At 39.0% G+C, this 144179-nt stretch overlaps 1 protein-coding gene across 4 annotated transcripts; it reads right to left on the bottom strand.

Moving 5' to 3' along the window:
- Nucleotides 1-56314: 56314 nt before the first annotated feature.
- LOC104331828 (synaptotagmin-9) lies at nt 56315-128868 on the bottom strand. Of its 4 annotated transcripts, XM_075426005.1 has the most exons (8): nt 128643-128868; nt 94461-94812; nt 90955-91501; nt 64699-64819; nt 63472-63643; nt 62693-62822; nt 61959-62115; nt 60799-60884 (listed from the first exon to the last, which is right to left on the bottom strand). In XM_075426005.1, exons 1-7 carry the CDS (start codon nt 128788-128790, stop codon nt 62008-62010), a joined length of 1578 nt encoding a protein of 525 aa, XP_075282120.1. In that variant the 5' UTR covers nt 128791-128868; the 3' UTR covers nt 60799-60884; nt 61959-62007. The 4 variants fall into 4 exon arrangements, with proteins under 4 accessions (XP_075282121.1, XP_075282122.1, XP_075282120.1 ...); XM_075426006.1 differs by lacking the exon at nt 61959-62115 and having other exon boundaries at nt 56315-60884; XM_075426007.1 differs by lacking the exons at nt 60799-60884; nt 61959-62115 and adding an exon at nt 56315-57035.
- Nucleotides 128869-144179: the final 15311 nt, after the last annotated feature.

Here is a 144179-nt window from a genome sequence, read left to right as displayed (position 1 = left end):
TAAACTGAAGTTTATTGAATGGTCTTGCTTCAGCCCTTTCAATGAGCTGTTTTATCAACTGTTGCAAGTGGCTATGAAAGAAGCAGACATACGTATTGTGTGGCAGTTTGAAGATCCCATAGGTACGTTTTGAAAAGGTAGAAGTAAACTAGCATTTCATCAGTTGTGACGATATCTCATAAAACTCAGTGCATCAGTGTTAATGCTGAAATATCTAAAAGCGTACAGCTGGATCCCACCCTCACTGTCAGGTTTATATGTAGCCCAAATTAAGAAGCAGCAGTCACTCTGTCTTCCTGATGGCAGGCAGCAGCAGGATTCTGAGGTTTGACATAGGACTAAGTGCTACCTAAAAAGTTTTTCTGCTCTTCAATGAACAAGATAACGTTTCTACAGTTTGAAGCTGGGTTAGCTCAACTTTAGAACATCCTTCTTAGGCTAACAGACCTGTGGCTCAAGATTGCTAGCACAGACATCACACCTTCATGCCTTCTGCTTGATCCCATTCAAAACATAATGATGATTTGCACTAACAGAATCAGTACAGAGATGTTGATGCTCTTAGCTGACTACTGTTTCGTTATTTTGTTTAAAAGTACTGTAATAAAACTATTAGGACTAGCATGTGAAGAAGTGAAGTAACAGAACTGCTGTGTTGCCTTTCTGCATTGTCCAAGCCTTTATCATGAGATAGAATGTTTAAAATAAAATGATTAGGCCACTTGAGCCCAAAACTGACTAGAGCTGTTGGTTCCTGTGCAACTGCTATTCCGTGTTAGCAAATATATATAGATGTGTGTAAAATACATAGTGAATCGTACAATCATGAAATCATTAATGTTGGAAAAGACCTCTAAGATCATCAAGTCCAGCCATCAACCCATCACCACCACGCCTACTAAACCATGTCTTGAAGTGCCATATCTACACATCGTTTGAACACCTCCGGGGATGGTGACTCCACCACTTCCCTGGGCAGCCTGTTCCAGTGCTTGGCCACTCTTTCAGTAAAGAAATTTTTCCTAATGTCCAGTCTAACTCTCTCCTGATGCAGCTTGAGGCCATTTCCTCTTCTCCCATCACTAGTTACCTGGGAGAAGAGACCAACACCTACCGCACTACAACCTGCTTTCAGGCAGTTGTAGAGAGCGGTAAGATCTCCCCTCAGCCTCCTCTTCTCCAGACTAAACAACCCCAGTTCCCTCAGCCGCTCCTCATAAAATTTGTGTTTTAGCTCCTTCACCGGCTTCATTGCCCTTCTCTGGACATGCTCCAGCACCTCACTGTCCTTCTTGTAGTGAGGGGCCCAAAACTGCACACCATATTCGAGGTGTGGCCTCCCCAGTGCCGAGTACAGGGGCATGATCACTTCTCTACTCCTGCTGGCCATGCTATTCCTGATACAAACCAGGATTAATGTCCTACAAGGAGTGGCTATAGGCTTTTCACTTGTCTCATTTGGAGAAAAGGAGGCTGAGGGGTGGCCTCAGTGTCCAATGATAGGATGCGTGGTAATGGTTCAAAGCGGCACCAAGGAAGGCTTAGACTGGACATTAGGAAGCATTTCTTTATCAAGAGGGTGGTCAAACACTGCAACAGGCTTACTAGAGAGGTAGTCAATGGCCCAAGCCTGCCAGTGTTTAAAAGGTATTTGGGCAACACCCTTGGTATCATGCTTTAACTTTTGGTTAGCCCTGAATTGGTCAGTTGGACTAGATGATCGTTGTAGGTCCCTTCCAACTGCAATTATTCTATTCTATTCTATTCTATTCTATTCTATTCTATTCTATTCTATTCTATTCTATTCTATTCTATTCTATTCTATTCTATTCTATTCTATTCTATTCTATTCTATTCTATTCTATTCTATTCTCAGATGCTTAAATATGTATAGAACACCTGGTCTTGGTGTGCAAGGTATAGATTATTTTTCTACAAAGAACCGATTTCGCAGTTCAAGAACATTCAGGGTATGTTGATTCTAGTAAATTAAGTAGTGCCAGGGATCACTGCAATGTATCGGAGCTTCACTGTCACACTTACAAAAGGTGTCCTGCTCGATTTTGGCCTGAGCTTACTGCCACTTGGTTTAAAAATGCCATAACGCAATGTTACAGCGTTAATACACAACAGCTATTTGTTCTTTGCTGAAATGAGTTAAGAATTCATTTGTGTGCAAATAAAAATTATTTTTTCTTTGAAATTTTTTGAAAATGTTTTATCCAGCTTCAGTGTTTACTGTTCTTTCAAAGTGTTGAGTGCCCTCAGCTCTCACAGTAGTCAGATAAGATTCATGTGCTTGGCCCCTAACTGGAGGGCTCTATTTTGAGACATGCAGCAATAATATGTCTATGAATGAATCAACATAGACAAGCATAGATATGCAGTCAGGAAGTACAATATCTGCAAGTACTGAACATACAGTATTTTTTGGTTGACTTAAATGGCAGCTAGCTAGGTAGTTAGATGCGTAAGAGATCTTTTTCAATAGTCTGAATGTTTAAGGATGTTACTATAAGCCCCGTTTTTTCCTTTTTCTTTTTACTACTTTGACTTTACCATTTAGTGTAATAATATATGTGGAAAAAATTCTAGGTTTTCAAATAAATCAGATACAATGTTAGCTGCAATTTAAAGCAAGTATTCATGTTTTAGGTTAGGCTTTTTGAAACACAATTTACCCATTTTTCCTCTTCCTCATTAAGCTGTCTGTGAAAAAATACATTAACCTGAGAAGGGCAAACAGTTTTAGTTAATGGATTTAGATAATAAGTTTTAATATATTTATTCTGAAACTTTCTTGTACAAACTAATGATAGCTTCTCTATTTCACCAGAGTATCGTGATGATAAATGTGTTAAAACAGAATTGCTCAAATCTTCTGTGCTAAGATATACATGTTCCTGAGATATTCACACACTTTTTGACTCTGTCTTTTCTTGCTAACTAAAATTGCATATTATCCAGAACTCACAGTGAAGACATTTGGGGTTAAAGTCGCTAGTTATAATCTCTGCAAATTAGGCTACTTACGTATTTGCATATAGCTAGAATATATGAGTGTCTGTAACTAGACATATAAGAAAGAAACAATCCTTCCTGATTGTGATCTGCTGTATGGAGTGATGAAAAAGGAATGAATTTTTTCTACGATTTTCTGTAACATTGATCATTAGTAAAATGGCAAATTCAGAAAGATATTAATGGTCTGATGATATAACAGACACATTGCAGGGAAGGAGCACAAGCTGGACTACTGGAAGACCTGGAGAACATGACAGAAATAGAGGTTACATCTGGTTAACCCAATGTCTGGGAGGGGGAATGACATTAAAATTGGTTGAATCATGTCAGTATGCTTAGGTAGAGCACAAGGATACAGTTATTGGAATTGATACTTGCTGGTAATTGATGATGATGATGATGATAACTCATGACTTGATACACAGCATCAGCATGTACATAAGTATATGCAGATATGAAATGTGGCCCTGTTTTTGTGAAGTCAGAATAAAATGTCTGTCTCTGCCCAAAAAATGCTTCTTTCTGTCAGGCAAGAGTTGACAGAGAGCTGCAGATGGATAAGGTAAGGTGAAACTCCACAAATTCAAATTTTTATAATAAAGAACAGTGAATTCCTTTGTTCTTAGAATTTCAGGATTTTTAGTGAGCCAGATCCTAGAGTGTGGCAGAACCTCCATCTCCAGGGAGTGGAGCAGAGTCCCAAATATAGCTCTGTCTGGAAAGTATTTGGATGGCGCTGGGGTAGGGAATGTTTTATGAGGTTTCCATACATAAATAAAAGATGAATGCAATTAGTGCTCACCATAGGATATTTCCTTCTATGTGACCCAAATTTGTTTTTTCTATGGTTTTCAGCAGGAGGTGTGTCATCAAATGCCTTTTGGATATCAAACAGTTTGAATGAGCTGCCATAATCAGCTCCATAACCTTTTATAACCATCTTTGTGGATGAAAGTTTTGCCTTTGAAATCCATATTGGCTATTCTCTTTCAGGTTATTACTTCAAATACACCCTGCAACTCTCTTCTAATTAGTGATTCCATCTTTTTTGTAAGCTACAGATGAACAGTGCTATTCTGGCTTCTCCAGGTCAGGATTGCATGCACTATATAAAAATTGAGGCCTCATTTTTGTACTTTAGGACCCTTCACACTCCGTGTGTGCAAGTGATTTTTTCATGATGACTGCCACATCCTCTGAATTCACCCCGGTCTGAATCTTCACCATCAGAATAACTTAGAGCCTGAGGCTTCCATGGAGGTCTTGGGAGTTAGATCTGCTCAGTACTTCCAGTGGTCATACTTCATTGTCTTCAAAACTCTATAATAAGGCCAACAGTGTTTTGAACATTATTAAACTACTTATGTAAATTAATATTTTTGCTCCTGTTGATCATAAAATCACTGGCATCAATATTTGCTTAGAATTGAGTCCACACTCAAGGCCAATGACTTCTTTAGGATGTAACAATTTGAATGAACACTGACGGACAATGAGGGTAATTTCGGGGGATGTTATTAATACTGCACTACTCTGCAATCAATCAGTTTCAGTAAAATTGTCCACCATCACCTTTCCAGAAGTTTCAAATACCCCATTAACAGTATAGTGCAGAGAGTAAATGACACTTGTTTGCACCAGAAGGGACAATGACTTGAAAAGACCCTGTCTTCCAATTCAGTTGAAAAGCTGGTGTCTTTGTCCATTCAGAATTTCTCTCCTCCTGCTGCTAATTCCCTACTCAATAATTACCTGTTTCTGGTATTGCCACGTCAGAAATCTGAAGTTATTACGAGGAAGAAATATAGAGGCAAGGAAACTTCATACTAGGGAATAAAAAGATTTGTGGTTTTATATTAGAAAATAATATAGTGAAGACAGAAATAGCAAGTCAAAGCTCAGACTATCACAAAAAACAAAGCAAGATATGCATGCTCAAGACATAAAAATTTTGAGACTATTTTTCCAGTGTATTTATTTCCATGTGCCTTGCATTCCCAGGGGCAATTTGAGTTTGGAAACAGAATTTATGAAGTCCCTTGAGAGTGTCTGTTCCATACAGTACTTCCAGCCTGACCAGAAGTACATTTTCTCAAGGATCTGGAGAGAAAATCTGTTAATTTTTAACTCAAAACTTACTCTTTAATCAGATAAACCCTTCTGTTTCGTTAGTAAGGTTGTCCACTCAACTAAAGTTTGCTAACTTGTGATAGAATTTTGCTCCTTTCTGGTACCAGGCAAATTTTTTATCATTCTGTGCTCTATCCTTTCCAGCAGTTGATGATTACTTTCAGTTCTGATGATTGTGGAATTATTAGTAAAATTAAGGTTTCACATCTGAAAATTGAAGTTTATATGAAAAATGTAGCATTGTTCACCCATTGAGGAAAAGCATAAAATTCAAAGGAGCTCTGAAGATGGGACACAGCTGCAGCAGGCATGCGAGTAATCCACTAACACAGCAACTCCCTGCAACATACCATAGAGGATGGAGCAGAGTGGAGATTCCATGGCCATGCTCCGTGATGATAAAGTGGGAAGAAATGGTCCTCTAGAACTAATAAGCAGCTCATCTGGCCCCCTAAACCAACAGGTTTTTGAAACCTTGCCAAAGTGCTATCTTCTCGTGAACTTTGCTTGTTTTAATATCGTTTTAATATCATTTTAATATCAAAACACACCTCCATCCTGAAGGCTACCCGCCTCCGAGGTGCGACCACCCCTCTTTGAGTCTACCTTTAAACGTGAAGCAAGAGAATTTTACACCAGTCGTGATAAAGATATGTATGGCTACAGTCACTCAAACTCCACCTCAAATGTAGAAAGAATATAAAAATAGCCAGGGAAATAGGGGATTTTTGGAGAAGAAGATAACACCGTGGATTTTCGGAGAAAAAGAAGATAACACCGTGAGCAAGTCAAGGGAACTCCACCTCAGACTGCCTCCAACAACCGGGACTGGCCGACGGGCTGACCCTTGCCTCTCCCCCCCTTGGGGGATGCCTTGGGTGAGGCTTAAACTAAGTGCTTTTCTCTGGAATCTTAGAAATCTCTCTAGAGAGTTACTCCCTAATGTTTATAGCCAGGCTGTATTATTTATAAACTTTTCACGCATTTTATACTTGATAACATATTTGCACGTGCTTTCTTGCAGACAGTCACTGTCACCGGCAATTCAAAAAACCTCTATACCTGTTGCACAAATAAAACTGCACTGTTTAAGTAGCCAGTTGTCACAGTTTCTCAATGAACGCGACCAAACACAGCCGTGCCAGTTCATGAGCACGACTGGACTGAAGGTGCAGACTGCTATTAGTGTATCCAGAATCATGGTAGTTTAATATACATATTAAACGTGACTGGACTGGTAGTGATAAATTGGATATCACTCAGAATTTAAACCTAGCCGCACCCAGCCTCTCACTCTGGTGAAGAGAGTTAGAACGCAAGGACGTTTATTTTCTGCCAAATTAACGCGACAGAAAATTGGTGTCACTGACAGGATTGCCATGGATAAACTGCTGCAAAAATATGGTTGTGTCCCTTCCCAAGTCGGGAAGGAGTGGGCCCAGAATTCTTGGAAGGACGTAGAGAAAGTAGTCGAATGTGTTAAACAGTGTCAGGTTTCACAAAAGCTCCAAGCGGGTAAAGGTAAAGGAGTGATCTGTGCGGTGTTAGGCGCCTGTTTATCTTGTGCACAAAAAGAAGCTAAGGAAGCCCCTGCTCCTACTCTGGTCTCTGCCATAGAACATGCAGCTTTAAAATCAGCAAATGAGGTGCCGAAATCAGCATTAGCTTTCCAGAAGGAGACAGGAGAAAAATTAGAAACTCAGGTTAGCAAACTTACAAGCGAAAATGAGAAATTAGAAAACCAAGTTGATGAGCTCTTGGGGGAAAATAGAAATTTAGAATATCAAAATGCTAGACTCAGGGGTGAGGCTCAGCAGCTTAGGATGTTGTTGGAAAAGATGAATGGGCTTTTAGATAAAATGCAGCCTTCTGCCCTGGTCCAGCAGATTCATAGGTTAATGCATTACCTGAGTTCAGGAATGCAGACTGAAGAAGATTTTTGTTGTAACAGTTATGATGAGGAGGTCAGTGAAGTCGAAGGGACTTTTAAATCCCAAGTGATTCCCTTGCAACCTCTAATTAAAACTGAAACTGCTGTTAATGATGATGATGAAATCCATACCACTACACGTACGATGCCATGGACACCAACAGAGTTAGAAAAAATAAGAGAGAAGTACTCGAGGCGGCCGAGCGAGTCAGCTGTTGAATATGTGTGGCGAGTTTCTGCTGAGGGCAGAGATAGAATTATGTTAAGTGAGGATGAAGCGGGAGACACCTGGCAACCTGGAGTGTTTTTAACCACTATGCCAGGAGATCATTGTTATTCCCTAACCACTTGAGCAGCCTACTGGGCAGGCGGTATGGATCTGCGGGAAAGGGGAGAGCTGCTAGAGATTAGGGCTAAGGGTTACTCTGACCTGTCTGCAGCAGTACGAAAAGCAGCTTGTCTGCAAGACATGTATGACCTGGAGGAGTTTCAAAAATCCCTGATGTTAGCTCCTATAAATCCAGACCGACTAGCCCCTCTCATCCATGGTCTCCCCGATTGCCTTAAGCCATTTGCAATTGAAACTTGAAACCGCATATGGGAGATTCGTGGTAACCCTAACCGTGGTTGGGGTCGGCGTAACCATATACCCACCTGGAATGAATATGTACAGGAAATAGACAAATATGGACGCCAAATGGGCTGGGCTACCCTAACTGGTGAAAAGCCCCCCGATCCTACCCGAAGGATTCTCCAGGTCCACATAAAAAACTCCAAATCTGACGGGAGATTTAAACCTGATAAGGAGCGAAATGAGTTGTGGCATAAAGCCCTGGACTTGGGGGTACCTCGACGGCTCCTGCATGGTGTCCCTACGGAAGATCTGATCCAATCCTTAACTAGAAAAAATAATTCGGTTGGGGTAAAACATCCAACCGGAGAATCTCCTGCTTGTGACAGTGTTGTGCCTTCTGCACCAGAATCTAACTTGATTGATTTGTCAGAGTCCCAGCAAAAAAACTCCCATTCCTGGGGAGGGCAGTGAGCCACCCTGCCCGGCGGGTACTAGCGATTCAATGGCTCCCTGGTAAAATCAACGAACCTATTATTGCCCTTCCCATTGGACCCTGAAAAATATTAACCGAATTTCTCATCGATACTGGGACCCAAATGTCAGTAATCACTAATAAAACAGCACAACTTTTGGGCATAAAACTCACCTGACGCAAAGTCAAATTTATGGGGATTGATGGTGTGATAAAAACATGCCCCACTGCAAAAATTACCCTCTGGTTACCAGGAGAAGAGAATGACCAGGAAAGAAGTGTTAGTGGGTGCTGCACACACTAATCTTTTAGGATTTGATTTGCTGCACGGGCGAGTGTGGAAACTCCCTGATGGAACTATGTGGAGCTTTGCAGGACATGAAAAGGGATTAGGCACAGTGGCACTAAGTCTGCTAGAAACCTCCATACCGTTACCCCCCTCTAAAATCACTAATGTTCGGCAATACCCATTGCCAGCAGCGGCACTTACCAGTATTGACGGGGTGGTAGTAGAATTAGAAAAAAGAGGTATCATTGAAACGACTCATTCACCTTATAATTCACCGGTGTGGCCAGTAAAGAAACCCGCTGGACAATGGTGTTTCACAGTAGATTATCGACACCTAAATACCAATACTGCACCCCTAACTGCCATGGTTCCGAATATTGCTGAAGTGGTGAAATACCCTACAGGTTTTTACGCAGGACAACCTGTGCTGGTAAAAATGCCTCAAATTGGAGTAGTGCCAATGGTACTAGTCACTCCTTTACAGTTCTGTAAATTAAACTGAAGTTTTTGAATATTTCCCATCATTGTGCTAGAATCTTCACCGTGGTTCCTCTCAAATACATTCAATGTGAGTGCTTGATGTTTAGTACCTAGGTACAGTATTCAGTAGTTTTCATGACTGATTGCCTCCTGTCTTTGTAAAGGTGACTAGGTGAATGCAATTTCTAGTGAGGACATGCTGTACTCTGTGCTAATCTGACAGACATATGCATCCTAGTTGAACAATGTACTCCTGGACCAACCCATAATATACAACCAGAATGGATGGCAAGATAAAAAAAGACAAACATGTAATAGAAAATACATGAGTCTCCCCTCAATTTTCTCTCTATATTCTTAAAATTTTCTCTGTAACATCAAAATTAAGGACTGAGATACTTGATTAAGCTGTAACTGTCAGTTGACAAATTGCAAGAGATATTATACATGCTTTTAGGCCATAGCAGTGAAAGAAATTCAGTGATCTATTTTACCTCACAGTTATTACTGCAATTAACTGAGAACCTGCAATAAATCAGTCTTGTGCCCAAGCTCTAGACCAGCTTGATGTCCTTAGTTACAAACTGAATGCTTATAGAAAATGTGTATAAATCTCTAGTGTCCATAAAAAAGCACTAAATCACCACACTTACGGCTAAATTCTGACAAATTAAAACCAGCTAGTTGTGATGCTACCACTTTTTTAAAAATTTTTTTCTCGTCCATCAGTGCTTTGCAATTTCAGTCATGAAATTATGTATATGTTACTCTATAAACAGAACAATATTATAGCCCTTGTTTTTGAGGAGTTTCTGGGATAAAGTAGACAAAAAACTCAGAGAGGTAAACAGACAGGAGGCACAAAGTCGTGATAGAGAGGCTCTGAATGGTTAGATAAGCAAACAGACCAAACCTTAGCCATGCTGTTCTAGACACTGCAGTAAAAGAAAGTTTGAATGAGAGTTTTGAAGGAAAATAATAGGATTATTTTTGCATAAATCAGAAAATACACTGGTACTCTGCTGCTTGAGAGAGAACAGGTATCAGACAGGATTTATTGTTTATATGATACAACCTATCATGTGCATGTCACTGTATTCTCTAGCCCGCTTATGTATAGGAAGAGTAGCTGGGTGCTGCTTTCCCTGTGTGTGGCTTTTGGAAGGAAATTATTCAGTTTTAGAGATGGAAACCAGAGCTTTACAGTGTTCTCTGTCTAAGAAGCAATATTCATAGAAGCGTTACTTAGTAAGGCTATGAAGTGCAATAGAAATCTGTCATACTGCTTCAGATTTCTACTAATTGTTCTACAGCAGTGGAACAGTTCAGTCTTCATGTCTGTAAATAGTATTGTCTGATTAATAATCTTAGTAGTTATGATCTTCAAAAATCCCTCAGGCTGACTAAAAATCCAGGAGAAAATAATTCCTTCTGTAGTGTTGAATAAAAGGAACTTGGACAGGGGAAATGAAAAATATTTTATATGAGGTAGAATCATCATCAAATGAAGAAAGAACATCTGTTGCAAAGGAAAAATTTATAAATGCTGAAGTTTTCAGTATGTTTCACTGGTTGTTTCTTACCAATACTGCAATCCCTTATATTTACCTATGAGTAAATAATGAATTTTTATTTGATGTTGCATTTGATTACCATGCATTTCATTGTGTATCTCAGTCATCACAAAAAATTGTTTCTGAGTATCCACTGTGTCTTTATGTTTTTGAGAAAAGGCAAGAGAGTTGTAGGTCGACACTGTTGAACCCAGCTGAAAACTCCCAAGTATTTAGATGGCATAGAAACAAGACTGGGACATGTCTTGTGTTATTTGTGGAAACAGCAGAGAATGGAAACTATGACTTGCTGAGACAAGCTAGAAGACTACATGTTGCAGAAATAAACATTGAATAAGCATAGAATGTGTAAGTTGTGAAGTTTCTTTGGAGGCAAAATGAATGGACCTGCAAGGTGTCCTTCCATAGTACCAGTTCTAGATGGAAGCACTTGTAGCTGACTGTGAATTTCATTTTTCTGATAGAGTAGCAAAATAACTTTATCTTGATTTTTCAAAAGTAAAACTAAAATTTATATTAGGACAGGAATTCTCAACTGAGTGAGATTGTAGCTCAACTTTGGGATGTCAAGTGTTAACGGTTTCACAACCAGTTGTGGTTGTCTTCATTGAATGCCACATTATTAAATTGATCTGATTTATCCAGTTTATCTGTAACATCTTCAGTTGTGGTCCTGTCCTAAAAATGCTTGCAATTCTATTTCATTTCATTAGAGCATGTTGACAACTATTGAGAAAAGATTTTTCTGGGGGAAAGAAAGCTCTTTTTTTTTTTTTTTTGGACAAACACTTCGTGGAAATAATGTCAAGCACTTATGCTTCATAGTATTGTAGATGAAGCTGGAATTTTATGCAGGGGATTCTCCTTGTCATTTTTTTTATCAGTAAAAAGCATTAAACACTTAGAATCATAGAATTATAGAATGGTTTGGGTTAGAAGGGACCTAATAGACCTTGAGCAGCTCATTCTAGAGGTCATCATCAAGCAAGTGGAGGAAAAGAAGTTTATCAGGAGTAGTCAACGTGGATTCACCAAGGGGAAATCATGCTTGACCAATCTGATAGCTTTCGACGATGGCATGACTGGCTGGGTGGATGAGGGGACATCAGTGGATGCTGTCTACCTAGACTTCAGCAAGGCTTTTGACGCTGTCTCCCATAACATTCTGATAGGGAAGCTCAGGAAGTGTGGGCTAGATGAGTGGACAGTGAGGTGGACTGAGAACTGGCTGAATGGCAGAGCTCAGAGGGATGTTGTCAGCGGCACTGAGTCTAGTTCGAGGCCTGTAACTAGTGGTGTCCCTCAGGGGTCAGTACTTGGCCCAGTCTTGTTCAACTTTTTCATCAAGAACCTGGATGAAGAGTCAGAGTGCACCCTCAGCAAGTTTGCTGATGACACAAAACTGGGAGGAGTGGCAGATACACCAGAAGGCTATGCTGCCATTCAGCGAGACCTGGACAGGCTGGAAAGTTGGGCAGAGAGGAACCTGATGAAGTTTAACAAGGGCAAGTGCGGGGTTCTGTACCTGGACAGGAACAACCCCATTGATCAGTACAGGCTTGGGGCTGACCTGCTGGAGAGCAGCTCTGCAGACAGGGACCTGGGTGTCCTGGTGGATGACAAGTTGACCATGAGCCAGCAGTGTGCCCTGGCTGCCAAGAAGGCCAGTGGGATCCTGGGGTGCATTAGGAGGAGTGTGGCCAGTAGGTTGAGGGAGGTTCTTCTTCCCCTCTACACTGCCGCAGGTAGGCCTCATCTGGAGTACTATGTCCAGTTCTGGGCTCCCCAGTTCAAGAAAGATGAGGAACTACTGGAGAGAGTCCAGCGGAGGGCTACGAGGATGGTGAGGGGACTGGAGCTTCTCTCCTACAAGAAAAGGCTGAGGGAGCTGGGCTTGTTTAGCCTGAAGAAAAGAAGGCTGAGAGGGGACCTTAGAAATGCTTATAAATATCTTAAGGGACTGTGTCAGGAGGATGGGGCTAGACTCTTTTCAGTAGTGCCCAGTGACAGGACAAGGGGCAACGGGCACAAGCTGAAGCACAGGAAGTTCCATCTGAACGTGAGGAAGAACTTCTTCCGTCTGAGGGTGATGGAGCAGTGGAACAGTCTGCCTGGGGAGGTTGTGGAGTCTCCTTCTCTGGAGATATTCAAGACCCGCCTGGATAAGTTCCTGTGCAGCCTGCTGTGGGAGACCCTGCTTCGGCAGGGGGGTTGGACTAGATGACCCACAGAGGTCCCTTCCAACCCCTACCATTCTGTGATTCTGTGGTTCTACAGATCCTCCAGTTCCAACCCCCCTGCCATGAGCAGGGATGCCTTCCATTAGACCATGTTGCTCAAAGCCCCCTCCAGCCTGGCCTTGAACACTTCCAGGGAGGGGGCATCCACAGCTTCTCTGGGCAATCTATTCCAGTGCCTCACCACCCTCATCATAAAGAATTTCTTCCTTCTATCTAATCTAGACCTACCCTCTTTCATCTTGAAGCCATTACCCCTTGTCCTATCACTACAGGCCCTTGTAAAAAGTCGCTCTCCAGCTTTCTTGTAGACCCCCTTCATGTACTGGGAGGCTGCTATAAGGTCTCCCTGGAGCCTTCTCTTCTGCAGGCTGAACAGCCATAATTCTCTTAGCCTTTCCTCCTAGGAGAGGTGCTCCAGCCCTCTGATCCTTTTTGTGGCCCTCCTCTGGCCCCAGTTCAAGAAGTCCATGTCTTTCCTGTGCTGAGGGCTCCAGGGCTGGACGCAGGACTCCAGATCAGGTCTCACCAGAGCGGAGTAGAGGGGCGGAATCCCTTCACTCGACCTGCTGGCCTTGCTTCTTTTGATACTTTCCAGGATGTGGATGACTTTATGGGCTGCAAGCGCACACTGATGGGTCATGTTGAGCTTCTTGTCAACCAGCACCCCCAACCTCTTCTCCTCAGGACTGCTCTCAATCCATTCTCCACCCAGCCTGTATTTGTGCTTGAGATTGCCCCAACCCATATGCAGGGCCTTGCACTTGTCCTTGTTGAACTTCATGAGGTTTGCACAGGCCCACATCTCCAGCCTGTCAAAGTCCCTCTGGATGGTATCCCTTCCCTGCAGCATGTTGACTGCACCATTCAGCTTGGTGTCATCGGCAAACTTGCTGAGGGTGCATTGAATCCCACTGTCCATGCCACTGACAAAGATATTCAAAAAAAGCACTGGTCCCAGTACTGACCCCTGAGGAACACCACTCATCACTGGTCTCCATATGGACATGGAGCCATTGACCACAACTCTTTGAGTGTGACCATCCAGCCAATTCCTTATCAAGTGAGTGGTCCATCTGTTGAATCCACGTCTCTCCAATTAAGAGAAAAGGATGTTGTGCGGGACAGTGTCAAATGCTTTGGTCAAATCCAGGTAAATGACATCAGTTGCTGTTCCCTTATCCAGCCCTGTTGCAGAAGGTCACCAGATTTTTCAGGCATGATTTGCCCTTTGTGAAGCCATGTTGGCTGTCACCAATCAGCTCCTTATTTCCCATGTGCCTTAGCATATGTTCTAGGAGGATCTGTTCCATGATCTTGCTGGGCACAGACGTGAGACTTGTAAGCTTAGGGCTTTTTAAAATAAGCTGTGGATTCAAAACTGATTTCTTGTCCCTCCTCTAGGTTCAGATTCACCATTTCTGTAACACACAGCCAAACAAACGGAGAGGCAGCTTGAAATAGCTGTATACAGTGCTGGTGAGCAATACTTTCAGACTTGTTAGACATGTCCATAACTACTTTATAGTAATCCTCCTAAAATAACCTACCAGGCTGACCAAAACCTGCTTTCAAAGTCCTTTCCCAAATCTACATTTTTGCTCAGGTCTTTGTGAAATAATCAAACCCAGCTATACCTAGAACTTCTGAGGGAAATAAATGCTAAGTAATTTGCCGGTCTTATAAGAGACATTCTGTTTAATGTGTAGAAGTAATGACTATGCAGTGCTGTGATACTGGGATGCCAAAGCACCTCAGAATACTTATAGATGAAAAATACATAGATTCAGATTTTTGGATGTCGAACTGAGTGAATGTAATAAGGTCTATTTCATGTGATGAAATATGTGTCATCTTTCCTGTCATTAAACATAGTATTCTAGCTAGTAGGATTTTGATGCTTTTTCAGGACAGAACTAGTAACTTCTCTAGTGCCATTTGATAAGCAGAGATCCAAGCAGACTAAAAGATATGATGCCATGAACTCTTCTACAGTTTTCAGTACTTCCTCTAAAAATACATAAAGAATTTCACAGATCTAAGCATCTCATTCTTATGTACTTCCAGCATCCCACTGAGATTTCCAGTGTAAGTTAGAATCTTGAGTCTGAATGTTGTAGCTGAAATGGCATTTGATATGTTCATTTTAAAGTGCAGTAATTTGGTGTACTTCTGCAAATTCCTTCAAGTTTGATATGTTCTGGCATTTGATATGTTTATTTTCAAGTGCAGTAATTTTGTGCACTTCTGCAAGTTTCTGCAAGTTTTCTTCTGCAAGTCTGCAAGTTCCTTCACTAATTTAATTCCTCTTCCACATAAACTCCAGAATTTCTTTAGACAATAATTTTTCTGTGAGCTTTTAAGAGAAGTACTATACAACAACATCGAAATGTAGTCCTTCTTTTATTTTAATAAATCTCAATAAATTAAGGTATAGTTCCTTCCTGCATCAGCTTTTTTTCCATCCAATTTATGGCAACTGCAAATTTATATTATTATCTGTATTTATGTCACTTAAGACTGGATTCATCTTAGCATTATATTGTAGTAAACTAATTTTCTATTTTTTAAAAAAAACTAAAAGTGAGCTCAGAAGGGCTCTATTTTGAATCTCAACAAGGACTGAGAATCCCTGATTTCCCTTCTTTGGAAAGGTTCATTGCTAACATTGTGAGGTTCAGCAGTACCTTGTTTTTTTTGTTTCCAGTAACAAGTTCCAGACGAATCGGGTAGTTGCTGATGAAGTTCCGTGTGTTACATACATTATTTTTTCCAAGAAATAGTATGATCATTCTCATTCTGGAAGGTAGCATTTTGTGCAGTTGTATGGAAGCATCATATGTTATCTGTGCCATTCACAGTCTGGAATGGCTCCAGGAGGGCACAGTTTACCAGCTTCTCTATCAAAGAGAATATCTTTATTTCTTCCCCAGTCAGGATGTTGATTCATTAGAAGTCTTTGTGCCAGAGCCTATGTGCATCTGCTAGTTTTCTGTCACAAATGCCAGTACCCACCCTTCCTTCCTTCCTTCCTTCCTTCCTTCCTTCCTTCCTTCCTTCCTTCCTTCCTTCCTTCCTTCCTTCCTTCCTTCCTTCCTTCCTTCCTTCCTTCCTTCCTTCCTTCCTTCCTTCCTTCCTTCCTTCCTTCCTTCCTTCTTCAGAGAACCAAAAGTCTCATTGCGAACCATGGAGAAAGAAGTGCATGTGCGAGTGCCAGTATCAGAGGTCTCCACTTGAGGATCTGAAGAGTCACTGATCTGATTTTGCAATCAATATACCCAAGAAGAATAATTTTGGTGAACCAGTATACATTAAGAATTCCTACAGTGGGACATGTGAAATGATTTGCCAGTGTTGTACAATCTACCACATCTGGTAAGTGCAGAGAAGCTTTCTAACAATCTGGAAGAATCTTTTTTCTACTAGTTATCAATACCAAATTTCTACCACCTGATATATATTTCTGAATTTGAACTGGTAGATGAAATGTTTTAAATGTTAAAATTAAAACATAATGAGATAGATAAACTGCTATCATATGTATAGCATATACCTCGAGATATATTACCAATGCACTGTCTCTTCTCATCTGGCATAAATCTGTCATTGACTTAACATTTCTGTACTATTTTCTAGTACTGTCCTGTATCAACCGCAGTTAATATGCCTTCCATCACCACTAGATTCCACCACAACATTCGTTCACTACTGTGATACAAAACCTGAACAGCAGAAGAGCACTAAGAATTAGAAATGAAATTAAGTGAAATTAAAAAGAAAAGTTAGAAAGCTTCTTAACCACTTTCGCCCAGGGGGCAGATATAAATGTCTTAAATTCTGTTCAGCAGTGAGTACAGAAATGTAGTCAATAAATTTCTGCTATAGCTGTTCTCAACACTGTCATAAATTATGGGGTTTTTTTCGGTCTTGAATGTGTGTTACAAAACAAGACAGAAGAGGTTATGCAAGTCAACTAACAGAAATGTTGTTGGCTGTGAAAATCTTGCTACAGAAACTCCTAAGCATTTCAGAGTCAGAGGGGCCATGACAACAGAGTCTGAACCAATATTTGAACTAGAAATTCACAGATTTAAGGGGACTAATATATAGGTTGAAGGGGTAATCATACCAGCCATATAAACATTACAGATGAGCAGCTTCATGTCTCAAATTCTTGATGACTACATCAGGCCTTACGGTAGTCATATATCCATATACCTTCTTTTTGTACATTGTTTTTCAGCACGCAAAGTATTTTATATTTTTACTTGCATTGCCCAATGACAAAAGGTGTTTAAAAAGAAGGAAAAAAACCCCAAACCAACCACACAGATTTATACTCAAGAGTTTAATTCAACTCAATTTAATGTCAAAGATGGTACTATGAAGTACTTAGGGAGAATGCATTAAAGCTCAAACTTATAATAAACAGAACAACTGAAATGATAGGAGGCTGCATTTTACTCTTATTGAGAGCAACAAAGGAAAAAGTCCACAATTAAAGGGTTCTGTGAAAAAACAGTGAGCATGTGTCTGTGTGAGTTAGTCTCTGCCTGCGTACATCCTTTGAGACAACCTGTATCTGGGTACAAAACAGTAGGTACATTTAAGGCAGGGATGTGAGAAAATATTTTCCATTTAAAAAGTCATCAGCAAAGAGTAATAAAACATTATATAATCAGATAATTTTTTGAAAGTATGGATAATTTAGTGAATATTTACTTTTATGCTGGCTGAATTTTGTTCACTGAAGTTCTGTTAGAAGTGCATAGTTCACACTGGTTTACTTCTTAGTGGTCCACTATTTTCCCTACTATTTATATTACATATCAATGCAGATAATTAATTTACTTACAAAAATGTTCTCAGCAATGAGTTTTGCTGAAAATCAAGATATCAGAGAATAATCTGCAATTCTGGATGATGATCTCGGCATTTTCAGACCTGTTAATTTTTTCTTTCCACGCACAACTGTGTTGTTATCCCTGTTCTAGTGAGATAAGGATAAAACGAAAGAACATGGAGATGAGGAGCAAAAACTGAGAAATGAGCTTCTTCCTCTGGGCTTTTTTGTCTCAAAACCAGTTTTCCAGCTGATTTATCCAACACTCACCTGCATTTCTAACTGCGGGGCTTTGTGATGCTCCATGTGTCGTTGTATTTGTTTTCACATTATCTCACAAGAAAAAGGTATACGTTGGCAAATTTTATGTCAATCACCGTAAACTTCACGGTGGCTAGGCAAGAGCCAGTGCAAAACATCACCAGTGAGGAGGCTGGCACTGCTCACAAACTGTTACAGCCATATGGGGTCTTCTGGGGTAATGAATGCAAGAGCAGGTGTGCTCTTGTAAATGCTTAAAAACTGATAAGGCAAGTTTTGTGCATGACTGGAAGAAAGTGAACAGCGGTTTTGCCTCTCTGTTTGTTTGGCTGTGTGTTACAGAAAATGAGGTAATTAAATTATGGTACAATTCAGGCAAGCTGGGTTTCTTAGGTGCCCTAGAAGAGATGGTAGCAGATTGCTATTAGAAGGGCTGCTCCTGTAATCAGTTAGATTAACAAGTAAAGCTGATAGTAAGGGGATGTAAGCCTTTTCTCCCAAAGGCCGGGGAAGAAAAAGCTTAGGGAGAGCTATCCTTCTGCAGGTGTCCATCTGGGCAAAGCTGAGGGAAATTGAATTTGGATCTGGATGCAAAAACAAGGGCTGGGTTCAGTGTGGCTTCCAAGTATTTTGCAGACAAGCTAACAACTAGTGGCTTTTAGAGGACTTCTGGAGATCAGATGGAAGGTGACAGCCTTGATTAGGGAGGGTATGACAGAAGGCCTCTTGGGAATTTGAGCCTATGCATCTCCAGAGAATATAAAGATTCTTGCTCAACACATGCCAGAGAGGCTCGAGGCAGCTGTAGCTGTGATAGCAGTTCATACCTCTCCCAGAGCCAGTCTGAACTCTGCCAGAGTTTCAGGAGTAGTCAAAGTGAGCCTGAGTTATGTGATGTGACAGTTTGCAGATCTGGGTGAAGTAACATTGTTTGATATCTGAAATAATAAAGTGGGTTCCAACAGTGTTTGCAGTCAGATTATGAAGCTGGCATAGCCAATTGCCCTGCCTTGCTTGGAATACTTCTTGTACTCAGTGGGAATTTGTATTAGATGAGGTTTCAGATGATTTTTTAAGAAATTTAAAGAATGTTTCCCGAAATTGCTGGAATTCTGATGGTTTCTGGTTATTTTAGAGGCTATAAAGATGTTGCGATATTCAACTTCACAACTACTGTTGAACCTGTTGAAATCAACAGCAACGTTTTTTGACTTGGTGTTCGTTGTTCCTGTCTAAATGTGCTAGAAGTGAAAGTTATATTAGAATTACAAAACCTCTGCAAGTAATATTCCTCTGAATGTTTAATTTGCATTTGTTGCTGTCTTATATCTGTCTATACATAATCTGCTGCAGATTCCTTTAAAAATAAATTCCTTTAATGTCAGAAAGATCTTAGGAAACAAAATCTTATAACATGGTTGAGACTTAGTTGTACACAAAGCTCTTTCAAAAGCTTTGTCCTTTGGAGAACAGTATCTGGGACTGGAACTCCAAAAGCAATCTGCAGTATTTGAAAATAAATTTAATAAACAGCAGTGGCTGTGAGAGGGAACATGCAAGGCCTGGGAAGGGTAGTCTGCACAAGAAATGTGTGCCGGGAATATTCAGGTTGGTATCCATCTAGGTTACTTTCCTATTCTTATCAGATGTAGATTTCTGCATCACAAATTACTATCCATACAGAAATTTTAAACATAGGGGCTGGATCTTCTAAGATGCTAAACATTTTTGTGCCAGCTGAGTAAAACACTGTGTAACACATGTGCTTAACTTCAGCAGACTGTATGAAGTTCTGCTTGCATTTTTGGGATGGATTGGATCAGGACCACAAGTCAGCAACCTGCAGGATCAGTCCTTGTGTTTGCATAGAGCATTCCTGAACAATTCAAATAACAAAAACATTGATGATAGCCTGCAGAAAGTCAATTGAAAATACCCGAAAACCAATAACCAGCCATGTTTGTTCATGTATCCTGTCTTCTAAAGGTTTCTGGTACCATTAATGATTAGTGATTAGGACAAAAAAATGAGACCCACATTCAAATGTATGTTCCACACTTGGTGTGCTGGAAATTTTTAATGCTGCAGGTCTGAATTACCATGGGAAAATTGCTTTCAAGAAGACAGTTAGGTACTTGCAGTCTTTGAAGTTTCTGGACCTTTGAGCCACTTCCCCTCTGTGGAAGTACTTCCTTAGCAAATGACAACAATAAAGAGTTGAGAAATGCTCAGAAACTACTGTAATAAGGATTATTACGGTGGGTGTGTACTACAGGCCCCCTGACCAGGAGGAGGAAATTGATGAGGCCTTCTACAGGCAGCTGCAAGCAGCCTCACAATCACAGGCCCTGGTTCTCATGGGGGACTTCAACCACCCTGAGATCAGCTGGGAAGACCATACAGCTAGGCAGGCGCAATCCAGGAGGTTCCTACAGAGCATCGATGACAACTTTCTGATGCAAGTGGTGGAGGAACCAACAAGGAAAGGCGCTCTGCTGGACCTTGTATTAACAAACAAGGAGGGACTGGTGGAGGATGTGAAGGTCGAAGGTAGACTCAGCTGCAGTGACCATGAAATGGTGGAGTTCAGGATCCTGAGTGGAGGGCGATAAGCAGGATCAAAACCTTGGACCTCAGGAGGGCTAACTTTGGCCTCTTCAAGGAGCTACTGGGAGGAATCCCGTGGGCCAGGGCTCTCGAAGGCAGGGGGTTCCAAGAGTGCTGGTCGCTGTTTAAACATCACTTCCTCCGCGCTCAGGAGCGGTGCATCTCCCTGAGAAAGAAATCGAGCAAAGGAGGCAGGAGACCTGCATGGTTAAACAAGGAGCTTCTAGCAGAGATCAGGTGGAAGAGAAAGGTCCATGGAATGTGGAAAGAGGGGCAGGCCACTTGGGAAGAGTACAGGAATGTGGTCAGAGCGTGCAGGGTTGCGACGAGGAAGGCCAAAGCCCACCTGGAATTTAAGCTGGCAAGGGATGTCAAAAACAACAAGAAGGGCTTCTTCAACTACATCAGCAGCAAAAGGAAGGCTAGGGACAATGTGGGGCCGCTGCTGAATGAGGCGGGTGTCCTGGTGACGGAGGATGCAGAGAAGGCAGAGCTACTGAATGCCTTCTTTGCTTCAGTCTTCAGTGCCAAGGCAGGCCTTCAGGAATCCCAGGCCCTGGAGGTAAGAGAAGAAGTCTACAGAGAGGATGACTTTCCCTTCGTCGAGGAGGACTGTGGGAGGGATCGCTTAGCGATCTGGACATACACAAATCCATGGGCCCCGATGGAATGCACCCACGAGTGCTGAGGGAGCTGGCGGATGTCATTGCTGAGCCACTCTCCATCATCATTGAGAGGTCCTGGAGGATAGGAGAGGTGCCCGAGGACTGGAGAAAGGCTGATGTCACTCCAATTTTCAAAAAGGGCAAGAAGGAGGACCCAGGGAACTACAGGCCGGTCAGCCTCACCTCCATCCCGGGAAAGGTGATGGAGCAGCTTATCCTGGAGGTCATCAACAAGCAAGTGGAGGAAAAGAAGGTTATCAGGAGTAGTCAGCATGGATTCACCAAGGGGAAATCATGCCTGACCAATCTGATAGCTTTCTACAATGGCATGACTGACTGGGTAGATGAGGGGAAAGCCGTGGATGTTGTCTCGCTCGACTTCAGCAAGGCTTTTGACACGGTCTCCCATAACATCCTCCTAGGGAAGCTCAGGAAGTGTGGGCTGGATGAGTGGTCGGTGAAGTGGCTTGAGAACTGGCTGAATGGCAGAACTCAGAGCGTTGTGATCAGCGGCGCTGAGTCTAGTTGGAGGCTGGTAACTAGTGGTGTCCCTCAGAGGTCAGTACTGGGCCCAGCCTTGTTCAACTTCTTCATCAACAACCTGGATGAAGAGTTAGAATGTACCCTCAGCAAGTTTGCTGATGACACCAAACTGGGAGGTGTGGTAGATACACCAGAAGGCCATGCTGCCATTCAGCGTGACCTGGACAGGCTGGAAAGTTGGGCAGAGAGGAAGCTGATGAGGTTCAGCAAAGGCAAATGCAGGGTCCTGCACCAGGACAGGAACAACCCCATTGATCAGTACAGGCTTGGGGCTGACCTGCTGGAGAGCAGCTCTGTGGAGAGGGACCTGGGTGTCCTGGAGGACGACAAGTTCACCATGAGCCAGCAGTGTGCCTTGGCTGCCAAGGCCAGTGGGATCCTGGGGTGCATTAGGAGGAGTGTGGCCAGCAGGTCGTGGGAGGTTCTCCTTCCCCTCTACACTGCCCTAGTGAGGCCCCATCTGGAGTACTGTGTCCAGTTCTGGGCTCCCCAGTTCAAGAAAGATGAGGAGCTACTGGAGAGAGTCCAGCGGAGGGCTACGAGGATCATGAGGGGACTGGAGCATCTCTCCTACGAGGAGAGGCTGAGGGAGCTGGGCTTGTTCAGCCTGAAGAAGAGAAGGCTGTGAGGGGACATAATAAGTGCTTACAGATATCTGAAGGGTGGGTGTCAGGAGGATGGGGCCAAGCTCTTTTCAGTAGTGCCCAGCGACAGGACAAGGGGCAATGGGCACAAACTGAGGCACAGGAAGTTCCATCTGAACATGAGGAAGAACTTCTTCCGTCTGAGGGTGATGGAGCAGTGGAACGGGCTGCCTGGGGTGGTTGTGGAGTCTCCTTCTCTGGAGATATTCAAGACCCACCTGGACAAGGTCCTGTGCAGCCTGTTGTAAGTGACCCTGCTTCGGCAGGGGGGTTGGACTAGATGACCCACAGAGGTCCCTTCCAACCCCTACCATTCTGTGATTCTGTGATATCACTACACCCTCTGATATGTCTCAAAATGAAACCATATGTAATATGAGGGTGCTTTAGATACAGACCAAAAAGTTTAATCTTCATGCAATGCATACTGAAGTGTCTAAGTTTTGACTGGCTTAAAACTGCTGGCTGCACTGCAGTCACTAGTAATTTGTGTTTTATTTACTTAAAGGCTCATAAGATTTTTCTGGTTCTGAACACTGAGGACTTCAGACTTGTGGCTTGTTCATAAATACCTCTGCTTTTTGTTGTTGAACTTACGGAACAAAATTTATGTTTTCAAAATGTGTTTATAACGAACCATGAAGATAATGAGAAATTAATTAAATGGGAAGCTCATTTTAAAAACAAGAGAATGTGTACCTGACTAAATATGTACTGTAAATGATTAATCCTATATCTATTGCATAAATAATAATGTATATCAGACTGAACTAGCCTGAAGGTTCTGTAAGTGTTATGCTCTGTGTGTATCCCATAGGGCAGGAGAAACCACTAAAGGTGTCACATTTCATTAAACCTTTAGACAATTTTGTAGGTTTCAGGCCTGCTGGGATAAGAGATTGGCCTTACGTGACTTTCTCAAATGAGATGTAGTTTAAACACTTTTCTTTGGCTACAGTTTTCAAAATGTTTTGTGGGATACTGGATATTCTTTTTTGGATGAGCAAGCAGCTGGCAACTTGTGTACGCTTTGAGCAAGTGAACTACAAGGCATCATCAGCCCTGCTATATACTGATACAGGTCAAATGTAATAATAGTAGTATTCTGAGGAAAGAAAAGAGGTTTTTGTTTTGTTTGTTTCTATCCATCCAAGATGGTATAGCTATTATGTCCTGCAGTTAGGTAGTTGATGAAATAATTCATGTGCTGAAAATCTGTCAAGCACTGTAACATCTAGAATCTAGTGTCCTGATTTCACTCTCTTTTACTTATTTGTACATGTAATTTATAGAACTTCATACATTTTTCATTATCCTGTATTAGCAGGATCTCCCATGTTCAGTACAGCTGATCATTAACTCAGGATTAGTTTAGGTAATTTCTCTGATTATTTCATAAAGAAGATAGTAATCAAAGATATCTTTTTTTTTCCAGGAGCAATAAAAATACATTAGCAACTTGTATCAACTTTTTTTTTAATAGTAGACAAATATAGAGGTTACTTTACTACAGCTACTGAATATGCTTGACCTACAATCTTTAGTTACCTATTTTCTTCAGTTTTTCACTCACTCAAAGCCATGACTCAACAGTTCCCAAGTCCGAGGATGTCCACAGTGCTGATGGTATTCAGCACTGAATAAAGCTAAGATCCTCTTGATGTCTTTCTTGTACGTGGTTGTAACTGTTTTAATTCTAAATAAATGGTTTTGTAATTAAGAAATAAATCTTAAATTCTGCTTGTACACTTTCTTTGAGTCTCCTACTTTCAAAATTTTGAAATTGTTCAATAGTATTTTGAAATGATTACAAGTATCTTCCTCTGTGTTTTAAATGAAATGCTAATAGAGGAATAATTGAAAATATATCCTTATATATAGGTAAGAGTATGTTACTATAGTCCTTTAAAATTGCTATCAGTGACATACACTTTGCTTTATTGCTCTGCTCCTTCACGTAACAGTTCCCTAAGCTTTCAAGATTCAGAGGGTAGAATTATGCACTAACAGTGCTCAAGGGGCCCCTACTAGTCTTTGATTATGGTCTTTTCTGGGTCAAATTAATAATTCATACAATATTTCTCTGTGAAAAGACATATGTTGCCTGTCATCTCCTGTCATCTTTTTAAGGTTTCTTTTAGTCCTCTAATGGGACTGATGCCAGATAAGTTCATTTGAGGATAAACTTCAGAAAAAAAGGATAATTACTAAGTTATATGAACAGGCACCAAGCAGAGAGCATTCTTAACTTGGATGCGTTTTCTGGATATTCAGCTATTAGACTGTGGAGCAACTTCTCGTAGAAAATGATGGAAGATCCATTACATGAGGAATTTAAAATGCAATTGATAACTCCTGATGGGGAAGAAAAATCACTGTGGGGAATAATTTTGCTCTGTGCAAGAGCTGTAGGTACAAATAAATTTTGCAACATTTTTGAGGGAAGTGATACATTTCTCATGCATGCTTTGGCTGTTTGCTTTAGGCCATTTCATTACTCTTAACATCTCGATCATGTTCTTTGAGGTACAAAAGGTATTTGGTGAAGATGTTATATGTTTTAGATTTTAAAAGTCATCTTTGATTTAAGAAAAAACGGATCACTTCTGTTTTTAACTGACTGAGGAGATCCATTTTCAGGGGAGAGACTCAGGTATTTCATAAACATGGGTTTGAACAGAACAATTCAGAAGAGAAGGTGACACCCAGGGATTTTGATTAGCTTTACATTATCTCATTGGGTTTTTGGGTTATGGTGTATTTTTTCAGTTACACTCAGTTTGCCTGTAGTACTCGGGACACAGATAGTGGTGCTTACTATCCCTTTGGCTGTTGCCTACTTTCAAAAGAGAGGCAAAGTGTATCTTGACAGTGCCTTTAGACTCCTTATTCTGTGAAATGAGGTTGAAGGAGAACTCTGGAAAGCAATGAGAAGAACCTCCCTGTGTAGACATCCATGACTTGAGTATTCCTACAGAGCTAGGGAACAGGTGAAGAGAAAGGGTTGTCCAGCGTGAGACAAGGCAATGCTGGTTGAAATTCTCATCATATAATGGACTTCCTGTATGACTGTGGGAAACTTGGCTTCCTTGCCCATTCATAAAATTGCCTAATGACAGGAGAAATCTGTTAATCTGATATACTCTGTTCTAGAAAAATGGGGCTGGATATATTCTTTTTCTCCTAGAACCATGCTGTAAAATGACCCCAATAGGGAAGGAGAAGGCTTCTGCTTCAAAGCAGTCATGGTTAATTCTTTTACTAAAGAATATGGTAATTTACCTTTAGTTACATCTCAGTATCCAACTCAAAAATGATCTGGAACATTTTACGTTAAATTGAATCAAATAACTGTGGTGTGATTAATACTGCAGTTCCAAGATAAGGTCTTGATGATCTGTTGTTTGAAAGATAAATGAATGTGTTGAAGAATAATAAAGTTAACATTTTATGCACAGATAATTGATGATAACTGTGATTTTTATTTCACATTCCACCAGCCTGGGAAAGATTAATTTCCAAAATATCAGCAGTGATTACAGCATAAAATAGGCCAGTATAGGAGAGGTATAGTATTTCTGTCTTTTTAAATGGTATGGATATAATTAAATTGCAGGTGAGAGACTAAAACTTTTTGTTATAGCAGTATAAAAGGGTAGATGGGGCTAAATTACTCTTTGAGGCATACATTTCAAGAACATTACTCAATCACACAGAGAGAATAGCAATATAACTTGCAAGAAGAGTATTAAGGACAAAGCAATTTGTACAGAGATTTAAAGGTCTAATCACATATGTAAGTACTTAATCTGTGGCAAAGCTTGAGACAGCTTAAATTGCATCTGAAAGAAAAGGAAGTAAGCTTTGAGATGATCTGTGTTATACTTGCTAAGTAGATTCCAGGACTTTTTTTGTACACTGAAACTATCTTGTCTCAACCAGCAGCACCCAGTTAATGTGAGCTGGAATTAAAGGTATCCTTTACCACAATCTCCAAAGTATTGGCTTAGGGAGAACTGTCAGTGTTAGCTGTGTTTCCTGCTCCAATTAATTTACCCTGCTCTTAAATTCGTACTGTACTAGAAGGGTGAGAAATGACTGTCGTGAAACTTGCCCTGCCAGTTTTGCATCCTCTGAGAATTTCTTTAAGCTGGGAGAATCCTATTGTTCTCAGACAAGTTTGAAAGCTTTCTGGAGGTGTTTAACTCAGCCATGTTTGCCTCACACAGCAAAACTTGTGCTGTATGGTGGTTGCCTGCTATCTGTCTGAACTAGCTACAAAAGGAAGGTTCGTGTTTGTAACAGTAAAGGAGGCTGTAGATCATATCTGTAATGATTCATCAGAGTGAGTCTGTGGACTGGAAAATCCATAGTTTTATGGCTACAACCCACTGCGTCTTTGTCACTTCCTCTAATACTTATGTATAATTACAGTTAGTGTAAAGTCAACATACACACTGGATAAGCACAAAGCCCTCTCTCTACTGTTCTTGGTCCTCTGTGGTACAAATACTTTTACAGTATTTTGTAGTTTATACCATATATTATAACATCATTTAGAATACAGCAAAGTAATTACCACTGTACAGTTTTATTGCAGTCACTAGATTTTCTGAATAGATTATTACAATTTTTTATGTAAAAATGCAAACACGAACAAAATGAAGTCAAGCCTTCTTACTTTATCAAAGTGCTAGCATCATATTATAATAAAGTACCTTGTCATCACATAAAAGAAAAGAGGTAGCTTAGACTGCAACTTTCTCCAATACATTTTATTCAGAGCAGAATACTTCAATAAAATGTATAAAAATATGTACTAGAACTGTAATTCTTGTATGTAAAACAGTATTGTAACAAAGATCTGAGCTAACTAATCAATCTTGTGTGTAATGACTGAGATGACTCTATTTGCTATTTAGAATATTGGATCCGCTTTCAGAAGAGTCCTAGTGATTACCAGTACAATACCATTACATATTTCCGGTGAAAAATCCAACAACACAGGTTTTCTCTCCTGTTGTTATTTTTTCTGGCTTTTCACTTATACATTTGGTATGCTTCAAGAAGATTTTACTATGTGGCTATTAATATAATTTCTGAGTTTCGCAGTTGAATCCATGAGGCTCAAACAGTAACTTCACCCTTCGTGTTACTGTAATGTAGTTGCCCAGGAATAAGCTGCCCTGCTGTCATATTTAACAAAACCCAAAAAAACCAAACAAGCTAAAACGAAAAAAAAAAGTAAGAAACAAAAGGACATGAGAGGCTGGAGAGAGTCACAGTTGTTTCACAGGAGACCTATCAATTTTTTGAGTGTACAGTCACAATTGTTTCCAAATCTTTCTATAATTTTACTAAATGAGCAGCTGTTTAGTATTCACAGAAGTCATTTGTTCATTGCAAAGCACTAGAGTCTCTGGCAAAGACTGATGGGCTCTTTTGGAGGCAGCTAGCTATGTGGTAATGTATGTTTTCCCCAGAAAATACCCTGGGGTGGATTTAGAACCTGGGGTTGACTGAATCTGTTACAAATACATTGTTGTATGAAGAGACAGTAAGTATGTGATGAAGCATTCAGATGAGGGATATGCAAGCCCTTCTCAGCTGGCCGTCTGTTATGACTAACCTAAAGAGAAGAAGTGTGAATACCAGTAAGCTATTTTCCAGATGACAGCTTAGAAGTTTGACTGTCATTCAAGGAGAAAGATTAAAGCTTTCAGAACAGGATTTTTTCACTAATGGGGTCAGTTCCCACAAAGCATGCAAATTCCCATGTTTCTTCCAGGGAGCATTGTCAATGCATCATCAGGAAACTTGACTTCAGCAGAAATATGGAGGAATAATTTTTTGAGGAGGCTATTGATAAGGAATTAATTTACAGAGCTCCCCATCTACATGATACGGAGGAAGTCCTTAAGCAAGCCTCTCATCTTTTTGATAAACTTTCACCAAGTCTAGTAATCAGCTGTGCATGATTTAAGATCAGGGCTGTTAGTAAGTGAGAAGGCTATATAATAACTTCTTATGTTTTTAGCTATTACTTACATTGTCATCTAATAAAGAATCTTATTTCAAAGATTCAGTTTGGTGCACTTTTTGTTTGCACTTATCTGATGGCCATAGTTAGCCAAATTACGATAGTGGCATAGCTGGTGTCCTAGTTCAGGAGGTTTCTCTGTTTTTAAGTTTTTGTTGGTGGCAGTTAAACAAAGGGTACCCTTTGTGAGAGAACAACATTTTATTTCTAATTCTAAAAACCAACACTTAAAACTATGACTGGTTATGTCCCAAAATCTTTTTTCCAATTTCACTTGTCTGAGAATGTAAAAATAAATGAAAATGAAGAAATCTTAGTACATATTGATGCTGTGAAAAGCCGGAATTGAAGATTCAATAGTCGGCAGACTATTAAGCAGGTATTCTTTATTACGGTGTCAGGTACACGAGGGATCTCTCCTCCAAACATGCGTGCCAAACACCCTGTCATTTCAGGTTAAATACAATCACAATATACGTATTCATTATATTTCCGATTAGCATATTAATGACTTTTCCAGGAACTAATTAGCATATGTTAATGTCTTTCACGCATGTCTGTTAGTGTCCTCGGGTGGTCTTTGGGGGTCTTAAGATGAAGGCGTATACTCCTCATCACAGTGTCCACTGGCTGACCTTTGTTTCTGCTCAAACTCAGTTCTAAGATCATGCATACCATATCCTTCCAGCTTTTTTTGCTCTGGTCTTGTTGCCCTCCTGGTGCCTTTTTATCTCTGTAGCTTGGTGCGTCTGCCTTCCCAAGGCTGAGCTGCCCAAATAACATTATTTAGGAGTCTCTCTGTCTTAAAGCTTTCCTATCCCCCCCAAAAACAGCAAGTCAAGTTTGTCTAAGTAACATTATTTAGGAGCCTCTTTATCTTAGAGCTTTCCTGTCTTCTCAGAACAGCAAGGATCTACTTCAGTTTAATTACAATCACTCTAGTAAGTGGGAATTTTACATTCACGGGTATCAATATCCATTGTTTATGCTTTCAAGTGACATTTTCAGTTTTCTGATAAGCAGATGCACAATCTGGTGAATATGAAAGAGCTGGAGGTGCTATTGGACTTCCTGAGTCACAATGATTCATCTTATGTGTTTGTTTCAATAACTGGACCAGTTTTTGTTTCTCGTCTGTGTTATTTTTCCATCACATTTTTACGTGCAATTTTTTGTAGCTCAAATATAGACAATTTCTGGGGTTTAAGTGTACTTTGAGACTTTAACTTTCATTTGTTCCATTAGTATTTCCTGCTAATAGAACAGAATTTTTGAAAGTATATAGAACCACAATTTTCAAAAGAAACTAAAGCTGATGGCAATGGTGCCGTAAGATAAACAGTTATGGTCATTTATGCTGGCAGCTTATTCCTGTCCAAGCAGTCCTGGCATGTTAAAATCACAGCAGACCTGCTTTATCATGGTCAGGGCAATCCGATGATAAGAAAATATCCTACAGATCTTTCTGTGTAAAAGAAGCTCTTTGTACAGGTGTTGCTGTTTGACAGGGATGGTATTTACACAATTCACTTTTTTGTCCATGCTTAGCTATTACCCACTAGACATATTATGCTGGAAGTAGCACAGTGTTGCAAGACCCTCATACATCTCAGCACATTTTTAATGATCTCCATAGTACGTGATCAGAACTTTTAGTTCAGTTTCAGAAATAAGGTAAGAGAATTACATGTGGTAGTTCCTTAAGCAATCAGGTTAGAGGACACTATGGTAATTCTACATTGCAGTTTTCTTCAGTAAAGATTACTGAACTTAATAAGTCACATCTATCACACTTTTTGTTTCAGATCCTTTAGAGACTTATGAAAGTTCTCCTGCATTTTTTTTTTGCATTTTGTTCACGGTATTATTAGTGCTTTTATTTTAGGCTGAGATTCTGCAATGAAATGTTGCAACAAAGGAATAAACTGTGCATCTGTAGTATTGCAGAATAGAAAGAGGCCCGATGGATAAGAGAATTACTTGTGGGCTTTCTGTGCTGTATGATGTCTTGCTCAGTAAAGACTTGTTGCCCAACATTAGTAGTTATTAACCAGTCTGTAGAAGAGGAAAAAAATGAATTCTTGCCTCTCAGCTGTCTATTTTTTGATATAATTGTTGGTTGCACATACATAAGCTTATACATAACGCAGGTTTTCCTACATTGTGTGATTCAACATTATCCTTGAAATTTAGGTTCTATTTACAAATGTTTATATGATCCTACCAAAAGAGTAGGTTAAGAAGTACTGTGTAGCATCACAAGGAATAAATTTGGTAGGTAATATGCAGCTACTGATGAAAAAAGAGTTACTCTTTATTTGGTAATTATTACTATATTCTAAGAACCGGACTGCGCTCAATGTAATTACTGCTAGAATTTACAGGTTTTGGTTTTTATTTCACTCCAATCAGATAGTCATTTTGTGAAATTAATTTTATTTAATGCTTGCTTTCTGTGTTCTCTTTGCACATTATTTTCAGTTTAGACTCTCAAATTGATTTTTGAAAATTTCACAGATGTAAATTTGGGATCAATGCTTTAATAGCGAAAGACACATGAAAATAAAATGTAAATACCATAAATGCACTTTTAAATTATCTGACACTCTTCATCACTGCTGGTATCCAAGTGTGCTAAGTGTTACCTGTTAGATACATCTTAGAAAGGATTTGAACCTCATTCTAAGATTATCAGATACACAGACTTCTGTTTTATGAAAACATGTTCAAATGGCAGCAAATTGTAAATGTGTAAGAGAATTTTAATTACACTCTTTAAAAATTGCATTACCCAATAAAGTAGAACTTATGGATTGTCATATTCCAGAATCTGTGTTCTGTGGTTGAAGTATAGCAATTAATCTGTCTCAAAACAAGTGAAGTCATTATGCATACATGAAATGTTAGCAGGGAGTCAAAGAATATATCTAAAGTTGTGAAGCACAATCTGAAGAGAAATGTTGATAGGAAGGAAGAAAACCTGTTTCTTACATCATACAGTATGACTGGATCACCCATTAAAATGATACTTCCGAGTCTGTCCAACAGTAATAAAAGTTTTAGTATTTTCCAGTTCAGTTTTTCTCTCTCCCCTTGTTATGCCTTTCTTTGTTGATCTTTCTAAATACCATTAAATAAATTGAATTTAAATTTAATATAAGTTAATATGGTTTCATATGTTACAGGACTCTGCTACATGGTTGAATGGTTGTAGGTGTAGGAGAGAAAACAATTGACATAATAAAAACCTAATCTTTCCAGGTTCAACCTCATGAAATCTCACTATAGGACTGTGGCGGTGTTTTCAGGAAATCTTTCTTTTTTAAAATGTCCTACAATTGAACTTCTGTTGTAGAAAAAGAAAACATCTAATGAACTCGAAACACTAAGGAGGAAGACACCTCTCCTGTCCAACTGCTAAGAGATGAAAAATTGTATTTTAAAATGTTTGATATAATTCATCTTGGACTATATGTCAATACAGAAAATATAACATTTCTGTTAAAGAGGATATACAAATTACTGTTAACAATATTAAAGTCATAGTTCTGTTTCAGCATATCCGTTTAATATATTTGGCAAATAATATTTCAAGAAATATTTTTCCCTTATTGACAGTGAATATACTGGTTTATAGCTTTGGTGTCTAGGTGCTTGGCTTTCATTGATACAATTTGTTTTGATCAGATCTTTCCTCTCAAAGAGTAAAATACTTGGTAGATTCACACTATGTATTTTATTAGAAGAAATAATTAAGGGAGGTGTGTCTCATGCAAGCACAGCTCAGTCGGCAAACCCAGCACATCTGCAGAGCAGTCATTCCTTTTAAAGGCTTGGCCCATCTTCCCTGAATGTACATTACATCAGTGGGGGGTTAGACAGAAACAGGGCTAAAAACTCCTCTGCAGCAGGAGTGAGTGTTAGCTACTGCTGATGTTTAACTGAATACACTATTGCCTCTGACATTCTGCGTATGTGTAATATGGATAGGGAAGAAGCTAGTAGCAATCAAGGTATAATGGGGCATATTTTTACTTTTTACTGAATTTTTCACAAACCTTTGTTCTTCTGGATTCCTGAGCTGTTCATTCCCTATTTGCTAACTTACTGAATTTTTCTTCAGCTTCTGCTCATAAGTAGAATAATTTTTAAATCACAGGCTTTAGAGTGATTGTGATTGTCAACACTGAATGCTGCAATTCAATGCAACTATAAGAAGCTATTTGGGATACCAGGAATGGGTTAGTCACAGCAATACAGAGTAAAAGCAGACTGTTTGATCCTTAAGTCACATACGCTCTAACGTGTGTGGTTAATTGTTTGTTACTTTTTAATAATTTTTACTGTTAAACAAACAGTTGTGTAGTGCCACTACTAGTGATCTTCTGAGATTATATTTACACTTCAAAGGTAACAATTGTAAAATTAGTACTATCTTAAAACATTTTGTAACATGACATTATTCCAATGCAAAAATGGAAAGTTTATCTGTATTTCTCCCAACCAGAATTATTTCTGGACACACGTTCTTTGCATATTCAGATCACAGCATTAGTCTCCAATATGACCTACCAGCTTGTTTTAAAGAAAAGAAGGGGGAAAATGAGATGGAGTTGCCATTGCATTGAAAACCTACCAAGAAATATGTGTTTCTTTTATTTATGTTAAACGGAATACAAAGATGTATTGGAGCTAATTGGCTTCCTTTGAAAAGAGGTTCAGAAGATTAGAGGAAGGTGTAAATTATTAGAAATGCAAAGATTTTAGGTAGATTAATAGTCAGGAATAGCTCATTTAATCTGAAGTGTTAAAAGCTTTCAACCTGAGTGATTAATCTCTTGAGGTTTCTGTTTGGAAGCATATATTCTTTCCATAAGACCTTGCTAATAATAATGTGTCATTAGATCTGTGCCTCAACACAGAGATGTAGGTTAAAAAGTTACTAGAATTACTTGCATGCACCCCTTAAGGAAGGAAAGATGCATAGATATCCTGAAGGCTACTGTATTCCACTTCAGTCTGTATAATCATGAATAGGGAGTACTGTCAAATCAGAAACAGAGTACCAGAACCAGAGTGCATATCTGCTGGAAATATACACTTCTCCCCAAATCCTTGATTGTTCTTTTCTCATGAGAGCTGACTTGGAATAATAGCCAGGAAAAAACACTGTTTTCTTCACTGTAAGTTTAAACAAAAGCAGTAAATGACTTAATTCAAATCTATGTACAGTAGTGCTTTTTGATGCCCTACTTTTCACTACCAAAGACATTTGTGGGAGAACGTGATCTAGCCATGTTCTCGATGTGGATATAAACATCTGCTATTTAATGTTGGACATTTAGCAAGTGCTAAGTTCATAGACATCGTCTGTGGAAGGCTGAAATCAGAATGTAGAGGGACCCTATGTGGTAATGCTGGAAGCAGAGATGCCATATTAAAAAATGTCATTTATTGTCGTGTGAGATTCATGTAACATTTGAGTGCTTGTTCTGCACCTGCTTGCTTTCCCATAATGAAAATACAGAGGTAGTCTAAGATAATTATTGTATTAAATGAATACCATTGTTCAATCACTCTAAATGTGTACTTTTCAAATGGCTTTCTGTAAAAATGAGAAAATCTGTCCTAAAGAAGGTTATTTATAAGGTGTTCAACAAGCACATAGTGCTTAATAAAATGAAAGAGCAGGATGTTTAAGTCTATTGGTCTTTCTGCACAGGAGTATTACTGCTGTTTATATTTGTCTCCTTTGACTTTCACTAATATATACCATCTGTATCTTTCACTTATATTCAGTTTAGCACTGCTTTCATGGTTCCTATTCATACTTTTCCAACTGTACATTTCTCTTGTACCTAACATTTTTTTCAGATAGTTTCATTGATCAGACCTTTAAAATTAATTGCTGGTTTGTGGTTTTTTTTTTCTAAGGTTGACATCTAAAGCAGCTAATGGTCTCCTCTGTCTGCAAAACCAGAAAATAGGTAGTAATACATTTGAACACAATTCTACATGTTATAGCAATTTATTACAAGAATATGATATGTTACTTTTTCTATGCTGGTATTATATAGGTGCAAAGGCAGTCTAAACAATGCATGTATGTATAAAACATTTTGTGAAGAACAGAAGTAAAATGACTGTCAAAGAGTAAAGGTGTCAGGTCCTCAGCAGTAACTTTTCCTCTACAAAGCTGCTCCTATCGAGCCTTACTAATGCTATGCAGACTGCAGGTCCTGTGGTTACAAAACCCTTTCTTCTAAAGCAGTAAATTATGAATGACATGGGCCTTGGCAGAGCTGTGAGGGAATGTGACCAGGGATGGCTGGTCATTGCCAGCGCACAACCAAAACTAGCTTGATGAGCCTAGTGGTATCCTCCAAAACCTCAGAAACTAGAAATTGTCTCTTCCTGACTCACTCAGTTTCAAATAATGAGATGCTTGACAGTCTCCACGTATGATGGCCTGGTGAGCTTAGGACATCAGCTCAGTTTGTGATACAAGTTGAAGTAACTTTCTCCTAGAACTAGTACTATTATCTCTATAGCATCTTCATCCTACTATTATTCTACTGCACCTTCGTGTGTAAAGACCCTGCAAAGTGACAGTCCTCTTGTGCATCCTCTAAAACATTCCCAGCTTTTGTGCTGAAATACTCCTTTCCAACCAGATTCTGAGCTTTGAGAATTATAGTCTTTATACGCACCTTACAGTGGCCAGAGTAAGGGATGAGAATTTAACAGAAGATGTGGCATAAACAAGACGATGGACGGGAGAATGAACATTTGTATGTTGAAAGTTGCACAGGATTTTAGTAGGTGAGCAAATGTATTCACAGACAGATTTTCAGCATGTCTCTAACTTTCAAGTTTATTCTGACAATGCGGCTTGTTAGTGAGTACTGATTTAATTGACAGAATTCACTCCCTCTTTTATGTATATGTGCTCGTGCACTTACTGAATTTGGGTGCAGGTGACATGGTGCCAGAAATCCCAACTAGATTATTTACATTGCACGTCTTAGAATCAGAGTCACTGAGGTTGGAAAGGACCTCTTGAGATCCAATCTCTATTTTAAAAAGCAAAGTTACTGAATTTTGTAACTGAAAGTTGCAAACATTTCCAGAGAATAGTCTTTGACACATGGAATTTACAGACGCTTGTACAGAACTTGTGTTTTTCTGTTGCCCTTTGTTGCATCCTGTTGAACAAGGACTGTGATTCACAGACTGAATATTAGCAAGCAGCAGTTTTTCAGGTAATATTTGAGTCGGTGTAGGTTTTTTTCTAGGAGCAATCTATGTAAAAGAAAAATTAATTTGCATTGTTGCAAAATCAGAAACGTTTGAAGAGAAAAAAGGAGATTTCTGTCCTAACTAGTTGTATTTTTTAATACAGTGTTAAAAAGTCAAAGCTGAAGGCTTCTGTTCTATAAATTCAATTTAAAATATCAGAATGAAAAGATATTACTCCATAATCATTACTTTTGAGCACACAGTAATACATATGGGCTTAAAAAATACAGAGAGCACAAATAATTATTTCAGCAGATCACTGCATTTCTGAAACTCCAAAAGGTTTGAATTAAAGTGCTTGAAAGCCATCCTGTAGGCTAATTGTGTTTCCTCAAGCCTCAAGGCAACTCATGATGTCTCCATGGCAACTGTTCTTTACTTTTTTATTTATAAAACAGTTTATGCTTCATACTTCGCATATTATTGGGTATAACGAAAACCTAATACTGGAGAAGTTTAGTAGTCAGCAGCTTCTCCTTTTGCAGTATTTCCCTTAGTGCAGATATTACATTTGTGATTTCTGATCTTAACTAGATTTTCATAATCAAGTGATCACTACATTTTATTTTTGTGCTGCAAAATACATATTCGATAACAAGGAAAATGATGTAATGTTTTCTTATATTATTGTAGGAGCAACTCAGCAGATTCTAACTGCCCTTCATTTGTGTGCATTTTTCATGTAATTTAGCAGAGGTATCGCAGCTGGGATAGTGATTGACATCAATACCAAATCTGAGCATGATGAAACAGATTCTTTTTGGTTTTTCCATCCATATCATTTGATTGGTACATGGCTATTTCATTGACTATAAACTGGAGCAGAATCAGGACTAATATACTAAAACTGAAAAGGGAACAATAGTTACTGAGAGTGAATAGGAACCTGAAAAAGTGCTGTCTGATGTTCAGGCTGGCATATTCAGGACATGAACACCTAGGGTATATTCGCCTTCCAAACTGGCTTGCTAAATGACAGCAGACAACTCATTTCTCCTCTGTAACTCAGTTCCTACATCTACAGGTGGCATTAATGATTTGTTTTTGCAAAACACTGCAACATCTGCACTTTTGAAAAGAGACATATTATGGGTCAAAGCTTTTCACTCCTTGTGAATACTAACCAACTTGCTTTCAGGAAATATTTTGCTATTTGTCAGTTCTTGCCCATTAGTGTTTATTTATGCTAATGAGACCAAGAATCTGTGGCCATTTCAGTCACCTGCACAGCTTTTGCATTAGCAGTCATTCTAGAGAGCTACTTAGCAATTTGAGTTCTAGATTCCTGGTAATTTTTGTCAACACAGTATTTTTGCTAGGGCTACCTAATTGTATTTCTTCACATTTGACAAAGGCATAGTTGGAGAGCTTTTGGTCAGCTGTTACTACCAATGCTTTTACCTACAGCTAAAACTGATGCCAATATAGTTCATATCATGTGAGCTTAAAGTGATTGGGAAGGATTATATCTTCTGTGTGCGGTCTCCTGGAAGGGACTGTGGTACACACTGAACGAAGAGGAATAACGGAGAGTGATGCCTAGTCTTGTAATGGTTCTGGAGCTCATAGCAGGACTCAACTGAATTCAGTAATCAATTTGGGGACGCAGTGGTTGTGAGACCTGTGAGCAGTTCTGGGCAAACATCTGTCAAGGATGTTTTAGATATGATTGATTCTCTGGTATAAATTGGGATGGGCAAGAGATCTTTTCAACCTGTTGGGAGCCTCTCCGCACCTATTTCTACAGGGTTTTTTGTACTTTTCAATGAGGTATAATTTTTTTCCCCAGTTTTTTTGTTTTTGATTTTCAAAATTCTTGCTTTAGTATTTACTGAGAGTCTTTTTCCTTCAAAGATTTGAGTTTAAAGTTTGTGTGAGTAAAACTCCACTTAATAACAGGCTTAAATGTAAGTACTTATTTAGACACTTTATCGAATTAAAGTCTGTCCTCTCAGTGCCTCATTTTGCCTTCTTCACCCTCCCCCTGAGAAATATGAGACCAGCATGGTGATGACTAATCCTGCTGCTCTTGTTGTGGTAGTGTTGTATCAGTGAGGAATATTTTTAAAAGCATTTCCTATTGTTTGAATTAATCTTTAATAAATCAGGGAACAGCAAAACTGCCATGTGACCTTGAACAAAAAACCCATAATTCAGATACCTGATATAGAGGAATTGGTTCCCAAGCAGCTTAGAGAGTATAAACTGTTGTCCCATAGTAATTGTCCAGTAATGATCACATCTATAGAACATTTGTAATTTGTTTTTATGGAAAATATACGAACAGTACCCTTCCCCCAACTGTGTAGTAGTAATAATTCATTTATCAGTAGCAGCTTGATAATAACAAACTGCCAGTCTATATTCTAGCCTGTACTAATAAGACACCTCAGTCTCCTGCGCTAGTCTTAGAGGAGTATAGTGGAAAGCAGCATTAGATGGGCACTGCGTATGCCTGAATGCCAGCTGATTACAGTACTTCCATTAAAGCAGCTAAATAACTTGCTTGTGGTTTTTATTTGCACATATAGCACAGTTATACATGTATACATTTCCACAAAACTGAACACAAACTAGTTGTTAAACAGTTGACAAGAGAGAAAAGTATTGGCTTAAAATATGTTTATTGTAGTCTTTTTTGATTTGTTGCTCTAATAGCAGTAATAAGCAAGAACATGCTATAGAGTGAATGCGTGCCATTCATAATGGCATTGCTTTATCTGAAACCTAGTAGCAATAGCCTTGGTAGTATTTACTTAAAGTTTACATTTAATATCACCAAAGAGATGAGCTCTAGTGTTCTGGGAATATTGCAAATATGTAATAAACAATAGACCCTGCTTGAGACTCTTGGATGATCTATTGAATCTAATTGTAATTTGTTCATATGCCTTATTTATTACAAATGACATTTCTTAGATTTGACATTTCCATTTGTAAAGTATTACTTTAGATTAGGAGCATTCAGAGCTAAGGCTTCAGCTTTTGTTTTTATCCAAAAAATAAAGCATGATCTGCTTTTGGAGCTTCTAGGCCTTCTAAAAAAGCCCAAAGAGGACAGGGGAATTGCACACTATTTGTCAGAGGAGTAATTGTAGAAATCAAAATACTAACTACACACCTCCTGAAGACTCATCTCTGCAGACAGAAATCCTGGTAGAAAAAATCTGTCTGCTTTCTGGTGCTTTCTCAGGGCTCTTCTGGCACAAGACAACAACAAAGAATCTGCCTTCAGAATTAGTAGTAATATCCATTTTAGATACTTTTAGTGATCCTAATGGATTCTACATCTATAGAAATGCTGAGATTTTTCTGTTATATTACACAGGATATTTCCAAAAATAAAGAAAAAATGAAATTGTATAAAACAGAAATGAAAATGAAAAGCATTCAAGAATGCATTATCCACTCCTAATAGCAATTTTAACTGGTGAAAGCCCAGTCTCAGAAACACAAACGTTGACTTAAGTAAGCATTTCGAGCATGGGTCTTACATTATGTTGAACCCTCTAGGCATAATAGGAAATGAATAGAAGTTGAATAGTCAGTGGAAATCTGTCTTTCTTAGGTAATATTTGTATCAGGTAGGATGTTTCAAATTAAGAATTTAGGTGCCAATTAAAACATAAATATGCAGGGCACAGGGAGCAATGATCATTGACCAAAAATCTAAATATAAAATTATAGGATTGGGGTTAGAGATGCTGAATAAATTAAAATGATCCTAAATGAGAATATAGCCTCCTTTTTTCCTAAGCAAAAACTTATGTTGACTAGAAACAAACAAACAGTTAATTAGCATTCATGTGGTAATATTCATGGTCTGGAGGTCTTTGAATAACTTGTCTACAGCCCAAGATGGCCTTACTGTTAAAAGTCTCAAAATCAGTTTAAAAAAAACCAAAGCAAAACACAAAAAAATGATGTGAAGAAGTCTAACAAGTTCTTTTATTTTTTACAGAGCTGGACTATAAGCAAAAATGACAAAGTTTTGCTGGTGCAAACATCGAAATAGTAGATCTTGTATGCAGCATCTATCTCATTTTATTGACTAATGTTATTTTGGCCCCATTTATCAGTACAGTACTAAACTTTGGGGCAGTGATGGTGGGAGGGTCGTGAAAGATGGAAACTGAGGCAAATGCAGAAAATAGGGAACAAAGGGGTACAATTTATTTTCTTCATAATTTTATTAGTTTTCCATTCCTTTTGTCGGGGTACTAAAATGATGAGATGATTTGTATGATTGCCATGAATTGACGAATGACCTTAAAAAATAAAAAAGACCTATTAATGTCAGGTATAAGAGGAAGTTTATGGAAGAAATGTAGTTATGTGGTAACATCTGGATGCTAGCTTGGAAACAGAACTCCTTCAGTTTTATTGCTGTTACCCCACCATATTCAATGCTGCAGAAGTACCTTGTAACATAGGGATTGCAACCAAAGATAGGGAAGGAGCAGTACGAATAGATTAACTCCTAAGCAAAAAAAATCTACTTTCCATAAAAAGACCTTAATTAAAAAAAAGGTAGGGAAGGGGGAGGAAAGTAAAAACACAGAACTCACAGAAACAGGTTGTTTTTATGGCTGCATTTTTAGCACTTTTCATGGGTGACAATTACTGTGGAAAAAGAGCTTCTTAATACATTTTTTTCCAATACTGAGTATGGTACAGTGTGTGTGTGAGCACAAATACACATAGATACACATAGATACAGGGTTAATGTGGAAAGATTTTTAGCCATTAAGGTTGTCAGGATTTTTTCTACGTCATTGCCTTTAATGTTAGTCCTGTCTCATTTTTGCCATCATATTCTCCCCTCCTCTCCATCTCTCTTGCTGTTGTCTTTTTTTTTCCTTCCAGCTCTCTTGCTGCTTTTATTTTTTGAAATAAATTTTTTCTCCATATGATGAAGCATCATAGGCATGATTGATATGATATTTGCTTTCTTCATATATAGATATTTATTCCAAATTGTGGGCAGAAGCCTCTGAGTATTAAGGTTTAAGACTATCTGTTGAATCCCTGATGTTTCAGCAGAACATTGGTTACTACTCTGATAATGTCATTCAAAGTTAAAAAGACTATCAGAAATGCAGAAAAGATAAGCAGGAAGACCATTCTGAATTTCACAGCAGGAGAAAGCACACTGGAACAAAATAAAATCGCTTAATAGCAAAACCTTGCAAAAATAAACAAGGCTTATATCTGTGGGTGTATTTCTTACGGCATGTGTTGCAGAAGCTCAACTCTTAGATATTTATACTCATGACCTCTTGAATAACTGGGAAATATATCACATAAATGCAGTTTATGTACAATATAGACAGACAGACAGATAGATGTAAAATGTCTTGAGCAACAGGAGCTGTTTAAATTCATGCCCCTGAATTTGTTGCCCTTAGATGGGACAAGATTTTCAGAAGTGATACGTAACCTTGAGTGTCTACCCAAGTTCTCGTGTCAGAAAGTGACTTGTGCTAAGCTCTTTCTGCAAATTATGTCTGTCTCTTCCCCTAAGTATATTCCCAGCTGGGTACACCAGAAATGGAAGCACACTCAATCAGTAAAAACTGTTAATTTTGCTTTAAAAGGAATTCTGATAGAGAAAATTCGCAGCCTCCTCACCTGGGGGCTTCTGATGCAGAAAGGTCAAGAAGATAAGGAGGTTCATAATGAGAGAACAAGACTAGTAAAAAGAATCATTAGCAGTATTGATTATTGCTCCTTCAGTGGTGTCCATGGACTGGCTTGGCAGGATTTGGGCAAAATATTTCCATTTAATAATATGTTATTGGTGGGATAAGTGGCCAAGAAGGTTCTGCAGTACAGACTTCTGATGACTGCAATGTAACTAATCTGAAAATGGAAGTGAATTAGTTGTAGAATAACTGTTTAATAATAACAGAGCTGTCTTCATTAGATTGCATGGTAAGTCACATTTGCTAACTCATGAATGATAAGCCCTTGGGAAAGTTATTAATTTGTTATTCAGCACTGTCATTCCAGTCTCTGATGGGCTGAGGCCACAGGATATAGGTGTTGAATGGCTTAAAATGTGAGGTGGCGGGAATTGCCTACGGTTCACGATGGATTTGACAGAGCGTTAAAAATTTTATCCTCATACGAGTGGGTTACACTAGGTATTGCTTTATTCACAACTCAGAGTTGTGCCATCACCTCAGTGAGTGGCAAAGCTTAACTCGCTAGACCAGTTTATATACATTTATTAAACTGATTACATCAAGTCTAGAATCTTCATAAGTTTCTAAGCAACCGTTCCGTTCCTTTAAGTACATCATTTATTAAGTTCTTTCTATTCTTCTGTCTTTGTAGAATACTCCCTCACTGGTTTCAGGCCTTGCTTGGTTTCAGGGTCGTCTCGGCTTCTTTTGTGAATTCTGTTTGATACAATCCATACAATTAATTTCTATCCCAATTGCACACATACACATTGTATGGTTTCTTAACACAGCTGTGTTTACACAGCTGAATCTACGTTCTAGTTCTATGATTTTATTCTATTCTATAATCAATCTTTATAACCAATCTCTAACACAGAGACTATTAATACTTTCCTTTGCTACTATCCAGTCACTCTACTTCTATTCTGACATCCATGAGTGCACCATATCCACCCAAAAAGGATGGCTTGCAAACTACCAAGTTAATAATACCAAGTTAATAATATCCTTAAACAAGTATTTAATTTTTTTAATACTGAACTATCCTGGGTTCAGCCAGGACAGGGTTAATTTTCACCGGAATACAGGAAAGGACACAGCCGGGCGGGCTGACCCCACCTGGCCAAACAGAGCAGGGTATTCCATACCATGTGCAGTCACGCTGGGTTCTGGTGGGGGGAAGCGGGGCTGCGGGAACTCACTCGCAGCTTGGGAACGCGCAGCGCCGGTCCGGTCTGGGGGAGCGGCTCTCTGGGTTGTGCGGTTTGTGTTGTGTTTTCTCCTTATCTGTATCCTTGTTGTTACTGTTCCCTTTGCTGTTCTGTTAAACTGCCCTTATCCCGACCCACCAGTTTTTGCCTGTTTCTTTCCATTCTCCTCCACACCCCGGCGGGGGTGAAGGGCGGCCGTGTGGCGCTTTTGTTGCCAGTCGCAGCCAAACCATAACATGAGAAAAAAGAAGCACTGCAGTCTTTTGTTAATGTCCTAGCTCTGTCTGCCTTATGTCTTCAGGTCGTTGTATTTTATGTATAAAAATAAATGAACAGATATGCACCATGTTAAGAAACTTGTTGATTTAGTATTTCATAAACCGAAGCATATGTTTAAGTAGGTATTATTTTTCCTCGCTGTAGTGAATGGCAATATTCCCAGTAGTGTTAGTGAGTGCAAGAATAGGCCAGAAAGCTGGTTTTGGTTGGATTAAGTGAGGGTACAATAGATTATTCTTTCAAGAAGTTGAAGCCTATGAAAAATATTTGCGTTTTTTTCTTATGAGAGAGAAACATGCAGTCATCATTTGCATGAAAAGTGCACAAAAACTTGACTAAAACATTTTAATGAATCACTGAGGGACTGTACTAATGCCTTCACTTGTTAGGTTATACGCAAAATGAAGGACTGTATCATTCAAGCTCAGTGCTCTGAAACAGAGTAAACAGTCTAACAGGGACCGTTCACTGCAATTAGGAAGCAGCAACAGTTGTTTGAAAGACCGAGACTCCATGTTAGTCTAGACTAAAGGCCTTCTAGCAAAGATAATGGAAAGCTTCTTTCAGAAACTAGATGGAGTCAGCAGCACTTTGTGGTTTTTTGGTTTCACAGCAGATGGCCAGGAGGTCTCAAAAAAATAAGTATGAAAGAAAAGCTCTAATTCTGCCCTTTCAAAGGACTTTCTCTGAAGACAGGGACATATCTTTTAGTTATGACCGTGACAAGGTTACAGCACAGCCTGAGAGCACCACTGAATCCACTGTGAGAGCTTCACACCCAGCATATACTTAAAACTATGCAAACAGAAAAGACAAAGTTTGTTAGACGGTCACAAATTAAAAAATCATAGATCATGTGAAGATCACATGGAAATCACTTGACATCTAGCAGTAACTAATACAGATGGGTTAATTTACTCTCTGAGTTCTGAACACTCGTAATTCTTTAAATACATTCTCAGAAACTAAGTGACAGCTGAAATACTTATTCAGTGTCTTGGTTCTATGTGTGATTTTAAAAGAAAATACTGAAAACACAAGATTTTGTCATTTTGTGTCACTAATGATCAGAATGGATTTAGAAGCATGAAGCAGGCATTTGGATGGAACTAAGGTGCCTAAATCCAAAGCTGCAGTTTTGAATGTTTTTGCTGTATTAAGATATTCACATGAGCTTTGAAAAACAATTACATCTGTGAGATATCAAGGTTTTAAGTGACTTGCCAAAATTATATGTGGAGAATCAGTGGCTGAAGAAGATCTGGATATCCAGTTATATTTTATATGAAGAAAACAACGAACAAAATACAGAAACAACTTTGGACCAGATCATGACCAGAACACGGGTTTGACTCTTCCAGTTAACATACAGAACCTTATCTGTGTGGTTTTTTTCTTCTTTCACGTATTCAGACATTCCATTTCACTCCAGTTCTTCCCTGCAAACTTTGGAAAAATGGAAGGTATCACCACACTCTCCTCACATAACCTGTTAACCACATTATAGTTTAACTTATTACCACATTAGTCACTAGCTTTGAATTCTTTTCAGAGGTGGCAGCTTGTAGGTTTGAAACCCTCAGCTAACAGGGAACTTGTAGATCCTATATATATTTTTTATTTCTCTACTATCTACTCCAATTAGAAAAAAAGAGTATGGTCATCGATTCAGATATAGTTCACATTTTCTTCGTAGCATCTGGCTATAGCTAGGTAATATCTTCCATTGTTGCAAAATCTAGTTTATGCCTGGCTGATATGACTCTTCTTCACTTAGCATCCCATTGTGAAGTGTGCATCATCCTAACTCCAAAGAGGCTGTTTTCATGAAAGTGACCATTCATTACAACACCTTTCATAATTGCCAAATGTTGTATTTGTCATTTGATGCCAAATAACTGCATAATGCTGAAGAGGCAAATAGCTATGCAATTATGTGTTAAAAGATCTGAAGCAGAAGAAATTGTTGTTAGTTCAGAAAAATTACAAGTGATGGTACATTTTACTATTTCATTTTAAGTGTAACTCCGCTTGAATATTATCACAGTAACTACTGAAGTCATATTTAATTGACTGTACACTCTCAGACCTTGTTTAAATCTTAATAGCTAATGTAGGAAATAATCTTACATGACAGATATTCTCTAATAAAACATTTGGGTTTGTTTTATAAGTTTACAAGTATTTTTGTCATTTCTGTGTCCTCTGACATTGCCAGCAATTTGGATGATCACACTTGTAAAAATTTTTGAAGTTATGATTTGTTAAATAATGTTTATTATGTTTTGTGAATGTTCCCTTTTCAAATTTTTTTTGAGATTTCATGGTAGCTTATTTACAGTTGGGAACACATTATGACGGGTTATTAAAAATCTATGTCCATTTTCTCTGAATGCCTATCAGGGGTAAGTTAGATTAATACAGCAAAACCAGCATTTATTTGTTCAATTATAACATAAACTGCCATCTACACAGCTTGATATATTTCACAGATGAAAACATTTATCCCTGATTTACAGAGTGGGAAATTGAGGCACGGGTTGATGACTCAGACTTGTGGAAACCAACAGCATAAATGAAGGAATAAAGTATATATTCTTGTTCCATTACTGGCACCTTGTCCACTTCATCATCATGACAGAGGCAAAACTATCTAATGGGATTCCAGTTGAAGTTGTGGACAGCAGCTTACACCTGTGAGGCAGCACTGAGTCTGACCTCATATAAATACCTAAGAACTTTAATGGATAAGCTTGGATCTGGAGCTACACTTAGAGGCTTACATCTAATATCCAGTTTCGGTGATACAAAATACTAGAAACATTCGCAGCTGTGCCTCTTGGAAATGGTCTCTCATTGTTCCTCATTTCTATGGTTATGTTTAAGGTTTAGACCTTCAAACACATTCATACGAATTTGTATGAATATTCACATTTGTATGGCTGAGCCATGCAAAATCCATCCTATAAAGGTGTTATTCTGGGGGACCTTTTCTGATGTGGTAGGCAGGAACAAGGGCAACATTACTTCTTGCTGAGACGATAAAGAAAAATGGCTGATCCTTTCAAATTCATTTTTCTAAAGAAGGCATGATTAGTGCGGTAAATTCTGTGTGTCTGCAGGAGAAATACTCTTCCAATGGAAAATATCCAGGGAAAACCTGCTAAATATGTGCAGCCGAAGCAGTTACAGGGAGGCAGAGGAAGGAGGAAATCACTGTAAAAGGATGAATGAAGCAAGATTATTCTGGAGAAAGAAATAGACCTACACAGTACATTTCTTGATGTTTCCCAGGATACATCCTGTGTTTGTCATTTTATTGTGGCTTAAGGAAAATTAATTTAGCTTTTATTTCTAGAACAGAAACCACTGCATGGAACAGGAATGCCTACAGTAGGTAGTGAACAAGAAAATGTCAAGGACCGAAGGCATAATACTTGTATCAGATTCATTTGTCTAAAGTGATCATAAAATTCATTGTTCCAGTCCAGAAAAACCCAAATCTTTGTCTTTCAGAAAGGTAGTACAAGGCTTTTTCCACAGACGTAGTAAATGACATGAGGATGCATGATGGAAGAAGGTCACCTTCATTGGCTCAATATGTCCGGTGTTGTCTATATAATCAGTAGCGATGCCCATTGCTCATCACACCAAGAAGTTGAAAAAGGATTTGTGATTAATGTAATTAAAAGAGATAACATTAAAGAAAATTTGTTTATAGGATTACTTAGCAAATAAAGGTTGTGATTAACAATTAAAGATGGTCCAATGGAAATACTGCCAAGCCCTGAGGTTTCTGTATTGCTGGTACTCACTGGAAATGGGGCATTACTTTATCTTTGTGTCCCTGTTGTTGTGTCTAGTGCATTCTGCCACAAGGCTAGTCCCCTTCAGTGATGCCACTTCTATATGTTGTGGGAGCATTCTGAGATGGTTCAGCTTTGAAAGATCAAGAATGTTACTGCTATTATTACTGTTATTATTAAAAGCCAGTCGCAGAAGGATTCAACAGAGTTTGGAAAAAAATGAGTGGAGAGGAAATCTGCTAATGTTCTGAGTACTCAGTTTTGGACTCTTCACAGTGGATTCCTATTTAGTGATGTTTGTCTTGAGTGTACAGGAAATCCTGAAGTCAATGGAACTGTAACAATATGAAACTTTCTATTCGTAGATCTACAGGAGAAGTAAAAAAAAAAATAAAACAAACCACCCATGTGCAGTATGAGTGATGAATGTACTTTTTCTTTTTTTTAATAAACACCATAATCCCAGACACTTTAGCAGCTTTTGAGTATCTCAGGGTGACTCAGATTAAAAGGACAGGGCATCTCGGATCTATGATTCATGAGTATTAGTGACCACTGGTGGTACAGGCTGATATGCACACATTCTTGTCCCCTAAAAAATGATCCAGAATTAGGTAGTTCTTGGCCATACTGTAAAAGTTAAAATTACAGTCTAAGTCCTTTCCCCATGTAGATGTAAGTAGACAGTGTCTCTTCCTGCGTGTGTTATTCAAACCTCACTCTCTCACTCACTTTGCAGATGTTTGGCGCATTGCTTCTTCAGCTAGCACTCCGAGAAGCAGTCAGGCATTTTTGTAACGCCTATCATGGTAGGCCTGTCAGCATTACCAGAACATAAACACTGAGCAATAGTAACGATCATGTGAAGTTTGAAATAGTTCTGAAGCTTTTTGATCTCTTACTAAACAAGGACACATCTGTAAATGAAATTGTCAGTTTTTTATAGCATGGCTATACATAGTAAGTGAGTGTTAGTTAAATGCTGCTTTTGGAAGTGAATCTATGCCTGATTTCTGTTCACATTTCTGTTGTTCAGAGGTGTATTTTTCAAGTGTCTATGCAGATCGCTGGAGAACATTTGATGTAAGTAGCAAAATGGATCAGAATAACATTTCTTCAAAGATAGCTATGTAGTTCCTGTTTTCTGTTGAATTAGCTTTGTGGCAATAAAGAAGTTTTGCCAGCTGACAGACAACGGGAATTTAGTGACTTCATCACTGCTGTTCTTTATAATTATTTTTCTCCCTTAGCTGTACAACATGGGTTAGGTAGCTGAAAACCCAGACCAGATGGCCAGCTGACTTCCAAGGCTCTCTTTTTTGTGCTGTTGAAAATTAAACAAAGTAGCTAGGTTTATCTTAGATGAATTAATAAAATGTCTGCACAGTTGAATTTTTTTGGCAGTTTTCTTACCGCAATCTAGTTGCAGCATAGTTGGAGTCAGTAGGATGACACTAAGGGAAGTTAGATGACAGTTCTCATTCTAGATACCTTCCTTTGGTCATCAGTAAAGGGATGAAGAATTCTTTACATTGGAGAAAAAGAAGTCGTTATGTCAGAGATGATCTGTATTTAAGACATTGGAGCATAAGGTAAAGAGTTGCAAAAGAGGTCTCACACAGCCTTCCGAGCAGCTTCAAGGCACTGAGAGTGGTGTGAAAGGCTTAAAGGCCCACTAGAGAGGAATAAATGCCTCCTCCACCTACTTTAGTCTGGTGGTTCTTTCCACAAGTTCCCCAAAAGGGAACACAGAGTTCTCTGCTGACTCCCTGCAGAGCATACCTGGCATTATGCTGCTTTTGAGCTGTCACATTTGGCATAGAAATTGTGTCAGTTGGTGGAAAGGGATCAAGAAGAGACCAAGCATATTTTGTTTAGCTTTTGAAATACGTACCAGTCCCTTGAGTTTGTCTGACACACAGCCCTGGGCAGCTCAAAGATGATCTGTGTTTCTACCATTCTACGTTCCTGCTCCTTTGGTAAGCATACCAGAATGAAGAACTGGGCTCAAAACTTTTGTGAGTGTCAGGTGTGTGTGGCCAGCTGCAGGAAAAAAGCAATTTGACATCATTGAAGGTGGAAATTGGGAAGTCTGGACGAAATTCAGGAGTACAAAAGCTATGCCGCCAGACTGAAGTTGCGATGGCAGATGCAGCTGGGATTTGTGTGGTTCCCTACAAAACTCAGCATTGCACATAGGTTTGAGTTGAATTGGCCTTTATCCCACCTACTTGCAGTGTATAAACAATGCTTGATTTTACCCCTCAGTTAGCAACTTGGCAATTGTACGTTCTTTCATTGAGAAAAGAGATAAAAGGCTTTGCTTGCAGCCCTTATCTCCATAGAAGAAGTATGCTTTTTTTAAGTAATTCAATAAATGTGGTAATTTTTCACTTGGAAACAAATTTTTGTAGGTTCAGGAATTTGGGAATCTGTGAAATTCCATTTATGAGCAGGAATAGATAGTAATGATTTAATTGATGGTTTAGCATGCGGACAAGCTATGTTACAAGATCTTTTCAGTAATTGTATCTTTTCATGGAGCGACATGTTTTTGTAATTTAGATCTCAGAGAGTAATTACAAACCAAATGCTATTTTAGGCACAGTCCACAGCACACCAATGGTACTAATTTTGGAATGCAAAACAAACACAAAAGCACCATTGGAGCACTTAGGGCAGAAAGATGAATTAAAGTCACTTAAGGTAATGTGGCATCGTGCACAGATGCTCTAAGACCACTACATATATTATTATAATAATCCTTTTTCTGGGTTCTTTGTCATGGTTTAGGTGGAATTATGTTTTTTAAGTTCTGTGTTGAATCTTCTGGGCCAAAAATGTCAGGTTTCATTTGCAGATTTTGTGGCATAAAAATCACTGTGTGTCGGTATTTGTGGGGCTTGGAAGAGTCAGGGTGAATTGTTTCGTGATAAAAACTGAGGCTTATTAACATACTGTGAAAGCTCTTCCTGTAATAGTATGTTAGGAGACTCTGGATAAGACACATAATGCAGCTGAGGAACAAGATAATGTTGCATTGTACGTCTGCTCCCCACGCTCCTGACATATTTGAGGCAGACTACATTATCTGGAATAACGAAGAATGTGTGGTAATCAGTTGTCTGTTAGACTGCTGCCTTGTTTGTTGAGGCAGCAGAAAGGCTATAATATATCAGACTTGGATTTCTCCAAAGAGAAAGGAGAGTCTCCAGGCTGAAGGCAGGAACTTGGGTGCTCTGTGCCTGCTTTTCCCAAAGAGTTCCTATACGGTACTAAGGAAGTAATGTATATTGAAGATTTCATGATTCATCATGCGTTGTATTCCACCTGTGTCCAGGGTGCTTTCCTTAGAGGAAGGATACTGAACTCTCAGCATAGCATATGGGCTTGTTGAGAACTCTATTTAGAGAAAATAACCATTGCAAACCCACTTCTTTAGTTTTTGAATTGGCACCTGAATGAACATGTTAATATTAATTTTATTTTTGCCTCCTGCACTGCATATATAAAATGGAGATGATATACCAAGGTACTTTTGTCCTCCCTTTACGGAAGCTAATTTTATACCTGTTGCTTGGAGTACAGGACAAGTAAAGTGAAATCTGTGTTCTGGAGAGCCACGGAGGAGAATTCTCTCAGAATGTGATACAGAAATTCGTTATGAACTTAAAAGGCAGGTTGTTTCTGTGCTGTTCAGACTGATCATAGAGCCAGCTCATGTGGGACTGGGTGTAAATTTCTTTCCCACTGTTGGTTTACCTCTACATGGGAAAGAATTGAGGGGAAGCTAATCTAACATGTCAACTGCTAAGGAGATAAGAAGATTCTCTTCCACTCCTGTATCTTGCTTGATTGTCATCTGCTGCTCTGAATGATGTAGACAGAAACTACCAGGATGCATTTTTCTTTATAATAACATGTTTCTATCTGTAAAACAAAAGACTACATGACAGGAGATGTGAGCAAAGGTCTGCTAGTGTATTTATATTCCTACAGGAAACCTATTTAGGAGAGAAGGGCAGTGGTGTCTGTAAGCTGGTTTGATGTTTCTCATATTATACAGGAGCTATAGTTTTGTCCAGAGTAAAATAGACTCAGCCTTCCTGGCCTGGGATTTCCTTAGTTCTGTTTTCCATGGTTTACCATGTACCCAAATATTTCTTTGATGTGTATATGGGGTGTTGTCTTTGTATGGCATATGAGCATGCATATTGTACACATACTGTTTCCATGCATGTTTTCAAGAAGTTATTCAGAAGGATATACCTAAAAGGATGTGTAATGGGATCTTGACAGCAGAACAGACAATCAGCTAATTCTTATACTTCTGTGAGTAACTAGCAATCATTTTTACCAAAAGTATGGTTTTGTACTCCTCACACACTGACTAGCTGCTGACTCGTCTTACCCCATGAAATGTTATTCTTACTCAAGTATCCCAAACAAATAATGATTTAGAGATTTCATTTTTTTTGCTTTGCCTCATGTTATTACCCTTTTTGAAACAGTTCTTACAAGGTGCAGGATGTGGCAAAGGGGATAGGAAATTAATATAGAGCAGTAAATCCAAATCTCCTTTCTTTAGAAGTCCTTTCTATTAAGGACGGTAACATTAGAGGTTTGCTGTGCCTTTGGTTTAAATAAAACTTCCAGAAGGTATTTCTCAATTAATTTTTGTTATTTGGGCAGTTGGATAGCATAAGTATTATGTCAGTTCACTTCAATACTACGGTAATACCTTTTCTAAGACCAACTCTCTCACCTGTCCATTTGCTCTCTGTGTTTCTGAACATTGCTTTGGACAAGTGTCAGAATGCTGTGACATTTCGGGCTGTTATGTCCTGAAACATTTTATTAGTATATTTTTTCAAACTTCACATGTATTCACAAATGTTTGATGTCTTTATGAACAAACATGAGAAGCTATTGATTTTGTGATTTTCTGTCACCTTGGATTTTGCAGCATTCATCAAAAGTGTTTTAGGTCTGACTATTACTATTATCTCAACAAATTGCGATCTGGCAATTTATTCTACCATGTTCTGACATTCTGTAGCTGCCCTTTTGTCCCTACACTTTTACTCTGTCACCTGAAGACAAAACACACACTATTCTAATGAAAATTTTATTGCTGTGAGGTAATAGCAGATGAAACGTGAGTAAAAGCTGAAACAGCTCATTACCAGCCTTGTCTGTTGGACCTGGTCTCACTGGGAAAACTGCAGCAGAAATCAACAAGTTTGGGAAAGTTTTTTTATGTATGAAGAATGAGTGTGACTGCAACCATCTGTTGTAGTTTAACCCAACAGCTGACGTCTCCGCACTAGACAGCTGTTCGATCACCCCTCCTTTTCCCCTCCAGCAGGATGGGGAGGAGAAATGGACTAAATGTAAAACTCATGGATTAAGATAAAGATGGTTCAATAAGAGAGCAAAGTCTTCTTCTCCTTCTCCTCCTCCTCCTCCTCCTCCTAATGATAATATTAATGATAATAATGAATATGCAAACCAAACTATGTACAGTAAAATTTTCTCACCACTCAATGACCAGTTCACTGTCCATCCCCATGCAGCAATCACGGAACCCCAAAAATTGTAAATTTCATGAAACTCCAAAAAAAGACCAAACTCCTAGAGAAGTTCAAACTCCCAGCCAAGAGAGGATTTGAACTAATGGAAATAAGAAGAGAGATTCCTGCCCACTGGCCAACCCCAATTCATAAACTAAGCATGACATTTATGGTATAGAATATTTCCATTGGCCAGCTTGGGCTGGCTGGCTGGCTGTGCTCCCTCCCAGCTCCTGCACACCTGCTCATTAGCTGAGTATGGGAGACTGGAAAAAAAAATCATTGATTTCATAGCAACAACTAAAAACATCAGTGTTATCAATATGCTTCTGGTACTAAATCCAAAACACAGCAGCTACTGGGAGGAAAATTACCTCTGTCCCAGCCGAAACCAGAGCACCATCTGTCTAGTAAAAATCCCTGAGGGAAAGACGATGAGGGAAAAGTTTTAAGGAAAGAACAGAAGGAGAAGAAAAGGCAGATATCAGAAATAGAAAAAAAAAGTAAAAACAGTTGACAATTAGAATCAAAATCTATTAGACACATCTCTAGATGCAACTTAGTTGTTATTTCTACTTGCAATGGAATTTCCAAGGCAAAGCATCTTAGAACTTGTCTGAAAAGGTTTAGCTGAAATGTGATGTTCTGCCTTAGCAGGGTGATAGCAGAAAAGGGGTTGGGAGAGAATGGCATTCCAGTTCTCAGACGGGTTAGAGGAAATGAAAAAGCGATTCAGCAGACCCCCACAGCCAAACCTGAAGATGCTCCTGGTGAAAGGAAGGAATTGCTTTTTTGAGTGAGCTCAACCTATTATATGGAAGTGTTCTGAACCACAAATTTTAATTTAAAGTGGATTTAAAATGAGAGTAGGAGGAAACAGCTTCCGGTCCTTTCTCAGAGAGGAGACTCAGCTCCAGTGTCACACTGAGAACTCCTCCTTCTGTTTCAATCCACTTCTCAAGTAGTTCAAGTAGTACAGAAAGGGGAGAAGTCTTGGGACATTTACAAACAACTGGATAAAGATACAAGAAATTAATTAATTTGGGAAAATATGACAGAAAACTTTAGCTTCTGCTACCATTAGCAGGAACACCATCCACAGTAGCAAAATGTTTGTTCCCAATTAGTGTTGCTGGAACTGTGTGGTACTGAACAGAATATAATCATCCTCCCAGGTGTACAGTAGGTTTCTTCTACCTTTGATGCATAGTACCACTTTGGGGAGTCTTTTACCATTTAGGATGGCCTAAACTTATTTTATTTGTTGACCAGAAATGTACCTATGTTTCTAATTGGTGCAGTCATAAGATTTACAGTTTTTTGCAGTTCCTGTAGCTCCCAGATTCCTTTTCCATTAGATTTAAAAGATTTATTTTCTTGTAAGATTTTACTAATGAAATTCAAAATGAAGCAGAATATCTTTAAAAAGTTATTTGAACTTCACATTATGTATGTTGTTGCATGGTCTGCCTAAGCTAGAAGCTGGTGAGATTCCTGAAGGGTAACTGAAGAGAGGGGACCAGGGCCAGACTTGGCAAAGACTTTTTGAGTACTTAATGTTCTTTTCCTGAAACATAGTATATATTAAAACACTTTGAATTGAAAATGCCATCATGTTTGGAGAGCTGAGGTCTGGAGGTGAGGAAATACCAGCAGTATGATCAAAAGATTGTTTTCTGGAAGAAGGATGAGGCATTTCTTCTACATGATTCTTGAATATTAAAGCTGCTTTAGTTAGGCTCTTTGAGCCAGACTGGCTGTTCAGGCACATCTTATGTTATGGAATATTTACAGATTTTCCTACTTGTGTTTGTATTGGAACATAAATCCACTGCATGTTATCTGCAAGTTATTAAGTGGTTTAAGGCCATGACCTTTTGGATGGTGTGGGGAACGAAACTGAAGCATGTGGTTAATTAATTTGGAAATGATAAATGCCTAAGTATAGCCAGTGAATTGTTTGATGCTGTTTGAATGGCAACATTAGAATACCCATCAGGGTGATAAAAACAGTGGCTTGAAATAGACTTTAGGACAATTTTGGCTTTCAATTCTGAGTGCTGGAACTTCGTATTTGCACAAGCCCCCCAGGGGAAGGATTCAATTTATGTTTCAAGGCAGAGATGTGTCTTTATTTTGCCTAGAATTTACACCACAAGTATTATGAAAGTTTGCATGTTACTTATACTAGAAAGTGCTTTTAGAGCCCACCGTGACAAAGTTCACTGACAATATTGTCAGGTGTGGATGGAATTAGTTTGCGGTACAAAACACTACATGATTTCCTTCCCTGGAAAGGTTACTTTTGGAGTTACAGTTTGCCAACTTGATCGTGTCTTCAGGTGCAGAGGTTTGGCCCTGTTCTGTGTCTCTGCTACTTTCTGAGTCACTGATTTCTTACTGTAACGGTCAATGCCTTCGGCTCTTCAGGGACATTGCTCTGCACTCGCACTCCTGTTCTGTCACTTCAGGCGCTTTTTAAAAATTGTTGCATGTCCTCACTAGGTGTTCCCCCCGTGGAAAGTCATAGTCAGCTGCTAGTAAAGCTTGTTATGAACAAGGCATCTCCCTTAATTTTCATCTGACTGGATGTTAGCTGTGCAGGATCACTAGGCTTTTGAGGTTTAACATTATGTGGGATGTCTTATTTGGTTTAATATTATGCGGGATGTCTTATTTGCTATTGATTAAGCTTTTTCAGTGAGGATTCTCAACCTTTGGCTTTTTACTTTCAGTTTGTTAACAGGCTGATGTAATCAGTCTTTCAGCTGTCCCAGTCTTAATGGAGTTTTTTCAAGTGTGTAGGCTACATATAAATGCTTAAAGGATGGTTCTGCTGGAAAAGTGTCTTGAAAGGAGAGATGCGTGGGTCTGTTTTGACAGAGGAAAAGGCTTTTGCTTGTTTTAAAACAAAGAAATAGAAACATGCATAACAGTATTTTTGAAAGACATTAAAAATAATTTTGAAGTTCATACACTTCCTCTGCTGTAGTATAGTTCATAGTGGCTGATGGGACAGACAGGGATAATTAGCACTACTTTCATTCACAGGGATAAAATGCCTACACGTGTCCTTCGTTAATCTTCCATCTCTTGTTATCCTAGCATGCCAGCTGTCTAGAGCACCATGTCCTTTGCATGTACCTGTACATAATGCAGAAACCCAGAAGTTTACCTAGGGCCTAATGGTGTTACCGTTATCAAGGATAATATCAACTTCAAAACTACAGGCATGTTCTAACTTCTTTTCCATGTGTCTGGGATATCAAATAAACCTAAGAAGAGAACAGAACCATATTAAATTCTTCCTTAGTTGCATGAAATTATTGTTTTGTGCCACATTTTGTATATCAGCAGCCCTTTATTAATGCAGTATGTGCAAGCAGGCTAGATCTTCCAAATGAGATGAGACTGAAATTATCCCCAAGAGACAGACAAAATCTTACTTAATTAGATGTCATGCACATGTAGAACCCTTACCTTATGTAATTTCAGTTCGTGTGAAAAAAGGCAAGAAAAAAAGACAAGAATATTGGCTTTTTAGGTGCAGTTTGTGTGGTCATATCAGATACGTCTGTGTTCTCTTTTCCATTTGTTTCTGGGCTCTGCCGGGGGACCCCTGGGAATTTCCCTGAGCTACATGTCAGGTGTTGACAGAAGGACTGCTAATTTTGCTAGCCTGCCATGCTAAATACTAACTTTGGTAATTTAACACACTGTCACTTGGTAGAAGCACTTCTGGAGCTTCTTGATTTTCTTCTTAATATAAAGTATATATGAGATTCATGTTTGATATCTCTAAAAATCTTTCTATAATGATGATTGTGGCCATGGGATGAAATAAGAGGAGGTTTCAATATCCAAACTCCCAAATTATGTTTGAGTACTGTAAAGTAACTGTCATGTTAACAGCTTTGTCTCTCTGGTTTCACTGAGTTGGTTGATGGTTGAGTCATCATCCCTGGAGATGTTCAAAAAAACGTGTAGCTGTGGCACTTTGGGATATGGTTTAGTAGGCATGGTGGTGTTGGACTGATGGTTGGACTTCATGACCTTAGAAGTCTTTTCCAGTGTATGATTCTATGATTTATTTTATCAAAACACAACATCTATGGAGAAGAAATGAGTTCAAACATTTCCAAAGTGTTTGCTGTCTTTCTGAATAATGAATTGAACTTTAATGTACTAAATACAAAATAGTAATAAATTACAATTGCACAATTCCTTACAGAGTTTTTATTAAGATCAAAACTTATTTGTTCAGACTAGATTTATATAAATAAATCACAGTACATTTTTACTTGTGTTTAGAAGATTGTAATACATATTATAAAATTAAGAAATTTTTGTCCCTCAAATCCACTGCGAAAGTAATCATGCATTATTTCTACGAAACAAACAAAATGCCCACCTAATTGAGAGAGCCTTGATACAGGTATGGCTCTACTCTCCAAAATTAGACATGAAACATAGAGATACCAGGACTATTTATTGAACAAGAAATAATAAAGCATAGTACAATGTTCATGTGTTATTAAAAACAGAAGTATACCAAAACAACACACCTCTCTTCACGCACCCTTGCAATGGGTATTAAAAATGACAGCTGGCCAGCATGCAACTGAGTAAAACATTCCAGTTTTACAATGTCTACATTTGAGCAAAAGAAGGAGGAACTAAAAAACCCAGACAAAACAAACAAACAAACAAACAAACAAACAAACAGCCCAGATGCTTACAAGTCCTCATGTCATCTTCCCCTCTGTGCCATGTGTGCTGTGTTCCGTCAGCAGTTGAGGCATGTCCTGATGATATCTTTCCTGAACAGTATCCGTCACTGCCATCTGGATTAGTGCACTCTACGGACCTTCAAGGAGATGGAGGTCCTTTCAGAGAACTGCAGGACCCTGCAGAACTTCCACCTGTAGTTCCTTGCCCAACCCACTGTATTGGAAATTAACTGTAAACGCAGCTCTTAAAACTACTCCGCCCTGAATATGCAGTGCCCTTACAGGACAATTTACACCCTGCACAGCTTGCTTCATTGTAAGGCTGTCACTTCAGAACAGAATTATGGTTGCAAGCAAGGCCTTGCACTAATTACAGCAAGACTCAAGGCGACGCTGTTACGAAGTGTGTCCTGCTGCCATTTTTCCCAGCACAGAGGGCTTCTATTAAATTCTGCAGTATTGTGGATTACTTTCTCTACATGTTTTTTCCTTGTACATAAGAAAGACATTGTTTTCTCACTTGATACTGAGATGCTATCATTTGACAATGCACTGTTCTAAAGGGAAAAAAGCATTTAATTGATGACACTTTAGACTGTGTCACCTAGTTATGTTTTTTCACTTCTTTCTGTTCAAACAAAATGCATTAACAGTAAAGTAATTTCAGATAGATTTCTAACTGGGTCAAACATTTTTTCAACAGAATTTCCAATCCTCTTTTTTCCCTTCTCATTTATTGTTTGTTTCTTTTAAACTAAAAGAGAGTTTGCAGCTATTTCTTTTCAATGGCAAATAGGTCCCCTCAGTGCTCTAATGTTGCCAAGTGATAAACATGTAAATATGTCTCTTGTGCCTCTGACTTTGGGTGCTCATGTGAAAATAGCTACATATGATATTTGGTGTTTAAAAACACACAAATGAAAGCAAACCAAACCAACCAAACAAAAAAAGAACAAAACCAACAAAAAAACTCTCCAACAACTATCCCCTCAAGCCAAGAAGGGTGGACTAAAATAACCTTTGTGTTAGCACAGAAAGCTGAAGCATGCATTGACTGGTAGGAACAGTTTGAGCACTGAGTCTTTTATACTATAATTTTGCTTTCTGTTCTGCTAGTCCATGCTTCCCCAGATTGATATGCATGTGTGTTTGTCCACTGCCAGGATTATTTACAGGGAAACATGAAACAAAAGAGAACAGAATGCTTTTAATGTCTTGTGATTTCAGTGGAAAAAGATAAAGAAATATTTCAGCACTCTACTCTGGGAGGATTCTGCTGTGAGTATTTTCACATGGGAATATCACACAACTGCCCACTATACTGTGCCTCAGTGTCAGTAGCTTGGAAGGCTCTCCCATTGACACTGCTTTTTTATAAAAAAGCATCTGAAATGGTGGTTTGTTATGGAAAACTAAATGTAACAGTTTAATAGAACATTGTTAATGAGTGAAATGGGATTAAAATCTTGCTGAGATGCATTTCTAAGGGACTTCCTTTTGTATTTCAGAATTACAATACTTGTCATACATTGTTAATTATGCATTCATAGGAAATAAGAAAACAAATGAGGGTTGTGGGTTTGGAATTATTCTTGTGAGCGTTCTACTAATTTACCTCTGAGAATCATAGTTCAGAAAAGAAAAAATGAACAGTATTGGGGATCATAGTTTTCTCTGGATTTCCAGGTCATCTTGCAGCTAGTCGTATTATTGTACTACAGTCCAAAGACAGCAGCAGTGTACTGGGCCACCAGAACAATATCATGAAAATATTCCAGGTGTAGGGAACATCATTGGTTTAGTGGAGTATAAAGGTGACGAGTGAAATATCCAAATATAGAAAATAACTATCATTCCATATACGCACTGCTATGATAAAGCAGATATTTGTAAAAAGCACATAGTAATGCCACAGCCTGAGTAACAGTTTGCAAGTCATGAGTCAGTAACAACTAGGAGAATTTAATAAAAAATTAGGTTTTCTTCCTCATCCTTTGAGGTGTGCTGGATTCCACTTTAAATGCTCACTGACATAGGTTTTTTTTTTTTTAATAGAACTGTGTTCAAAATCATTTTCTTGATGCCAGACCTTTGAGCATGAAAAAAACTGAGGATGGTATTAAAACCATAATCCACTGGCAATTGCAATGATATTACTTTTCAGTTGATGCCCCTTTGAGTTTCTAGATACAAGTCTTAGTAAGGCTTCTGCACTCTTCCATGGACACAAAATGAGTCTGCTGCACAATTGTAGAACATTGTATTGTATCACTGCCCTGCTGATACAAAGCTTCAGTTGTAAGTGTAGTGAAATAGTTTTGCCAGGGCAACTTTATATTTGTATTTTTCATTCTTCTGGAAATGCTCAGTTGCCCATCTGAAATTCCACTTGGGCAGGTTTTGAAGCAGTGTTTAGTTTGCCAGGGGTGTCCTTGTATGTGGTAGCTGTATTCTCCATAGCATGGCATGAGATTTTTGAAAACCATGGTACTTACAGGACTGCTGCAGCACACATTTACAACAAATACAAGATTTCCTGCAAGTGCCAAGCTGTGCTTCACCCATTAGCAATTCTGATTTTCTGGAAGATCCTCAATTGACAGGTTATAAAACTAATTTTTCAGATTTTGGATCAAAATTTCAAATATTTTCTTCAATCTGTGCATGCGTATTTGTGTCAGCAAAATTGCAAACCCAGAATGCTTGGTGAGCGTTCCACACATACAAAATATGAAGCAATGTGTGTGCACATAAACTTATCCGAACTGTATATAAAGACAATGGGTCCCTATCTGTAAGTATGTAGCAGGCAACTAGATTGTATAAAATACCCGTACTTTGCACTTGTATTTAAAAAAAAAAAAAATTCCCCATGTAAAAACTTGAATCAAATTCTCTCTAGCAGTCTGAAGGCAGAGAGAACTCCATGCATGACTAAATAAGTGGCAAAATTTACGACAGGGGCTCTTGTTCTGCGGCATAGCTTTCATCATGTGAAAGAGTTCTGTGCTTTGATCATTTTTATAATGGTCAGAATTTGTCAGCATTTACAATATACCATTATGTGACATAGCCCTGTTATTTCTACTACAAATAATAAAGACAGACTTCACAGGCACTAAGTATTTGGAACAGTGTTTCCAAATGACATTGGGGTGTGGGGCGTGTGCACACGCACGCACCTGTGTGTGCTTGCGTGTATGACAGAGCATAGCCGCCTGTGATATGCTTCCAATGCTTTGCAGTCTCATGGACACAATGAAGAAACATTGACTGGAAAATCATCTACAAAGGTTGAGGACTAACAGCCTCCATGTTATACAGATGGTTATCTTGTTTCTAAAAGAACATACTGTCATTACAAATACCATATGCATCTTGTTCTCACCCAACAGAACTTTTTTCCAGTTTTTCAGATTTGAAGGATTTCTGAAAAGAACCTTATTAATTTGTTTTCCTGTAAGGTGAAAGGAGGCACCAACTGAGACTGAGGACACAACTTGTCATCAAAAAATAAATCTGATGACAATCATTCTTGAAAAACAATTATTTAGAAAACTATCCATTCACAATACTGCACGTTTTTTGCAAATACAAGAACCATATTCGCTGCTGCTTCCCGTATTTGTTGCTTTTCATTACTATAATGTTGCTTGTAAAACCTGGGTTATTCTAATGAACAGGAATTATGACTTGAATTTGGGTAATGTTTACAACCATACAAATAATCTATCAGTAGCAAGAGTGTCAGCTGGAGAATTACAGCTACAAGTGGATAACATTACGCTACTTGAAACCAATAGCTCTTCACACAGTAGAAGACTGAGGGTCCTATTCAGCAAATATTCAGGGTCCTATGGCTGTGGCCACAGAGGTTCCAGAAGCTCTCGCTGAGTCTAATCCTGATTCAGGAACCAAAATGATATGCTGTGTATATATTTCTCTGCACAGCCTGGATGCGCTGGACACCCTCCCCCACTTGATTCCTGGGAAGGAAAAAAATATGTCTCTGTTTAGCTCAGTGACATGAAAAGCAATCCACAGTAATGAAATCTAAAGAAGTTAGCCAGGCATGTATGAAAAGAACAGGATGCCTGTAAAAGGGAAGAGCTGTCAAAACCTAATTGTGGGCTCTGGCTGTAATAAAATTTATCAAAGAGGGAAGACAGGTTGGATGTAAGGATGCAGACAACTTCTGCTAAGAGACACTTCTTGTATTCTGGGAAATAGTAACCATTACACTACTCGTCACATGCTTTGTCAAGCCGTTCCTTATCAATGCTTGGCTACAGATGAGAGCAGGTGATGTGTTTTCTAAACCCAGCTCCCAAATGCCCAGGTAGGCATTTAAAGTGTGGCACTTCAGCCAGCAGCTAGCTTGTCATTGAGGGCACAAACATAGAGGCAGAGCTCCCTCACTTTGCTCGATCTTCTCTCACAGCGTACTTGCACGTTGGCAGCACCCATGCTCTGAAAAGGCATGATGCGTTCCCACTGCAACAGAGCCTGTGAGCACTCAGAGGTCTCCCTGCTGAAACTGTGTTGCTGTGGTCCCCATGCACCAGTAAAAGCAACTGCTTATGGACACAGGGCAATACTGTTGTATTTTTGCCATTTTGAGACATCTTCTTGTTGCCTGACAATTGTTTACGGAACTGCCTAGGGTTAGTGCTTACAACCAAGTAGGTAAAGTCCTCAGCTGCATTCTAGTAGCATGGCTGCACTCTAATGCATAAAGTATACTCAGAGAGGCTGCAAAGTGTCTGCCTCTGTCTTTTAGGTGCTTAAGGCATTATTTGCGGCTAGATATTCTACGGTGGTCTTTCCTGTCTTTCAGCATTGGAGGTAACATTATGGCTGTTTATAAACATAGTAGTCTCTTTAGACTGGGATTACTGCCTGACTTTAGCCAGTGACAGCAACAATAAAAGTAAGTCATGGTAACTCTTAGGAAGCAATTTAGTTACACCTTTGATGAATTTTTGTGTCTCTTGAATCAAGATTAGCATTCCCTGTGTTTGGGAGAGGATTAGACAGAGGGATTAAAAGGACATCTTTACCCCACTGGACTCTCTGGAATAGCCCCTGAGGATATGGCTAAGAAAGAGTTCAACAGGAATGCCAAATTTCTGCTGAATAGGTTAAAAGGGTGAGGAAGCCTCTTCGGCAGCCATCCAAGCGCAGAAGACCTGCATAACATTTCTGCTGAATAGGGCCCTAAAGACAAAAAACAAAACAAAACAAAACAAAAAAAACATAGGAACCTTGAAAAGCTTTTCTGATTGTGTGGCTTCTTATCAACGCCTCAGATCTCCAGAGACACTTAAACATTTTGTTTTCAGTGCAGTTAGGCATCCCTTGACATGTGCTAGTGGCATGGATGATATGCTCTTACAAGAGAATAAGTCAAATAAGGTTGTTATATATATATATAAAATATGTCTTGGTTGTTCTGTAAACAAGGTCCATTTCTTTATATTAATTATCAGTGAAAGTTACCCAAGATGCTACTTAAAAAACAAAACCAAACCCTTAATCCAATGTATAATGTTTGGTGTTTTCATGTATATATTAAAGCCATTAATTATTTTCTGTTGCCCTAAACTTGAAAGGAGCAGATGTAACTTGTCTGTTATGTTTGACTTCAAATATTGGTGTTTCCAAGCTCTTTTCTAGGGTTTAGCGCATGCATGTGGATCTTGGTTTTGTTCATAAAATTTTATCCGACTTCTGATGCTATATGGAAGAGTTTTCACAATTACAGTAATAGGGAAGCAAGAAATAAAAGTCTTACCTCTGCAAGAGGATGCCAGTGAGCAATGGGTTTCCGAGGGTATGAGAGCATTTCGTTCCAGTGGTCGCGACCTAGACTTTCTGCATCGTTGCCTACTTGACATACTCCAATGACCTCATTGTGACCTACACTGTGAAAATGTTCCATAATATTTTTTTTCTTAAAATTTTACCTTTAGAATCACACCATTTACATATATCATTAGAAACATCAATCACAGATTTTTCGAATTAATTCTTGCCTGAAAAATGTAACAAACTATAAAATACATAGGTTTGCTCTTTGCTTTCCCCACTAATCAGAATAATTTAGTATTTTCCCCATTATTGCATATACTGTGTGTCTGTGCATTTGTTTCTTATTTTTGCATGAAGAATGTGAAAAGTTCTTTGCTTGTGTTCTTTAATTAGTTGCAAATACAAGTAAACTCTAGGCCACAATTTTAGAAATGGAGGCGTGTGTCTAAGGGTTTAGCGTAATTGTGCACAAACAGAACATCAGTGTGTGGACTGTCTGATTATATGTTCAGTTATTTCCATTCTGGTAAGCATATTTGCAGCTTAGTTATGTCAGTAATGGATGCAAATCTGTATTTTAAAATTTAGAAAGGAAATTCTGCCTGGCAATACAAGAAATTTTAGTCTTCTACCAAAGTCAACGTGATATTAATTTCCGATTTATTGGGAAAAAAATGATAACTTTGGTTCTGGAAGCAAATCTACTGTGCAAGATCTTATAAGCCAATAGATGATGTTATTTTACAGCTACAGGTATCTCACCGGTCATAATCCATAACAGCTATCGACAAGTTAATTTGGTCAATGTTTTCTGGAGGGACGTCAAACACTATGGCTTCATTGTAAACAGGATTAAGGGTATTCCTCTTGGTGGAAGTTTTTCTTTTCTTTAGTCGCCTTCCTTCACACATTAAAGAAACCTTCACGTAGGGATCTGTGTGAATCATAAGAACAACGTTGGTTTTCTTTTGTTGTTTTTAAGCAAACATAAATGGAAAGTGAAGGGAGCAGCCTTCTTGTATGCCCACACCTGCTTGCAGAATGAGTCACCTGGACCTGACAGGAATTTGAGCTTCTCTATTACCAGGGAATGCCTGGGAGGCAGTGGAGCTTTGAAACCTTTACCTGGTTCACTGCTTATAATGAAGAATTTAGGATCAAGAAGCTCCTTGTTGTGTACCGACTTCTCAACGGGTATTAAAATATCCACTGAACTGTGTTATACATGACTGTTTTATACAACAGCCTGTGTATCAGCCTATTTATAACAGCCTTATTACTTGTACAGATTTGTAGGACAGACAGAAGATGACAATATTTTACATAGTGGGATTTACTGATGTATAGTTAAATATAATTCAAAGTGTAACAATTAGTGGTTTATATTTCTCAAGAGAACGACAATTATTTTTAAACTCCTGAATATAGTAAAAAAAGCTATTTCTTTGCAGCTCCTTTCTGGGAGCTCTACAACTCCCTGCTAGTATCGAGAAGTCATCTATGAACTCATATTTACATTAGTTTCTTGTTATCATCATCAAATTTTGAAAGCGTTGCTGAAAGGAGACGGACGATCACTGTTTTGTCCATATGCTAACAACAGTAGAATTGGCTCAGTGGCTCCTGGAGACTGCCAGAGAGGGTCAGTCTGCCTCTGTGCCGTAGCCGTAACAAATAGTCTGCTGTACAACAAATTCCCAGTGTCACGAATGCAGGTTGCCCAACTTGTGCTATTCTGAATCACAGTGGCTTTAGAAATAATTATCTTGCTGTCTTTTTAAGAGCAGATTATTTTAAACTGTTGGTTACAACAGAACAAACTAAAATATGTTATTTACTTATCAGAAACTCCTGTACACAGGTAACTCAAGACCTTGCAGTATAAGAACCTTCTTCTCAAAATCATTCTCGGAATTGAAAGTGCTGAGTTCTGTGACTCAGGTGAAAAATGGGACAGAAATCCACATTAAGCACTAAATTCTTTCCTACCTGATGCTCCTGTGATATCCATCGCCTTTAAATTTCTTGCCTTTATTATTGTAATAGTTAGTCTACCAGCTGTTGGAAGGTAGCAGAGTGAAAACATCAGGTCACCAAGATCCACATTATCCTGTTCCAAGGAAAGAGAGACAATATGAAGCAATAATAACAATTTTCCCTACCCATAACAGGAGCTACAGAGAAAGCATACCTTTGGGGATCTACAGTTACACAAGCAAAGGCTGAACTCTCATTCTGAAACATTTCTGAAAAAAATAGACGATCACCTGCATACAAGATTCAGGTCACTACATTTGTTGCTATATGACCAAAGTTTGCAAGTGTAAATGTGGTCTCCAAGCAGTCAGTCCTTGGAGATGAAACACATTTAAGTGACAAGGTACAGGATGAGGCACTGGAATACCTTTGTTCTATTTTATGCTTTGCAGTGATTTGCGGGTATCATTGACAAGTCGCAAAAGATCTCTGTGCCCTTCCTTTGGTCTGCAGAAGGACACCCACAGAGTGGTTCACAGAAAGAACACTGGTTAATCAGGGCAAGGTTTTATGCAGCTTTCTAGCTTCCATAAACTCAAGTGTGATAGGAGTGAAGTCTCTATGTTAATGGGGCAGTCTCCACCAGAAGCAGAGTAATAATATTTCTTCCTGTGCCTTGCGCAGACGACTAAGATCCCTCAGGTCCACCTGCTTCATTGATAGAATGATTTACAACCCTTTCCTTTGTCAATGGTATTGGGGTTTCAGAAAGATCGTAAAAACGAGCAAACCCCGTTTGCAGTCACAAAGCATCTTTTTGCTAAAAAGGAAATCCAGCTCTTTTAAAAAAATATGGTGAATAAAGGATTGTAGTAAATGATTTCTGGAATTTGATTTGCATTTTTTTGACTGAGCAGTGAACTGGTATTTTTATAGACCCATCTCCTGTAACCTAATATTTCATTCTTGACTGAAAAAAGTTATCCAGCAAGTTGAAAGCTACATTTTAGGTTTTACAGGGGAGGGAAATACAGCTGTTGTGCAACATGTGTATCTTGTGCACTTAGCTTTGTGCAATAGCTTCTCTGCTTTCCCAGATTGGCTCCTTCTGTGTCAGTCACCAAAAAATGAAGGATGGTGGATGACATAGGCAAGTGAAAATACCTTGAAACAACACCTCACAGCTTAGTGTTTGTCTCTGAGCTAGCTGCTCTACAGATCAATGCCCACAGCCTATGCAGTCACTTCATGTAGCTTCATGAGTTAGCAGGGGAGACATGCAGGACAAAAAGATTTGCTGTCACACAGCTTTAGAAAAATGTTATATTGGAAGGGATTTCTACAGGTCCATTTGGTCCAAACCCTTGTTCAAGAGAGGCATCTTCACTTTAGCTCTTCTCAGCTCATGAAAGGAAGTAAAATCATGTACATTCATTCAGAAACAGGTCTTTTCCTTGTGCTGTTATTGGCAAGAGCTGCTGTCAAAGAATGAAAAAGCTGATATTATGGGCCCTGTGTCAGTAATAACTAGCTTTTAACCCTGATTTGACTTCATCAACTATCATGTTTCCCATTCTAAAGATCAGTGTTTTGTGGTAGCTGTAAAGCTAATAAAGGTTGTGACAATATCAAGATAGCTCATGTGACTCACCCTGTTTTGTGTCTCTTGATGGATCATACTTGGAAGCAGGCCTGCTGCAACAAACGCTGTGTCACTGACCCACTCTGACTGTGGGAGGATCAAAGTGCTGTTTGAGAAGGTGATGCTGTAAGAAGTCCTACAGGCTAAAATGATGTCAGCACATCCAAGAGAAATTCCTCTTGGCTAACACCTGCACTTAACATTGCAGGAGGAATAACTGATCTCTGAAATTTTCCCAGTGGTCAGCTGGAGCTTGATAACTACAACCTGGGGAACAGGAAGCAAAGATTTCACTTATCCTTCCCATTCTGAGGAAGAAAAACTTCCAAAATTTAAGTGTTCAGCTTCCCCAGCTCTGAGGTATTGAGATTTGTAGCTGTGGAATTCTTTCTCATGCTTCTAACCACACAACTCTGAGGGGAGCAGAATTTCATAAGCCAGCTTTTGGCAATTTGGGGAATTTGTCACTCTGGCAAACTTTGATTGAGAGGCTATTTCACATGAATTGCTCACAAACTTTTAGGAGAAGATAGATTCATTGAATCACTCATTTTTCTCTGACCATAAAGAAGCCAGTCAGGCATCTGGTTTTTTAACTGTGTATCTTGTTATTCTTAGATATTGTCAACCACATCAAAATCATTCTGTATTCAACTCCAGCGCTCCATTTGGTGACTAGGTAATTCATTACGTGAGTACTGTAAATGCTTTACTGCTACTACCAAACACAAGAGTTTCCATTCCACACTTGATCATCCTGAATGAACATTTTAAAACCTTTTATCAGTTCTTATCAAGAAGTTAATAGGTAAAAGAATCACTATACAATTGTTTTAGATACAGATTCCAAGAAACATGTAATGCCTCCGCATAAATGAACTCCTTTGGAAAGAAAAGATCACTTGCATTGAATACAGTATTAGGAATTATGCCATAATATACTTATCCACAAACTTTGTCTTGCCTTTGAAAAGTAATCTTGACCTATAGTGCAGTGTATTTTTTATCAAATGCTACAATAACAGAAATATTTTGTTAATGCTTTTCCAAAAATTACACCAGGCATCATACAGAAAAACATCGTGAAAGTGGAAACAGAGCCTGCAATTTCTTCAGTCTTTTCCAGTTCTAGAAGTTGTAGGTTTTGGAGCAATAGATCACAGATGATTGTGAAATTCAGTCTGTTCATAAGCCAGTGCGAGTAATTAAAGGAAAGCTTGCAGGCAGAACCAGGAAGGAGACATACTTCTTGGCATGCAAATCCTTCTCTGAGTCTGAAAAACAAGCCCTGTCTTCTCACACTTTCATTTTGATTTGTAGGGAATTAACTACTACTCTGTAACACTGGTTACTTGTAAATGTTATCTTAATTTTGAAAGACAGATTTTCTAACAGTGAGCCTTTCCCAGTGCCCTGGCTGTTCCACCCTGCTTACCTCTATTTTCTGTAACCGAAGGGCAACATTCTTAAGAGTTTCAAACATTGTAAATTTTGCTGTTGGGGCTTCAAGGTTCAACTCAATGAGGGAATGTTCTTCAAAGAGTACCGCAAACTGTGACTGCACCACAGAATCTGCATCTGTCTGGGTAACTGCAGTGGAACAGGCAACATGCTCTGACTGGAGGTCAGGGCCTTACTATAAATTCAGTTTCTTAACAGAACCAAGGTCTATGTAACAGAGCACAGACAGGATTATTGCACACCTTAACTAGTTTAAAATCACTGAGCCACATGGCTTAAGCAATGGATTGTCACTAAAGGTGTACTGTATTATCAAGAAATAGCTTTAAGGAGAAGAATTAAGCATAGAGGGTAGGATCTTCTGCAAGGAATATGCTTCTGTTTGAATTGAGTACTTAGGTGTTACTATGTATGCCTGACAAAATGTGGCGATATAAATATTACACTGCCAGAGACATTTTTAAGTTCCTGCTTAGGAAAAATTTTCCTAATATTGTTGTTATCAAGTCATGCATTTTGTAAACTCCAAATTTGTGTCTAACTTTATTTAGTGTGGTAGTAATACCATACTGTGCAAGTTACAGTGCAACCAGGACAGCCCTAATATAACCAGACCAAAAGGCTGGTTAATATTAACATAAAAAAAATACTCAAAAGATAATTAAATTACAATAATAATTTATTTATAGGAGTAAGGCCTGTATTAGTTTTATTTTGGTCCTGTTCAGCAGGAAAGTTGTTGCAAAGAACTGAACAAATATGCTGTGACAAACATACCTAAGTTCCAAGCTCCTCTCCCATTGTCCTCAAAAACCCATCCACAATCAGAGGAAGAAAGCACTGCCTCCATTTTTAATCTGTAACTTGCTCATTCCTGTATTCTGAAAAAAGGCAGAAAAAGATTGCCATCTGCTTTGCTCTTCCAGTGCTCCAGGCTTCAGGCTTGGGGTGATGGCTGAGTACCTTGATGTTGTTAGCTGCGCCTTGCAGTGAGCCGAACAACCTGTCTGATGGCTGCTTCTGATAGTCCTGCCTAGATTTGTGTCAGAATCCTTGTTCTGTTAATGCACTCCTTTATTCAACGGGGCAACAGCATGAAATTTTTTCCTTAAAAACCTGCGGGATTTAGATGTATCCAATACTGGGTAAGCAGTCAGCTGGAGAGTTCAAATCAGAGGTGTGAATCACAAAGTTTGCCTCAAAACTGTATCTTCATAAAGGGAATGAATCCCATATTGGAACCTTAAGATAAATAAGAACCTTTCATTGCTGTTAGGAGCATGGAGATATGACCTCCCTCATATTATGCTTCCTCCTTGTTCCATTTCTGGTGGAAATATTTGATATATCATGAAAATAATATTAGGTTCATAATTTTCAGTGGCTTCTAATGAAAGGTTTATTGTTCCTGCTTTTCCCAGAAAATATTTCTGCTTTCCCCCCTGTAAAACTAACACACTGACAATATACCCTTTAAAATGCTGAATTCAAATAGTAATGTTAATAGCTTGTTAGTCTATAGTCACACAGTATTCACAGATTTTAAAATTATTAATTTCGTTAGAGTATATTAGCATATTAAATATGTATCAGCACATTAAACAGGGAGATGTGTAATCCTAAAGAGGACTGCAATGATGGGCCCTTAAATGGCTTCACCTTTGATTCCTTGGAGGCTGCATTAAGAAGCTCAGGCTGGATCAAACCTTCTCAGTGAAACCTGGTAGTTATCTGGTAGTTAGGGGGCTTCTGATAAATGGTGATGACATTTGGGATCAGATTTCTCCAGTGGATGGGTTATTCCTTCTCATATATACATCTGGGTGCAGAGAATGGGTGTGTAAGATCATGCAAAACAGGCAGCAAGGATGGAAGGAAACAAGACAAATTATAGGTTACAACTTCTGCCTTTGCCTCTGGTCTAGAAGAAAATATGCTGTCCTTGACTTAGGCAATCATAAGTTTGTGACCGTTTCTTCAGAAACTTGGATTTTGTGTTTCTGGAGCAGACAAGCTGTGATAGGCCTGCTATCCCGCAGTGCCTGTGCCACTCTAATTAAAGCATATGTCTCAATTATACCACGTTCCTCATTTCTCCATCTATAAAAAGACAGACGCTACTTTTTTACTTTTCTGGTATGTTGTAAAAATAACACTAATTATGGATTGTGAGGTGCTCACACGTATTTTTATGCATCTCATCAACTTGCCATTAATGAAAGTGCTTACAGGCAGCGATGCCTTTGCTTATTTCTTTTGCAGTTGTTAACTGTTGAAAGAGGTTTTCAAGGCACTAGTGATTTTAGAGATTTTCTAAATGCTTTTTGCTATGTCAGAGCTGTACAGTTCAGGCAATGGTAACTTTGCATACTACCTCCTTACACTCCTTATACTCCTAAGCAGCTATACATGTCTCTGAAAAGTCACTGGAAAAAAGAAAAATAGTAGAGGTTTCATGAAATGAGAGAATATAATTCAAGCTTCTGAAACACAGAAAGGATTAATTACAAGTATTTAATTAAATTACCTCTTTTTTTTTTCCTTCTAGCTGAGAAGCATTAGTTGTATTTTAAACAACAACAACAAAAATCTTCCTAGTTATTTCATAATATTTACTGGAATAATGGAATTATATTTTTGTAATGCAAGGAAAATTTTACTGTACATCATTGTAATATTTGATAATGTGGGATTTTGAACTTTGCAGGGAATTACTTTAGAGGAGGTTCACTGCTAAACTGAGGATAATTTAAGTATACTAGATATATCTGTTGTGTCTAAATGAATTAAAATTACTTTAAGAAGTGCTAACTGCTTTTTGAGCAAGACATTTACTAAATTATTCATCTGTGTTGAGAAGTCTGGATTCAGATCTGAGTGAGCCACGATACTAATTAAGTTCAGGTACATGTCCAGGACACAAATATTATGCAAATACCATACTATACAAATTTGAGACTCTAATCTGTTTGAAAATGATTGTAAATCTAAAGTATCTCACATGATAAACTCACGAAGTTAGCTCTACATTTTTTATTATTTCATCATAGATTTACAGTTATATGTATGAGAAATGTATATTGAGAAAAACTCTTTAGAAATGTTTAATTTTAATTAAATTTGCATGTGACTAGAAGAGTGCCAGCTGCCTTCTCATTACACATTTTAAGATGAACAGAGAAGATATGACTGGAAAATTCTATTTTCATGACATCTTAAATCTAAGAAATGAACTCGAGTAAAGCAGGCATTTATTAATGCCTCAGTGAAACTGTATCCACGGAGATATGATTAAGTAAAGTTTGTGGAAAATGGGAATGGCCTATCTTTTACAATTATTCTTTCAATATATCAACGTCAGGCTACATTTCATGTTTCAAATTAATTTGCAGATTGTACTATTTTCTCAGTGTGATTCCATTTTCTGCATTTCATTGTCTTTATTTCTCTTATTCATGATTTTCTCAAAAAATGAAATAAGTAAAGAAGCTTTTAGAGTGAAAATGAGTGTGAATTCACTTACTAGGAAAGAACATCAAAAACCAGTTCTGAAGCTTGTTTTCACTACAGTGAAAGAAATATAGTGAAGAAATATAAGAAGGCTGAAGTGTTTGCATGTAACTCACTCTGGATTTTATACTGCTTTGGGTACACAATATGATTTTCATGTTAAGTCACAGGCTGGCTATCAACTTGCATGCCTATACAATTGTACGAAGTGTGTATATAGAAGCTAGTCTGACAAGATGCACAAAAGGCAGGATAAGAAAGGGCACCTTTGAATCCCTACTACTCTCTCCATGGGCTTGGCTGTGGCACAGCATTTGCTACTTAGCACGCATTGATAAAAATGCTGAACCTGAGAGATTCTTGCATAACCAATACAGTGAAAATTATCTTCAGCTAAAGAATTTAAGCTAAAAAAAACCTTACAAGGGGGAAAGAAAGCTGTTAGGCCAGCCAGACAACAGAAGGTGTTTTGTGTGCAACTTAAAAAAAATAAATCCTCTGACAACTAAGTTCAACTTCAGTTTTGCTGCTTACCTAAGTATGTAGCTTGATTTTTCTCTATTAGGATTTGTATTAGTAATGCCAAGATGATACCACAACAGAGTTTCTATTACCTTTTCTCTGAGGTATTCTGGAGCACCTTATACTCAGACAGACGTCTTGCCCAACAGACTAATTCTGAGTACCAGAACTTTGTGCTGTACTTCGCAGGGACTGAAAGGAGTAGGAATCCTTCCTGCAGACTGGGTTGTAGAGAGCTACTATGGTTATCAACTCAGGGAGTGTATGTTCTTATTTTAACTTACTCATAGTTTTGCCTAGCATCTTGGCAACTTCTGTATACAGACAGTATCAAAAGTAAAGCATCCAGCAGACACCATATCCTCCGTCTCTGCTTCAGAGCCTGGAGATCTTTTGATGTAGATTTTTTTTTTTTTTCTCTCCTGTTTTGATCATCTTTGTGTCATGACTACTTTTCTTTAAGGCAGGCTGCATAAGGAGGATCCTCCAGACGTGACATTGTGTTGTGTCAGTCAGTCAAGATATCTTATAATGTGGGTAGTTGGAGTCAAAGGATTAGCCTTTCACCTTCATATATTTCAGAACAAATCCAGTTAATGTCTTTGAGAAGAACAGACACATAACTTGCCCTTGCCACAATGTCCTTAGTAAGTGAAGGACAGAAGCCTTTTCCTGTAGGCAGTCAATGTACTTACCTCTCTAAAGACCCAACATCTCCATTGTCATAATTTATATCCTATAAATAGAATGGCAGTGATTAACTGAAACTGCCTTTTCAATCGGTTAACTGCATATTGTTCTCGGATATCTGAATGCATTTACAGAATATATTTGGTTTTACTGCGTCACTTAAGATTTTATTGATAAATTATTCTGTAATAAGATACTTACTTTAGAAAAGCCTCCATTCAGTAAAGCTAAGCTTCATACACATACTTATTTTTAAATGTATGTTTAAATCCTATACATTTTACTGTCTTTGAATCCTTTACATGGATTTTCAATTCCCAACAACTAAAGTGCTTTGCTGAATCTGGGCCTAAGAGTGAATCTAATGAATTATCTTGTAGCTACTGAAATAGAGATAATATCTTAATTTGTTCCAAACTAAATTGATGAACTGAAGAGATAGTCTGAATTGAGCTAATTAAAATTAGTAGAGACATGATTGGAAAAGCTGGAGTACTTGTCCTGTTTATATATGTGTGGCTGTGTCAAAATTGATTTCACAGGAAAAATAGAAATGAGGAATTCTGAAAATGAAACTTCTGTAGAAAGTTAATATAAGTAATTTTTAACTTCCTCATCAATTATTAAGGGGAGGAAAGAGTGTGTCCAGAGAGTTGTTTCTGAAGGCTTGCTAGGTGGCATTGTCGGTCAGAGAAATAAGTTATTTAAAGTTTAAGTTTCTCCTTGCAAGTTAAACCATGCCTCTGAAAACTGTTTTCTTGAATTGTTACTGCTTTATGCAACTCTTCTATGATGTGTTGCTTTCTACAAAATACAAAGTTCAGTACAAACTTAATAATAGAAAAAAGTCTGCCTTGACTCTTCTTTTCCAGGCATTGCAGGCTGCCTTTCATCATCTTGATTCTTACTGGGAGGCAGGGGGTGTTTGCGTATGTGTGTGGAGGATAACGAACGCCAGAGAGCTAGAGAAGATAACTGCATCTTCCTGATCTAATATTTAAACATGCAAATGTCATAACCTGTAAGATATGAGTTTACAAGTGAGGTACTGTGGACAGATTTGCTCCTCCTTTTCCTCCAGTGCATCCCACTTCAGTGTATCCCACCTCGTCACTGTGCACAGGTTGCCACCTTTGGTATTGTGCTTCAAAAGTCTTTTGAAAGGGAAGCCTCTTGAGGGTGGGTTTGATTTCATGATGCTAAAGCTTTAAAGGAGAGTACTCTCGCACAGAGCCGACTCAAACCTTTCTCTCTGCAGAGAAGGTAGTGGTGCTTCAGAAATGTTGACATGCTTGGGAACAGCAATGAAATGTAAATTGCTCTACATAGGAATAGATGTTTGGAGGGCAACTGTTTACTCGAGAGGAAATGAAAGGGAGAGCTTCAGCTGGGAAACATAAGAGTTTTGATGTTAGGTGAAGATGGTAAAAATGGAAGCACAAGTAGGTCAGGCAGACAGGGGATGCCTCACAGAGGGAAGTTTCACAAAACAATCTAACAATGTAATCTGGAAAAATGGGCAGTAGTTTCCCAAAGTAAGGACCAAAGCTTTTAATTAATGTCCACCAGTATCTGTCATGTAAAAACCATTATTTTTTCAGCAGGCTGTAAATGAATTGGATTACACATCAATTTTTTGTGAAATGCTGAGATTGAAAAACCAAAGAAAAACAGAGGTTAACGGCATTGTAGTGCACAGTATTTTGCAACACAAATTAATCTGGGTGGGCCAAACTCGACTTAAAGAAATGTCTTGATGAACTTCATGCAGATGGAAAGAGATGAGAAAATAATCCCTCATGGTTTCCAGGCTACATGCTGGCTCGTTGTAAGAAGAGGAGGCTAAATTACATGTTAAGTGTTCACTATCTGTAGCCAAACATGAGCTTGAAGAAGCAGCAAATCCATTCTAACGCATAAAATTATTTCTACCACAAATTATTTGCCAGTTGCCTCTTGCTTGCATCCTGTCATAATTTGAAAGTAATGTTTAATTCTCTCAATATCGCACCAATAATGAAAATCTCAAATATACCCAAGAAAAATTGCAAAGGAGGAAGCTGGTTTTAATAATAACTTATCAAAATATTTTAATCCAAAATGTCTTGCCTGTTAATTCGTAGTGTGTTAAAATGAAAATGTCAATTTAAACTAAATCTCTATGCACATTAATGGATTGGCCTTTCACTCTATCTTGCATTACAGTGGGGGTGCTCGTGAACTTACAGCTCCACTAAAATATCAGAAGATGCTCTGTCCTCTAACCCCACTCAATTATCTGTTCACGTACAGGGTCTGACAGCAATCAGTGTGTCAGGGCCCCAGGAGCACCAGTGGGCCTTGCTAGCCCTGGCCACCCCAGGGCCCCTCCCACCCCACCCATGGCCCAGGTCCCCATTTCAGCCCAGCCTAGGGCTGTTGGTCCCTGCCCTAGGGACGCCGCAGGGTGCTGGTCTCCAGCTCCCCACAGCCCTGCCCAGCCCAGCCACGGGCCCTGCCGAGCCGGGCCTGCCCATGGGCCCATGGCCTGGCCTGGCTTGGCCTGGCCCCATAGAGCTGGCTGACGCCTGGGGCTGCGCCCCAGCTCCCGACCTGCCCTGCTCCCTGGCTGGGGCAGTGGGGTGGGACCTGGCTGGTGAGGTCCTGCCCAGCAGCACCAGCGTCCCCCACTGCTCCTGGCATCCCAGCCCCAGGGAGCAGCCAGCCCTTGTGCCCTGCTGACACAGTCTTAATTAAGGATAAAGTCTCACAGAGTGGCCATTCTGTATTACAAAAGCTAATATCGACATGCTGCCGAAATGAGATGATATTAAAGCTTTGGGCCCTACTAACAGTTCCTCAGCTTTCCTTAGCACTGAATGTCATTCGCAGTGCAGGCATTTTGTGTTGTGAAAGCAGCCATCTTTTCTATCATGCATTCTGAGCACATCACTCTGAAAAGGAGAGAAACTAAGTATCTGGGTAGTGCTGAAAAAAGATGGAGAGTCACAGTATCAGGAAAAAAAAAAAATGCTCTTTTCAGTTTGTGTAAGCACCTAGAGTGTTCCATGGACTTTTTCACGATACTTACATTAGGTGTTCTGTACTGACTCCCGTGCTCCTTAGGTTTAGCAGAGGTTGTATGCAAAATGGGTAATAAAGAAAAAACATTTTTTGCTCTACAATTCTGTTTTTGAAGAAGTTGATATGAAAAAGAGAACAGTCCAAATAATACAGTGTGCTTGAAATATAGAAAGCTGAAGTCAAACTCTATGTTGCAGTAGCGTATATGTCTTGCCATTCCAGAGCTTTTCTCTGAGATATGTTTAAATGTTTCATTTTTTTTTTTAAATCAGGTATCTCTTGTTGAATTTTGCTATCTGCTGTGTAATTCCATCCCAGGTCTAATTTCAGTAGAGCAGATACGGTGGTCTGCTATACACGTATCTGTGTACGTGTCCTGGGAAGCCCAGGAGGGGTTCATTCTGCGCAGGGCTCTAGTGTAATGAATGCAGAAGCTGGAGAAGCACGCATGCATTGTTTATTGTAAACAAGAGGCAAAGGAGCACTTTGCCCCTAGATTTTGACCACTTGAATATAATGGGCTCCTTTCACAGATAACTACAAGAACTGTTAGTAAACAGTGTATTGCCATTAATCCAAACTGTCTAATACTTTAAAAATTTTTGTGATATACGGAAATCAAATCCAAGTTCAGCCCAATCCCTGGTGTGCCCTTTCTCTCTCTCCTCCTTTCTGATCCTTTTTGGCTTCTCATCCCAATAAAAGCAAGAAAAGAATTATTACCTCTGTTAATAAGGTCTACCTAAGGCAGACTTCAAAAGTAATATTTTCTATGTGCAGCTCCCTTTCTTTGCTCCCTATTTAACAGGTGGGGAAAGAAGCACAGTTTTATGAATCTATTTTGCATATTTTTTTTCTATGAGTTACAAAGAGATTTTCTTCATCATGATTCAGAGTAAAGTTATTTTTTTCTCTCAAATAGATACCTTTTTTTGGATTTTCTCGTTATTTTAAAGCCAAGAATCAAGTATCTTTCTGTTGAAGTTTCTTCATGTGTTTTACTTCTCTAGAGACAATTCTGTCGTGTGGTGTCATGCACACCCTCAGGTCAGGAACCACTGAGAATACTTCATATTTTTTCTGGTAAAAAGTAGCTTGCTTTCTACAGCTCCCTGATGTTTAAATCCTATTAGCTTTGAAACAGACTTAGTTGTTATTAAGTGGTATACCTAAATACAAAGAGTTGGCTTGTGAGCTGTCACCTGTATAAATAACAACACTGGTGCCCTGCAAGACTCAAATGCACTATCCACAGAAAGTATCAATATAAGAGAAATGGTAAAAAGGGAACGTTATGGCTTAAAAACATGTCTGAGAGCATTCCATGTAACCTTCCATTAGACTGAAAGCACAACTAAATTTCACAACAGGCATTTTACTGGTAACACTTCTCTATAAAATCACCCACTTTTAACAATAGTAAAGCAATTTCTATAGAAGTTTCATTCACTTCTTGGTAATTTATTTAAATGGGTCATGCAGAAAAGAAAATCACTGCAAATTTCAAAGCAAAGCAGCTAAGGTAAACAGATTACTTCACTACTAGCAATATTCTGTTAATGGATTGGGTGAAAAGGTGGGCAGTTGCATTGCTTTGCAGTTGTCCTTGCACAGCAACTCCATTTTAATTGCAAGTTAAATGGAAGAATACAATCATGGACGCTAAGGTTAATCCTACAAACCCCAGGTATGAAATATGTTAAAATAGACAAAAACCCAAATCTTCAATAGCACAAAATTGTCTCATTTTATACCGTAGAATCTCTCTAGTTTTCAAATACAAAAGGAATTACAATAACAGAGGGAGAAAGGAAGAATGACAATGACAATAAAATTAAGGATAACAAGACAGCGTCATTCCAGAAGTGTGAAAAAGAGGACTGCTTTCACTCTTTATTTCTCAAACCATGCTACAAAGTAAACTTCACATTTGAATCAGGAGAGAAGTTGGGGTTCATTTTTGGGGTGGGGGGAAACATGGGCAAGAAGGGAGGCTGTTCTGTGTTCTTCCAGAGATGCTACTGACAACTTCGTTAACAGACTGCTACATAAAATTTGCTGACTGTGTAACATGCTAATACACTGTTGGTACCCAACACTCTCAGGGCAAACTGAGATCCCCGAACAGTCATCCCTGTCTGACCTGAACCAACGCCATGGCACCTGTGGTGATCTAGCAACAACGGGTTACTTTTTCCACTTCTTCTAGGCAATGCCAGGAACATTTCAGTGTCTCTCAGTATCTTAGCTATCGACGCTGCCCAAAAGCTCATGCAAATCCAGCTACTCTCTTTTCCTCGGAAACAGTTCTGGACTATCGCCATTAGGACACTTAGGCTATGCAGATGTGGCAAAGGAGAATTTACGCTGTTGCTGTGTATCATTCACCTACCTGGTAATTAAATAGAATATTTTAATCTTGAAGCTGTTGGGCAGTTTACCAACCCAGTACTACATCTACTTTGAAGCTGCACAGAAAAAATAGCTCTAAAATAAAACTGAAGACTGTGAGGAAACTGAAGGAAGGAAGACAGGAATCCATTTTAGAAAATGCAGACTCTGAAATCAAGTGTATCATCCAGGTGTCTACAGTGTGAGCAGGGGAAAACGTGATTGTGTAGAGTGTGGTAACAGTTCTTTTTCTGTAATACTTGTTCTCTACCAGATATGCTTGTGCCTCCCTATTATGTTTAGACATGTACTGCAGGTAATTTTAGGACCACTTTAGTTAGCATGTTTTCTCCCTTAAAGAATACAGAGGGGAGTGTAAGATGTGAGATAAAGACAGCACTAAATATAGGAGTGCTTTAATGCTTTAAGTCCATAAAGTGAGTCAACAGAATTTCCTCCTCTTCGAATACTTTTCTTCTAACTTGTTTTACTTTACATGTGCTACATGTGAAATGTATCTAAGAGAGGAAAAGGATTTTTTCTGGAGCTTGTTTTACTCTCTTACTGACGGCATCGTGCATTTGTGTGGGGCAAGTCTGGCGAGCTGCCCAAACTTTTACCTGGTTATGTTTATATTCAGAACAACTAGTATTATTTTGTACATGCTACCTTACGGGTAGGAAAAAAGTTGCATTTTAGAAAGTCCGTGAGTGACTTAGTAAACAGTATCTTGTAGTCACTTAGGTGCCTTCTCAAATTTTCGGTTTAGTTGCCTATAACTTGAATAATCTGAAATGAAAGAAAAGTTGTGAGTTGACTTGTCCTCAATGGTGAGTTCACTTTAGAACTCTTTGTTACTTCAAGAATGATCAATGATTTTGGGTTCTCAGCTAGACACCTCAAAAAGGCCTCGCTTCAGTTTTTTGGAAGGAAATATGATTTTGAAAGAATTTAGTGTAGTTATCTCTGAGCATCCTGACTCATAACTTTTGGAGCAAGACTGTCTGAAAAGAAAGATAGTATGGGGGTTTTGTGTGCTGCTTTAGCTTGGAAAGGTTTCCTGAAGTAAATGATTTTTGAGAAGAGAGTGGCTGGATGGGGGTGAAAAGAGTGATCATCTACTGCTATATTTACTGATTTGGTTTTCAAAAATACCTACATTTTGGTGAACAAAAGTATGGTTACAGACAGAATGAAAAGCTTTTTATATGTTGTTTTATAATAAAAGCTTCTTGTTGGATGAAGTGTTTCTCATGGCTTTCCCATGAATGCTGACACTCTATATACTGGGTAAAGTGAAGAAGTTGGAAAAGGAGGTAACAAATGAGAAAGACTGCTGAGCTACTGAAAGGAATGTGTCAGGGGTGCTCAGTGCAGAAACATGCAGAATAAAATATTCTGTTTTCATTCTATTACAAATACTGCACCCAGTCAGAAGTTGAAGATGTGGATGTAAAACTCAGGTTATTTCTGATGGAGACATTTCTATCTGCTTTCTCCAGGACCATATTTGATACCTCACTCGTATTTTAGACATCAAATTTTGGGGGAGGGTGAGGAGGAGAAGATTCAAATCTTTACTGAGCAGGTCACTGTCATGTATTTATTTTGCAGAGAGGAATGAAAGGATGACAATTTGCTTGATCTGCTGTTTTAGTGAATTTTCTGATGAACACCTCAGGTGATTTGTTTACATTATACCATGTGTTTTTTTCTACTGTTTACAGGGTACAGTTTCCAAACTCTAGCAAGCGGATATGCATGAAATCTGAGCTTCAGTGGGAACTGTTTCCCTGACTGTACAGTAGAGCCAAGATCTCATCCTGAGTACTACTCATTTCTACCCGCATAAAATGTTGTGGTCCCAATAGAGTGAGGTTTATTGTTAGATTAACATTTACTGTAAGATTCTGTGCTCAGTGGAGTACAGACATTGAAAGGTTTTCATTATTTTAAAGTGACTCCTTTCTTTCTGATGATCATAAATAACTCTCTACAGGGCTCGAAATCAAAGTCTGCTGTTTACTTCCTATCTTTTTTGCACACAATTTTGTTTCCCTTTACTGCACACATATTTATTCTACTGTTGGGGTCGTTCAAAAGAGTTATCATAATGTAGATGAGATGGTTGATTAAACCACAGCTGGCTTTTAAAAATATTTATAAAACCCCAGCATGCTTTTAAAAAGAAAACACGTAAAGAGTTCTATGAATTCTGAAATCAGATATACAAAATACAGTGTGAGAATTGTTCTTTTGCTCTTTGTTAACTTTCATAGTTTTTGGGTAGCAGTTTCTATATGAACAGAAAATATTAGACATTGTATAATATTGCTAAGCTCCTGTTCACGGCTCATCTTAAAACAATTTTACTGCAGGAAATGGAAAAGGAAATACTAGGTCGAAGGAGCAGTGGATTTCAGCCACTTGTACTGTGGCTGTTAGAAACTGGTTGCCTGACAAGCAAGGTTATGTTTTCTGATATTGTGATAAACTGCTATTTTTAAGATGTCAGATTTGGCCCAAGAATCTGAGTGGGGAATTTTATCCCACTAGTTCATATCATCAACCGTGAAAACCTCCAGCTGTCAGTTGTTTTCTGCTTCCCTGCCCATCACAAGAAAGATGCCATCACTAGCTGGAAATCTTCTTCCAGATGGTGTACGTAGCTTTAATTTTGAGTTTGTCTGATTAAAGGAGTAGTACATGATTAAGCACTCACTAAGATAAGCTCTAGCTTGTGACTACTGTTTCTTGAGTAAATAGAGTAAGGTGTTTAATCAAGCAACGAAGTGCCAGAAACATGCAGATATACAAATCTCCAATGTCGCAATACCATGGACATTGCTAATGCAGTCTCCTCATTAGAGCCTGTCACTTCATCAAAGTACATGGTGTGAAATACTCATTCCCAATTCTATGTTAGAGAGCCACAGGAAGGCTCAGACACTCCAAACAACTGTATGCTTCATTTACCCATGTGAATACTTCCAGTGACGTCAGTGGGACTAACTACAGAAGTTATTGTATCCATAACTCTAGAATTTGAGTGTGCATTGCAAACTGCCCTTCAGCATTTGTGAGGGCCAGTGCAGAGCTTTGCATGCGTTTTTCGTTTAATTGTACCCAGGCAAGCACACAGTGTTGTTGCAGTGGCCTTTTGGACTTTTTCAGGAAACGCTATACTTTATATGTTGTTCCTGATACACATATATATTTCTGAATGTTTAGAGAAATGTATATGTGCATGAGGAGAAATTAAATAAAATAGTGAGTTAAAATGAAGATGTCTGCAGTAAAAAGCTAGTATACTTGGGACTAATAAATCTTGATAAAAAAGCTTTTAGTCAGGTTATAGGTCCCTCCATTTTGCTGTTGTTTCTTTAGCTCCCCTCTCAGAAAAATAGCTCAATTGCCATGAAGAAATGATGCCTTTCTGTCCCTTTGCCCTCGGATAGTTTGGCTACCAAGTAATCTATTTTTTACAAAGTGAAATAATGGAAGAGCATAGCTACGTATCCTTCTGCAATAATCCGAGCAAGGTTCTCTACAGAGCCTTGGAAGTGGCCCTCATGCTCTGAAGGGCTGTGGACTGAAGAGAGAAAAGTTGTCATGTACACATCTGAGCCCTCCCAGGGCTGTATAATATCTGGTATTACAATTGTTGAACAAATAACCACATCTTAGCAAAATGTATTGTGTGCCTTTTAAAGTTTCTATGCTGATTTACGTCAGTTCAATTGTTTCATCTTTTATTTCTTTCAAACCACATAATTAGATGCTAAAAGTCTCCTAGACTTTTAGGAGAAAAGCTAGAAAAGCTATAGGTACATATATAGGACATCTTGTTCCCTCAATGTGTCCTCCTCCACCAGTCAGCTCAAATGTCAGCTGCAACTTCTAATGTTTCCCCCCAACAAAGACAGTCGGGAGGTCTGAAAAGAGCCCTTGTGTGATTATTTAGCAAATGGTAGAGCCTTTTCTTAATTTCAGCAAGCTCTGTAATTCAGCCTGTAAGCATAAAAAACATGCGTCCGAAGCACTAGTTATGGCCCTGTAATTCCTTCCTTCTGTACAGACAATGTTTTATCCTCTGTAACAGGACTCTGGAAAAATCTTGGAATCCTGAATGGTTAAAGTGTGAGACAGGTTACATCCTCTGACAAGAGTCTGAAAGAAGACAGACAAATCTTTTGGTGAGAAGAGCCTGTGTATAGTGGCACTTTCTTTTCTACTTATTTCTCTGGGACACAGATGTACTAGAAAAGATGAAGTCTAGACTGTACCCCAGCAAGCACACCTTCTGGGTTGTGTTAGGATGTCAGCCAGTCAGGTATGGTGGGCAGGCAGTGCTTCCCAAGTAGCTAGGCTACTCCCTGCACAAATATCCAGTATATCTTGGTAAGAGTTTGCGCACAGTTAAGAGTTAATCGCTAAGTAAATAATACACAATAACAGGAAAGTCCACTAGCTGCTTAAATATAAGACCACGGGAAAACAACATGAGAACTGGGTAAACAGACTATACATGGAGGAAAACTGTAAAACTCTGAAACACGCTGTTAGGTGGAAAAAAGATGGCTGATGGCTGTGATATCTTGTGGGGATTAAAGACTAAAAATGGCTTGAGGCTTTTCACATAAGCACAGTATGTTCAGAAGGAAGAATACTTTCAAGTTTGGATCCAAATATTGAAATTATCCTACTTAAAGAGTAGGATTTTTCAGAAATTTTGATGAATCCATAAGCTATTGAAATGCTTTCTGTGACCTTTGCTACAAAAAAAGACAAAGTAAGCATTCCCAAAACTGTTCCATAATTAAATGCATGTTTGAAGTGATTCTTTTCCCTGCCTGGCTAAATAAATGTTTAAATTGGAAGTTATATAACTCTGCAGAAAAAAGGCTATGGCACAGTCTATTCTCGAATTATGTGCAAAATGGTTACAGCCAAGACCACCTTAATACAGCTATTTCAGCCTTAACGCTGTGCGAGTGCTCTTTGCTCATCTTGAAGAATTGCTGCCTATGAATTGTAAAATACTGGAGCAATTTTTTTGTGTATTTGCAGCTCCCACTAAAAATTTTGGATGGTATAATTGAAGGACAGGCTTGGCTGACCAGGATCACATTTTGGCTTTGCTTTATGTGCAGTGCGTATGTTATTGTGAACTGTTTCACTGAAGGCTATCTCTAAGAGTCTTGTTTAGAGAGAGAAAAAAAGAATTGGCAGAGGAGGGTGAGAAGAGAGGGGAAGGGGGATGTGTAAAACAGGGATAGTTACAGACTATTCCAGTAATTTAGAAAAAAAACATGAATTCAGGATTGGGTCTAACCTATTTTAGCATGCAGCTGATGTGTGGAGAAAAATATTCTTCATACGCTATTACTGTCCAGGGCTGGTGCTCCGGGGAAACAAGCATGATACAAAGACAGAAGCGGGTGCTCAAGAATATGCAGCATCGCTGGGTGGAGGAAGAATCAGTGAGGAAACCTTGATTTTAGTTTCATAAGGAATTTTGAGTTATTTCCATTTTGAAGCACAATAACCCTCACTTGAAGCATTTTGCTTTGATAAAAAACAGGGTGGTATTTTCCTATTTCAACTTTCAAAATATTTTAAAATATTGCAATAGAAGGGCTTTCCAAATGAGAAATCAAAATATCTTATTTGGAAATTTCAGTCTTCTCAAAATACTGACTTTTTTCTTTCTTTTAAATTCTTTAACTGAAACGGTCCCATTTCTGCTACGTCCTCTTTTTTTTTGGTCTGCTTTAGTTTTCGTGCTGTTTCTTTTGTTTGTTTGTTTGTACGTGGTTTTTGCTCAGAAATATCCAGGCTGAAAAAGCTCATTTGGAAACTCTGATGGCTGTACTCCTGGGTTCTGTGAACTTCAAGTATTACATACACATATACACAGTTCTTTGAATTATCTTTGTCTTAAACTGGCCCCAAAACCCCAATAAATGTTAACAGAGGCTTCAGTGATATTACAAGATTCATCCTGTTTCTGACCGTGCCTGTGGAGCTACAAGGCTAGTAGGTAATCACTTGCACTGAACAGTCACCGTTATTTTTAGAGCCAAGCCTGGAGTGCTTGTACCACTGCCTTGGGACCAGCGTTGCCGCATCTCAAACCGCTGCTCTTCAAAGCATTTGACTTCTTACTTCAGACCGTTCCCAAGTTTTATTGAAAATTATTCTCACAGTTACTCAGTTGCTCCAAACAGAAGTAGGCATCTACTGTCTTTAAGTTTTCAAATCATGTGTCAGTATTCTACCTCTACCCTATATAATTGTATACAACGTATCTGTCCTGTTTAGCCACGCTGAGTGCTGCCTCATAATCATTTAAACGTATGTAATTTCTGACAAATCTTCTCCTACAACATAATAAGCAAAATCATTAGATTAAAAAAGAAACACAAAAAGACAAAAGGAAACCGTAGTTTTGAAAATGAACACATTTCAACATGTAGTTATTATAAAATGTACAAACCGTACGAAAAACACTGGCTGCAGCTGTTTTCCAATGTATGATGACTACTATACATGCTGTGATGATGCTAACTAATTTCTTTTTCATCCCTACTGTGGTGATCCTTATAAATATGAAGGATTAAAGCTCTCTGAATTTTCAGCATCTTCTGGCTACGAAATGATTCATTACACATGGGCTTTTTTTTTGTACTTTTGATTAAGTAAGAACAGTCAGAAAAAATAATGAAACAAAGCATGACTTTTGTGACTTAGGAGAACATGAATAACCACTGATCTGCCTCTTGAAAGCAGTTATGCTTTCTGTATTTTTTTGAGTACTTCTGGGTCTGGTGTGGTGGTTTTTTTTTAAATAGATCTAAAATTTAAATGAAGTGAACCTTACCTTTTGTGTTTACTGCTTTCATTTGTCTAGCTATGAAATAATTGTTGTTGCTCCTTAAGCTTTTGGCATGCTTTAATGTGGGCAAGATATACGGGTATGCAAATGTTGGTCTTCTAGAGAGACTTGCATTTGCATATCAATTAAATGGGTACATATCCACATAAAAAACTGATCGCCTCCCTGATGCCAAAGCCTACCTGTTTTAAACAAACACTGGGTTAATATCACATATGTCTTCTATATTACAAGGAAAACAAACAAACAAACAAACAAACAAACAACTAGTCTTTCACATTCACTGCTACAGTTCTAAAAAGTAGATATGGCACTTAACACTGATGGTCTGGATCTGAATTCATATGTAGAGCTAGAGATTTGGTATGCTTCTGTTCCTTCTCAAACTGTTGACTCAAAAATTCTTGTTAACCATTGTAAACATGTTAAATACTTTTCTGAGATCTTGCTCAATGCCATCATTTTTCTAAACCCAGCAACTTGCCAAAACAGGAATTTTAGAAATAGTGGCTAAAATATCTTGACAAGCTAAACATTTTTTAAAATCAGCGTAGGTGGACTGAGTTGACTTACTGCCAGCTACTGTATCTGTACACTGTCGAAGAAGATCAGCAGTGCTACACAGAGTGGATTAAGGCTGGTACCAGGAATATGCAGATTCTGGACTCAAGTCACACTTCTATTAAGTAGTGTCATGTCTTGAGCAAGTCACATCCTTTTTGTCTGAGTCTGTTCCACTGTCCATGAATTAGGGACAATATTTACCTACTTATTTCAAAGAAGGAAGTTTATTTTCCTCAAGTTTTGAGGGTGCAAGCCCTAAGGATTATGATCTGCATCTACGCATGTGCATTTGACATGTTAAACGGCTCACAAACTCTTAGCAGGAGTGGTCCTGAGCAATGCGACCTTTGAGGAAGTGTTTTTTCAGTTTGAGGATAGAATAGTTTTGGACTGCAAAAAATCTGGTAGGTTTGGTCAAGTTTCAAAATTTTAGACTTCTATTATTAATTACATAAACAACTGACTGAAGTAATTTAATCTCTTTTTGTCTCTCTTCCACACATACTGTGGTTGGCATTAACATGTCTGAAACAGGGAACTTGAAACTTCCTTCTGGTGATGCTATGATTCCAGCTGCATCTCAGTTATACAACATAAATGCCTAAAAATACAAATTCTCAAATCTTTATCTCGGGCAAACCTGCGAACAGCAGCAGTGAACAATTAGCATTTCTAGAATGCAGAATTTAAAATGCTTATAACCATCCTACTTCGTAAATCTCTTTGTCAAAATACTAGCATGTATACCAACATGCAACTTCAATTATTTTTTTTTAAATACAGTTTTGTTTACTGCTTCCTTGCAAACGCAATTCAGCATCATCTGACACACTGTTGTATTCTTGACCACTACATCACATACCCTAAAACATCTTGAACATTCTTAAAAACAAATGCAATCAATTTCTTGGCTTTGCAACTTCTAGCATATGCTGGCTCTTTCTGGAGGCCAGAGTTAACAACTTGATACACAGCTCATGTTTCCTTATAGTTTTGAACTCTCTGTAACTATCTTTTGCATTTTCAGTGAACCGTACACATTCTTTGAAGTCTTTGACATGTTACTTCTCAAATTCTATATGTATTATAGAATTTTCTTCCTGTAATCTATTCTCTCTTTCTTTCAGAAATGTTTTTCTTCCATATTTTCAGTTTCGTGCTCTGATATATTGTTTTTTAACTTTGGCAGCTGGATGCTACCCTGTTCAACGTTTAGCTAGAAACAAGATCAGAAGTACTTCATATTCATATTCAAAACAGAGTAACTTTTTGAATCCTTTCTAGTACTCCGATTGTTTGCAGATAAAGAATAAACCATGGTTTGAATCTGACCAACTGCTTTCACCTTTATCAGTTTCAATTTACTTCACACCTTCACAGGAGGTGAATACAGCAAAGAACCTCAAAGGAACCACAAGATAATGATAAATGGTAGCAGTCAATATGGTAGCTAGAATTTTTAGAATAGTAGATGCATAATCACTACAAATCTTGTTGCAAATAACCTTTGAGAATAGAAAGTTATGTAAAGATTCACAAAGACAGGTTAGTCTGCGATGTTCAGTCTCGGGGTGAGATGAGAGAAAGGTGCCAATGGGTTGTTATGAATAAGATTTTCTTTTTTAAATTGTGCATATGAGCTTAGACATTCGGAAAAAGAACAGTTTTCATTGTACCATGCCTAGATCTCAAGTATAACTATATTTAACAACAGAAAAGATATAGTCAAAAGCTATATATACTGTAAGACCAAAGTCACAAATTTGCCTCCTAAAATGAGTAGTCATTTTGGAAAATGCTCGCCCAGCAAAGAATGGAAATTGTTCTTTCTTAGTCCTATTATGACTCTGCTCTAAGTGAAGGCCACTTTTAAATACTCCTCTTGTCTAGAAAGCTGACCTGCTTAGCAAGTGCCAAAGGCCGAGCATTGTGAGAATCCAAACAGCCAGGATGAACCAGAGCTAGATGTCCAGTTCACAGAAATCCTTCACTGTGCCCTACAGCTGCCTGGGGATGTTTAACAAGCAGTTCTTGAGAAAAGATTTTAATTTCTGGGTGCACAGCAAGTTATGCAAGTGGATACTTAGCATCTTCTGAAAAAGAAGGTTCTCCTTTATCTGAAATGGACTGTCTGACAGCTTCCTGTCCTTTGCAGTTGTTTATTTTGTGACAAAGTCATGTATTTTTGCCTTATCACATTAGAGTTTGAAGATGGCAACCGAGGAAATACTAACAACTCTTTTCTCTTCAAAACATGCCATAAGTCTATGAACATTACAAAAACAAACATAAAAAACCCACCCCAAACTCTGCACCTACTTTAGAGACTACTAAACAAAACATTCCAACTACTGAAACCCAGCCTGAAAATAAAGAGTATCTTTTCTTCTTAATGAGCCAGAAACCAGTGTAATCTGTCTGGCAGACGTATAAAAACCTTATCTAGGTCATTTCATGTTCATCTAAAGTTGGTCCAGTTAATTATTTCTTCCATTAAACAGCCCACTGCTGCTTTTTTCTGGTTGGAAAAAGTGTCAGTGTTACAGGAAAGAGATTTTATGCTCAGAGGACCTGGGATTAGAAGAACAATCATTCTGATATTGAAGATTTGTGTTTGGAGGCAGATTGCTTTTGAATGTGTAGAAAATTTTTATACTGACATGCGTCTGTGTTATGAAATAATTTCAAACTCTGGGATGGTAGCAGATGTTATAGTCCAAAAAATCAAAACTGTTGGTTTTGGATAAAAAAATCTTCTGTATTATTAGAAAACAGAAGAAAGCACATGGCATAATAGATCAATTTAATGGCATTGTTTGCAGTAAAGCTGACATTTTAGGCATAATCTGCAGTGCTCACTTGAAGTAAGCCATTTTGCTGGGCAGAGAAGGATTTGATAACATTCTTTTACATTACTGTGTCAAATTGGTTTAGAACATAGTAAAAAGAAGAATGCAAAATAAAGGCCTTTAGGATTGCTGGTTATGCAGTGTAATAAAATGCACAAGCAATTAAAATGAATGTACTCTTCAGAAGTATGACAAACTTGCCAGGTGTAGTTGTGCAGACCTTCCCTTTGTCTAGTACATTTCCTTGGTTTAGCCCTCCTGTGCTGCACTCTCTGGTGATCTACAATGAGTGAATTTCCTGCAGTAAGTTTGCCCAGCATTTGTCTGTTTTGTAATTATTATTATTTGAAACAACAAGATGTTCAAAGATCAAATGATTAAAAACCTGCTACAGTTGATACAGTTTCTGTCTGCCACCATAAACTGCCTAATGGTGCTCAAAACCTTTCTAAAATCTGCATCAGAGATTCACTAATACTGCCTGCTGGCCTGCTCTGGAGTGCAGCCACAGAAATATTCACTTCAGCAGCTTCACCGAGTAGCCCGCAGGATTCAGTTTCTGCTGTCAGTCTGCGAGATATCTAAGCTACACAGACAAGGAAACGTGCTGAAACTTGCTTTCTTAAATGATGCTTGAAGGGTTTCTCGTAACTTTATGGAGTAAGTTCTAACCTTTGAAATTTCGGAAATGTTAATTAGTAAGCTGAGTTCTCCACACTTTCATTTATCTGATACTCTTATCTCAGAACTCACATTAGCTGGAATTGGACTGTGTCTCCTATGTACTATGAGTCATTTGCTTTGAAAAGGTCTCTGTTAGCTGAAAAACCAGAGACAAGTCTAGATAGCAGGTCTTGTGTTCTGTTTGGATAAACAGGGTTACACTTCACACAGGAATTAATACTAGTAGGAATTAATAAATGACTCACGTTTCAGTCCTGAATTTAATTTCAGAGATTACAGAAAATCTGAATACAAACTACAGGCTGCATCACTTCCGAAATTTGGAAGGGAAAGTGATTAAAAAGACAATACCAGAGCCAACCTTTTGCCTAAGTTAAAGCATGGAAAAAGGACTAGTACACACCAAAGAAACTCCAGCGTGCATCTGCATTCAATTTTCATTTGGCTGTAAAATGGGAAAGTTGTGTGTGGGACACTTAATGCTGTACGTAGGCAGACTTTCACTTGGAATGACTATCATCTGCTCTGTCAGATTTCTACTTTTCCCTTGCAGTAGAAGAACAGTAACTTCTCATAGAAAAGCCAGGTTCATCCTTCTCTGACACTGAGTGTCCACTCACCTGCCTGTACCTGGAGTGAGGGAACTGCTAGTGCTGCTGCTGCAGTTCCAGTCTACTGTGGAAGGGGTTTGTGCAGCATGTTCCACACATGGGTACGTAACACTGACTAAGAACACTGGTAAATCACCTTAGAACAAGGACAATATCAATTTTCAAAAAGAAATTCCAAACAAAAAAATGAGTTTAATCCATTTGGCCTGTAATACAGGCATGCTGCCAGACCACAGAGGTACAAGGTGAGGGTCTGAATTCAGGAAAGTATTTGTCTCAGAACATCCTTTACTTTTTAACAGCCTCTTACTTTCAGCTAAGCATATGCTTAAATGCTTTCCTGAACAGAGGTCTAACAAACTTACACTTTGATCTTACTGTTAATGATGTTCAGTTTATTTGACTTTAAAATGTGCACTCCATTTGAGTATGGTTTGACATAGCAAATGACATATTTACTGACTCTTGGCACTAGCAGCTTCACCTTTGTGGATTTCTGTAACGTATCATTCTCACTGAAGGTCTGTTCTCAGTAGGATGCGTGGGATTAATTCCTAATAGCACTACAAGGAGGTTGGCTCATGCTTTGAGAAGAGAAGAAAGATCTTTCTTTTCCAAAAGTAATTTTTATGGATTTGTACCTAATCACTAATGGGACTCCTGTGTAGAATTTGATACCAGAGACTATCGGACAACAGAAATAATTTTGTAAGTTTCCCATTTCCCAAAGTAAGAAAGTGATGCCAAACAAAGAGTTAAACCAATTCACTGTCTTTCATTGCTTTCATGGAACACATGCTGAGATGGCTGTTATTTTTTTAAGTTTGTAAAGGCTTTGTAGTTTTTATAGCTTTAATTTTTATAGGGTGACCGATGACACTTGTGTTTCGAACAGCATTGTCTGCATTCTGCCCGGATTATAGACGTGGTGTTATCTCACTGAGAACACAGTCTCTAGGATTGAAGACCACTACCTAAGAAATCTTGAATCTGCAGTTCTGGCTGATCTGTATGCTGTAATTTATGTGGCAAATCATGCAAAACACAGACAGACAGGCAAAATAAGAACAGTAGTATTTCCTTAAGTAAGTTTTAGATTAAGTAAGATTACGAGAAAAACATTCTCCAGCTTTTCTACCCTATCAGCAGGGCAATGACTAAACCCACTATCTCCTACATAAGACATTCTTTAATATATCCTAAGAATGAGAAATGAGGACTGAAAATGTACTGTCCATTTCTTTGGATTAAGGTCAAAGCTTGAGAAAGAGACAGAATAGAGTATTCCCTTCATAAATTTATCAGACAATTTAAATTATAATCAGACTAAGGAAATAAAATCAGAAACAAAAAAATCTCAAGAATATAAATTATAATACTTACATTGGTGACATATTCAATATCCTTCCAAATATTACATTCTCTGGGAAAATCTGCCAAATCTAAAAAATTATCCACTATCACTTGGCCAATCAAGTCATGTCTGGAGAATCTGTCAAAGTCATACACAGAGAAATGGAGTTTTCTTGCGCTCAGATCACTGTATGGGACACTAAATAAAAAAACTTCATCAAATACTGGATTTAGGGTCTTTCTGTGCACTTTAGTCTGGTGTTTTGTTTTCCTATCAGGAAGCAGATATATCTTCACATATGGATCTGAAGTTCCAGAGAAGTCCTTCGCTGGCAGGTTGATGGCCTTGTGTATCTTCACTATCAGCTGCTCTAAATCGCAATCATATTTCAGAATAAAGTTCAGTTTTCCACATGCCTTGCTGTTACTCCTCCGGCCATCGTCTGTGTCCACAGATCTTTGTTTATATAGCTCAGGCTTAATGCGGCCAATCCCTGTCAGTTGCTCCTGTTTCTGAACCTGCTGGATGTTGAAGTCAGGGTTGGAGAGGTTGAGCTGTCTTCGGATTGAATTATGCCTTAAGCGAAAAAATTGAAATAGATTGTGTTGAAGATGCTAAGAATCTGTGCACACACACTAAAGATCCTGTTCTCATTTGACATGTTTTTGTAACATACGATGGAGTCAGATTTTTACTTGCATAAAGTGATAAAGCATGATAACCAACAATTGTGAGAGCTCACCTTCAGCATCAGACTGCTAATATCAATTTTCTGTTCTTATGTCTCAAGCTAGTGGTACGCACTCTCCAAACCTGGCTCAAGAAAGCAACAAACGCAAATTCATGGCCATTGCAAATCCAAAGGGTGTGCCTCATTGGCAAGTATAATGTGATAAGAACTGTAGGTGTTCTTATCAGTTACCGTTTTCAACTGATTCTTTTTGATAAAGCCTATGAAATGAATTGCATTATGTAAATGGAAGTAGGATCTGGCCGATTATGCCAGCTGAACTTGCTGATTTCTGGTTCTAAGATAAAGCTGGACAAAGGAAGATGCTTCCTGACATTTCTGCATTTTAATTACTTGTTGATCTCTACGACTACTTTATTTACAAGTGATCTGTTCTCATCTGAAATGGTTTGTTGACCACCCCAACAATTGTTTTGGTTTTTTTTCTTATACCTGATGTAATAAGCTCTGTGGTACTTTGGCTGAAAAGCTCCTTTAGTTTCATTACTCTGAGGAAAGAAAGTTGCTTTTAGCTTCGGTCCAGTGAAATTTATTACCTGGAGTCACTAGTTATTGTGATTGAAATTTCCACTTCAAGTGATGATAATAGAAATCAAATTTGCAAACTCTCTTGGGGTAGTGGGATGTGAAAGTTGGATTAGGTAAAATCCTCATCTTATACAAGCCGGATTCCACCTTTTTGTCCTATTCATATGCAGTAATTATTCAGTGTATTAGAGTACCATGAGCTTTGGTTGAACATAGAAAAAGCCTGTGGAAAATACTAGCACAGGATTAGTCTAAAGCTATTTACGTTGAATGTAATCAGCAGTAGTTCCTCTGCTATCATTGTTCATTCATTCCTTGTAAATACATGTTTAGGTATGCTTAAAACAGGAACAGCCTCCTATATACTATCATAATTTTTTTCTCTTGATGCGTAATAAATACATAATCTTATAGCTATACATTAGTCATTTCCATGATAAAATATTACCATGTCACAAAAGAAAGACTTATATTGCTCAGCCCTTAAACTCCTCATAGCAGTGGGAGGTGCAGAATATCCTGGTGAGGAAAAGGAGGGCCCTGGAGAGCCAGCTGTAGCAGGGGCAGGTGCCTGGTCTCTGTGGCCAGACGGGAAAGCCACAGCTGGCTACCCAGTTATACCAGAAAGCAGCAGGGACAAAGGTGAACAAACGAAGGGTACAGTCCAGTGATGATGGGCCCCTCCTGCTCAGTGAAAGGGTCTTCTGGAAAAGATCCGGGCAGAAGTAAGGGGCAATGAAAGAGAGGAGTAAAGAGCAAAGCCTGTAACAGCAAATGGTGTAGGGCAGGAGCGGGACCTGGACAAGCCATGTCCGTATGGACAGAGCCAGTGTAACACCTGCCAGAGAGAGCCAGGCTGGGAACAGTTGCCAGAAGAAAGTTCTGCAGAGGTTCACAGGAGTGAAGACACTGACCATGCACTCAGGATGCTGAGGCAAGTTCTTCCACGGACTGCAATTGTTGCTCCTTCTTGTGAGATGACTATGCTGTGGTGATACTGTGCATTTGTCATTTGATTAAGTATCAGAATTGCTGCCCTGCTGTAGCAGAGAAAGCCTCAGGTATCTAACTCCATACTTGTGCAATATCGAAGACACACATGAGAGCTCTTGGTGTTAGAAGTCAGATATGAATCTTCTGTTGTTAATGAATTTCATGACATGCTTATTTCCCAGCAGTTTGAAAACACAGCAGCTCCAGCCCTGTCCTCTACTTCTGGGCTATTTGTCCTTAGCTGGAATCCAACCTTGCCTGTGGTAGAGTGCAAGCTTTGGTATCCACAATGGCAGCTTTCACCTCCCCATAGATTCCTACAACAATATAAGCCCAAGCTGTTCTTATGCTAATCTAAGGAGGAAGGGCAGCTGGACCTTTTGCTGCATAGTATTAATGCTGTTCTGGGAGCTTCTCAAATTCTTTCTGAGACGTGTTTTGGACAACTGGCAATTGCTGACCTGGCTGCTAGCTGCTGTCATCTTACTCCTGTTCAGGTGTGCCTGCAGGCAAGAGTCTTGGCTCAGCTTGCTCTCCTAGATGGCCAGAACGGAGGCTAGCAAAGAGCAACTGGGCTACTGCTGTATCTTCTCCAGCTGAAGTGCAATGTGCTTTGACACCTAAAATTTAATGGCTCTTCACATGCCGATCCTTTTTCTTACTGTGTGAAACATAATCCTTTGATCACCTGCCACTGCACACACTCTCACCCTCCCTCTTTCCTCTTCCCTCCTGTGCTGGTTCTCCAGTTCCCCTGGAGACCTCACTGACTCTTGTTCACTAACTTTTCCCCCCACAGTCATGACTGTGCCTAAATTCTATGATTTTTAATCCTATTTCTAACTCTTGCAAGTGTTTCATTAGCTTGCCCTACTTTTCTTCATTGGCTGTTTTGAAAATCTTTGAGGAGATATTACTGAGTGTTCAGCATCAGTGCTAAGTGCAAATGAATATACTTTACAAGCTAAATCTAGGCTGTTCTGGTGCTTTAAGGGACACATAGTGCTCTGTGTTTTCCAGCTTCTGGGGGAGAGGCACAAATGAGACAGTAGTTGATAGAAGGGTGGAATAGCATTGTGATCCTGTCCTTTTAATCTAAGAGGTTTGTGCACCTCAAAGAATAACTTTTTTGTAATTTTTTTTAAAAAGAACGTGGCAAGTAAATTATGCATTTTTAATAGATCAGTGTACTGGATAATCAAGCTGTGCTCTTTTGACTGTATCTCTATTCATTAATATCAGAGAGAAATTGGAGTTACTGACCGAGCAGAAGAGGTTGGTTCAGTGATCTGACGATGCATTCGCACATTGTGTACGCAGTTCTCCTTCGTTCCTGCCTGAGCATCTAATGAAATATCAGGGGAGGTGTGGCTAATCTTCATGGAGGACTCCGGATAGGCTGTAGACTGACCCAGATAATCCTCACTGTAGTCATGGTCATTGGTCTCTGTATCTGTGTAGTTCAGTGATTCTTGTTTGTTGTCTTTGTTCCCAAACGGCAGACCACGCTCCCGCCAAGGGATCCAGCAAAGCTTCCAGGACACGAACAGAGAGACACCAAACAGAGCAAGACCACAGGCTGTGACAACTAGGGAGAGCAAGCTTACTGAGATATCTGCAAATAAAAAAAACACACACATGTCACATCTTTGTGCTCTTTGGAGCTCTGCATCTCCAAGGCATACAATATGGGAAGTCAACATCTCTGGATTGCAGATCTACAAAAATTAAATTCTTGTCCCTGCAACAGTCATATGATAGAAACTTATTAAATGTTCAGTTCTTCCCACCCCCACCTCCCCCCAAGAAAAAAAAAATTAATCTTGTTTGGAATTCAGTATAAGGCTCATCCTTATAGAACTTACATTTTCCCTCCACAAGCTGGGTGGCATGAATGAGAATATGAAAAGGGCTGTTCACTTGTTCACTCGGCTTTCTACTGATGAAAGAGTAGTGCCTACAGTACATTTTGTTTTTTCTGTATTTTCCTTCTATGTAGCACAGTTTCCTCCATCTCCTTTACCAGATCTTACTATGTTCTCTTCCAGCGACTTTATACAACAAACACGAACATATGCACACATGCACATACGTGGCATTAATTTTGTTTTCAGGTACTTAACTGAAGTATCTTGTTTCATCACTTCAATTCCATTCCGTCTAATCTTAGACTCATCCTTACCTTTTCAAAAGATTTTTTACTATCAAAACATGTCTTGCTGTTCATTGTTGAGTTTAGGTGCCAATATTTCTTCAAAATTGAGCTTTCTCTTGGTTTTAACTCCAAAGACTCTTTTTTCTGTTTCCAAACTTCTGGTGTAAAAGGAATGTGGAGATGAGTTTTCTGTTGTTTTTTCCCCATATTCCTAGCATTATCCTACTTCATAATCATATGAACACAAGTAAGTTACAACTGGGAGAGGATTTTTCTCTGTTCTGCTTTAAGTTGCACGTTGGGAAAATGACTCAGAGGAACAGCTGTTTTCATGGTTACAGATTTTTTGAAATGAGTTTCTCTGTGGATTACACATTCCATCATATCTTAAACACAATTAGTAAGAACTCTATTTTACTGCCTCAAATTATAAACACAACCTTACCAAAGCAATTTTTCACAGTGCATGTAGGTTCAGAATGTCAGGCTGCATCTCTCTAGCTAACAGCTAGCCTAAATTTTCAAAGGATGGCATGAGGGTGAAACGTACTGCTCCTACTAGGACAATTATTTAAGAATGACAATTCAGATGAAACAGCCTCAGTCAATTTGGGAAAAAAAAAAAAGGAATATTTTTCAAAAAAGTGGAAAAGTCAATCCCCTCTGCCCCTGCTGTGAGTCTGATTCTCACTAGGCAGATTAAATTTCTGCAGAGGGGGAGTGACACTACAATCAGTTTCCTGCGGGAGATGTCCAGTTTGTTTTGCATGCTGAAAACCAATTTCAAACAGTTTTAGCCAGCATGGCCCTTTCTGTCCTTCTCCCAGTGATGTGAAGACAAAGCTCATTAACAGTGGGGACAGCACAGCAGCTGTTTGAAATTATAGCAAAGAGTTTCAGAGCTGAAATTAATTTAAGAAATTCCTCCTGTGCATAAAAGGCAATTTGGGAGAAAGTAGAATGGTGGTTCTTGGTATTTTTGGAATATATACTGGTAAACAAGTCTGGCAGAGCACAATCTCTCCATTTGATTAAAAAGCAGAGGAGCTGGGATGCAGTAGCAAAAGAAGACCTTCAGAATAAAGCAATTTGTCTTGGATTCCCTGGAGGAGAAGGAAGAAATACATCAGAGGTCTGCAAAAAGGTCACTTTTTCAAAGAACTGATTCAAGTAAATGATCCAGCATTGAAAGAAATGAGAAATTGGGAGTTGTCAGAACCAGCCAGAAGATTACAAGGTGAGAACTGGAGACTGCCCACTGCCAAGGATGCGTGAAGGTGAGGAACAATTTGACAGGCAGACCAACAGTACCCTACCTTGAAGATGACTTTAGCAAAGGACAGAGTCATCCAGAGAACTGACATCATGAGAAAAAATACACGAGAGCAATATGAACTACTTTTCATTTGGAGACTTTGAAGGGCTTTAATAATATACCCCTGCATTTAATAACATAACACTGAGAACACTTATCTCACAGCTTACTTTCAGACCAGCTGGGTAATAAACAGTTCAGGTAACTTGCCAAGTCACAGAGTAAGAAGGGATTATTTTTCATCATCTCGATTTTACTTGTTTCTGACTCCTTCTGAATGATTTCTCTGTGAAATTTTTGCTTCTGTGGGTGGAAAATGGACAGTAATGTATCTGTCTTATTTCTATGAAAGACAGTGGGGCTAAAGAGCAGTGCTCTAAACTGTCACTTTTCAGTGGACAGAAGTTTTTAGATACTGCGCACCTGGCTGGTAATTTTCAGCAACTGGGCAGATGCAGTGTGAATAGCTGGGTGAGTGCAGTCCCAAGTGAAGAGATTTTTGGCTGCATCCTGGGGCTTCTTTTACATTAGCCATTTGTACTGTTACGTACTATGTAAGACTTTTACTCCACTCCGTCTTTCCAGATGTCTCAGTTTTTCTAAGCCTATTATTCTCATGTGGTAGCAGGACTCATCTGATGCCAGTGAATTCCTCTACTTTGTAATGAGAGCAGGATAAGTCTTTACTTGTTTGTCCTTATAAAAATCAGAGATCTGCAGCACAGAAAGTGTTCCTCAAAAATCCAGCTGCTTCTCAATTCACTCTGCTTTCACCAGCATTAGTCCAATGTGTTTTCCAGAGCAGTATCTGATATGTCTAAATTGCAACTACAAATCAAGCTGCAGGCAAGCACTATAGGCAAGGCTGAGCAGTTTACGTGTAGGCATGGACACTGGTAGCAGTGAGGAATGATGCTATTTCAGAAGGAACAGTTTTTTCAGTAGCATTACAACATATAAATTTAGTGTGCACGTTTCACCATGTTTTCGATGATCATCTGTGCTCACTTTTAGCATTTGGCCAGTTCTATTAGTGGTTAACTAATACATCTACTCTCTGTGCCTACTCTGCATTGATAAGAGCCCTTGATGCTCTGCAATGGAGAATCTCATGAAGGCCTCTGTGCCATAGGTACTTGCACTGATCTCTTTCCTTGTGCAACCATGATGCCAGCCAAGTGTCCTGAGGTGTCGATACAAATCCAACTCAAAATTTCATAACTATAGCTTCTTGATCACAGCTGCAGCGTGACCTGAGCTCCCAAATTCCAGCATATCAGAATACTTGGACTGTAGTATAGTGTGTTCCATAGAAAGTAAGTCCAAATTTTTTGTTAAAAATATGTACTTTTAAAATGAGTTAAAGGAACCAATCAATGCAATTGCATATACATAGAGTTAATTTTTATAAGCACGTCCTCTGCCATGTGCTTTCATACACCAGTAAAGAAGGCCTTTTGACAGACAGAAAATAAGAAGACGGATCTTCAGAGTGGCGCCAGATTAGACATTCCTAGGACTAGGGAGCTTCATCTGATTTTCTGGCTATTAAGACTAACCTCATTGTTTGAGGACTTGAAAGACACTGCTATTATTTCCACACAGTTATAACAACTCAGGTAGCCCAGCTGTGGTTTGCAGTAAGGTCATGGGCTCATACACTCTCTGAATATCTTGCTTATGGCATGTCTTACAGATATTCTGACATACTCCTCAATTTTTGACCAGGTTATCATGCTTGAATCCCTTTTAGTCCACTGACTTTTAATTTCTTATTAATCTCCTATGCTTATCAGCATAATTAATGCATTTGTTCATTTTTTAGTAGCAATCACAGGGTTAAAAACAATGCAGAAATAGCAAGTGAAATAGAGTTTTCTACCAATGGATCACACCGTCAGTTATTGTAACAGACTGGAGAGATGAGCACAGCCTTTCTGTAACAGGTTTTATTACAATCAGTTCTATGACAGCTTTATCAGAAAGACTCAGTTTGGTTATGGAGTCATTGCTGGATCTTTTTTTTAATTTTCTACTTAAATTTTAAAGTAGGTATGCTATACAAAAAAGAAAAATCCCACTCTTAATGTCAAGAGACTGTATGATGGGAATATAAATTCTCATCTTCAGATTACCCAGATTCACAGAATTGTTGGGCACCCTCCATATCATCTAGTTCAACACCCTGCTCAAGCAAGGTCACCTAGAGTAGGCTGCCCAGGACTGTGCCCAGACAAAACTTCTCCAAAGATGGAGACTCCACAGCCTCTATGGGGAACCTATTCCAATGTTTGATCACCCTCAAATAGGCTAATAAGACAATTTTATTTTGGTAGGGTTAAGATACTAAGTGGGTAACATTTTTTAGATCACAATACAAAAATATTGATACAGCTTTAAGACAAGAACTGCACTTTGTAGATTAGCTAGTAAAAAAAAAAACAAAATTATGCCTCTGTTTATATTGCCCAGGTTTTTAATACAGATCTACTGAACATAAGCTTTTATATTGACTTTGAATGAAATCATAGGTTGTTCCAAAAGAATCTGAGTTAGTGTTGAATGTCTACATACATATTGCACGTGTCTTGTTTGGTACTGAAGGTTATAAGACCAAAGGTATAATGATTCCATTCAAATTCTGACATTCTGACAGTACAAAATTGCAGGCCTGTAACTTGTTTTTTCTGGCATAAACAGTTGTGCCTTACTGTCCTGGTTTCAGCTAGGATAGTTAATTTTCCTCCCAGTAGCTGCTGTGTTTTGGATTTAGTACGAGAATGTTGATAACACACTGATATTTTTAGTTGTTGTTAAGAAATCAAGGACATTTTTCAGTCTCCCATGTTTGGTTAATGAGCAGGTGTGCAGGAGCTGGGAGGGAGCATAATCAGACAGACAGCCAAGCTGGCCAGGGGAAATATTCCATACCAGAGATGTCATGCTCAGTCTATAAATGGGGGCTGGCTGGGGAGTGCGAATACACCAGTTACGCGAGTTTCGACGAGTTCTGTGATTACTGCTTGGGGACAGGCTGCGCAATCGGTCGTTGGGCAGTGAGAAAAACTGTATCTTGTATTGCTTGTTTTGCATATTCTTCATCATCATTATCATCATCATCATCACCATCATCATAATTCCTTTGTTGTCTTAGTAAACTGCCTTATCTCAACCTACGGGTTTTACTTTTTGTCCATTCTCCTCCCCATCCCGCTGGGGGGGTGGGAGGAGTGAGTGAGCAGCTGCACGGTCCTAGCTGCTGACGAGTGGCTGCATGGTCCTAGTTATTGGCTTCTGGGTTAAACCATCACACTTACCCCTGATGTTGAAAAAACGTACCAAAAATTAAGACGTATGAAATACAGAAAAAATAATGGTGGTTTTGTCTGTTCATATGTGAAACAAATAATCCTTCTTGTGTTTATTAAGTTACCATTTGGATTCCAAACTATTATACAAAATCAAATAGCCAAATTTGCCAACAATGGGGGACATCAGTAGGTAACACAGATCAATGCATGTGTCCAGACATGCAGTTGGAGTTACAGAATCAAAAGGCACAAGCTAAACAATTTGGATTCATCTGACTCCAAAAGATGCAAATAAGAACAAACATATGAAGAAAAAAAACAAACAAGCCAGAATTTCTGATCAAGAGGCATAGACAGGACATTTGATCAAAGGAACTGCTGATCAATAATACCATTATTTGGGTAATCAAGTTGCTGGCTGCCTGCATGTGATTGGTGTTCTAGCAAATGAACTCCTTTCCCAACAAATTGGCTCCTATCTGGTTTAACTCGAAGTTGAGTTTTACCAGAAACACTAACCAGGACAGTTCTTGTAACAGATTCTTGTTGAAATAAAACAACCTTTCTTCCCTATGCTTATTTACTCTTCTCTTTTTATTAAAATGACTATTCAGATATTCCAGCACTATTGTAATATACACATTGATCTATTAGGTGAAGTCTGGCTAGCAAGAAGTGAAATAAATCTTAGCAATTTAAAATCTTGCAACACAGATCTTTTTAGTCCAACACAAGCAATATTTTCTGATTTAAAAACCAACAAATTTCAAGAGGCATTCAATTCAACATTGCAGTCAAATAGAAAATGATAAAATTAACTTGTTCTGCATAATACTGTTACTAAACTTTAGGATATATTGGGACATAACAGTCAATGATATGATTTGGTCCAAATTCAATGGTAAATTCAAGCTGTTATTTCCAGAGGATAAAACGTTCCTACTTTCGTTAAGTTCTTGTTGCTTAGGGGAAGATTTTAAGGAATATGAAGTAGTTATACGTCTAACTTCTTGAAAAACAATGGAAACATCAGTGCCTATTGCTTAAATCCTAGCTGTGCTTTTGAGAACCTAGACTGTCTTTCTTCCATGCAAATACATCTACGGAGGGTTAGCCATAATTCAGCTCAGTAATTGTACTGTAAGAGCAACTTTTTTCCTAAACCTAGAAGGCTAAGACTCGAACTTTTCCAGAGGAGAAGTGTTGTTTGGATGAAGTATCTGAAGTACTTACTGAAGCAGTTTTAACCTAATATTGCAGTGTAGTTTCAATTGTGCCTCACAAGTTTTTCATAATTAGCATAGCTGGCACTCGTTCAAGCTGAAAGATGTCTCTTTGCAAAGATTCCTGAGACAAAGTAGTAATTCTCAGCTAAATATATTCTTCTCTGAAATATTCCTGAACAGAGTTATCCTTAACACTGTGTTTAGAAAGTTTCTGGGAAATTCTTTGAAGTAAGGCAGCTGAAAGCCAAGGGAGTGAATCTCAGATTATATTAGTTTTATTACACATGCATACTCCAACTCTTATCTGTATGTCCCTGAAATTTATGAATGTGGACCAACAAAACGGGCTTAAGTGAAATGAGTGTCAGGGTTTCATATAGTAGTAACATTTGCTATGATTTAAAAACATACTTGTAACTGGGCTTTACCGGTAGTTGAGGCTGTTACTAGCAGTGGCTATTATTTTTTTTTTCAAGTCAAGTGTCCTACATCTTATAGGTAGGCCTTAGGGTATGTCAAGGTCTTGTGTTGGTTAAGGCACTGTTACAATCCTTTGAGTGACTTGCATATATTTTTACTCCTGAATAGTGTTACAAATTCCAGTTTATCAGTGTGTGCTTTCTCTTCATCTGCTTTGCTTGAGTTACAAACTTGTGTAATGTTTTTTCCAGGTATTGCTTAAAACTAAGTAAGTTTCATAAATTAACTAGTTTAATGAAATATAATCCTAGGACTTCACCAAGGTAATTATCAATTGGTTTAAATGTACATAAATTCCATAGCACAATTTCAATATGAAATCAGAATTACTAAATGGCCATACAAAATACAACAAAAAGTGCGAGAGCAACAGAGATTTGTTTGCTCAGAATATTTTCCCAGCAGCAATTGCTGTGATATAATTCAAAACTGACACAAGGTTGACATAATAGTTTATTGGTAAGATAACAAAATTAGAGCTTTAGGCAAAAAAAAAAAAAAAATTAAAGCAAATTGTTTATGGACATTCATTAACAGGAATAAAGGACTCAAAACAGCAAAATATTCATTTTTACTTTGTAGCAGCAGAAAGATTTTAGTTTTGCTTATTAAGAAGGACAGTTATGTAAGCAGAATGTTTGTAATTCAGGTAAGGTGACTTCATATTCAGATGATTCATTAATTGCAATTAAAATTGTATGTGAGCACAACACTCAAAAGTATACTTCCTGAAGAAAACTGATCAGTCTCTACAATAAAGCTTAACGTCTATAATTCAGTAAGTTAAACTTGCTATAAGAATTCCTTCTTGTTTGCACACGTATTTCCTCTTAAAATATTTAGTCTGCATTAATGCAAATTTCCTCGACAACTTAGCTGACATGTAATATTCTGCTAGAGTTTGTAAGTGACAAAAACTGTCCTTACTCATCGGACAGCTGGCTGAATGAACAGTGATTCTTAAAGACACAGTTGAGAGAAATCATATGTTCAAGGGCTTACATTTTTCTTTCTGACATCTTGCCGTTGTATCTACTGACAAAGAATTATGTTGTTCCTCTTGTGAAAACTGAAGCTTCTGTTTCACAAGAAACATGGATACAAAGCATCATAGAAAATAAAATTTGTCATGACTGCATATGCACAACCGCAGTAAGTTTTATCCAGGTTCCCATGCCCCAGACTTGGTTCTGTTTGGTTATTACCATATTCTCTGTGAATACATACTTTGTACAACTGATAAAATATGCAAAATTACTGTACATTTGGTCTTGTAATATCCAGTGAAAAATATTATATAGTATAATCTGCAAAAAACGCATAAATGATAACCTAAGAGAAGAGAGGACACCAGTTTTGAAGATACCATGGCAGACTGTCAAGTACGCTCTGTGTAATACGACACGGAGAGGGCGGGCACGGCTCTACTGCATCCTCTCAGGCACAATCAGTTAGGGTGCGACATTTGCAGGGCATGAAATACAGCTGGAGCGAATGAATATGAAACTTTCTAAAAGCTATTTGGCATTTGGGACATGCTTGTAGCTTGTTAGCTAAAAGGACAAGCTGGTGATATGCTGTTTGGGAATGAAGTTTTTGGGGTATACATTTATACTGCAAATTCATATGACCATCAGGCCTGTTAGGTCCTTCACAGTGCAAAAACTGAGTAGCTGTGCTTTGTAGGAGTTACAGTTCCCATAACTGTAGTCAAGTGCTGTAATACATATTTCCATCCACCCACTTACTCTGTTAAATAGAATCAGATTATTTGCTGCAAATAAATAATATGACACACTTAGACGTCTCTTTTTCTTGTAGAATCATTCGCAAAGTGAACTGAGTTGCTAATTAATAATTTACAAATCTTTATCCTGTTTTTTTAGGGGATGGAAAACAGTAGTTCATAGGGTTATTAAAGAATTCAACTTCTCATCTAGTGTAGAAAGTGACTAGTCATTTTTGGCAAATACCGTGTATGCTCCCTCACTGGCAGAATGAAAGGTTTTAATAGAGAAATGAATGATGAAGAATGAATAAAGAACAACCATGCTTTCTAGCAGAAATTTCTGGACAAATTTTGTGTGTTAAAAAGTATGAAACTTCCGAGATTTGTGAACATTTTCATGAATAAGCCATCAGAGAAAACTTTAACCTTGAATGTTATGACCCTATGAATAATAATGAAGAGAAATTGTGATTTATTTCTGCAACGTACAGCCAGTAGCAGGAAGTCCCCAGGTTATGGAAGAAGAGCAAACAGCTTATTTGAACCATGGCAATAAGCTTTAAATTCCATTACAGTCCTTGAAAGCCCAGTAAGTTGCAATAAATACTAAAGAAGCATTTGAGAGCACTAAAAGAAATGATAGAGAAGCATTTCATTTCCTCTTGTATAAAACTGTACAGTAATATTGTACCAAAGTCCTTAAAACAGTAGTTACAGCGGTATGTTATACAAAATAATAATGAAGTAGCAACATGTTCTGCACATTTTTAACAAATTCCCTTTCAGGCACAATGTTTCCAGGGGGCGGGGGAGCGGGGGGGAAGTACTTACCCGACCGTTTCACTAAATGACTTTCTTCTGGTGGGAAAATTTGTGGAATTAAATGTCTTTAAGGGACCATGGGAGATGTGGACAGACCTCTAAAGGGTTTAAAGGGTTGTCTGACCTTTAGCAAAGTTTGTTTCACATTCACATCTAAAGACATGTATATGTAAGTATATATACACACATCTATAACATGATGAATATGATGTAATATGATGAAAAAAATTTTCACAGCCATAATGATTAATAGGAGTTGAGTCACTCATATAGTTCTAGAACAAATCTATATAAAATATTTTTCTTTCAAATTTCCATCTTTTCTATTGGAAGCACTGACTTTCATCTACTGGTTGGCTACTTGTCCCTTTAACTTTCTTATGCCCAGTGGAAACCACTAACCTTTCTAATTTTGAATAACCTAAAAAAAAAATCTGTCTATTTTTGAACCTTACTGTCTTCATTTTGTTTTTTTAGGAAATAAATATGTAAGAAATAAGAAGACAGTATTACTCTTCTAGGCAATTTATGTACAATAAAAGTGCAAGCTTCTCTTTAAAGTCAGATTGCTTGGAATGGAAATGAGGTCAATTATTTCATTAGCTTCCTTTTCAGAATCAACTACTCTAAGCCTATATTATGGGAGTTTGGCATATCACAGTGGTTCAATGTTTACAATCCTTGCTTTACATTTAAGGAAGAGCCAAAACTCTTTTGCTTTTTGTACACTGGCAGATCATAAAAAGGCTGCCACAAGGGTTGAAACCTCACAAGGGTTGCCTGCATAGACTGTTACGGATAAAGAGGAAATTTATTACTTATCTTGACCTTCATGAATCTAATGAGATGTTTATATCTGGCTGGTCTTTATTTTTTTTTTCCCTGAATGACTGCACTATCATCCCTACATAATATCTAGACTAGAAAGATGGGTTACAATATTCTCACACTGCTCTCGTTAGGACTCCTTCATATTACCTGATTGTCCTGGACTTGTTACACATTATTCTTCCTGAAAAGTAAACTATCACAAGCCACTAGCATCTTACTGATTAAATAGCCTGATTATTCTTTTAGGAGAGAGCCATTGGCATAAAGGGACATAAACACAGCTTTGAAAGCATTTATCCTCCTCAGATGAAGAGCCAGATGCACTGTAATGATTACAGCGACTTTTTTAAAAAAGTTTTTCAGAAAATGAGCCTTGACAAATATATTATGTATCTGTTCTTTGTGAACTTAGGGTTCACATTTTATAAAATTATCTGATCCATATGTATTAAGGTGCGATGGAAGTCTTACTGATGGGCATACTTACTACTAGGAAAGATAATGAATTAGTAATTTACAATCAGATCAAGTTTACTATGAATTTACTGTTAGAAAAAATATACAGAATATACTTCTTTCCCATCCAAGCTCTTTTTTGTCTCCAGAGAGCAAAAGAAACAAATTCAAGGCTTCCACAGACTGGTACTAGTGGGTAGTTCTGGAAATCCTGTCTGTCTAAAATACTGTCCAAGAGAAAATTGTAGAACAGATATGGAAACAGAGAAACTACAAGCAGAAAAGCAAGAGAAATTGAAGTGAAAGAGCTTAAAAAAGTAACGGTTAAAGAATAGAACTGAGAAACAGATTTGATAAAAAATTATCATTCAGACTGGTCTTCTGCTTTTCATTCCCAGGAAGTAATTATTTTAAAGCTGAGATGCTCTTGGAAGCCTTCCTAATTTTGGCAAATCCAAATGCAAAGGGGAACTTCAACTTGCTTATCTTTCCGAAGCATGTACTAAATAATGTATGCTTTGCATAAGAACTGAACATACCTGGATTTCTGCTATCCTGGGTGTAACTGTACAGCTATGCAAGACATTCCTAATATTAAAAGGAATCTGTAAAAAGAACTAATAGCAAAAACTCTTTGAAGTTTTTTTATGAACTACACAATTTCATGTTGTACTTAGTTGTGAATGTAAAATTGAAACTGGAAAGCTTGAGGGATTTTTCTTCTTGTATTTAACTGGTTTTATGGAGAGGCAAGCCGACATACTGCAATTATGACTAAGAAAGCAAATATTAAACACTCCGTAGTAGTGACAAATGCCCACCCGCCCCAGATTAATGGACTCACGCGGATCAATATTTGTTACTAAGAAGAAAGCAGTAGAGTCTAATCCTGTTGTTTCAATGAGTGTACCCAAAATGCACATTGGGTTACAGAAACAAATGCACTGAAGTTCTGATATTGAGAAGGATGGTAATGGTCCTCATGCCCAACTTTCTGAGGCTTGTCAGTATTCTTACTCCATATCATGTAGGACCCATCCAAATATGTGGCTTTCTCACTGAATAGCAAGCTAGTTGACCGTAGGGATAAATTCAGGGCTTTACTCTCTACAGCTGCTAATCTAAGCACTTTTATTGAGCTATAATAGATTTGAAAAAGAAAAAACTCAAATAAATAATAAATCAGAACAGTGCATTTCAGCATTCATTTACTATCCGATCAGTGAAGTAACCACGGGATTGCTACTGTCCGAAATCTAGATGTCAGTCTGAGTCACAGATGTGATGAGAATTGCTGCCAGTGACTGCTGAAGAGTAATATATTAACGTGTCCTTAAATTCTGTGAGTAACATTGGGCAGTTATACCTGAAGAAGCCTGGCCCTACCACATGGTCAAAGGGACATGCTCAACAAATTAGGTACTGTGAAAGTTCAGGAGTTTCTGACAATCATCTGTTGGATTCATAGGGAAAACAAATCTTTAGAAGGAGACAGATGGGGCAGAAGGGACAAAGATGAAAGCCTGATATAACCCTATGTGCTATTAACTTCTAAATTTGCCAATCCCTTTTGTACCTTCCACTCAACAATACCCACAGCTGTGTACTATAGAACCAGTCAGATTATAACAAAATACAAATGCCAAAGAACAGTATCAATAACTAGTTCATTAAGGCTAGAAATTCTGGCAAATTTCCAGATTAAAATGTTTTAGCTTTTATGGAAAACAGCTTATTTTTGCCCTTATACCTATATGTAAAAACAGGGACATTTTCTAACAAACACAGTCCTTCAGAAAGGCCTGCTGAGTCAGAAGTTAATTTGGTTTTCATTCATCTTGACATAAAGGTCAAGATACTAACGCTTCAGCATTTCAGTGTTTTAAGGCTGATAGTAACTTCACTGAATACATTAGTTTTGCATCCGTGTAGAGGTTTCAAAAGTTGCAAGGGGCCTCATGGTGCATTTTTCACCTAAGAAAAGCAGGAAGTATTTTTATTTTAGATATTTAAGAAACACTGTGAGCCTTTTTGCACAAGTAAGGAAACATCCATTTGTGAGCACCAGAGACTCTAAGCAGTGGAAGGATCAGAAGCTCTTACATTTCATACAAGAAGGCATTTATAGCAACGACTGCCTGTTGAACCCTATTTACCAGTATCAACTACTGTGAATAGGTGTGATACTTCAATGCATCGAAAAATGTCCAGCAGTTAAAAAATTAACAGTTAATATTTTAAAAGTGTCCCAAAGACTTCTGATCTACTTCCCTCAATGATAATGAACAGGCGCGTTCATACACTCTATTTTTCAAACACTGCAGACTCAGGCAGATGGCTCCAAACTGATATACATTGTTTCGTGTGTTCAAAGGTTTCTCCTTTGCTTTCTGTTCTTCTCCCTCACTCCATCCCTCCCCTCCAATACACACATGCACACATGTACATCCCAAGTTTAAGATATGTCAGCATGGGTGGAAAGCTAAGATTCAAAAGTATATATTAAATTCATAGAAAGTGACCACTGACATAAGCTTAATAAATGAGGCTGCCTCTAGGGCATTGGTGTTTTAAAAAATTACTAAGTTCTGATAAGTAGAATAGATTTTGAGGGGGACAACAACTCTCAGACCTGTAAGGCTGGAGCCACACTTTACTATAGGGACCTCCCTCCGTTTTGACCGAGTTGTGATGAGCTGTGTGAGAAAGCATTGCCAAATGCAAGCTTCCCTTCATACCAAGTCACCATCCCTGGATGTATTTAAAAGATGTGTAGATGTGGCACTTAGGGACATGGTTTGGTGGTGGACTTGGCAGTGTTAGGTTAACGGTTGGACTCAATGATCCTCAGGGTCTTTTCCAACCTAAATGATTCTATTCCATGTTTCTATGAAAAAGTCATCGGTTGATGACTTTCCACAGTAGCCTCAGAATTACAAAAAGAAATCCTCTGTGCACCTAGGATACCCTGATTTTCACTAGCAGCTAGATGCAGGCTTAGTGTACGCTCAGGAGTGTAATTATTTAGGACTGATTAAGATAAGGGGTTGACTGATCCCTTTCTTGCCATTGTCTTCAGACTACCTCTCTGATACACGATGTATTCATCCTTACTGTCCACCAGCTAACAGTATACCTCCTGCCCTCTTGGATGATGGCAAGAAGGTCAATTAAAAATAAATATTTGCCTCCACTAATTTCAAATATCCTACAAATGGCAAAAGACATGCAAATCCAGATTTTTAAGAGAAATACATAACCGAAAAGATTTTAAAGAGAAATTTGCAAGATTTTTCAGATTTTCTCTTTATTTAACAGCTGAGTGACCTCTGCTATATATCTATGAGACATAAATAACAGCCTTCTGTCATTATTTAACTAATTAGTAATGTTGCCATTGCTGATAGGATAAGTAAATTATTAAAAAAAAAAATCAAGGATTATTTATTAAATTTTTTAATGTATTCACTCTGAATGTCTGGACATACACAGATAAAGCCATCGGGAATAAAATCTGAATCTGACAAATGTTAATGGCATGTAAACAGTGCAAGAAATGTGTTCAGAAACCCTAATGGATATTTGAAGAATTGTTTGTAGTGTTTTTCTATCCACATTACCAAGCAGCTTGTAGAACAAAGCTGTTAAATTATAACAATGATTAAACAGTTTATCACTAAGTAGCATTTTCCCTCCTATAAATGTCAAAGTTATTTAAATATCTTTTTACAAATGGGCAACAGAAACCAAGAGGCAGCACAGTTGCCCAAGGTGAAATCAGGTAAATCAGCTGAAAAGTTAAAAATGGAATCTGGATCTTCTCACTTCTAATTTTGAGTCTAGCAACTTTCCAGTTGTTTCTAGTAAAACAGCATGCAACTAAATAGAAAGGGACGCAGATAATTTAATAATCATTGCTTAGCACACAAGCAGGATTCTGACCACTAAACAGATGGCATGGCTTTTTCAAATAATCTAGTTACAAATGAGTTAATTAAATAATTGAGTTCTGAGAAAGCTGCCATCTCTCCAAATGCACCTGCTTTCTGTGAGACAGTAGGCGTATTGCCACCACATATAAAGTACCAACTGATACAACGAACAGACTTTTGCAGAAGGAAAGTGGTACAGACAACTGAAAAGCTTTGTCACCATACTCTGCAGCACAAACGGACTGCTGAGCATCATTTCTTAGGTTGTAAAACAAAAGAACTCTTTTCATTTTCAGAGTAGATCCCAGGCAGTCTGAAATACTACAAAAACAATTACGATCAACATCTGTAATAAAAAAAGAAGAAACATACGTTTCGATACATGTAAGAATGCTGGAAGATCTAAGCAGACAATCCAAGCAATGGTATTTATGTACAATCCTAGACAATTCCTACAGTAAAGATTTGTTCTAGTCTTCCATACCCATGTAATATATCCCATCTTCTTGTGGTATATACCTGTACCTGTGATTGCTTTCAAAGTTAATAGCCTCTTTTAACTTGGAATTCTGCAGATTTCAATCTTGCTATGCTTTCTTCTAAAGCAAACTCTGCAGTATTTCTTTTATAATCTTTTATTATCAAAACACCATTTTACATAAGAACTTTAATCTGATAATTAATTGAAAGGAGAATAGCAAAATAATTAACTGGATTAAGAGTAAGCTCTAAAATAGTTTGAATGTGCTGGATATCAGTCCATGATATTTTGGCTTGTCTTTCCACTTGCAGTAGGTAAAATAAATTCAAATCAAACAGACTCTGTTTTCATCCTGCATTCCGACTGAAGATATTTCTAATACTTTAGATGTACAATCATTGTCATTATACGTCATATCCAGACTCTTGGAGAGATTTTGTGCTTGCAGCAAGTAGAATCTACACTCTCATTCTACTGGATTTGCATTTTCTTTAATTAAGTTAATTTAACTAGATCTGTATCTTATCTCCTGAAATTATTTTCCCCAGAAAAATTAGAACAGCTAGTTTCTTAAAATGAGGAACTAAAGAGTATCTTCTGCTTTAAAAAGGACAGCAAGGAAACTTCTGATTAGCTTTTCCTTGAACAATCCACTATGAAGAGTGCAGGTGCTGTCAGTATAAACTTAAAACACAGACCTGTGTTCCAACATCCAAACCCTGGGTGATACCAGGAGACAATGTAGCTCTCCAGTCCCATCAAGGAAAATTTTGCAGATTCCTGTCCTTTACCTGTAGGAAGAGCTTCACTTTTTTGCTGTCCTAGACTGCTTCTTGGTGAAGCTCTTTTATGGAGGTTTCTAGACAGTACACATTAATTCTGGAACTTTGGCTGTTTAAATAGAAAATATTGCCAGGCTAAACTGACAGATGAATTCATATGGGCAATTCAGTGCTTCTTCCACCTTGCAACCTAGAATGCGAGGAGGAAATATGTTCCTTTCAAGAATTATCGTACAGCTCCATATGCAGCAAACAATTGCCCTGTCTTACAGACAGCACAACAATTTGTTTCAACATCTTTAACCGGAGCCTTTCTTAAATAACATAGGATGTGTCCACATTAAGTGATTTAGCATTGGATGAGGGAGGGGGAAGGATTCTTTTTGCTGCAGCTTTGCCTTGGAGCTTGGTGGTACTCAGTTGAGTGAGACACACCACTGGTGGGGGTGTGTGTAGTAGTTTTCGTCCTGGTGGAACCAAGGCTGAAGCTAGACTCCGGGGTTCAGTGGTGTGGAAGCAGGGTCTTCCTGCAGTTGGTGCTCTGGGCTTGCCTGACATGTGCCTTCAACTGGCAACCCGCACAAGCTTCACCACTGGTAGCAGCGCAACAGGGACATTTGGTCCTATCACCAGAATGCGGTACAGAAAAATCCAACTTCTCTCGTCGTGCCACACAAGTTGGTAATGTAGATTCACCTGTCGTGTCTTTATGCACAAGTTACTCTCCCTGAAGTTAGTGAGATTTCGAGTACAGGAGGACTATGAGTTTGGAACACGAACTATGTTAAAATTTTTGGGTTTTTCTACTCTGAAAAAAAAAAACCCCAACCCTTACCACAAAGATTCCCTTATTCTGAATTGTATTTCTGTAGGCAATTAACTCACCAATTTTGAGATCCAAATAACAAAACAGCAATGCATTGTGCACTTTAGAATAAATTCAGTACAGTAATTACAGTTAATTGCACACAAGATTCTCAATGAGACCTAGGATGAAACAAAGGTGACAGCAATTTAACAGACTGCACTTTCAGTGCCAAAATCAATCAGGACATTCCAAACCCTGTAAACATTAATAGTAATTAGTAAGCTGTGTGTCACTGTGCGTCTTTGACTGATGTCCAGCACACACTGTCCTGTTATGTTTAGCTACAGGGAAGACTTGCGAACAATCTTTGGAGAGACAGTCTACAGCACACACTCAGAGAGAGAGAACGAAGTATCTGCGGGTATATATACTGCCGTTGCCAGCGGCTCGAGTGTGTTTAGGCCAGCCTCTGGATGACATTGGTAGCATAAATACGGAATAATAATTAATTACTATGCAATGCTAACTAACCCAGAATGAGGCTGAATACGAAGCTGTGTTCATAGCACTGAGCTTATTATTCAGTTTGGCTCACTATTAGATGATAGTACCAGGGGATTACAAATCCCTTCGGGGGTTATTCTGCAGTGAAATACCACCGGTTGCGCAGTATCTTCCTTCTAAAACATAATTTCAAATGTATTAGGTTCACTCAAGCAATAAATAAGAAAAAGAGGATAAACAACCTTACCAGAGAGAGAAATCATCATCACGGTACACGGCATGGTTTTTTTTAAGACTAGTTCAATTATAATCAGCGCTATACCCCCCATGTTATGCACTAGTCTCTCCGGGTGGGCACACATAAACAAACGGGATGTAGAAAAGGGCCCATCAACTTTGCGATGTCCTTGCAGACTCATGGCTGCTCTTCCTCAGGCCTGTTCCAAGGGGAGAACAACTGCTCTCCTTACCTCCCCCTCAGAATTACAAAGAGACTGTAAAGAAGAAAATGTTGGCGGCAGCCCCTTGTTCCCAGAAACCGTAATACCACAGCAGTGGGATACTTAAGAAAACAGTGTGGAAACACCGAGCCACAGCTTTCATGTCGTCTCTCCTCCCCCAAGAATTGCGCAGCTGGATTGCTCTCAGAACCTGGGAATTCCTTGGGTTTTGAAGAACTCCAAGAACTCTGCTACTTCTAAGGACAAACCAAACATATGTAACAGAGTAAACTGATGGTAAATTTCTAACCGCTGTTTCGCCATCTTCTGGCCTCTACATTTTTTATTCTTCCCCAGAAAAAGGTATAGCTAAGAATAGTAATGTGGGTTTCTTCTCAGCTCCCCAGAGACAGCTACAACCCACTGTCCTTGCTAACTGGAATGCGCTAATGGGATTTGCTAATTTTTTGGCTACTTCAGCTGAATGATTTTAGCATAATTTTTTTGAACACTTGATACTTTTTTCTTTGTCATCCAACATCCTTAGGTAGATAAGGCATCCACCAATTTCCACTACTTATCCTGGTCTCACATGGTCCTCAAAAAAAAAAATAATAAGAGGAGATTAAAAGAAATAATAAATCACACTTCTGATTGTTTGACTATATTATGAAAAAACAAACGTAAAAACATATTATATGAACATTATTTTAAATCTTTTCTTTAGAATCAGGTGCTTGTATACATCCTTCTCCCAGGAACTGTCTGTGATCCTATTTCCTTTAAATTAACACTATTCCCATCCTTGGGTTGACATTTAACAACCTATATTTGCCTCACTAAGTTAGCAAAGATTACTTTTCACACTGTGAATTTCTAACTTTCACTGACAGTGCATAGCATTGAGGGGAAAATTTATCACATTTTTGTTTTTTTAAGGAAGAATTTGTTAATTTCCTGTTACAGCATATATTTATTATTCAAGTAATACAAAATGGAACAAGTAAGATGAGACCATTCAAAATGGATCATTATAATACTAGGATAAGTATACTGAACAGAAGCAGTCATTTCTTCTTTTATGCAACCATAAATTATAAGGCTCAGATTTTCAAAAATACACAAAGGGCTTATATATCAAATTCCCACTCAGTTTCAGTGGGTATGAGTAGTTCCACTTATGTACGTTTCTTTGAAAATTTTACTCTCTAAGATTATTTTGAGTGCAAGTAGTACTACAGAAGTCATGAGGTCAGATTTAGTGGCTCTGGTTTAGCGGCTTTTGAAATTTGACTTACAGCAGGATTAAGTTTTGCTCCAATTTTAGAGAAAAATCAGGTAAAGGTAGGAAAAGGGAATAATTTTTTGAATGACTAAAATGTGAACATTAAGAAACTAGAAAACATTTCACTTAAGAAAAAAACGGACAAAAGAGAAGAAGAAGGGAAGGGCAAAAGGAAGAAGGGAAAAGGACCGTGCACTTCGAAGACCTGCATGTTCCAAACTTCCAGACTTGTGGAAGTTGGGCTGTTATCTGGCTACTGAGTAGAGTTATCTCACTGTGAAACAATTTCTCTACAGGACTTTAATGTATGGGGTGGGTGGCTCATTTTAAAGTTCCTTAAACACGAGCAAAATATGCATGTTGAGGTATACGCCAAATTAATGAACAAATAGATATTCTTAATAACAAGTAAATTTAGCCTGTAAAAATACACTGTTGAATCCCAAGCATGCGCACGTGTGTGTGTGTGTGGGCAAACTAGAGAATGGGAGCACGTTAAAAAGGTCTCTCCCTCCAAGAAACGTACTTTTTACTTTGCATTTCTGCTGCAATAATGGGAACAGGATTACCATTCTAGTAGTCCTTTCAGTTTTGGTTTCAAATGGTATTATCATGCTGAGATGTGCATTTGCAATCCAACCCAGACCATGAAAGTAAATGTTTGAAACTCTTCTGCTGAAAAAGGGGCAGTAAATGGCAAAATGTTGGGATATGCAAAAGAAAACTAAAAGTTACCCTGCTAGTACTGTTGCACAGTCAGATGCAGGCTAGAGTGTGTGGTGGGATTTAGGTCTGAAAACATAAATCCAAGCTTGCAAACAGATATAATGAATAAATTCCATAGCTAAATATTCAGATTAAGCCCAGCACAGAAACAGAGGTTTTGAAACCCTCCTTATGCTTTTATTTATTCCCATTTGAATGTGTATTCCATCAGATCTCTGCCTCTCAATTATGCATTGCTTGCTGATAAAAGAGGCACATTTCTATTTGCTACCGTACACAGGAAGAAAATACATTGTTTATAATTTATAAGAGTAAAGTGTTGAGAGGCCCCAACAAAGCAGAGGCTCTTGTAGCCTGTTCACTATGAAAACAGAGTGCACCATACTCAGGAAGACTACATTCCACCTAAGTCCTTGGGCCCCATGCTTTCTCTTGGCTGCTTTTTAGGTGGTTTTCTGCTCAGTGCTTTACTGACATCACACTTCAGACATGCCCTGCTTTCTCCGCTGATTACAGATGGGGGATTAGCTGGAATTTTGACTGCATATAGGTACTGAGAAGGCAACTGAAAGTGCAGGGGAAAAGCAGCACTGAGAAATTTCCCCAAGATGACACCCAGGTGACTGGCACAGTTAAGAGCCTTAAGTTTTCGCAGTCCCCAACTAGCAATCTGTTCCAGTCAACTAAACCATATCATTGTCTCTAAACAACATCCCTGAATCAAACAAGTTTGTATTAACACATTGTAGAGTAATACTGGATTCGCAGGACTAACAGCCAGACACCTCCTATGCTGTTTTGTATGTTCCTAGTCCTCCTTAGCTGGGGCTAAGTCCTCCCTTTATCCTGAACCAAGCATGCCAGCATCACTCCTTTCATTCAGTTGCTGTGTCAGGAAATAGAATCATAGAATGATAAGGTTGGAAGGGACCTTAAAGATCATCTGATTCCAATCCCCCTGCCATGAGCAGGGACATCTAAAAGCTTGCTTTTTTCCCCAAGTCTATCTAATAAATCAAAGAATAAGCAACATTCGTGTTTTTAAACTCAACATTAATATTTATCTCAGAAGTACTTAAGGACGCAGCACCTATTTGCTGCCATTTACTGGGGACAGTACTGCTTGAAACATTATAAAAGGGGTCGTTCCTTGTTAATCAAGGGCGAATCATGCAACACTTCTGTATCTAACTTTTTTCTACTTCTATCCTAAGAAAACAGTTTTTATTTATTAGTAGCATTTCCAGATCTAATTACCCTGGCATGTGCTATACTACTTACAACGAATCAAAGATCTTATGTGAATACCCACTCTGAGGTGATGTTTCTTTTAATATCAATGATGTTATGATTGCAATAAACACACTGGAATGGCTGCCAACCATGTTTCAAACTGCTGGGACTGCTACAAAAAAGTAAGAATTGCTCCTCTTTTATAGCTTCGGATGTTTTATACTGTTTGAGTCCATGGATTTGTGTATTTACGAGATGCAGCTGGCTGTTCTTGCTGTCATACATTCTACTACACTCCTTTACTGACTGGTTTATCACATCTAGTTTGCTCTTGTATCTTTGAGATAGCATTTTAAGGCACCAATTTTACAGCTTTTTGATCCATTTTGCTTACTGAGAAAATAATAAGGGTTTTTTACATGGTAAATGTACTAGGTCTTGATGCAACAGTGATGATTTCAGAAGGGAAAACAGCAGAGGACGGAGGGACTGCACAGCTTCGTTGCTCCTCCATCTCCTATACACTATACATCATAGTAAATACTGTTAACAGGGTTGGCGAGAAGGAACGGAGAACAGAGAGAGAAAAGCAAAGGGGAAAGGGCTGAACTCCTTTCTATACACTGTTAAAACTACCCTTGGCAAAAACATCTCACAAAGTCAGCAAGAACGTCCTGAGAGGAAATCCAATGTGGGAGACAATTAGGGATGCTGCTCAAAAGAAAGGGGCCTGGTGAAATAAAAGGCACTACTGATTTGGGGGTTTGAGTTCCCTAATTCCCCTCCCCTCTTCCCTGGCTCTCATGATTTTCAATGAAACATTAATACTGCTTGAGATGCTTCTTCCCTCCAAGGCCAATCAGCTGCTCGGCAGGGCGTGAAGCGGTTGTTCATTTGAACAGCTAACGAGGGAGTGGAAGGACAGAGCTAATTCTAAGGCTTTTCCAGCACTGCTGAAGCTCGTATTTGCCTTGACACATGGGGAATGACCTGAAGAGCCTCTCTCCACTTCAGAATAAGCGAAGTGGTGCTGTATTAATTCTGCGTAAACAAGCCTGACTTGTCAAAAGAGATAATTTTTCACGATACGACCATAAACATAGTTTTAAGATTGGAGTAGACACCTCATCCTGCTTAGTACCATGGCAACAACTACCACTGGAAATCTTCCTTGTGAGAGGGGTACAGAAAAAAGGAGGTAAACCAGCCAAACCACTGAAAATGTCAAATCCCAGTACTACCTTTTTAACACCATTTCTGTTCCTTCTTCTCTCAGTACACACAGCCTATAGGATGAAAAGTGAATTCTGCAATTGAATTTTAGATGTTCCTGCAGGTGAAAAACTGCTGCCCCCCACCATTTGGGAAGGAAAAAAAGTTGAGGTGGCTGAAGCTGTTGCTTGTTCTGTTGCTACTAAGGTCTGTTCTGGTTTCCAGCTCCCAAAAAAAACAGAAAAGAAGGAAGAAAAATGCATCAAAGGAAGAAAGAGCAGCTTTTGTTCACAGTGCTGGGTCTCACTTGTAACACTACACCACAGAAGGACAGATACAGTAATTACTACCAAATCACTCTGGCAAACCTATACCTGTGCGCTGCTATTTTGGGCACTGCTTTTAGCTATTTTATCGTCACTGGCTCATAGCAGCAGTATGAAAGAAATCATCTTGACTAGTCAAATCACTCTTTATAACATAATGACAACAGAACAAGAGACAGGTAGAGAATGAATAAGGTAGGCAGGAACAAGACATTAACTTGAGAATGAGAGCAGATATAAAAATGTTACACCTTCTGCATTTAACAGAAGCTGGCAGGAACAGTGATGCGCTGCATAGGAAAGAGCTGAGGGGACAGGTTTTCTTTATTAGATGAAGACACTATGGCCAAGCTTTCTCTTTCCTGCTTAGCCACAGCCCAAACTATGAACCCTCAAAAAATAAAAAAGGCAATGAGCATTTGATGGGACCCCAAGACAACCAAAGCATTTAGATAGATCCACTTTTATCTTTTTCTACAGTGAACTCCCCAAAGAAGCTGAAAAGGCTTTTAAATTCAGAAAAAAAGGCAAATTTTACTGTAATAAAACCCAGAAATATAAATTCTTTCAACAGAGGTATAATAAGACATATCCACAACTTTTCCTGTCCCTGTAGGCAGGTCCTCAAAATCCCAGGCTTCAATTCAGTCAACTCTAATTTGTGAGTGACAGCAAATTTGCTCAGTGCTCTTTGGTCCCTTAGGAACACGAGTGATGTCTCCCTCTTCGGAGGCTTGGCTGCCTGTTCTGCTCCTCTTGTCCATCCCCCGAGCAGCACAAGCGACAGGCTTTCTGCTTGTGCCTGCTGCACCAGGAGGTTTCACCTCTCTTTCTTTGTGGAACAGGTATAAATTTAGAACAAAAAAAAAAATTCAAATGAAAAAAATAGGTCAACCCTCACCTTTCTGTTTACCAGCTAAGCCTAATTTCTGCCCTCCATTTTCCAGTCCCATACTCATTTTCTTCATTAAACCTGATGATTTATCTCACAGTCCTTGACTTGGATTGAGAAAAGTTTTGTTTTGACTCATCAATCACCATTAATATTTGTAAACGTCAAAAAAAAAAAAAAAAAGAGGAAAAGTTTAAGTTAGATTTCTGTTACCATGGATGCCTTAGTTGCATCTGCAGAAACAGGAGCCTTTCCTGATGGCATGATCTACTGGAGAAGACAGGACAATCATAGAATTAAACAAAATTGAAGCTATTAGTTTAGATTTGTGTCTTGTATTACCCCAAGCAAATTTGTAAAGCTTAAAAAAAAATTTGTACTGATAAAAGAAGTTTCTGTTCAGAGCTTTCTGGTTTTTTTTTTAAGCAATATCAGATCTGTTTTCTCTTGTATTTGGTTGCTAATGGACCTAAAAGGCTCTTTTCAGCAGGTAAGAATTGCCATAATGCTACTGCTACATATCCTACATCAGCCCTACTACGGGGAATAGAATAGCACTCAGTGAGAACCAACTCAATACCTGCTTTATTTCCCTGTAGCCAGACTCAGGAAACACTCCCTGCTTTTACGCTGTGCAGAGACACCTCAGCATAATGAATAGTTGAGATAATCCTGTTTATGGTAGGCTTCCCAAAGAAAAACAGAATAACCAAGCATTACTTTTATCCATTAAACTTCTCTTGGTAAAAAAAAAAAATAAATAAAGAAACCTCTTTTTTAAAATGGGTAAAACATCTGATACAAATGATAACAGAAGATCATAAGACTGTTGGTCTCATTGATCATTTTCTAATTAGCATTGTACATTCCTCTCTATGCATTATAGTAGGATAATTCTTACTGAATTACAAGTTATACTTATTTATATAATTTGTGAGATGTGAGAAACACCTTCTGTAATATCTTAATATATATTAATAAAACCATTAACTTTACAGGCATGAACCTCTTGCAAATTAAAAAATACGTAGAAAGCTTTAAAAGATAAATCTAAACAACACTTTATATAGCCGGGGCCAGATGCCCAATGAGATAATCAATCAATTGATTATCAATATGCAATGTTTGACTCTCTGACAATATGCACTCACAGCCCAGAAGGCCAACCATATCCTGCGCTGTATCCCCAGCAGTGTGGCCAGCAGGGCAAGGGAGGGGATTCTGCCCCTCTGCTCCACTCTGGTGAGACCCCACCTGGAGTCCTGCGTCCAGCTCTGGAGCCCTCAACACAGGAAAGCCATGGACCTGTTGGAGCAGGGCCAGGGGAGGGACACAAACATGATCCGAGGGCTGGAACACCTCTGCTGTGAAGAAAGGCTGAGAGAGCTGGGGCTGTTCAGCCTGGAGAAGAGAAGGCTCCAGGGAGACCTTATTGCAGCCTTTCAGTGCTTAAAGGGGGCTTATAAGACAAGATGGGGACAGGCTTTTTAGCAGGGCCTGTTGTGATAGGACAAGGAGTAATGGTTTTAAACTAAGGGAGGGTAGACTGAGACTAGATATAAGCAAGAAACTTTTTACAATGAGGGTGGTGAAACACTGGCACAGGTTGCCCAGAGGGGTGGTATATGCCCCATCCTTGGAGGCTGGACAGGGCTGAGCAACCTGATCTAGTTGAAGATGTCCCTGCTCATTGCTGGGGGGTTGGACTAGATGACCTTTAAAGGTCCCCTCCAAACCCAACTATTCTATGATTGTACGATTAAACAGCAATAGAATTACATTCTGAAATTACAGTAAATGTGAGGAGAAAACAAACCATACTGTTGAGGTCAGAAAATTAAAACACAGATGAATTAAAAATACTAGAAATATGGGCACTAAATAAGATGAGATGCTGCTTGAGAAATGGAGTGGGAACACCCAGATGAAAAAACATCTGAAGCAAAGGTATATATACACACAATCTAGTAAACAAATGGAGAAACCAGGCACAAAGCAACCTGGGTAGTAATGATGAAGACTGGTTTACAAGAAGAGATGTAAAAAGATAAATATTTACTGTTTGGCTAGTAAATGTATACACACAAAAAAGGTCCATAACACAGGAAAGGGAAATATTTGGGGAGTTTCACAGACAGTAAGATAGAATTAAGAAATTTTCAACAAACTTTCTGATGGAAACAGCAAACTGAGAAAACATATTTGCAAAGGAAGTCAGGAAGGCTTTCTTGTTGTGTGTGCGTGAAACTAAAGTGGAAGGAAAGATCCTGTTTCAGTTCCTCATTCTTCTTATTTTGCATGCCCTTTGAAAGTTTTAACTCCAAAATCATTAGTGCCTGACTTCTTCTGACAGATTATATATTCTTGGACTCTTCCAATGTTCATCTTTGGTACACACACATCAACTGTAAATTGGCTCAAGACATACAGATGCGTATGCCAGTTTTGACTGCATCCACCGTACTTCTGAATTCCAACTAACCATAGGATATATACAGCATAAAATCCTGTAGCGTACTTGTCTGCCAAAAGGAGCCAAACTGATTTTACTTGGCTAATGAATGCCTAAAATCCAAAAAATATGCAGCTGAACATCTTGAGCAACTTAAAACACACAAGATTCAGTGTGATTACAATAGCTAATGCAACAAATGTGCAAACCACCAGCTGTTACACATAACGTTTTCTTTATGTGACAGAATTTTTTTTGTACTCTCCAAATAAATGGAGCAAGTACTCACTACTTAACAGTACTACAGAACATGCAAAAAAGGTTTATCTTGTAAGACAATGAACTTTAGGAATGAAAGATTTTACAAGTTGAAACTGCCAGCATTTTTATGAAAAATCCTTCCATCTGTAATCAATTATTCTAAATTCTTATCCCTTGAACTAAAATTTGGTTAGCAATATGAAAAGGACATAAGGCTTTAGACCAAAATAATCTCCCTTTATCTCTTCAGTCTAAATAAAGCCACAGAAGAGCTTAAATTAATGACAGAATATAGCAAAAGAAGCACAATACAATGTTCTTAAGTACAGCTTTGCACTAAACCAATAATGATCATTATTTTCAGTGGAAGAAGAACTAAAACCTAGAAATGCAGTTTAAACATAAATACATAAATTGCAGTTTATGTTCAAGCTCTACTTATTATACACCAAAGATGCTACAGCGCTGCACAGCCTCAAGACTGAATTTAACCAGATCTGCTGTTATGACAGCAATCATTTTGGACTTACATTTCTAGGTCTCTGAACAGCCAGTGTAATTAAACTCCCACAAATTAGTTTGAAAAGGAAATTTCGAGAAAGCTATCTGGGGGCACATGTGGCCAATCATTTGTACTTGGGTCACTAAATGTATGGTTCACACAAAAACGTAACAATTCTGAATTCTACCAGTACTGAAAAACAGAGTTATTGTAACACAGGTTCATGTTTTTTGAAGAATTAATGACCCATAAATCCATTACAGTAACACCTCTACTTAAGTGATCAGAGCTTTGTGTCTCCAAACGTAAACTGTTGTCTGCGGAAAGCTTATGGATATTTCTTAGGAAACTATAATTAGCAAATTCTTTCCCCCCCCCCCATCTAGGAGGAATGTGCAAATCCCATTGAACTAAGAATTATGACAAATGCAGTGATAAAGTTTTAGTGGCAAGCACAGTCATATGTATAAGGGCTAAATTTAGCCTACTGTTTTTCATCAGCAAAACTGGCATTTAAGATGAGAAGTCAGGTGTAAGACAGACCGTATGCTACTTAGCCATCCTAATTTTTAAAAGGTTGATGTTTTTGTCATTAAACTTTAGGTTATTTTCAATTCTATATATTTTTGTTACTCACAATTCAAAATAACCATTTTCTTTAATGTTCACTGCATATTTAGAAGAGACTTGCATAAACTGTGGGATGACTGTAGAGATAACTGACTTCCGATTCAATTGGTATGTTCTTCTAGCTTTTAGGATTACTTCACAAATCTGCTTGCTATGACTTCAGTAAGTAAATATTATTTATACAGATACAATGAATACAGTATACAAGTAAACATACTTTTTTCGTTAAGTACAAAGGGGTGTAGTTGGCATCAGTCTATTTAACGCAAGTATAACACAATGTTATGCTACAGTTTTAGTGCCTAAGTGCATACTGTAAACAACAGACATTCGGGGTAATTCCCATATAAGTGAGAAGTAAAACCAAAATGGAAATGGAACCCCCAGAAAGCTCTTGCTTTCCACAACTATACTGAATATGGATGCAGAGGCCAAGAAGGGCTACAAGCCACCCTCCTCTTGTCCTTTTCTCATGCAGTTAAACTTGCTCTCCTCCCCACAACATCCAAGAGCAGCCACCGGACAGCAGTGGCACGAGTCTTGGTCCAGGAGACTACAGAAAACCTCCTCATGTTTGTCTTCTCATTTTAGAGGTAAGTGCTACTACTTTCTGAAAAAGCTACTGCTGAAGCTGCTTTGCATCACTGAAAAATGTAAAGTGATTTCAGTAGTGCAGGGATCTGTGCTTTCATGTTTGAACAGTGTTTAATACGACTGTGCTCCAACCTGATCAAAGCTCAAGATCAGTTTTATTCTAAGAATGATCTCTGTACAGTCTTCACTTCCTCTGGTTCTGAAGTGTAAATTATTACTTAAGCATCTATACAGCTTTAGGTTACCTGTAAAAAGAACAAAAATCTATTCTAGGAAAAAAATTATATGTAGTTGTACTGAAGTAAAATATTTATTTTAATTTACTTTGCTTTTATTTAAATTAACTTAATTACCACTTCAAGAGATGCATACAGGTAGTCCCTTTTCTTTCAGCATAATTTGCTATTTTCTACACTTTTTTCTGAAGTTTAGAGTCACCTGTTTAAAACAGATTTCCCAGGAAAAAACAATACTAAACTCTTTCAGTATGACAGGAAAATCTCTGGAAGCCTATTTGTTTAAAGGCAATTAAACTAGAAGCGCATCTTAGAATACAGACAACAGGAAATACTTCTTTTTACCTTCTGCAAATTAGTTTCTGACTTTTCAAAAGAGAAAAAGAATACGTATTTTTAGTCCAAAATATGTAACAACAATTATTTTTTTTGAACTCTTGAAACGGCGCTTAGGTTCTTGAAACCCAAAGGAACTTGGGCCTCATACTTCTTCACGCATTTGACATCATGTCAGTAAATACGATCCATACCTGTCCTCTGCCTTGTGAAGGGCTTTGCACTAATGCAGCCTATAGAATACTGTCAGTTTTGAGTGGCAGCGTTTTACATTCACTTTGCAGGAGGAAAACAAAATTAAAAATATAGAAAGCAATGGCTCATAATGAGTAAAATAAAAATAAAAAACATCGTGAAAATTATTTCACCCACTGTAATCTTCTTCATGTCTTCACAACTCTGTAAATTCTTCCTGCATTTATTTATTATTTATTATAAACCTAGATGTATTTAGCATCTTGATGAAACACAGCAGCTTGTTATGATCCTGGAAGTTGGGGGGGGGGGGGGGGAGGGAGGTGGAATAAATCAGTATTTGAGTTACAAAGATTTTAAAATGCCCTCTTAAGAAATTAAACTACTTTCTGAAGACAGGATTTGTTTATAAACTCCGTTCTGAATTAAAGGGAAGCTTGCTGGGATACTGTCCAATTGCAAATATAGGCCTCCTAGGGAGTGACCAGTCTATCGTAATGATACTCTCCACAGAAAGCCTTGGCTCTCAGGTGCTGCTGGTCAGCTGGGAGGCCACAACCGTGCCAGTTAGGACTTTTTGTTTCTTTGTGCTTTTCTCTTTCCTGAAGTTGAAAATATACATTAAAGATGAAGTACCGATTAATAAGGTTCTTATACTCTACTGCAAGACCATCACTGCACCTTCTCAGACACTGTTCCTTCAACGCCCATCACATGTCCACACACACATTTTTTAGATTCTTGATTGTCAACTACCTTTACCTCCACCAAATACTAAAATCTGACTTTCTGTCACTGCACAATATTGATCTCTTACTTATGATCTGTAGCATCCTTTATGCCTAATGGCCATAACTATACCCACAATATTCAGCATGTATTCTGATTTAGCATCTACTAGTCGATTTTAAAGCACATAATTAAGAATATTGGAAGACCTTACTGGCTTATCCTGAAGATGTGCAATCCAACACAACAGAAAAGGATAGGAAGCTTTACTTTTTTTTTTCTATTCATTTTTGCACTCTGACATAAATGAAAATTCATTATGATTAATGGCCTAGACTTTTTTATATCCCTTATCTTCATAAGCATCTTCTTTATCCAGTCCTTGGCTTCATAACGGCTTCCTCTGACCTTTTTAAATTTTTCATTCCAATTTTTCAAGGATTGCTTACTTTTTAACTAAAGGAAGAGAAATTCAATCTGTAGAATGTGCTAAGTTCTGTGTAAGGCAGTCTCAGTGTGCAACTCTCTCATACTTTATGTAACTTAGTTTTACTGATATTCAGCAAATGCCAGCAAACATATAACTATGCATTACGGACTCTGTTGCTGTATCTAGCAGTCACTGGAAGGTAAGCAGGCAACACAAGTTGCTGCAAAGTTGGCAAAACACTACAACAACAAGCAATGCAGAAATCCATCATGTCTACAAAGAGCAATGGCAGCCTACCACTGCAATCTCTGGGAAGCTGGTTTTTTAAAGCCAAAGATTCACTACAGAACAACAACAACAACAAAGATCCCCAAAAGACCCAGAATCACCTACACCAAAGAACTACAACAACAACTAGCGGCAAAAGCTTTAAGGCTTATTTCTGAAATGTCTGAAATGCAACTCTGATGCGGTCAGTCAGCTACAGCGGAAGTGTAATTCACAGTCACAGACCAGGCAGACTGAGAACAGGGCACAAACTCCAGCCACCGGAAGACTTCCTTCCTCTCTTCTACACCAAATTCTAAACTATCCTAAATCAAAACCACGTATCTCTTCCTCTTGAGTTTTTTCCTCTCCCAAAGTTTCCATCTTTTAAAATGTCCAAAGTCACAGGTACAAAAACACATACACCCTTTCTGGCAGGCTTGATTCAAGCCACAGCAACTTTTTCAGTTCAGAAGTTGCAAGGTAAATCTATTTGAGGAATAGTCCACATGGAAATGCAGTTTTCTTTGGTATTAATTCCTGTTTTAATGGTAAATCTCTCCATTAAGATTGTTTGGCTTCAGAGTTTTTTTGATTGGGGTTTTTTGTTTGGTTTTACACATTGGTATAATTCTTCTAGTCAAGCAACTTCCATTCCTTATCTACACCACTGGCTTTATCTGGTGTCATGGGGTGTTATTACATGATCTTGCGTGACTGTTTGAAAACACCCATATGACTAACATGGTTTTCACTTGACTATCTCCGAGATGACCATACGATTCTCCCTTATAAATGTGTCACATACTTGATGAGCTCAGGCTTTTAATAGTAATTTACCTTCATAAAAACTTTCTATGATATAGAAATATTCTCAACATTTTACAAATAGGGAATGGAAGAATGGAACAGAAAAAGATCCAGTTCATTAAGCTATCTAAATGCTTAAGCATGTCTATTGGGATTTTCAAGGGTGCCCTGACATATAACTCTTACTGAGCTAATTGAAGATTTTTCACTAAATGCCTAATTTGCATTTTTAGTTTTCTGAAAACCTTCAAAACCTAACTCACTCATGTCTCCCTTTAAATCCAGTGGAGCAGTGTGTTAAACCTGGAACTTTTCAGCCCTTAGCTTATGCTCTAAGCCCGGCTGCTCCGCACATCTGTACCAACCACGTAGCTGGGTTTAGGCAAGCACCCACTTCACTGCAGAAAAACTTCTAAAAGCATGTGGAAATGCTTTAATTCCTGTACGAAAGCTCATCACATGTGTTTTCTAGCTGCACTTTTCTCAGCTCTCACAAAGTTGTACACATCTTTAGATACCACTTTTGGCTGGCCTAAGAGGAAGTTCCTCAGTTTGGCTAACGCAAATCACCTTCACATGGTGTGGGGGGGAGGTTATAACTACTACAGCTTCATTTTTTGCCTAATTCTTCCAAGAAGATGCTGTCTTTCAGCACAAGTTTTCTTCACACCCCTGTGTTTAGACCATTAGTGGCTGGAAAGTGAATGAACCTGCTGTCAGGGCTTTTCAATGCCGTTCTGCCATTGTTAACTCAATGAAACTCACCACGTAAATCAACCTGGATTTGGTCAATGTACTACCCTTTGATTGTGAATCGTGTTATTTCTTTTTGGAAGTCACGCACACTGTCTTCTTAGAGCTCATAGCATCACATCCAAGGACTAGCTAAACAAACCTCATGGGCAACCAGTTTACTGGAACAATACATGTATTTTACTTGAAGAAATACAATTCAAGGTAAATTAATAAATTCCTGACTCTGCTACCCTACAGAAGTGGTTTCCGAGTCAGGGCTTATGGATAACGTGTTGCCTGCTAGACCCTCTGAGACTGCCTGCAGCTGCAAAAAAATAAAAATGTTAAAACTGAGGCCAATAGGAAGATGCTGCCTGCAGCATAATTGCTCACTGTGGTTGCACATTGGCTGGCGGGGGTTAGGGACCGCTGCTCTGTGTAATTGAGCGGGTCTGCAACAATACCAGAAGGCTGTTGTGTAATAACGGTTCAAGCAAAACAGGTAGAAACAAATACAAATTCATATTTTGTAGCATTAGGTAAAGGTGATCATTTTTTACTGACTCCATGTTCTAAAAATGCTCGCAAACAGATGCCAGGCACTCTTTTTGCCCGAGGCTGATGAAAAAAGCAGGTAGCTTCTGAAAGAAATCTGAAAAGCTGTTATCCAAGCAGCTGAGGTTAAAGTCTCCACATAAATTTCAAGTCATTTAGTATTCAAAGTGAGCACTGATTTAAGTAGACATTTTTGGAATCATCACCTGATACACAAATATGTGACTGATTCCTCGGTAAATGAAAATTACAGAAAATCACAGGTGTCTGTCACAAAAATTACTGCTTATATGAACAAAGCAATTAAATCCGCCTATATGAACAAAACAATCAAATCTGCCTAATTTTAAAGAATTCTTATCAAACATCACATGAATCACTTTAATTTGTATATTTTTCAGTAAGCGAGAAGCCGGAATGGCTGCAAATAGCTTGGATACAAGCAAACTGTATTTCGAAAAATTCCTTATTCATTTACTGTGACAGCAGATTTCTTCCCCCCCCCCCCCCCCCGATTTTCTTTTCTTTCTACTTGTTTCCTCCAGGCCTTTTAGCATATCCAAGCATTTGTCAGTAAGTTGCACTCCGAGTGTTAGTTCAGCCTCACCAAATTGCAGAAAGATGTTTAAGAGTAGAGTGTCATTAGACTGCCCTATGCTACATTAACTAATTTATTTCAGAGAATGTTAAAGAAATTGACACTGTGCTGTGCTGATCAGCTGATCTAACAGCAAGGCTTTCCAGTACTGCAAACGTTTATCAACTTCTCTTTTAACTCTCTAAATTTCTTCTTAAACTGAGCAAACTCAACTGACAGTGTAAAAACAAATATAATAATCTCCTATTCCAAATGGCAATTTGCCCTTCCCTTATGGCCAGAGATGTACAGAACGTCATCAATCTTTCGACGTTCCTGAGCAGCTGGAGTTCAGCTTCCTCATTAAAAAGCCTCCTTAAGGTAAAGTTTTTAAGTCAGGGTGTTGTGCCAAGATACAAAAAGGCAACCATAACCCAGACGCGCACGCACAGAACCGCTCGGCGTGCACCTCCTCTGACCTGCAGCCCCGCACCCGCCACAGAAACGCAAGGCAGGTCTTTCTTGGCCTGTGAAATATAGGACTGGAAAGTTTGGTTGCATTGCGTTGCTTTTAAACCCAGCTATGAAACACACACGCACCACCCCCACGTCCCCCCCCCCCAGCTTTACAACCGCACCCCTTGTGACGGGGAGGGCGGCGGGAGCTCGAGGGCAGCCCCTCGGCTCGGGACACCGCAAGGGCGGACGCGCGGGGCAGGGGGGCTCGGGGCCGGGCTGCGGCGAGGCGGGCGGCGGGGGCACGCCGGCCAGCCCCGGGGACAAAACTGCCCGCCGCCCTGCCCGCACCCCGCGCTGCCGGCACCCGGGCAGCTGACACCCGGCTCCGGCTGCCCGACGAGGGGCTTACACCCCCCGCCGCCAACAGCCCGGGCGCCCGCACCGCGGCCAGGCAGGAGACCCGGCAGCCCCGGGCGCCGCGGCGGGCAGCCGAGCGCGGACTCGCGTCCTACCCCGGCCAGGCCGGGGCAAATCCCCGCCAGCCCCGGGCTCCCGGGAGCACCCCCGCTGCCCGCCTCCCGCGCCCCCCGGCCGATCGCAGCCCGGGGCAGGCCTCGCCCCGCGGCGCCCGGCCTCCGAGGGACGCCTGGGGACGTTCACCCTCCACCGGTGGCCGGGGGAGGCCGCCGGTGCCCGCGCCCGGCCCGCACCCGTAACGGCGGCGGCCGTACCTGAGTCGCTGAGGCGGGGCCGGGCTCTGTCCCGCAGGTAGTAGATGAAATCCCGGCAGTTCTCGTTCTCCACCGCCCCGACGGAGCAGAGCTCGGCCAGCAGCTGCAGCGCTTTCTGGCAAATCTCGTCCTCCCTGTCGCCGGGCATCGCCCCCCCAGCATCCTCGGGAGCGGAGCGGAGCCCCGCGGTCAGGCGCCGCGCCGCTGCCCGCCGCCCGCCTGCAGCCGCCCGCGCCGCCGGGCCGCCGCCCGCATCCTCCGCCAGCGGCGCCCGCCGCGCCGGGCCGGGCCGGGGCGCCCGCCGCCCCCTCCCGCCGCCGGCTTCGTGCCGCTGCCGCGGGCGGCGGAGGGGGGGGGTCCCACCGGTTGAACGCGAGGCGGGGAGGGCCGGCGCCGCGACCGCCCAGCCGCGCTGGCGCAGCTCTCCCCGCGGCGGGAGCGGGGCGGTGCGGGGGGGCCCGGCCGTGCCTCCGCCCGACCGCCCCGCCGCCGCGCCCCTCTCCGCCCCCGAGGGCAGGGCCGGGCCCGCGGAGCCCGGGCACGGCACCCCCAGAACCGAGACCCTCGGCCGTGTCTGGAAACGGGCACGGAGGAAAACTTCGGAGTCGGCGCCGGGTCTGGTGAAGGACGGTGCTGAGCGCAGGTCCCGGCGGGCAGCTCCTCGTCCTCCCCCTCTCCACGCCGGCCAGGCCCAGAGCTCCTGTCTGCTGGTCCGCCTTCGGTGTGAACAAGCAGGGTGTTACAGACCGTGTGCTGTTTGCGCCTCGCTGCCTGCTCCTGTTCAGAAATCATCCCATTCGCTCAGCTAATCGTCTTGAAATTCCTCTCTATAAATAATGCGTGCCCTCACTGTTTGGAACCTAGTGGAGGGGCAAATGTTAGAAATCTATTCTGGACAGAACAGCGTTCTTCAACAGGCTCGTATTTTGGCCTGGGCGATGGGTTAGAAAGAGTTAAAGCACTGATGAGAAATCTCGGGCACCCAAAAACCGGCCATAACTTGAGGGGAAGGCAGGAGAGCCTTCGCTGGAGGAGGTGGAGGCTAAGGAGCCGGAAGCTGAGGAGCCGTCTGCCATTAAGCATGTTTATCCTGACAAGTAGGAGATTTGTAAGGTGCTGCTTCGCTTGCGGGATTTGTGGGCAGGGAGGCCGGTGGGTGTCATGAGGGGAAAAGCTGAGAACTGGCTGCTCCATTAATTTTTCTTTCTCTCTCACTTTTATAATAGTTTAAGCAAATACCAGAGGCCATGATGAGCTGGGAAAGTTCAGACTGGTGTGGATGTTCAGCCTACTGTTTAAAGACTGGTGATAATGGTTCTAGAAATAGTGTAGACAGCAAAATCTTCTAGTAGAAAGCTTTTTTCTTTTTTAAGGAAAAAAGTGCATTGTTGAAAGAAGTTAAAATGTATTCTGCAGATGGAGTGGATGTTAACAACAAAAGGTGTTTACTAGCATAAGTTGCTGTCTCCTAGTGTAGTGGCAGCATTGCTTATGTCTCAAAGGCATGACTTTTTTTTCCTCACTTCTGATAGAAAAAATTATGCCTGTAAAACGTGATTGTATAAATCAAGTATAATTCCATCAGTAAACAGGCAACTCTTTCACACTAGCTTGTTCGTAATAGGAATTAATGATAGATAATAAAATGGTATGCAGCTATTACAGTTGTTCAGGTCATATTTTTGGAGCCCAGAGATTTTTATGACAGAAGTTCTCACATCTAAGCATGGGGAAACTTCTTACTAGTCTCAATAAATTCTGTACAGATATTTATCTTGGTGTTGGAATTATCAACGTGATTGACTGGTTTCTCCAAGCATGCAGGGAGGGAGGGAAGAGAGAAAACTCTGAAGAGGTACTGTCAATCACAGCTCTTTCTCTGAAGCTAAGGACCAGGCATTGGCAGTACTGCTGCTCTTCCTACTTCAGAGAAGAAGGGATAAAATTTAAAGAACTTGGTAGAACTAGAGATACCAGAATCCCTCTTAGGGAAAAACAGCTGCAAGAAGGCTAGCGAATTACTTCTATGTACATAAGCTCTCTAGGGGTGGAAACTTTTTCGTCTATATCACAAAATCAAGTCCTGGCCAATGCTGGCACTGTGTAATAAAGACGAGGAAAGACAGAGGAGCCATAGAAGATCCCTGACAGAGACATCAGTGAAGTATACTCCAAATTGTCCCGTGATCATATGTGACAAGATTTTGAATTACTGTACAATTTGTGCATTGTGACTCATTTAGGCAGATTATTTGGCTATATTTTGGTAATATGGCCCTGACCTAGATGGCTGTGCTGTTGTATAGTTTGTACTCTGTCCAGGATGGTCAAACATATCACTGCAATGCGATATTAATGCATGTACTAGAGTGTGGTTTTTACCCTGTGGGACCACAAGCCCATGGCTAGCCTGGGATTCTGGCTTGCTGCAGAATGAACTGTGGACAGCCCGGCAATGAAGCTGTAATATCTTTATCTTTCTCCTTTAAGTAAGATCTCTTGCTTCATTTTTGAAATAGCAGCAATTTGAAGGTGCTGAGATGTTTGTAATGCAGATGGTGAGGGCTGGAAATTTTTCAGTCTGGTGGAGGAAAGACCATGAAATTGTTTGGACATCACTGCTAGTAAACAAAGCTGTCTATTCTCAAAAGCTCTGAGGAAGTACTAAGTGCACTGCGTAAGCAAATGCCCATATCTCTTTCTGGAGATAACAGCAGTAAATGTAATCTGCTGTGTCTAAAGGCGAATGCAACATTTCCTTCCTGTGGTTGTTTGTGAAAGCTGGATTATATCTGCCATTTTGTTGTCATCAATTGCATGTTTCTGTTCTTGCAGGCACCCCTAGTTCTGATGAGTTTACTGTTGTGTCAGATGCAGATCTTGCCCATTTAGGGGATCGTAGTATGTTTGAGATCGCTGGTGAATGCTGTACTAATGAACCTTTGTCTCAGAAGGGCATTGCATGAAGCAGTGGCACACCCCTGTTAACCTCATCTGGAGAGAAACAACTTGTGCTGACCTGAAGTCTATTTTTTTCTGCTTAGCTCAGAGCTGCCCTCACACAGTACTGTGTACTCAGGAGTTAGAAAAAAAATTCCCAAGCCTGCTACACATGGAGTCAGAATAAGTTTAGCTGTTTGACCTACAACAGTTCTGTCATCATCAATTGACATGTTCTTCTTTCTTTTCTTGAAAGAAAGCTTTTCCCCAGTGTTCTGGCAGTAACACAAGGGTTGCTTGGCAATGAAATCATCTTCAAAGCTAAGGCATTCATTTTATGAATGCCTTTCTGGAAGAAAGTAAGGCAACTTGCATCAGAATTTTTATTATGGCTATGCTGCAACAAGAATTTATCAAGTATTTGTATTAAGTATTTATAATTGTTTGAGTGACATTTGGCCTCAAATAGGTGGATATAGCTCATCATGTTAATACCTTTTTTAACAGAAGAGAAGAGGCCATGTGTGTTTCAGGAAATTGAGGAAACATGTAGAGCAGTAAACTCACTAAATGCAACACGACAAACAAGGTTTTGTTTTTGGTTTTTTTCCAAAGTCAAAGTGGCTGAACTCTGCAATTAAAGAGTAGGAAGGAAAGGCAGAGATCAAGAAGGATGTTGCTGTGGTTAAAGGATACCATCGTGCTAAAGACAGTCACCTGAAATCCAGGCTGGAGAAGGGAAATGCCACTGTAGGATCAAAGATGGATATATCTATCAAATCTTTCTGTTATTGGCTGTTCCAGACTTTCTGCCTCACTCTCCCTCATACAGGTATATACTCTTTATCTGCTGTTTTTAATAGACATAGCTTTTTATGCCACTGAAAACTAGAAAATGCTTAGGTGAACATACAAGAAATAGGAACATGGCTAACTGCTACTGGGGTTTTGCGAGATGGCGCTTTTCTGGGCAGCTTCACTCATGAGATGCATTAGGTATTATTCACAGAAGGTTTTAGGAATGCTTTTAAGGGGAGAGTAGGTAGAAAATAGATATGCCCCCAGCTGGGCTTTTTACTCATCGTTGACTGCTAGAGGTCATATGGAAACAGGTTAGTGTTAACTAAAGGAAAGGTGATATCGTCCTTTCGAGAATTTCTTATAAAACTTTGATAGCTGTTCTTGGGTTCAGCTAATAATATGGAGACATTTAAAGATTTTGAGATCAGTATTAAATACTGTGATGAAGGAACATGGGAAGGCGTGGTGGTGTATTTTCATTACGATATTTATAAAATCGTATGGCTTTTTATGTGGAATCACATGTCTTTTGTTGACATCTGTTCAGATTTTTAAAACATAATGCATAAAACCAGTTTTAAACACCGGATAGTACAAAGCTTTGTTTTTTGCTCTGCAGGAGTCCTGTAAGCTCTTTGTACATCCGCAGTATTAAAATGTCATTACGGAGTTTTCTGAATGATGGTGGATAGGTTGCTTTCTCACAGCAGGTCCTGAAGGAAGAGAAAAACATCTATCCTGTTGTTGCCTGAAATCAAAAATGTGTCTTGAAACACAAAAAGTATGTTTAGAGAGGAGACATTGTTTAATTCTGCGAAGGGTGCAAGGTGGAAGATTTCCACAAATCAAGCATACCCCTGGGATTCTTTACCAGACATTTATACACAAAAGTTACAAAGCCCCATCCAACTAATAAAATTATTCCGCCTATCTAATACATATTCATTGTGCTGAGCAAGCAAAGTCTTCTACGCCTGCGCGGGGGTCTCAGAGGGTCTCTGGTCATCGTTTGGGGAAGAATACCCTTACTCATTTTGTCCTTTTATGGTTACACATCATCTGAGGACACCAAAGTTCTTGTTTCCTTGCCAACTCCTTGTTTCATCATCTCACAGTGGATGTACGTCCTTGGTCGAGGAAGTCTGTAACCATGAGATGTTCCTTGTCTGGAACACTAGCTGCTATTCAAATAATTTTTCATGAGTTAGTAACTATCCTTAAATTATAACCTTACTCTTAACTGTTAGTTCACCTTATTAAAACATATCTAATTGTTAGTCACCAAGGTAACACTGTGTTGAGGAGAAAAAAACTGTGTCAAAATCTCTTGGATATCATCAAGCATCACTAGAAGCTGTGCTGCACTAGAGGATTAGGAATATATATCTGACAGCCAATGTCCTGATACAATTGGGGCTCAGCTACATTTTCTGAAGTGAGTTGAAGGGGTGTAGATAATAAATGAGTTGTTTGAATGAAGGTTATGAGAAAAAGCAAGACAGCTACTTTAAATCTACTGTAGCTCATCAGTGGGATTTTTTTGTTTGGGTTTTTTTTTGCCATTGGACAAAGTTTTACTGCCTAGGGAAGAGGAGGAGATGCAAGCTCAGAGTAAAAGGTGCTGCCCAGAAGACTGCAAGCAGTGTAACACAAATACAAGCTATTTCAGATGATGGATCACTGTCATGACCTCTTTATAGCAGATAACCTTTTTTTTTGTAGTCTGCATACCCCTCATATTGTTAATAGAGAGGACTCTGCATGTTGTAGTTGTCATCTGCTATTTCACCTATCTTCAGAAAGCTCCCTCAAAACTAGAGAAAGAGGGAGGAAAACACATCTTCTCTTCTGATTTGACTGTAATTCCAATTTGAAATATCTTCCTTGACAGCTTTTGCAAACACTATTGGAAAAATAGAAGTTTACTGAATAATTCAGTCTTGAGACTGAATTGAGCTTGAGGAGAATCGTTGAATTCCCACGTCTGTGGTTTATGTTATTGGTTGCTCGCATGTATTTAAAGTCCTGTCTCCACAGTCAGTTGTTTTTATCTGCCTTTTGGATGCTGCAGTTTTGCCTAGCTGTCCATCCCTCAATGCCAGCTCTCTGAACTTGCGAATAAATATATGGAGGATCTTCCTGCTACCAAGGGAAGGCACAGCTAGCATACTACACGGAGCACCTTTCTAGCTGCAGTTCTGCGTAGATCTATGCAACTATAAATCAGAATTTGATCCTGGACCTAAGCATTGAAGAGAGTCCTATGGAAGCTGATGGAGTCAGCATGCTAGGTATGAAGCCATCTTTTCTGACTTCTAAGGTCTGCTGGTTTTTCTCCTATTCCGTGGGGTATTATTTATGACACTTTCCCTTAATGCTTGCCTGTTAGTGCTTTTATTACTGAAGTTTTAATCTTACAAATTCACATGAAGGCATGGTGTGAAAGAAGGAAATTGATATTCCAGATATAAACAATCAAATGAACACCTTAGTTTTACCTTGCAAGTAAAGGATGGTCCAATAACTAAATCATTACCTGTGAAGTCTTTCTTTTACTACTAAAGTGTGTTCCCTAAACCGCACTATAACTGTAGCTAGGTTGGAGGCACAACACCGTCTTGCTCTCTGATAGCTATTCTCAGATACATTGCTTGGTGGACTATTGTTTAGAAAATGGAAATATGCTGAAAAGAGTGTTCCTGCATTAACCTGGACAACCATCGCACTGTTGTTTTCTGTGACGCTGTTCCTAGTATCCTGTGCTCGTGTGCTGAAGCATCCCAAGTCCTTAAGGAAGATGAAAACTTGGCATCAGAAAAGAATCCCCTGAAAATGGAGTGTCTTACTCATTCCAGATACACCCATGAAGTCTGTTATTTATATTAACATGCTGGTGGGAGCCAGACGACAATAAGATAGAAGTTGGTTCTGCACTTTATGCATCTACAGTCAACAAATAATAAAACAAATCTTTATTTCATTTGGGTATTTGTAAATGCATAAAAAATAGAGCCCATTTTGTGCAAGGTGGAATGATGATGTGATAAATGCCACTGAAAGTAGCTTGTCCAGAAAAAAAAATAATGACAGGAGTCTAGCTAATATTTACTGTATGTAAAACCTGAATAAGGCTTAGCAAACTTTAAAGCCACTGAATAAGTAAATGTTATTATCTCTAAAGAATTTTTTTTCTAGTTGAAGAAGCACAATCATCTGGGACACAAATGAGTCTCAAAATTGGTATCATACTGTCTAGTAGAACCTTAGTATAATTAACTCTTATTGATGGTCTCACTCAGTGGTAGAGTTCATACGAGTAAAAGTAGAAGACCTCAGTCATAATGTGGACTGCAGGAAAGCTCTATTAATGTATTTCCACTCAGCTGCTTACAGCTACACGTTCTTATTTCCTAACCAAAAGAAGGAATAAAAATGTTTTGTGGTTTTATGGCTTACAGTTTGATGAATTTGTGAGAGAATGCTAAGAAAGTAGCTTTCAGTGCGGAGGATGTAGTCCCTGTTTGAACCTTAAAAAGTTACAGAACCTTCAACTAAACAAGAAAAAAACCCAAAATACCCGAAGGAAAACCTTTTTTTGATTTCTGGTAACTTAATGCTTTGTAAATTCTAGCTGTCACTAGTGCTTCTGTAGTCACGGACTTCTTCGAAAGGTAGTTAAATTTAGAAAAAAAATTTAATTAAATGATAGATCAGATGGGATCTGCTTGCAAGTAACATAAATCCACAGGTCCCCTTGTGGATTGACGAAATGTTTTATTCCTTTCAGATCTACCTTTAGTTCTGGTTATGTGCTCTAGAACATATAATCAGATAAGCTAAAGTCTGTCCAGAAGGAAGTAGTGGTTAATAATAGTCAATTAATCACATCAAAAATATGCTTTCTGCTAGGTATTCTTGAAGAAGGAAGCATAGAAGCAGTAACTGAAATAATCACAGAATCATAGAATCATAGAATGCTTTGGGTTGGAAGGGACCTTTAGAGGTCATCTAGCCCAACCCCCCTGCAGTGAGCAGGGACATCTTCAACCAGATCAGGTTACTCAGAGCCCCATCCAACCTGGCCTTGAATGTTTCCAGGGATGGGGCCTACACTACTTCTCTGAGCTATCTGTTCCAGTGTTTCAACACTCTCATTGTAAAAAATGTCTTCCTTTCTTCTAGTCTAAATCTACTCTTCCTTAGTTTAAAGCCGTTACTCCTTGTCTTATCACAACAAGCCCTGCTGAAAATGTTTTCCCCATCTTTCCTATAGGCCCTTTCAGGTACTGAAAGGCTGCTGTAATGTCTGCCCACAGCCTTCTCTTCTCCAGGCTGAACAGCCCCAACTCTCTCAGCCTTTCCTCATAGGAGAGGTGTTCCATCCCCCTGATCATTTTTGTGGCCCCCCCCCTCTGGACCCTCTCCAACAGGTCCATGTCCTGCTTATGTTGGGGACCCCAGAGCTGGACGCAGGACTCCAGGTGGGGTCTCACCAGAGTGGAGTAAAGGGGCAGAATCCCCTCCCTCAACCTGCTGGCCTGGCTTCTCTTGATGCAGCTCAGGGTACGGTTGGCTTTCTGGGCTGCAAGCGCACATTGTTGGTTCATGTTAAGCTTTTCATCACCAGTATCCCCAAGTCCCTTCTCATGGAATAAATGAATTATTATTAGTGTGGTTTTGAGGATTCACTTGGACAGAAAGTTCAACTTTTGTATTACAAGAATCTGAAAAGTCCAGATGGCCTCATCTGGCACATTCTGTTTCAGATCCATGGTCTCTAGCTGCTATTGTTGTGAGCAGACGTGGACCGATGTCATCTCTGGCAAAGAAAGTACATGGATTTAGAGGGTGAGTGTTGATCTGTTCCCCTTCACGTCTGTTGAAGAGCAGCATTTTCTTGCTCAATGTTGTTCCTGTTGCTTTATTTTAAACAGGAAAAGTTCATGACGGTTATTTTCAGTCTCACTGGAATTCTTCATTTTTTATTATGCTTTTGCGGCTTTCTTTCTACATTTATTTGGGGCATACCTAAAAGAGGAGAATCTGGAAGAAGAAAGAGAGAGGAAGTCATGAATTTGGGCTATGGAAGTAAATACCTGTCTAACACTTGTGTCTATTATTTTTATATGCTAACTAAATTTTGGAGAAAATGTGAACACAGTGGTATTGTTGTTACAAGTACGGTGTCCCAACAAACATGTTGGGCCTTTGGGATCAGGCCCTTATATTGGAAGTAAGGGATAATTGCCTGGTTTCTTCAAAAGATTACTCAATATTCTTCTTTCATAATAGAAGAACAAGATAAAGCAGAACAGTGACATGGCTTTTGGCCACAGTATAGATAGTATTTAATGCAAGCAAACATCTTACTTTCTTGAGAACCACCCTTAACTGTTCTAAGAGTAGTGACTTTGGCCACGGCCCTGACACCGAGCCGGTGTGTATGTGTGTTTCAGAAAGGGAAATGTTCTGCACCAGGGTGAGGAGGGAGCGAGGTGGTGCAGGGCTCCTTCTGGTTCTCAGTAAGAAATGCCCAACAGCAAATGGTCTAAGAAGATAACCACTTTAATAAGACAGAATAAGAAGAGGGGTATAGATAGTAAGTCTTACATCTCTGTGTTCCACAATGGATGCAGCCTGGATGGGTTTTCCTATGGTGTGCTGTGCAGAGCAGAGCAGCTCCTGTCTGTGGAGAGAAGCTCTCCCTTCTGATCACCGAGCTGTACAGAATTTCCTTACAAGAAAACAACTGTATTTCTGAAGGATGCTCGCATGAGAACCTATTGCTGTGCTGCCAGACAGAGGCAGGGCCAGGCGGGTGGCACAGCCGCCAGTGCTGAGTGGGAGCTGCCCACATCTCCTCTGCTGCCATGAGCTGACCGAGCCCCTCTGTGGCCAAGGAGCTGTGATGGACACCCTGTACATCCAGCATTGTGCTGCATGGCACCGGCCCGAGCATGCTCCGGTTGACTGTTAGGTGGATCACTGACTTCTAAATGTGCAACAGTCCCTAGGTCAGGATGGAGGACATACTACTGCTCTCCTTCTGTGTATGACTTAAGCATGTGGATTATGAAATTGCGACCGTCTCTAGTAGGGGACAGTATTTTGTTAAACTTCTCTCCTTTCTCCTAGATATTCAATGAAGATTTTCAAAGTGTGTGTGGCCTGTAAACTGACAGTGTGTATGGAAGCGTAGGGACTTGAAAACCTCTTTTCACTTTTGGTGCAAGATTATGCTGGTTTTTAGGAAAGGTTTTGTCTTATTTGTCCAGTTTTCTTCTTTTTTGAAGTTTCCTTGGCTTGACTCTTTTTGTAATACCTCTGAAACATGTGTTACATCCACCACTGTTCTGGGCTCAAGGCAGAGTTTGGGTGTGTAATCCGTTTTCCTGCAAGCGTGAATTCAAATCAGAGTTGAAGCACATGCATGTACATTGCTTCAAGCACCAGAATACTTCTGGTTTTAACTGGGTGGGACAATTCAAGTCCCTGAAGTTAGATACTTCCCATCACTCTGAATCAGGACTGCTTACAGTAATACTCCTGGACTGCTTGTTTGAGTAAAGACAGTAGGATCCTTTTCTCAAATCTCTGGCTAAAGATGAAAAACTTTATCCTGAAGTTACCCAGCTTTATAACAGCTAACTTGGTCAAAGCCCTCTTACTAAGCAAGCAAATGACAGAAATAACATTGTTCAATTTCCTCTTCTCTTTTGCTTAATTCGCTTGAAGGAGATTAAGGAATCCCAGCTGAACATGACTTCTTGGCCACAGTGTAGCTTGTGGTACCTTAATGCAATGGTTGCTGGCTACCTGTTCCTGTGCAGTCGCAGGACCCAGTGCTTGGCATAAATCTGCATAAGATGGTGAGAGTTTTATAGATAGCTTGGACATCTCTTTTCCCAACAGGGTAACAAACAACTTCATTTTCTATTGCAGTTGAAACATAGGGTGAGTAAGTGAGCTGTGCTGCTGTATGAGATACTTTCGAGAGAAAAACAGGTAAGCTTTTTATTTGGCGCAGGCATAACTTAAACTTATGACTGAGGCCCCATGAGTTTCTTCAGATAAACACTTTGATCAGAAGAGTAGTGGGGTTTTTTTATATTTCTGTTTGTGTTGCTGAGGCAATAGACTGCAGTTTGTTGTAATAATTGCAACCTATACCTTAGCACAGTTTTTCTTCCACCCTCTGATCATCTCTGCAAACAGTGAAGAGCTATTTTTCCTTCTCTGAGGATGTTCTGGTGAAGCTGATGCTATGCGGTAGGTCCTGGCCACCTGCTTTACTTACTCATGTGAATACTTTCTTGAGTCATACTCCCAAAATACATTGTTTCCTAAGTCTACGGAAGACTGGCAATTGGTAGCAGTTGGACTTTCATATTATACCAGAGTTTATGTTAAAAATAAACTCTTACAAATGATCAGTGTCTGGAAAACATATGGGTTATTAGCTAAGAAACAAAGGGTGGTAAGCACCTAGATTGCTGTGTGAGAAGGGTTTTCTCTTGCTATTAATTACTCCAGGAAGAAAAATCCACAGTAGACCACTACATAGGAAATTGACATTCATCTTTCAGTATTTTTCTTGTTAAATACTGAAACTGTCACAGAAATGTTCCCCATGCTATGTCAGCTGCTTTTAGCTTCAAGAGCCGTATTTATTCTTCTTTAGGCACTGTGAATTTTCAGTTCTTTTCAACAGAGTAATGTCTTTTCAGCCAGAAGGGTTAAGGTTGCTTTAGCAAGGCAGAGGGCCCAGGGTGTCTGTAAGTGGGCTGTTAAGTTGTTCTGTGAGCCAGAGCCTGTGGGTAAAAATCTTTTCTGTGAAGAATTGACTCCTGGTGTTGCCTCTTTGGAATGTGATGTAAATGAGATGCTGTTATACTGAGGTCCTGTCATTTTGTCTACTATGTCTTTTGATTTTAACCTCCTGGAAGAGTGTCTTTGTCTTCGGGGGAGGATTCTAAACAGTGTTGCAGGTGGATGATGGGGTCCACCTTTCAGTCTGGAGAAAACAGGGGAAATGCAAAATATTGTGCTGGTCCCAGCATTCCCCTGGGCTGTCCCTGCAGCTGTACTGGGAGCGGGATGACTCCAGCAAGCTCCTTGGTCAGTAACTGAGCTATTTTGAATTTTGTTGAGGCATTTGCCTGTCCCCATGGATTATGTGTGAAAGCAGATGGTCCCTTTCCCCCATATTAGAAAGTGGAAGGTGAAGAATGCATTATCCACTCCGTACTTGTGCTGTTTGGAATAACTCACTAGAGCAGGACTTGGAAAACAAACTTAGGGTCATAGGGAAAAACAGAGTGAGTCAACAATGTGAAGCTATTGCAAAAAGAGGCAAATTTGATCTGCAGTTTATGATCAGAAATACTACATGAAAGACAAGGGATATAATTATCCTCATGTGAAATAGCTGAGGTTTCATCTAATGCAAAGTTTGCATACTGCAATTTCAGATACAGACAAGCTGAAGAGTCTCCAGAAAAGAGACAAACGAGTCTTAGAAAACAATGTTTTGCTAGCATGACCTGTGAGCAAAAGCTAAAAGAAATAGGAGTTTTTATAAGCTTTTCTAAAGAAAGAAAATGATCTTTTGACTATGGAAAAGTTTGTTAGGTTTTCTGACTTCATTAAACAGAAGATGAGGCTTCTTTAAATAGAAGATGAGCATGATTACATAGAAAAGTGGGACAAAATATAAGCAACTCAACGAATAGTAACGAAAATGCAGTTTTCTATGCAATAGAAGGCTATATAACCGGGCAAGGAAGACATTCAAGTGAGCAACGCATTTTTGTCGTTAATGCAAAGCATGAAAAAGCATTTTGTCTTGATGTCTTAGAAGTGGTTTAGTTTAGCAAGAATGTATTTAAATTTAAAACCTCTTTTCTTTCATAAATAAGCATACCTTTGCAGTTGCTGTTGAATATATGTTAAGCTTAGACAAAACATAAAAGCTTATCTTAATTGTTTCAAAAGCAGCCCATCTCAGACCATTTAGCAGCCAGTGCAATTCCCACCAAATTTGTTGTGAAGACTGTGGTGACTAGCTTTACACTGTATAACAGCCGTCACTCTTAAAATTGGGTAAAAGCAAAGTAATCTGCATGGGTGCCTGTATCTGATGTTATTCAATGCAACAGGAACATTTCAGTAGATTGCAGTAGCTGGTGCTGAGATTTGTTTTTCTATGTGTGGTCTGAGGATTTCAGTTCAAGATGGATCTCATCTGGTCCTTTGGACCATAGGTTTCCATTTATAAATGCAGTTCAAAACTGACCAATGAACCACACAGGGTTTCAAACTCCCACTGCGGTTGCAGAGCATTTAGTGGGTAGCTGGAGCATATTTCACTTCCCTTGGAAACAAACTTATTTCATTCACATCAACATCCTGCAAGGATTCACTTCAGTACTGCACTGCTGCATTGAACCAAAGAATTAGGAGATGAAACCTTTACAGTTCCTCCTTCCAAATCACACAATGGACATTCTGAACTTATCACACTTTCTCTTTTGTTTTTACTTAAAAAGTACAAAATTATTAAACCAGACAGGTATGCATACTTTTCAGTGTATACTTTATCACAGTACAAATGTAAGCAAACTAAGAAAAGCGTGATATGATTTTTTATTCATAGTTCTCCTCACTGAACTGTCAAAGGTGACTTAAATTCCACTACTTTACTTAACAAAGAAGTTATTGGTAATAACTTTGCTTTTTCTTGGCCAACATGCCAAATAGCAAGGGTATGGATATTTAATCTTATCATTGATAGCAACTAGACATTTTTAAGATATTAATCAAAAGGATCTTTGAACTTTTTCTTCTGCCTGAGAACTTGATACTCATAAAACAAGGAGAAATTCTGATAAAATGTGAGCACCATGCTTTTTCCAAATGCACATCTGTCTGTTACAGGAGTTCTTTAACATTTGATCAAAGTATTTAAAAACATATGGTAAAGACCTCAATAATTAACAGGTCAAGATTTGCAGTCAGTTATGTGTCACAACATAAGCTGTATGTGTGTGAATGTAGAAACAGTCTTCGGACTTGATTTGCTGCTTCTCACATTGGGAACTAACATCGCTTAATAAATGTTAATTAACTTACTGTAGCCTTACATAATCGGAGTGTGACTTCTTAAGCTGACAGTTTCTGACCTTAAAGTTGTATTTATAGTTTGTATCTGAATTCAAACTTTCCTTCTGTTCATTATGGTACAACAAGAGTTGGATGAGAAATGTCTTTCCAATTTTGTGAAATTTTGAGGAATTTCATGATAACTTCTGTTCCAGTGTGGGCAGAAAACATGCTTTATTCAGAGTGGTTTGGGTTTTTTGGTTTTGCTAATAAAAATGGGACTGTCTTCATTTAGCCAAAGACTTTGGCAGTTGGAACACATCTTTGGAAGAGAGCACTCTGAATCAAATGCCTGATACCTCCTATGTGAGTTTACTCACAGCTGGTTTTGCTCTGTCCAGCTGAGAGGAAGGAAGAAAGACCTACCTTTTAAATTTTTTTCTTCCGCATTCTCTCAGAAAGTTTATTTTTCTTTTTAACATTCCTAAACCAATCAAATAGATTGACATTTCCTTACAGAAACTTGTAGAAACTTGTTCAGTTAAAATGTTTGTGGCAATTTGCGTTGCAGTCTCTCAAAGGCTTCAGCAGAATAAGGGATGAGTGGGGCTTATCTGTTCTAGTCCCAGCTGCTGGATTTGGGTTGACTAGGAAGATTCTTCTTCCTCTTTCGAGGCCTAAGGTGACTTCCTGTTTCTCTATCTTTTTTGTCATTGTTTTTTTGTGGAGTATTTTATTCTCCTGTGCAGCTCATAAAATCTTTACTTAAAGACATGAAGGGTTGATTATCTGCTTTCCCTGGGAGTCTGAACTCTTCAGTCCTAGACTCCTTGTTGCCGTTTGGTCAGCAGGGCTGATATGAGCTTGCTTACTGCAGATTGGCTTCACCCAGTGTATCCAGCTATTTTTCCCTCAAACCATGTGGAGAAGGAGAAATGATCCATAGCCAGCTATAGTCTTTGTTTTTTCCCTGCTGTTATGTTTCTGTTCATACACAGGCTTTTCAATTTCACGAAGCTAGCTTTACATGAAAGCTGAAATGTAATTGCATCCTCCTGAGTAAAATGGACAATTTCTGTGCCAATTGCGTTTTTAAAGAAAAAGATTACAGTATTCACTCTGCTGCCCGCTTTCTCTGCCGATGAATCCCTTTGCTGATGTAAAGGGATTAAATATTCTAAAACACCAGCCAGACCAATTCTTTATAATTCCATAGGTGCACAGAATAATACCTTCATTATTTTTGTCAGGGGAAGAAGTGAAACATAACAGGTAGGCCTCTCCAATACACCTTGTTTTACTTAAGCAAATATTAGTGAGGATTCAGTTCAGTATACATAATGCTTACTGTTCCACTCAGGTCTCCATGTTAACTTAAACTTTAATTTCCTTGTGGAATTTGTGGCTTTTTGATATACTTGTAAATCTAAGGCAACATAATAAATATACTACAGTTTGCAGATTTTTCACAGAATCACGGAATCACAGAATGGTAGGGTTTGGAAGGGACCTCTGTGGGTCATCTAGTCCAACCCCCGTGCCGAAGCAGGGTCACCTACAGCAGGCTGCACAGGATCTTGTCCAGGCGGGTCTTGAATATCTCCAGAGAAGGAGACTCCACAGCCCCTCTGGGCAGCCTGTTCCACTGCTCCATCACCCTCAGAGGGAAGAAGTTCTTCATCATGTTCTGACGGA

This window comes from Opisthocomus hoazin, chromosome 7 (genome assembly GCF_030867145.1).
Source record: "Opisthocomus hoazin isolate bOpiHoa1 chromosome 7, bOpiHoa1.hap1, whole genome shotgun sequence".
NCBI lineage: Eukaryota > Metazoa > Chordata > Aves > Opisthocomiformes > Opisthocomidae > Opisthocomus > Opisthocomus hoazin.
This window is presented reverse-complemented; position numbering and strand designations above follow the sequence as displayed.

Excerpts from the sequence above, each read along its gene's own strand:
- LOC104331828 (XM_075426005.1), bottom strand. The coding sequence starts at position 128,790 with ATGCCCGGCGACAGGGAGGACGAGATTTGCCAGAAAGCGCTGCAGCTG. Across the intron at positions 64,820-90,954 it reads ATATTGAATATGTCACCAAT|GATAATGTGGATCTTGGTGA; the intron begins GTAAGTATTATA and ends TCCTTGGAACAG. Across the intron at positions 62,116-62,692 it reads ACTGGCATCCTCTTGCAGAG|GGCCCTATTCAGCAGAAATG; the intron begins GTAAGACTTTTA and ends TTTTGTCTTTAG.